This window comes from Equus przewalskii, chromosome 2 (assembly GCF_037783145.1).
Source record: "Equus przewalskii isolate Varuska chromosome 2, EquPr2, whole genome shotgun sequence".
Taxonomy (NCBI): Eukaryota; Metazoa; Chordata; class Mammalia; order Perissodactyla; family Equidae; genus Equus; species Equus przewalskii.
In genome coordinates this window covers 87,793,802-87,937,980 of record NC_091832.1, presented here as the reverse complement: position 1 = coordinate 87,937,980, position 144,179 = coordinate 87,793,802, and the positions used below count along the sequence as shown (strand labels likewise).

Below are 144,179 nucleotides of genomic sequence, written 5' to 3'. Positions count from 1 at the left end.
TCACAACCAAAGTAACAGATTCAGAGAAAATCTGAAAATAGAAGAGAAGAATTCTATACATAGTTCCAGGATTCACCAGCTTTTCTAAAATGCTATGTCAACTCTATATGTAAGATCTCATTGTGAGCATTATTGTGTCAGAAATATATTTTAATAAGTAGTTTATTTCTGTAGAAACTCTTATTGTCTGCAAAGAAAAAATGTGCCAAACTTCCTAGGAAGTTTCACTGAAAATCTAGTTTAAATAAAGATCTGATCATGATAGAGTAGCAAGGCCTGGAGTTATCTCCCTGGCATCAACAGCTAGAAAACTGGAAAGAAAATATGGAACAATTGTTCACAGATGTTGAGATAGCACAAAGTACAGTACAGTGACCCCTGAAAGAAGGGAACCAAACCAAGCCCCCTCTGCTTGCCCTGGCTCTCTGCTTGAAGGTACATTGGATCATGGTGTGAAGAGAGGGACCTCAAGCAGAGCATAAGCGTATTGCTGGCTTGAGGAGACAAAGCTGGGAGTTCAGAGTGCCTGAGACGACTGGGATACGAGGAGCAGAGTATTAGGAAGGAGGAAGAAGCCCAAGGAAGAGAACAAGAACTCTCCTTAAGGTTCCTCTTAGGCCTTTGGCTGAATACTAAGCAAGATATACCTAGTGTGAAACTCAGTGTGTCTGGGCAAAGAAGGACCACAGATTTTTAAGATGAAGAATTTCCATACAGGGAGACATTCATGTACAAATATCCAGAGTGGAGAGATTTCTTTAACACTTGAGAAATTCAGTAGAGATCCCAGAAATGTCATGCTTAAGTAGGAAGCCTAAACCAGCACTAGAGTAGCCCTGTTAAGCTTAAAAACAGGCCTTGAAATGATTGCGATGTCCCACCAGTAATTAAACTGCCCTCCAGAACAAAATCCAACATTCTTTAAAAGAAGACAGCATAACCCATATACTCACCAATATAGCATTGACAATGTCTAGAATCCAATGAAAAGATTTCTAGATGTGGGGCTGAGGAGAAAACAACAGGAAAATATGATCCACATTCAGGAGAAAAATCAGTTTGAAAAAAAGACTAGAAATCACAGAGATGATGGAATTAGCAGATAAGGACCTTAAAAATATAATCTCTAGAGGCCGGCCCAGTGGTGTAGTGGTTAGGTTCATGCCCTCTTCTTTGTCGGCCTGGGCTTCACTGGTTTGAATCCTGGGTGCATATCTACACACTACTAATCAAGCCATGCTGTGGAAGCAGCCCACATACAAAATAGAGGAATATTGGCACAAATGTTAGCTCAGCGACAATCTTCCTCAAGTGAAAAAAAAAAAAGAGGAAGATTGGCGACAGATGTTACGTCAGGGCCAATCATCCTCACCAAATATTTGTGTAGATTAAACATCAATGAACTTAAACACATTTCAATAGAAACTGTTCAAGCTAAAGCACAACCTGTGGAAGTAACCTGTGGAGAAGTATCAAGTAGTCTTACACACATGTAATGGTAATCTTGAAAAGTGGGGCAGAGGAGGAGGTGAAAAAATTTTTTGAGGAGTAGTTGAAAATTTTCTGAATGAAAACCGCAAATCCACAATTCTAAAAAGCTCAATAAATCCTGTGCAGGATAAACAAAAAAGAAAACTACATCTAGGCATATCATAATCAAATTGCTGAAAACAAGCGATAAAGGGAAAAGCAGTCAGAAAAAAAAAAATCACATCACATAAAAAGGAACAAAGATGAAGACCACAGAGATCTTGAATTAAACTGTGCAAGGCAGAAATCTTTCCAATGTTGAAATAATGAGGGTAAAAATTGTTATGCTAGAAATAGCCTTCTAAAATGCAAGTAAAATCAGGAAAACAAAAGTTATGAAACTTTGTTGCCAGCAGACCTGCTCTACAAGAAATGTTAAGGAGAGTTTTTCTGGTAAAAGGAAAATGATAACAGATGGAAACTTATGTCTACATCAAGGAATGAAAAGAGCCAGAAATGGTAAACGTGTGATTAAATATTCAAGACTTTTTCATCTTTCCTAAATTCCTTTAAAATATAATTGACAGAGTAAAGTAAAAACAATGACAATATTTATGGTGTTTTATAACATGTAGAAAATAAAATACATGATAAAAATAGAACAAAGCTCAGGAGGGGAAATGGAAGTGCTGTTTTAAGGTTATTACTTTATATTTAAGTGGTATTGTATCATTTGAAGGTGGGTGTGATAAGTTAAAGATGTATATTCTAAACTTTAGAACAACTACTAAAAAATTAAACAGATTTAGTTTAAAATACAAAAGTGGAGGGGCCGGCTCCATGACTGAGTGGTTAAGTTCGCATGCTCCACTGCGGCGGCTCAAGGTTTGGATCCTGGGCGAGGACATGGCACCGCTCGTCAGGCCACGTTGAGGTGGCGTCCCACATCCCACAACTAGAAGGACCTGCAACTAAGATATACACTATATACAGGGTGGGGTTGGGGAGATAAAGCAGAAAAAAAAAAAAAAAAAGGATTGGCAACAGTTGTTAGCCCAGGTGTCAATCTTTAAAAAAAAAAACAAACACAAAAGTGGAAATGATATGATTACTGAAAAACAGGTAACTATCCAAAAAAAGGCAGGAAATGAGGAAATAAAGAAAGAAAGAATAGCTAGACAAATAAAAAGCAAATATCAAGATGATAGATTTAAATGGAATCCTATAAATAATAACAGTAAATATAAATGATCTAAACTCTCCAAGTGAAAGGTGGAGATTAACAGACTGGATTTTTTTTTTAAGCAAGACTTAACTGAATTCTGTCCAGAAGAAACACACTTTTAACTACACAGACATATATAGGTCACAAGCAAAATGATTTAAAACATATATCATGCTAACAATAATTAAAGAAAGTTGGAGTAGCTATAGTAATAGCTGACAAAGTTAACTTCAGAACAAGAAATACTACGAGAGAAGGATATTTTGTAACGATAAAAAAGACATAACAATTTCAAATGTGCATACACCCAGGAACAGAGGCTCAAAATACACGAAGCAAAAGCAAAAATACTCTCTGAGTAATTGATAGAATAAGTAAAAATAAAATCAGCAAAAGTTTATTGACATAAATAACACTATAAACCAATTCGACCTAATTGTCTTTTAGAGGACATCCCCCTCAACATTAGCAGAATGCATATATCATTTCCAAGGATATATGGAACATTTGCAAACTACATGTTGGGCAATAAAATAAGTTTCAATAAATCTAAAAGAATTATAGTCATATAGAATATGTTTGTTAACATCAAAGCAATTAAATTAGAAATCAAGAATGAAACATTTTTAAATCCCCAAATATTTGAAAATTAAACACCACAATTTAAAACAATCCATGGGTCAACGAAGAAATCACACGGGATATTACAAAATATTTTCAACTGAATTCAGGTAAAATCACAGAGCATTAAAATTTGTGGATTGAAGCTAAAACAATGCTTAGAAGGAAATTTATAATTTTAAATGCTTATATTAGAAAATAATAAATGTCTAAAATCAGTGATCTTTATAGTTTTCACCTTAAAAAACTAGAGAAAGCAATGCAAATTGCACTCAAAGTTAGGAGAAGAAACGAAATAGTAGTGTGTTAATCAGTGAAACAGACAGTGAACAAACAATAGAAAAAACTTGATGAAACCAAAACCCAGATCTTGGAAAAGATTAATAAAATTCATAAACGTCTAGATAGATTAACAGAAAAAAAATGATAGAAAAGATACAAATTACCAATATTAGGAATGAAAAGGGACCATCACTACAGAACCTATAGATATTAAAATTATAATAAGACATTATTAAAACAAATATATGCCAAATAACTTGTAAACTTTGATAAAAAATGAACACATTCCTCAAAATAGACAAATTATGAAAACTGACCAAAGAAGAAATAAAAACCTGAATAGCCCTACGGCTATTAAAACTGTAATTAAAAACCTCCCCTCAACGAGTACTAAAGGCTCAGTTGGCTCCACTGGTGAATTATAGCAAATATTTAGTGAAGAAATAATGCCTATTTTACGTAAATTATTTTATAAAGTAGAGTTGAGAGGAACTTTTCTCAACTTATTTTTATCAAAATTGGTACCAAAACCAAACAAAGACATTACAAGTAAATTGCAGACTAATACTATCCCTCATGAAATTAGATGCAGAAACACTTAAGAAAATATCAGCAAATCAAATCCAATAGTATGTAAAAAGATAACACATCATGACAGAGAGCAGTTTATTCCAGAAAAGCAAGGTTGGAGGGGTTTATGAAAGTCAACCAATGCCATTCACCACATTAATAGATTAAAGGAAAAAGGCATGTGATTGTCTCAATTGATGTAGAAAAACATTGGCAATATTCAATATCCATTAATGATAAAAAAAATTCTTGACGAAGTAGCAATATAAGAAAACTTCTAACTTAGTAAAGTGCATCCATGAAATACCTACAGCCAGTATTATACTTAATGATGAAAGACCAAATGTTTTCACCTTAAGATCAAGAATAAAACTGGATTCTCTGCTCTGCACTTCTATTCTAATGTTGTACTGAAGGTCACGAAAGCTCACACAACAAAGGAGCAAAAAAGCAATTAAGGACATACGGATTGGAAATAAAGAAGTAAACCTCTCTCCCCAGGTTTCTTTCCCTAATAAATTATTTGTTTCAATTTCTTTCTTTTCTTTTTCAATTTTACCTTCTATGTTCCAGTTCAAAGCAGAGAATGTTGCAGATTTTGATCTGTGAAAGAACAAATCCCTTTTCTGCCTGGAATTGATGTCTTCTGCTTAGCTTCAGGTTGGAACTGTTCTTATCAAATCCATCAAAATGCAACTTCAGGCCTCTGATAAAATGTGAAAAGGACCACAGATTGTTTGCATTCCTGAGGGCATTCTCCTTTGCCATGTTACCTTACAACTCATTCCATCAAGAGTGGTCTATATCTCCTCCCTTCAGATTTGTCCTTGTCTCTTGCTTTGGCCAACAGAAAGCAGAAGAAGCGACTGGAGTCACTTCAAGCCTAGACCTCAAGAGACCTTGTTTTCACTCTTGCCTTTGGAAGCCTTCCATGACATGAGAACGAGCCTGAGCAGTCCGGCTGGATGACAAGAGACCGTTTGGAAGAGAACCGAGATGCCCTAACCTACAGGTGGCCCTTAGCCAATCCCAGACACCTGAACGAATCCTGGCTGAGATGAGTTGAGCCTGGCCTGGAGCAGCAGACCATTAGCTGAACCCAGCCCAAATCGCTGACCTGAAAATCAGTGCATTAAAACAATAGTTGTTTTAAGCCACTAAATTTTAAACTGGTTAGTGACACACAAAATGCTGTCTGATAAAAGTATTCGTTGTGATTTGCTCACAGAATTGCCTCTTTTTACTTTTGGCTTCTAGTATCATCTCCCCAAGGTTGAATCTGTTTTCATTTCTCCACCCTTCTTACAACCTATAACCTATACGCACTTTCAAAGTTTCAACTTCTCCCACAACTTTGCCCTAATAAATGATGTTTGCGTTTGTATTTGATAGAATTGAATTAAAAAGGGAATAATGAAGTGAGATTAAAGAATTATTATTTAATTGGAAATAGAAACAATTCCTTTTACTTTTATCTTCTTGATTTGTACATTTGACTTATTTTTTCTTTTTGAGGAAGACCAGCCCTGAGCTAACATCTGCTGCCAATCCTCCTCTTTTTGCTGAGGAAGACTGGCCCCAACTAACATCCGTGCCCATCTTCCTCTACTTTATACATAGGACACCTGCCACAGCATGGCTTACCAAGCGGTGCCATGTCCACACCTGGGATCCAAACCCGGGATCTGAACCGGTGAACCCGAGGCTGCCAAAGCGGAATGTGTGCACTTAACAGCTGCGCCACTGGGCCAGCCCCTTTACTCATTTTTGATGCAGTGTCTTGTGGCTGGTAATCTATAAAGAAGGGACATAAATAGTTAAATAATTGATGTATTTTGTCATTGTAATGCACATATCCAAGGAAAGTAAAATAAAAAAGTAATTTTCATTAGTATAGTTCAGTCATTATGGATTAATTTATATGAGCCTTATATGGAATCATGTCTCCTGCCAAAAGTTGAAAATTCCACATGTTCACGTTGAAACCTTCAATTTATAGCTCATTCATCTATTGACTCAGTCAACATTTATTCATTATTCATTATCACTTGTTTGTTCATTTATTCATTATTCATTATTATTCAAACATTTATTTATTCATTCATTGTGCTAGGTCCTATACTAGACTGACATTACAAAAATGGAGAAGGCAAAGACCCCATTGGAGCATTTCAAAACACTGGTTTTTAGAGATTATCAGTGGGGTGAATTGTACTTTTACTGCAAAGTACTGGAGCCTCTCAATTATTTTGTTTTAAGGATCTCCCTGTTAGAAACATACTCTTCAACATAGATTTTTATATACTGTTTTAAGTAGAACAGAAAGGAGCAAGGCAACAGCCCTTGGATCTAATTCTAGACATGCCCATGAAATGTCATACACGTGAAGTGCATCTGTCATGTATTTTGCCACAGAAATAAAATAAAAAACTGCTGTGGGAAAGGAGAATGCATATGTGACTAAAGTGTTGTGGATCGGATGGTAGAGCATGGTAGCATCTAGGTGAGAAGACCGCAGCAAAGGCTTCTAGAGAAGACTGTTGATGTGGGAGGTGAATGGATGTTTGCTATTTGGACAAGATGCCAAGGAAGGAAAGGGTATTACAGGCAGAGAGAGCAATATTAGCAAAGGCATAAAATGAGGGAAACAGTTTTAGGCATGGATATCAGTATGGTATGGGGCATGGAGCAGGGCGAAGAAAAGGTATTAGCCACAAAACAAATGAGCGATCAGAGAGATTAGCTGAGGCTGGATCATAGAGAATTCGCATGCTACGCCATGCTGAGTTTGGACTTATTTCTGTAAACAATAGGGAAGTTACTGAAGCACTCTGAGCAGGTAGACAGTGAGAATTAGACCTACATTTTAGAAAGGTTTCTCTGGAGGTATGTTGGACAGTAAATGGAGGCATGGAGACAAGTGAGGCCCAGTTTAAACAAAAAAAAATCTCTTACAATAGAACAGTAAGAGAAGGCAAGAACCTAAGGCCATCTCAGGGGTAGGGAAGGAGGGCGATATCTGTTGATCATGAAGACTTGGTCCTGTTGGAATGTGGCTGGTCACAGAAGAGCAACAGACCAGGATGACTCAGCTTTCAGACCTGGAGCATTAACTGAGTGAAGAGTGGTCTCATTAAACACAAAAGAATAGGCCAAGAAGTTTCCAGTGATTTCAGAAGTTTGCTGAGGCCACAGTCAGTGATATTTGCTGATCACTGAAGTAGAATGTAGAGGAGGTGGTTTTCTGGGCTTTCCAAAGAGAGTGTTTCATGAGTATCTTGCTTCTCTGGTTCTGCCGCCTGGCAGAGCAAGGGTCTCATAAACACATACATTAATGCTGGGGGACCCAGCTCAGATAAGGGGCTAATGATCTTCTTTCTCTTGCAGATGAAAAAAAATCGATATTGTGAACCATAATTCAGTGTATAGTCTACCCAAAATACTCAAAAAGTTCTTTTGCGTTTTTATCATTCTGGGACTAATTACCACGTGCTCTTAAGCAAGTCTCTGGACCTCTCTTTTCTATGAGAATGCTGAACTAGATGGTTCCCACATGCCCTGTCTGGCTCCCTTAACAACAAAATCTGCGGTGTTGGACAATGAAAAGAGCCTTCATTGTTGAATACGTCCTAGAAGGGTGACTGGGTATGCCTATGGGAACAGAGTGGGCATGCCATTTTTTCAGAAATATTACAGGGCACTTTGTCATTTGGAGGCTTCCCTTTATGGATATCACCTCCCCTCTCCAAGCATTTTGACACTAAAATATGTCTTACTGTTAGGAACTATTTCCTCCAGAGGCTAAATATAAAATTTACCAATAAGATAGTCTGAAAGCAGAAATCAAACAACCAAGGGCACCTATTTACTATTCATTATTTCCAGAAAATAAAAATAAAATATCTTTTCTTTTCCCGAATCTAATTTTGAGCCTGCCAAAGGGCTCAAAACCAGCCTACTTTTTCCTTGTGAAAAAGACCAGGCAAAACCCTGAGGATAGCTTTGAACATTTGGCAATGTTGTTCTCGACTTGTTTAAGGTTATCTTCACAGAGGCAGTGTAGGTTAAAAAGAAAGTAGTGTAACTGAATTTTTTTTAATGTTAATGCTCAGGGGAACGACTTTGGCATCGCTGCCTCTATGAGGATAGCCTTTCCCTTCCCCTGTTCATACAGTTGTGTATTCAAGAAAACCAGGACCTCATTTATGATTTTGCTTCTTCTCCCCGTGGGACGTGCTAATGTTCTCAATTTAAATCGAAGGCATTAGAGCAATGGGCTGACTTTGGTTTAATTATAAAGTGACATACTCACAAATATATAAGAAAAATGTTGTATTGATTCTGACAGTCCACAAACTATTCTGTTTCACTTGATAGCTCTACTTCATTCAAACATACTGCGTGTTTTAAATTCTTATTATGCATGTCTGTGAGTGGGAATTGAAGAATTTTTGTCAGCATTAAATATATGGGAAACCCGTATGGCTCTGAATTAGCCTTTTTTTTGGTATTATTAGTCTTGTTTGGTGTTATTTTCATGTAGATGAGTAAGGTCTGCTATAGGTGTAAAATCATGAACACTGCATTTAGTGATGGGTTTGTAAGTAACAAAATTCTGACTCACTTTCATTTTCAACTGATGGTCTCTCTAGAAAGTGGTTAGGGACCGTATTTCTGCAGGGGTTTGGCCTTCCAAATATGTTGGCAGTTCTTGGCCCCCACTCAGGTTCTGGCTGGTATGGAATTTGTTTTTCTTTGAAGGCTACTCCAAGACTTGAGTAGAATGATTTGTATCTGGGTCTGTTTTGCTTCTCAGGTGGTATCATACTCCCTTGTGGAAACTTTGCCAGGAATAACCTCTGTTGGAAGGAGAGGGGATGGGAGGGAGGAAAGGAGGGATAACAGAGAAACAGAGCATATCAGACTGACTTTATATTTCAGAGTTTTGAGAAAGAAAGCAGGACTTACTGTGGAATTTGCTTAAATAAATATTCCATTGCCTAGATAATCGTACTCAAGTGTTTTGGTACAAGATAGGAAAGATATAGCTTGATGCTTATTCATAGATGGCTACAAGGGCAATATTAACCAAAAATGTGATGTGATGTATAAAAAGACCATTAGGCTGCTCCGAAGGGAACATAGTGCCTGAATCACAGACCGCGCTGGTTCCTCTGGATGCAAATGCCTTCTTCATGCTGCCTTGAGGGATTACCTTTAATCCAGCTACCACAATCTAAAGAAAATGGTGACAAATCAGAGCATATCAAAAAATGGCCATCAAATAATCCTAACACAGAAGACAGAATATTTGAGGAACAGTGAAAGAAAGTCAACATATTTATCTCAGACCCGAGAAGGATTAGATCCCATTTCTGAAAGTGGGCTTGACTGATACCTGAGTCAGAATCACTTGAGATGCTTTCTAAAATACAGATTTCTCGTCTCCACCTGTGAATGAGAGGATCGGAATCTTGAGGGCCAGTTGGGGGAAGGATATGCTTTTTAAAGAAGTTTCCAGATGACGTGCATGCACATAAGCAATTGAAAACTCCTGGAGTGGAGAAGCTGAGAGGACTCTTCCAGGGATTGAGGACTATGATGCTGTAGACAGAGGGGGTGAGGCTGGTGATATCGGTCCAAGGATGGAATGGACACCACAGGGAGGCAGGTTTCAGTACGACTAACCCCTTGAAATCACAAGCACCTTTTCATCAGAGACAGTTTATTTTCTTCTGTATACTCTCATTTCTTAACAAAGTGCATTCACTTCATGGATGCTAAGTAAATATTTGTGGAATGGACGAGTGAGTAACACTCTGATTAGGATGACCGTATATTCTGGTTTAATGGGGCAATTCCTGCTTTATGCTTTTAAGCCAGTGTCCTTTCTAGTTTAGCATTTGTCCTGGATTTCTCTTATTTTTTTTTAAGCAAAGTACCATTATTATTACTAATTGTGTTAAAATAATACAGGATCAGTTTAGCCTACTTTTATTTTGTATTTCCAGCTTCTGCCATGGACTCGTCCACTACTTGTGAGGTGAATGGAACTGAACAGAGTTCTCACTTTTAACATATAGTTAAATCTGAAAGGTGACCAACAGTGACCCTCTCTCTTAACCCTCTCGTTTCCCAGCTTTAATATAGTTAACACTTCCCTTTATAGAACAGCATGCAGAAAGCTCAATAACAAAATCAGTATCTTGGGACCCAAACAACTGAGGGCAGCAAACTTCATCCAGCCTCAGAGGGTGAAGAGACCAGCAGGGGAGGCTCCTGTCCCCGTAGGCTGCTTGGTGTACCATCCTGCCATGCCTCTACCTGTGCTTGGCTTACAAGGTATACAAAGCTGCCAGGCCACCAGTTAGCAAGCCCAGAGGAGAGTGTGGAAAAGTGTCAGATAGGTGTGCTAAGTATGCTCAGGAAACAAAGGCCGAGCTGTTCTACCAAAGAACATGAAGCAAATAATTGGAACATTCTAGTTACAGTGGTTTTGTCAGCACTTTGTATGGTGTTAATCTTCCACTATTTAGCTAATTTAGTTTGTTAATTCTATTTTGTTTTGCAATAAACTTTTTCGACAGCAATTTGCTGAAAAGAAAAATAAACCATATGTTTAATGAATATTTAAGTTCTGATTACTATTTCACAAAATTTATTGACTGGTATCACCCACATAGAAGTCCTAGTGACATCCTTGATCACATGAAAACCAGCAGATACAAATCTGCTGAAAATGCATTAATGTCTAATCAGGTTGAATTACGTGAAACTGCTATTTTCTAGATCAAAAGTAAAGAGTTTAAGTAACATATAAGTCAATGCTAATGCTTTCTAAGTTACTAGTTATTTTCAGATAATAATTTGTCATGAACAGTGGCAGAAGGTGCATTTAATATATCATTCTTTCAAGCTTGACGTTTCATTTAGTCAAACGATTATTTTTATAAACAAATTTCACTTATTTTCCACTCTAAGGGGTTTTTTATGCATTACCAAAAGTTAGTGTTGACTTCATTAGCAGTAGAAGAACTTGAAAATATTTAAATGAGATCAGTTTTATATCAGTAAAAAGCACATGCTTCAACTGGAAAATCAGTTAAGTGAATTATAGCTTGAAGTACCCAATTCATAAATGGAAAAATGCAATGGTAATATAAGTACAAATTTAGAAGGGGCAGATTATTGTGGTAGGTAATATTCTTTCCAAATTAAGGAAGCTGTGAAGCAGAAATACATTTGCAACTGGTTATACCAAACAAATAATTCATAATTGCATCCTAAGTAAGCTGGGATAGCCTATAATAGAAAGGGAATCTCTAGTAGCTAAAATTTATAAATACTTTCATATGCAGATTGAGTAATAATACTACAAAAATGTTTTGATGAAGCTTATGTTGAATAAAAGAAATTCATTTAACATGGTAACATGTACTTTTTCTCTTTGCTGCTGGTCATCAATCCAGCACTAGAAATATCAAGCCTCTAAAGAAGTACTTTGTAAATTACCTAAATAGCCTTAATAGCAGGGGCCTTTTTGTAAGTAACTCCTCTAAACTTTTTCAATCGATTAAAATCTCTAATCAAAGTATTCAACAAATGAAAGTTTTGGAAAAGCTTGTGAAGCTTTAAGAAAATTGCGATAATTGAAAACAAAGCTTGCAAACCAGAAGACATTGAAATTGATCCCTATAAAAGCAAGGAAGCAACAGAACAAATTAAACCATTCTGTACAAGATTTCATTGTAAAATACCTCAAATTGTGGGCTAATCATTTGATCAAGCTCCTACTCTTGTTGGATAAATTTCTATCCTAAATGAGAAAAGAAAGAAACTGAAAGGCCTACAATATTACAGCATCTAAATTGGGTGAAATATTTTAAAGAATTGTAAATAGAACTTACATATATCAAAGAAAAATACCCTTAAGGAGGCAAAAACAGAGCACCTGTGAAAATATTCACACATTTCAATTCAGAAAAAAACTTCGAGTTGAGAATTTCCTTTAGTAGAATTTGCTCTGAGGTTACCAGTCACCTCAGTGTACGTATGCATGTATTTCTCAATTATAAAAATCATGATATATAGAGAATAGTCAATTGACAATGTCAGTAATTTCAAATGCATTCACTACAAAATGTAACTTTGAAGGAGAATGAAGACAACTTTACTTAAAATTTTTTAAATATTAAGATTATATTGAAAATAATACATTCCTATGAAAAATGTCAGTGACACATTTTTAGGATAGATACAGCTAAGAAATGGACTAATATGAGAATACATAAAAATAAAAATTGTTCAGACTATGCGATGTTTAAAAAAATAATAATCAATATGATGACATTTACAATAGTGCTTCAATTTATACAGATGTGATGTTTTTATTTTTTTTAAAAATATTTTTCACAATAGTTTTTGAAAACAACTGTTTTTGGGGTCCACCAATTTACTAAGACCAATGTGTTAATCGATAAAACATTTCAAAAATAATATAACTTAATTAATTTCAGTGCATCCCTTCTTTTACTTTCAAATGTATCTGTTTTCATGATAAATTGTGTGATCGTCCTACTTTTAATGGTTGAGGAGAGCTAGATTAGGCTGCCACAGAAAGTAGTGGGCATCCTGTCCCAAGAAATTTTGAAGAACAGGATGAATAAGGCATGAGCCTGAGAAGGCATGCTATGGATAACACATCTGAATCAGGACAGAAGCTGGACTAGATAACTGGGTTTCAACCTTTCGTAGCTTTGTACAATCACTTTTAATTTGAGATGAGATTTGTGCAGAGGAGAGAAGCAAAACCATTTTTTATTAATTTTTATCCATCAAGTAAGAAAAAGAGAAGAAAGAAGGAGGAGAAGGAAGAAGGAAGGGAGAAAGGGAGGACAGGAAGGGCCTCTCCCTGCCAGACATAATGCAGGAGGGTTGCTTTCTTCTTGAAACAATACCTAGTTTTCGTGAGTGAGCTCCATTACAGCCTGTGTGGTGTTATGCAATGAGCCGTATGCCGGGAAATGGGCAGAGGCCCAACCACAATAACACATAGAACGTAATTAAGACATATGCTGGTGGGGAAGGAGACACGCGGAATAGGAGAAGCACTCATGGTCCAGGTCACTGCCCCTGAGTAGGCATGGGTCATTGGTGGACAGGTAGGATCAGCTGGAGTTAGCGTGACACCCAGGCAGTGGCACCATGGAGTGAAGGAGAGGCTTTCTTGGCAGTTGTTAGGAAAACTGCAGACCAGACTGTCTCTGCATCTCACTGGTAACACGAATACTGCTGGGTGAGAATCACTGAGCTGCCAAGGCCTCCTTCCATTCCAGGATGCTGCCATAGCTATTACGGTGTGATAGTTAGGGGCGTAGCATGTGGAGCTAGACAGACTTTGAATTCCAGCCTGGCTCCACCCCCAACAGCCTAGGTGATCCTGAATAATTTCCTAAACATGTCTAAGCCTGTGTCTTCATTTGTAGAGATGATATTTCTTACTTCATTATGCTTTGGGAAGGATTAAATAAAAGAAGCTATGACCAGTGCTTACTATCTGATAATATTGAGCAGGCGCTCATTAAATTGCAGCTATTATTATTTATTATTAACATTATTATTATTAACATGATCATTATTACTATTATATTGTGACTAGATGGCTTTCTGGTTTTCCCCTCTTCCCTTCGGGGCTTCACTACTATGATTATGGCTTCTTTCATTCATTCAACAACATTTATTAAATTCCTACTGTGTGCAGGGTTCTGAGATTACTGGGATTGAAGGATGAATAAGACATATTGTAAGATCTCATGGCTGGGTGGGAAACTACGGTCTTAGCCTCTTTGGGGACAGTCTTTACTCAGAAGTGATATAACTGAATCTCTATTTCCTGCACTTTGTTATACGACTGAAGTCGAGAAAGGATTGTTTTATGATCCTTGAGACAGTTCCCCATCTGAACATGTAGGCCTCTTCCTTTCAGAGATGATGTGTGTGTGTTCTCCACATGTGTAAATTAGACTTTCCTATGGATTGGAGAGACAAGTCAGTATTGCCAAAATTGTCTTAGCAGGCAGTGTGGCGGCAATGGCAGCATACCATTTTAGGTGAATGGGACTGAGCTGCAGGCTTTGCTCTGCCTTGACTATCATCCCCACTCTGAGCTGCCCGCAGGGCCCTGAGAAGGCAGGGCTGTTTGCGCCTCCCTCTAGGACTTTGTATAAGTTGTTCCCTTTGCTGGGAACCACCATCCCTCCCCCACCGGCTGCAGAGCACCCCTCATCTCACAACCCAGCCTGTGGGTGACCTTCTCTACGGAGCCCTGCTGAGACACCGACCCTGAGGAGGGTGGACCGCACTCCCCTTTGGCCTCGCTGAACTCTTTATAAACTTCTGCAATTATACAAGAATTGTTTTTTTTGTCCTTCACTGGTACAGTCTTTATCTTTCTGTTAACCATAAGTCCCTTAAGGACAGAAACTATTTCTTAATGATCTTTTTCTCTAGCACACAGCACAAGGCCTAGAACATAAATGGGAATCTAATAAAAACTTGCTTCAGGGGTAGGTGAGTGAATAGAAATGGTGATTACGGTAGTACAGGTACGTAGGATTAATTATTCTACCTGGAAACTTTTCCTACACTATCAACAAAGTCTCCAGGAATGACTCCTCCTTCTCATGCTTTCTATTTCACATTCTTGACTCTCTTACTCTAGCTGGACTCTCAGAAGGACTATCTCCTACCTGCTCCTACTAAGCAAACTCTGAACATTCAACCAGACATTTCGGAAACTGCCATTCTCCCCGGCTACTTTTGGCAGCTGCTGCCAGACATTCTCACTCACCTACAAACCATATGGATTTGTCATCACTTTCAAATTCCTGAAAGCGTCAACTTTCTTTCTCCATCATTTCCAAACCTAATGACGATTCTCTTTTCCTTCCCCCAACCATCCAAGAGCACAACCTTTCCACCTGTCTCCACCCCATCTCTTCTCAGTTACTGATAACCCTGGCCCCAAACTCACTCCTCTCATCCTCTTCATTAATCTATTTCTTCTTTCAGGATTTTTCTCAGCTTTGTTCAAGCATGTTGGCTTTTACTTTTCACGAGAAGTCATCACTGAATTCCACTTGTCCTTTTGTCCGCCACCCTACAAAGTTCTTTTGTCACTAATCTCTTATCCTGGTCCTCCTCCCCAGGTTCTTATCAGGCCACATTTAGACATGCACAGAAAGTTATCACTGGATTCCACCTCCTTATCTAAGTGCCACTCAAGATTCTCCTACTGTTCACTTGTATCTAAACCCATGGGGCAGTTCCTTAATCCCTTTCAATCGGAGACTTAATTGGAGTAGTCCTGAGAAATGTAACAAGTCAGTTTGGGAGTCAAATCCAAGGTCAACTAAATCTCTCCAGATTTTGGTGATTGGTCCTGCCCATTCCTCTCTTCAACACGAGACGGCTGATCTTGACTTCTTTTTCCATACTGTGTGTTTGCTTACTTCCTGTCTCTAATCAGTCATTGATTCAACACCATCTTTCTGGTTCCATTATATCCAGACAACACTCTTAACCAGTACTATAAGCATTGGAAAATATTCAATTTAGTATCAAAGGTATAAAGAACTTACTGCAATGCCTGACACGAGTTCTTTAAATATATCAATTCTCTACATTTACCCTTTCTCTTTGCCTACAACACCACATGAGATTTTATTTCACAGGCAGAAACTGAGTCGAGAGAAACTGTTAACTTTTCCTAGCTTTCGTTGCTGATTGATGACTACATCGGCACGGGGAACCGAGTCTCTCATCTCCAGGCACAGGCGCAGTGAATGTCCCTTTGAATTCTCTGCCTCTAACCTCCACTATATAGAATGAAATTTCATTTCTCCAAACTTCAAGGAGACTTCCAGATTTAATAATTATCTGAAACAGAGATTATCAACCATAGAGTAAGACTGACAAACGTGTCCCAATTTAAAACAAACTAATGGGTACAAAGACAGAATGAATTTGAAAAACAGAAAAGAATGAATTATTTACACTGCAAAAGGATACTTACTTTACGAAGGGGGAACCACTGAAAGGACCTCTAAAGTGTGCAGTAGTGTCCTGTTACTTAAAATATATTCTAGAAATTATATAGTTTACATAATTATATATACACATATATTATATAAATATCCTGCTATTTAAAATAGAATTTAATCTTCAAAGTTTAATTTACATGAGAACTTTTCAAACCATCATATAAACTGGGAGGTATATGGTGACCCCTCTGTAAGTCGGTGCTCAGCTATGGGTGTGTGCACCAATAAGAAGACACGATGATGAGTTTTGGAATCTCATTACAATGCTGTGGCAACCTTGGGCAAGTTCCTTAACCTCTACTATACTGTGGTTGACACATTTATAAAATGATGATAATGCCTAGGATTAACAAGAACGCTTATACAGTACCTAAAGCTATGCTTGGCACCTTATGGTGTCATTTTCCTCTGCTTCCCCTCCTCTAGCCTCTTCATGAGATTCTCTGTTTATAATCGATGAAAATGATCTTCCCCTAATCTATAAACTTAGCACCCATATGCCACAAACTTTAAAGCTTTTCTTCAAAAACTCATATCTCTGCTCTTTCACTTGGTTGCAATAGGAAAAAAATAAATAAAAAGAAAGATCTTCAATGCCCAGCTATAAGGAATTGGTTAGACATACTTTGATACATCCATTTAATGTGAGACTTTCCATGCTAAATCAAATGTTAATGTGTATTTGTATTTGTTAATATGAGGAGCAATTCATAATATATTACTAATTGAAAATAAGTCCAAAACAATACATATAGTCTGATACCATTTAAATAAGTCTTATGCATATAGATACATATGTATTTACACATAACAACATGTATCATTACCAGATTCCTGGACATTGAGTATGTTTCTTTTCATTTTTTCTCATTACACACAAGCTAAAGAACATAGCCTTGGTTTCCTAAAAAAAGATTTAACATACTGTGGAGATTATACGTTAAATTTTAACCAACAATTGGTATCTCAGTGTAATGGGATTATGGTTGATTCAAAAAATTTTTAATCTACAGCAAGTACTTTTTCAAAAAATAAATTTATATTACTTGCTCAATGATAAATAATAAAAGTGGACAAAAACATTGTACTACATCATATACCCTGGCAGGTCAGCATACCACATGTACACCCCTCATGGACAAGTGACATGCTACACATCTAAATAGCAAAATACAGCAGTTCTCTTTTTAAATGCATGCAGCAAATATCTGCTATCAATGTTAATCAATGTATCAATTGTCTTTGTGTTTACACAAATTTTAAATGTGATCAATAGTTTAAATGCCATTTCATGCCATCATCACTTGAGTCAACATACAAGTATTGATGTAACTTGGATTCCTGGAAAAAAATGTATACAGATTCAAACAAACTTGGAAAATCCAAACAGAGTCTTTTATTAGTGACCCCTAATGACCCACAATCAAGGCTAAACATCTTAGCTAAACAATTATCTTGGGGAATTGAAATGTAAACAGAAAGAAAATTTGCTGTTTGCCCTCACCCTGTGTAGCTATTCCTCTCCAGCAATAACACATCCACATACAGGCTATTAATATTCAAAAGTTCTCATTACAATTTTAAAAGTTATCACTTTCTCATTTAGAAAACAAAATGAATGTAGTTATATATCTATGTACCCGAATAAATTGCTTTTCCCCTAAACAAAACCCCATAAGAAACAATGTAGGAAAGAGCAGACTTTGTTCCTACAACCAGGCATATAAAACACCTCCCGAGCGTTATTTTTCATTTTGCTCCTTCTGCTCATGTTCGCAAATCAGTTTGCCTCTGAAACATTATCATATGAATAGCTTGGCAAAACTTGGGTATACTCATCTGCACACCAGTGCTTAGAATTGTGTCTCAAGAGCTGTTTAATGTCAGAAGTTCTGGTGCTGATTAAAAGTTCTAGAAATAAACTCTAAAATATGTGGAGGTACCTGTGTGTGTTTAGAAGAAGGGAGTTTCACCAAGAATCAATTTCTGCCTTTGCTCTGGGCTCTAAGGAATTGAGATGAATACAAGCCTTGAAGAAACAGACCTGGTGCCTTTGTAAACCCCAAGCTGCTAGATCAAAGTCGATGAGGATATCATTTGTTAAAAGTCAGAACACTGTTGTCTCATATACTTTTACTTTGACTGGATGTTATTTTTGGACTGATTTCCTACAACATTTACTACCATCATCATGAATAAGGAACCATTTCAGGAACCTCCTTTTCAGAGTCAGATGGTTTAGTCACACAAATTCCTCGCAGAAAAAGAACTAAAATAAATTTCTTTCATTTTATTTTTCTACAATCATAAATCTGTGCAAATATAGTGGTAAACTGCATTGCCAAAGGCAAATATTGCTTCCAGCTGATGGTACTAGCAGAATATCAATTTGCCCTTGCCCTGCCTTGTGACTCCTGTTGCTTATTTTCTAAAGAAATGACACTACTTTCAAAAAGTGTAAGTTTTCTTATGTGGCACTTATAATAAATAGAGAGAAAAGCACAATAAAAAAGAAAATAGTAAATGATCACATTAAACTCTTTAGCCCTTTACTCTGCCATCTGTCTTCAATTTCAAACATGTTGTTTTTGAGTAGCGTCCCATTGTAACCAAACATAATAGGATAGGCAAGTTAATGAACTACGACACATCCCATCATAAATGTGATGTATCACCCAGGCAAAACCACCCAAGATGGAAGGCAGCTACTGTTTTTCTGTAAAGCTACTAGTTTTTAGTTCAGTGCTCTGGTGAAAGAGTAGACTCATTTATCTCTGTGTTTGCTCTAGAGTCTCAGACTGCTGCTCTATCCTTTTTCTCCCTTCCTGACATTGACCTCCAAAGAAAAACGAAAGAGGTAAAGAAGCCATAGAGAGATGTAGGTAAAGAACAAAGAGGTAAAATTTGAATTCATCTGAAAGAAAAATATATGTGTATCATTTTATCACCAGTTAGGATTCCTTAGTAAAGTACAAAATCAGTTTCGCCAACATGGAAACAGTTGTTGAACAATTCAGTTATTAACCAACTGTGTCTTTGTATATTCTTCTCCTGGAACTAAACCCTTTCCTCAGAAAACACTTATTTGGTTTACATTCTTTAAATTTATTTAGAATGTGTGGACAACACTATTCTCTGAAGCACTGAACTCAATTTCTTGCTTATGAGAAATACTTAAAATGTTATTAGAAATAAAATACACAGTGTTAGAAACTAGGAGACTTACAAGATTGCACTGGAGGGGTCTGAGTCTTCCTTAATCCATTTTTATTTTTATATATACTGGATTGAGTGATTTTGATTTAACAGGAGAGTTAATTGTAAAGCTCATTAGTATAAGAGATTATCTCTTCCTGAACTCATTTCCTTCTCTACTTGACTTTACCTTTTCCATCTATTCCACTACTCAAGTGAAAAATTTGTCGTCTCTATTTATTTGAGCTCACTTATGAGAGGAAGTTGTTTCCGCACTTACAAGTGCTGAATAGCAGCCTCATCCATTTCATGTTAGAATTCTCAGTTTTCTATGAGGTTCTTACTTGCCAGCATCAATTCCTATGCAGAGAATGGTAGACAGAATTCTGAGATTCCCACCTCCTTGTGTACACACACTATATACTCCCCTCCCCTTGACTGTGATAAAAACTGTGGATAGGATGGGTTTCACTCCCATAATTAAGCTACCTTATATAGCAAAGGTGAGAAGATTTTACAGATGTAATTAAGAAATCAGGTGACTTTCAGTAAACAAAAGGGAGATCCTGGGTAGGCCTAACCTAATCAGGTGAGCCCTGAGGAGGGACTGGGCCCTTCCTGAAGGAAGAGATTCAAAGCGCAAGAGTTTCTCCTGCTGGCCCTGAAGGAGCAAACTGCCACGTTACAGAGAGGGCCATATGCGTGGAATGACGGATGGCCTCTAAGAGCACGGAGTGACCCCTGTCTGACAGCCTGCAAGAAAATAGGGACCTGAGTTCTCCAGTTGCCAGGAACTGAAGTCTTCTGAAATCTGAATGAGCTTGGAAGAGGACGCTGAGCCTCAAATGAAATCACAGCCTAGACTGCCACCTTGATTTCAACCCAGTGAGACCCTGAGCAGAAGACCCAGCTACCTTGTGCCCAGACTCCTGACTTTGGGAAACTGTGAGATAATAAATTTGTTTTATTTTAAGTCACTAAGTTTGTGGTAATTTGTTATATAGCAATAGAAAATTAAGGCACACAGCATATGAATTCTCTCAGAGGCATTGTAAAGTGTTTGATGACTAATTTCCTACCAATTCTCAGCCTTACATCCGTTCCCCTGAACTGCTGCCATTTAGTACTACTCATGATTCATAACTACAAAGACAAACCCACTTGATCTTTGGAGTATTCAACCTTAATCTCGATGTATCCTCTCTCTTGTTTTATAGATGAGAAAACTGAGGTTCAGAATAATTGACTAGATTGAGGTTACAATGACAACAAATAGAAAAAATGTTAGGTGTATTCCAGAGTTCTTTCCACGATAGTAGAGAAACTAGATTAAGATTTACTTACGATTTAATTATAATGGACTTAAGCCCTTCCACTTCTGAGTTGTGTTAGCACTGTTATATGTTGCTGATCTTTGCATTTCCTGCAATACCCAATACAATCACTTATAGCTGTACCGGAACCTTCGTTTCCCATAGTATCACATCAGCTAGTACTTCGTGAACAGTAAGCATTTAATGGATATTTTGTGAATTAATGAATGACTTTAATGAGGCTGAATTGCCTGTGTAGATAGGAGAGATAATTAGAAATATTAAGATGTCTACAAATTATAATGGGGTGAAGGAGTGGGGGCAGGCAATTAAGAAAGTAGAAAGGCTTTAAAACCAAATGCTTAAGGAAAAAATTAAGTTTCTAAGGAATTCTTTGCAACATATATTGAGGAAATACTTAAAACACTGTGATATACTCAAAACAAATCACCAAATAAAATCATCATTAATGCAACAGAAAACAGCATTAATGAAATAGAATTACAGGGCTGTGATTTCACTTAAAACATTGGCATTGTTATCATCTCTCTCTTTTGCCTCACATACAACTCCTATTATAAAGATTACTATCTCAAAAATTAGATCAATGTGAAAAAATGTCTTCACCAATCTCAGGTCACTTTAACATCCCTTCCAAGGGAACTTTAACAGTACCATAGATTGGAAAGAATTAGAACCCCAGACTAACCTCTGAAGTACTCAGCTTTTTCTTTCAACAAAAGACGTTCGTTGACTGAACTCTATGGTTTTCTGAAGGCTGTCATTGTATAATTGTGACAATAATCAGAAAATTTGCGATTCCTTGAAGGAAATAACTACTCTTCCAACTCTGTAGCTTCACATTCTAGCATAAAATTTCTGCGTAAAATGGAGATAAATTTTATATTTTGCTCCTCATGATTCTCCAGTTGACAAAAGCTCAGAACTGAGTGAGTTCAGCTTTAACAGCTCATGTGAGATTCCGGCATGCCAGTGGGCAGCAATAGCAAAGACAGAAGAACCGGCAGAACGTGGATGCATGAATCGTACAAATTCAAGGCGTCACCGTTTCCCAGTGGGGATTTTGAAGGGTTTATGTATTTCTTAAGTCTGACCTTCAACTGAATAAGAGACATAGAAAATGTACACTTCTTGGAGCACATTTTTATTTTCCTCCTCAAAAATTTTCATGTAAGAGAAAAATGCTGACACTTGCCTTTGATTTATTCCTAATTTCAGAAAAACATGACCAACAAGAACAGTGCTGAAGTGCAAGTACAGTAATTGAAGGGACAAAACAAAGAGGAGGACAAATGTCATCCAAAAGAAACTATCCTAGAATGTCATTTACTCCATTCTGGGACTTCAGTGTAAGTGAGCCCACAAGCTGAAGTCACAAACTGGAGTAAATAGATTACCCTGGTCCCTAGTCCTAAGGCCCCGATACAAGTAGAAATCAGGAAGAGAGTGCTCAATAATGGTTTACACGTCAAAGGAGACACATGTCCTCCATTTGTTAGTTTTGTTAGTTCTGGTTTGTGGTCTAGAACTCCTGGAAGCGACAATTATTCTTTGATACCACATAGATACTCTTTATCAATTAAGCATCCATGAAGTGACAGTTATTCTTTGATATTACATAGATACTCTTCATCCACAAGGCAGCCATTTGTTGGGAGTGATAGAGGTGTTAGCTAACCCTATGGTGGTAATCATGTTGCAATATATAAATGTATCAACTCAACATGTTTTACATCTGAAACTTACACAACGTTATATGTCCATTATATTTCACTTTCAAAAAGAGCGTATTAGTGGCCTGAAAGAGTAAATACTAGTTCCGAAGATGTTTATATTATCACCATCACACAACTAACACAAGGCAAGGATCTGGGAAGTCTATCAAAAACGTCAAAATAGGGTTGTGAGATAAAATGCAGGATGCCCAGTCAAATTTAAATTTCAGATAAATAACAAATAATTATTTTTACTATAAGTATTTGAAACATTGCATCAACATACTTACCTTAAGAACCATTCCTTGTTTATCTGAAATTCAGTTTTAATTGGGCATCCTGAATTTTTATTTGCTAAATCTGACAACCCTACAAAAACAATAGAATGAAATCACTCTGAACTTCCCAGACTGAACATTTTAAGCTTTAAGTCATTAGCTTGCCTGTTACCTGAAAAGAAAAGAACAGCCGAGTAAGTAGTTATTTCCTAATCAATTTCTCCTTTGGTCTGTGGGCCCTGTCCTGGACAGAAGGTAAAGTTCCAGTAATAACTATCCTAACAGTGCAGCCAAAATCGTAGGGAAGCGTATAGTCACATTTAATCAAACCATTTTAAGTAGAAATTAAGTAACATTTATAAAGGACTTGGTTTAATCCAACGCTGTTATATGCCATGTAAATGAAAGACCAAAATGTAGTCTATTGGGTTGAGGAGCTTAAATTTGTGTTAAGGAAAGAGTAAAGATACATGGGACACAATTAGAAAATGAAGTCCTGCAACTTGCTCGGCATTCAAGTGTGTGCTCTATAGACTCATGTATTTATTCATGGATCACTGAGAGCCATGGTCAAGGCTGGTCCAGTGCCAAGGAAAGAACCATGAACAAATCAGACAAAGTCTCTTTTCTTATGAAGCTTCCATTCTAGTTGAGGGTAGATAGACAATAAACAGATGAATTCATAAGGAAATGTCTAGTAATAACAGCTTCTGTGATGACTATTAAAAAGAGAGGTAGGGAATGAATTTAGGTTTGGGGCAAGGAGAGTTGTCTCTAAGGAAGAAACATTTCAGCTGTGCAACAAGAAGGAGAGTGCCCACAGGAAGACCGAGGAGAAGCAGCTGTCTGGCGGAAGGTAGAGTTAGTGCAAAGACCTTAGGGCAGACGTGGCCAAGGCAGGAGCAAGTTTGCTATGACTGAGGACAGAGAGAAGGATCGAATTGCTGAGTCATAAAAGGGCAGAGGAAAGCAGGACCATTTAAGCCAGGATTTTGTTCCAAGTGCCATGGAGAAACATCAGGAGGTTTTAAGCATAGAGTAACAGGATCTGAAATACGTTTTAAAGGAAATCATCCTGGCTGCTGCCAAGACAAAGAATTGTATGTACACAATAACCAAGTAAAAGTGGACACAGAAGCAGTGATGGAGAGACTCTGACCCTAAGCTGGGGAGGCAAAGGTGGTTCGTCTCAAGTTGAAATGAAGACGGAGACAGAGATTAGGTTTGAACTATATTTTGGAGGCAAAGATGATAGGACTTGCTGAAGGAAAGGTAGGGTTCAGGGGTACTTCCTAGGGTTTGGGTTAATCACCTAGATGGATGACAGTACCATTTACTGAGAAGGAAAATCAGATAATCAAAAGTTTTAATATGGGACTTATTCAGTGTGAGATGCTTTTTCGTCAGCCAAGTGGATATGTTAAATAGGAGAGAAAGATTAAATCTCAGCTGGTATAAACCAGAAAGAACTCATGGGAGAAAGAGGACTTGCCCTTGAAAAGCAGGTTGGATTCAAATGGATATGGGAGGAATTTTCTGCATTTCTAGCAGAGCAAATAAAATTAGAAAAAATGTAAAAGAGAGAATGAGCGTGAAATGACTGGAGGTGAAGTAATGAGGAATTTATGTTAGGGAAAGGTGAGAGGTAAAAGTGGAACTGTAAGGAAGAGCTAATTTATATGGCCCTTCAATAAGAAGAGTTTAAATTCTTCCTCTAAAAAAACATGGAGCCATTGGCAATTTTAGAGTAGGAGCCAGCATAAATTTCAATTCCGTCTCGTTCTCTGTTATATCGCCAGTTTTTAACACACAGTCTGATACATAACAAGTGGTCAATTTATTCAATAAATGAATGAATGATTGTATGACTAAGTGTGTTTGCACAATAAGAAAACAATGAGTGAAGAAACCAATGAAAGGGCTCCCTATTTCAAACATCTAGGTTTTCAGATGTAGAGATAAAACCTTTGTGTAATACAGTGGTGAGGAGAAATAAATAAAAGAGCCTTAGTATATTGCCCAACACGGTAAGATGAGAAAAGTAAATAGAATATACAAGTTTAGTTCATCCAGAAGGTACTAAAGATTTAAAATACCACCATATATTTCTACTAAAACAATAAATTTGACAGAGAACTTAGTTGGTTAATGAAATTAAGGAAAACTTGGATAAGATTTTTTAAATGTTCTAAACTCAAGAGGTCAAGTTTTTCTCTCAGCTATTTATGTGTCATGCCATTCAATTCTTAAATAGTTTTATAATTGAAAGTTTATGTAATTTTTTTAATGTGTCTGTAACATTTCTGCTGGAATATGAAACTGATTTGATTATTTTAAGGGCACAATATTGATGTCCAGTGGAACAATAAATCAAGATCTCCCTTTTGTTTGTCACCTGCTATTGTTACAGATAATCTCCATTTTCTACAAAAGTTAGTAATTGTCATAGGTTTGTATTTATTTGTGCAGATACATACGTATGTTAGTTTTGCCATGGTAGAATGGTTATGTTGCATTGCTCACTGGAGAAGCAAAACTCACTGCTCAGCACACAAAGAGGAAAACAGAAGATGAAAAACCTCCAATAAAGTCAGTAAGCTATGTTGGCACTCACTTACTATTGGCCTCAAAGCTCTCAGATTATACACTCCTTTTATTGGATTATTACTTTAATGAGACTTTTTAAAGAGCATTTTAATAGCCTCCTTGTTTCAGCAGATATACATTGAAAGGCATTTGGAATACCTCCCAGTTGCAACATTTTTGATCTTCACATTTCTTAGAATTCTGACAACCTACCAGGTAACAGTTAGTATGATATTATGCTGACACATTCCACAGCTGGCAGTTGTTAGATTTGCCAGTGCAGTTTGTTGTCCAAATCCCACGGGCCTGAGATTTATTGCCTTTTCCTCTTACCCACCTCTCCATAGACCCCTCCCCCCACTCTTGTTTTAACTCTTTGACTAGATACACTATGGGTGTGTTTTTAGGTACATCATGACTATCGACAGTAAATGCACAACCTAGTACGAAACAAGAATTAGGCGCAGTTCTTATGTTATGAATTTGCACTATTCTGTATAATTTGAAGAACCAGAGATAGCTTACTTATGCAAAGATATTTGTTTTCTTCACCCAGAGTCATGTCATTCTCAGAACTCTCCCAAGTCACAGATGGACTATATACAATATCTGTAAACCTCTGAAAACCTGAATCAAGCAGAATGACTGTGCTGTGGCCACTGCTCAGATTCCTTCTTTCCAAAACAACAACCTCAAGTATGGAAAGGAACAGGGAGGGAAGAAAGCAGAAAATGATCATAAAAAATGCTTGAAATCTGCCCCTTTTGCCACTAATGATAACAAGGGCCAGACAAGTATAAAATTTTCTTGGTCTTGAGTTGGCTTCAATCCTCTGGGAATCCATCTTCCTCCTGATAAAGGAAGCAAAGAGAAGAAGGTTGGCCACAGTATGAAACAGCTTCCCATCTACCTGACCTTTGCTCCACGTCAGCTTTTCCAGATTCACATACGGAGCATGAGGAGTTGTGGGAATTAGCATGTCTGTTAGGCCAAGGCACTCTAATATAGTACTCAGTCCAATGCATTCCTTCCTTACATCATTTATTCAACAAAGATCTATCGGGCATAAACTATGAGCCAGGAATGGAGCTAGGAACTCACATAGGAACAGAAATAGGGCCTGACCTTAAGGAAATCAATATCTAGAGGGGAAGACAGAGACATTAACAGATAAATAGGGTCTAATACTAAAAATAAAATCGTAGATCTACACACTGCCAATTATGAGAGTGTGGAGGCCGGGCACCTAATCCAGCTGGGATGGCCCTGGGGGAATGTTTCCTGAGTTGAATTGTTAATAATGAGGACTTAGCCAGTTGATGGAGAGGTGAGCTTGGAGCACAGAGGTCTGTGAGGACCACATAAGCAAATACACCAAGTTGACAACTCACATAATGTGTTTGGAGAACTTTATGCAGGGCAGTTTTTCTGTTGTATAAGGTGTGAGGTGTGGGCAAAGAGAAATGGTGCTGAAGAAATCAGGCAGTGGTCAAGGTGGAGGGCTTGAAGTTTATGGCATAGGCCTGTGCTTCCAATGCTCTCGTCCGCTAGTCACACGTGACTGTTTGAATTTAAATGAAGTAATATTTCAGAAAACAAAAATTTAGTTCTTCAAATGCACCGGTCACATTTCATGTGCTGATTGGCCACATGAGGTAGTAGCTAGCATGGAGAGTGCAGATTATAGACCATTTCCATCAGCCCCGAAAGTTCTACTGGGCAGTGGTGGTACAGGCAGTCCTCAACTTTGAAGCGTTTTATATAGAGAAGTCAGGTTTAGGTCTCAGATTCACACCTCAGACCCTGGATGACAAAGTTGAAGAGACAAGCTGGTGACAGAAACTCATTTAGAGTGATTGTTTAATGGTCCATGGATCTTCCATTCTGGTGGGGAAACAGACCAAAACCAACAAATAGTAAGTAAAATACATAGTATGTTAGAGAGTAACGAGTGTTAGAGACAAAACAAAGAAAGGAAGGAGGTTAGAAGGGGCTGACGGTGGGTCACGATTTTAAGTAAAGATCTCCCTAAGGTCTCACTGAGAAGGTGATGTTTGACCACAGACCTGGAAGAGCTGAGAGTATGACGTAGGTATCTGGGAAAGAACAGCACAGGTGCATGAATAGCCTGGCCTGTTTAAGACACATGTGCACTATAATCTAAAATTTTTATATTCTTTATCTCATTGTATCAGTCAGAGTTTTCCAAAGAAATAGAACCAATAATGTGTGTGTGTGTGCATGCACACATGTATTAATATGTACATATGTATCAAAAGACGTTTCTAAGAAACAGGCTAATGCAATTATGCAATTTCGGGGCCTAGAAAGTCCAAAATCTGTAGGGCAGTTTGGAAACTCAAGCAGGAATTGAAGCTGCAGTCTTGAGGCAGAATTTCTTCTTCTCCAGGAAACCTCAATTTTTGCTCTTAAGGGCCTTCAACTGATTGGATGAGGCCCATCCACATTATCAAGGGTAATCTCTTTACTTAAAGTCAACTGATTGCATATGCTACCACATCTAACAAAATACCTTCACAGCAACATCTAGACTAACTATCACACTGATCTAATTCCCGAGTTTCAGATAAGGGAATTGAGGTTTATAAAGACCAGAAAACTTGCCAAAACTCATTCAAAGAAAAGACTAAAGACACAACAACTATCTAAGTCTCCTGACACTAAATCTAGCGCTCTTTTTGCTGCCCAGTCTAAGTAAACCAGATAGAGAAGCCTAAATTAGACCACATAGTGAGCTCCAGATTAAAGGAGAGTAGATTCAGACACGCGTTTATTTTATGATGTTCACAACCGAACTGTACTTTTGAATGGAACTGGAAGTGCAATGGAAGATTTTTTTTCATCTACACATTGTTTTTGCCTTGCATAGGGTCACACTAAAGATGAGAATTAATTTGCTCATAAACTAAAAGGATAAGAACAACAAATGAGTCCATTAGAATGCTTTTAAAGGAGTAAAAAAAAAAATAATTTTTACCTAAAGTAAACTTTTTAAATATTATAATTCCTGGTTTTTAGAAATTTTTACTTGCCTGGTATTTCTTTGTCCATCATTTTACTTTTAACTTTAAATTAACAGTTTTTAAACATTAGTACTGTATATAGCATAAAGCTGGGTTGATGTTGTCATCCAGTATTTTTTTAAAATAAATTAGCATTATTGAGATCACAGATATGTTTAATCTTTAGTTCTGCCATCATATGTGGAATAATATTTATATTCTCATTGTTTTTCTTGATAACTCAGAAGGTTTTCATTTTCCTTCTTGTTGTTACTTTTGTAACTAAAACTTTATTCTTCATTTCCATAGTATCTTTGACTCCCTACTATTAGCATTGATAAAAATAGTCATTTCCCCTTTGCTCTTCCTTCTCTTCTCTCACCTTTGTCTCCTGATTATACTATATTTGTATACTTTTATTTATTTATATATAGTCATATTTTTTCTTATTCTTTATCTAATACCTTTAAATATACTTCAACTGCTTCAATGATCAATTTTAAATCATCTTTTATCCCTAACTACAAAAGAAAAATAAATCAGTATAATTACACCATTCCACCTTCTTTCTCCCCTCCTGACCATTATTTCTACATTTTCAGGATGTATAAAGTTTACGTTATGTTCTGTAAGCATAATCTACATATTTTCCTTAATTATATTAAGTATATATATCTTGAGTTAGTTAAATTTATATGTAATAGTTTCTCCAAGAAGGGCTCGTAGAAACTATATTAACTGACTTTTAATATGTTCAAAATGCGTTTATATTGCCTTTTCTCTTGAACAACAGTGACTAGATAGAAATTATTGAGTCACGTTTTCTTTCCTTGCAGATATTACAGGCATTTTCTCTACTGAATTCTAGGAATGAAACGCGCTATGGATAACTCTGAGATGAATTTTCCTCTTAGAGATGACTCAAACTTTTTGCCTTTTCATCAAGTTCTTAATTTATCTTTGAAGTTCCATGATAATTCTTCCTTAAACATAGTGTGCCTTTTCAATATGCACTTCGAGTTTTCCCATTACTTTGGAAGGGCTTTCTTAACCTATATCATTAAACAGTTTTCTCTATTATTTTTGCAGTTTTTTTCTTTAAGGGAACCAATTATTTGAATGTTGGATCTCCTTTGTTTGTCTTTACCACCTGTATGATTTTTTTTTACTGTTGTTTTTTAACTTTTTATTCATTTCCATTTTATTTTGCTTAAAACTCTCAATCCCATCCTCCAAGCTTCATATTTTGCTTTGGATAATGCATATTCTTTCTAATGCTGCTTCTACTTTACCATTATTACTGGCAACATTTTTCTGGTAAGTGTTCTTCATATGCATTTTATTTTTATCCAGTTTATTTTTCTTTTTTCTTTCGGTATGTTTGTTTAGAAACTGGGCTGTTTCCCTTCTATTGTTGCTTATCTCCACTTGTAGATTTGTACTGTCAAGGGATCAGCGAGGTATCCAGGCCAGCAAGTGTTCTTCTGTGACATAGAGTTTCTGTGTGAGAGGAGTTTTTCCCAACTGACTGAGATCAGCACTGCAGGGTAGTGCACAATGTATAATCTCTCTCCTATCCCTAACTTGCTGCTATATTGACTTTCACAAATAGGGATTATTTGTGAAAGTCAATATCTCGTTCAGCCTTCTCATTCAGACCAAACAGGATCCAGGGAAGCTCCAGAACAAGTACTCTGTTCCCATAGATGCATATCAGAGATCGTTGACTTTGTAACTCAGATGACCCCCTAACCTAGGAAAAGTATGCTTTGCCAGCTTTCCCTAAGAACTGCATCCTATTTCTCTGTTCGCTTCACCATCTTTGCCTTTAGTGTTCTGCAGGTTTCCTACAATGTATCTAGGAAGAGAGTACATTTTTTTTTTATGTCATGGCTAGGACTTACTGTATCTCCTTAATCTTGGATTTCATATATTTAACCAAATCTGGAAAGTTTTTGTCTTTATCTCTTTGAATATTGTTCCCACCCTTCACCTTGCAATTTTTCCTATTCTGACTTTAGGGTACTTCTACTGGTTATATGCTGAAATTCAATTTCCAGGACCACAATCTTCTTTCTTATCTTTTATTTCTTTTTCTGTACTGCATTCTTAGGAAATTCCTTACAACTATCTTTCAGTTTATAAATTTTCTCCTCAGTTCTGTTTAATATGCCTTTAACCCAAACATTTAGTATTTTTATAACAATTCTTGTGTTTTTCGTCTCTAGACATTCTTTTTGGTTCTTTACCATAGGTTCTTTTTCCTTTTTTCGTACTGCCTTGTTCTTTTCTTTTGTTTTTGCTTCCTACTTGTATGACTTTATTTTAAACATACTTATTCTACAAAACACTATCAACATTGTATTTTCTGAAGCTTTCAAGAATTTAGTCCCACAGTTTGATGTGCCCTCCAATTCTTGCTTATAGTAATGAAGTTTTCTTCATATGTCTTATAACTTTGGATTGTGAGCTTATCTTGAGTGGAGCTCTACCCAGCAGAATCTTCTGTGGCTTGGGTTAAGGGCATGTGACTCCAGAATTATTTTGAATTAGCTTCCTTGAGGCAAGCCAGGGACATCTCCAGCTTGGGACTAATTTCAGTGTTAATTCTTTTGCTTTAGTGGCACAAATTATGCAAGTAATGCAATTTGAACACTGAACCCAGGTCTGATATAAGTAAGCCCATGGGAAGGGATTCTCAGGAGAGACTTGTCCCCGGCAATAATATAGTCAGAAACAAACACGTTTCTTCGTAATCTCCTTCTGTCAACGGAGGGATGTTTTAACCCAGTTTTTCCCTGAGGGTTCAGACTTTGAGCATCCAGGTTTTTATATAAGTGTAAATTCCAAATCCTTGCTTTACCAGGACTTGAGGTAAATGAACTCATTTTACCTAGGCTGACAGCCTCTCTTTAAGCCCTACGATAGTTATCTTACTTATCACTCTGGTTCTCAATTCCCTCTTTGTTTCTGACAGATAAATTATATTGATATGTATTATCCTAGAAAATTACAGTGAGTGTTCTTTTTTACTATAACTTCTTATTACTTGACTACACACACACAACCCAGCATACACAAAGACACTTTATATGCAAAGGATTTTTAATAATAGTCACCATTCACTGAGCCCCCAGAAAGTGATAGGAACTATGCCACTTTACGTGTGTCATTTCATTAATAACATTTCAAGTAGGTAGTGTTATTCATTCCCATTTTACAGAGAATGTGAGGGCTTGGGAAACTCTTCAAGTGACAGAGCTGGCATGGAAACCTCGTTATCTGAATCAGAGGCAGGTGGTCTTAATCATCATACCATATAGCTTCCATATATGTGAGCCTCCGCATATGAGAGGAAGAGCCTCAATATACGCATGTCTTTTCTCTGTTTTAAAAGCTTTTAGTCTAACAAGATATTCATAGATTTTATAAATTGCTATAGATTGTAAAAGTGTATTTATATTTTATCAACTAAATGCCACTTCTGTATTTAAAGTCAAGTGGAAAATTTATCGTAGTAAATATGTAAGTTAGTTTGCTTTTGCAAACTGGATTTTGAAGGAAATAGGAATACAATAATCTTCTATTTCTTCTTCATGCTGGGGAATTGTCTGTCCACCTCAATAAATTATGCAAATTACCAGATTAACCTTTCACACACTGAATTTTAATAATTTTATTAGAAATGATGCTTCCTTCTTTTTTTATTACAATTATAGTTTTTATGAGGTAAAGTCACCAATCTGGCTTCTCCTTTATAACTCCTGCAGTTCCCAGCACTTGTGGCTTTTTCGACATTTTTAAAATAAGGCAGCCTCAATGGTACTACTCTGGTTCTATAAATCCTGTTTTATATCTTTGAAGCAAAATAAGAGGTCATCAAGATCTCATTTCTTTTCTACTAGAAGGTTTCTCTGCTTGGCTAAAGTTATAGTTAAAAATAGATTATAAAGGAAGGGTACTGTCCAGTAGCATCAAGACTCAAAGAAAATGTATTTATCAGCTTAAAGATAATGCCAAACTCCTCAATTTTAACATATTTCTCTATTGTAAGTAGTAAAGCAATAAATACTAAACCACATGGGCTATAAGCATTCCTCAAATTAATTCATATTAGTTAATTACCTTCCTAGAAATTTGAATATTTTACCACACTCTCATATACATTGAATGTGGTTTTCTTGCTAATCTGATTAGCAAATGTGATTTTTAATCTCTAAAATTATAATATTTAATGAAGTTGAACATCTTTAAAAATGTTCAGTAGCATTGATATTTCTTCCATTATGAAATAATTATCTCTATTTGTTCTCCATATGATCATTTGAGTCTGAATATATTTCCCTCTAGATATTTTGTATAGTAATATTTAATCATTGGTTTCCAATACTTCCCAGTTTATTGATCACCTTTGATTTTTGGGCTTTTGGACACACAAGGCTTCTAATTTTTAGATATTCAAACATATCATTTTGTTTTTCATGATATTTTGAATGCTTTCAAGTCCTCTCCCATCTATTGAGAGATTAAACAGATATTTGTTTCTACTTTCTTTCAGTTTTCATGGTTCTCTTTGTTTATATTAATTACCATTTTTATTGATCTGGAACTTACTTTAACATGTAGAAGCAGTAAGAATCTAAATTGATTTCTTTTTTCTAAATAGGTCACCAATCTCCGGCAGCACTAATATTTTTGCATAATTAACTTATTCTCAATGGACTTGACATGCCTCTTTTTAAAAATTAGTAATAACTACTCATGTATTATAGAGTGTATCTATTTTTCCTCTGTTATTTATTTTAAACAATTCTTGAGCCAGCTCTACACAGATTTAATTATTAGTGCTTTATAGTATGTTTACATATCCAATAGGCATATTCGCCAACCGTATCTGCAAATGCCCTATTTTTCAAAAAAAATAATTTTGAGTTATTCTTAACAGTTTAGTTCACCATCATAAAGACTATTTTATGGACAAAACAGACTCTTCTCTATATATTCAGAGTTCTAATTGTGAACGTCAAATGTTTTGTTTCGTGGTGATACCATGGTAGCCTCTGGACATTTGCACTTAAACAAATATTGTGGGATGTTTCACCTAAAAGGTATTCCATGACCAAGAACATTTGGGAAAGATTGCCCATTATACTCCCCTCTTGGAGATTCATAACAAATATGAACATACAAATGACAGAGAAATAAAGAAATTGTGCAGTAAAGATATATATGCAATATTATTTATCTTAGTGTTTTCCATATTTTCATTTTATTTTATATTTTGCTTAACAATTACTGGCAAACCACCAAAATGGTCTCCATGCCCTATGTGTTCTAAGAATGATATTTCCTTTTGGCTACTCCCTGTCCTTTTTCCATCACTCTTGCCTGAAATGCCAATTGATCCTCCAGATAGGCAAGGCTCTACTACATAGGAGTGCCTCTCGCTGGCACAAGACAGAGTGGTTAGAGACGGCAGAGATGCTGGGTTTGTGTGATGGCAGACCCATCAAAGACATTTCCATTCCTTCATGTTGCAGAAGCTAATGGGAGTGACTTCAGTCAAGGAAATAAAGAAGCTGGACCGTGTTGCCTGAGTCTTCTGAAGAGAGGCAGAGTCTCCCAGCGAGCCTGCAGCCTGGCTGAAAGTGGGTCATTTCACCACCGAGGAATGGCTCTGGGTGGCACTTCAGAGATGTGGTGGTAAGGGAACAGACCCCTTATTCATCCTGGGGGAGATAGTGTTTTTCCTCTCCTGTGATAGATTCACGCTGGCTCGGCAGCCTTTATGGTTAGGCGTGACTTCCTGAGGGATTTTCTCTGGATTCACAGAAGGTTCCCTGAATCCCAGGGAAAGCCTGACTCACCCACAGTCCTGTCAGGGTGGGGCTGGCATGACTTGGATGCAACTTCTACTTGGCTGAACTTACATGATGGTAATTTTCAGCCTAAAATCAGCTGCCTCTAGGAAAAATGGTAGAACATGACGCGGAAAAGGCCCCACAGAGGTGCTGACAGGGGCAGTAAAATCTCTCACAGGCTTCTCACTGGTGCCCTAGGGTGACATGTTAGGGAGCTTGGAAATTTTTTTTTTTCTCTACAACATCCTTTTTCCTTACAGCAGCTTCTCCAACAAGTTCATGTCCCTAGACATCCTAATAACTGATACCTTCCTCATAACTGATACTCACAGTACTTTGGATAATTGGAACCAAGCCTGGAACTGACTTTTCAACTTTGCATCTTAGTCCTTAGCTCCCATACAAAAATGCTAAAGCTTCCTTTCAGTATCATATCTTGTGTTCTTTATCATTCAAGTTACAAGAGCAATCTTGTTCTATTTAATGCCACCCTAGGAAGAGGTACTTAAATTCTCACACACTGTCATTCATGTGCCAACACAAACACACATCTGATTTCTGTAAACAGGCAGGTTGACGGAGCTGTCTGGTCGATAACTACCTCCAAGGAAGTGAAGTGTTTGTTTGCCATTACTTAAAGTAAACAGTAGCCAGACCCAAGATAAAGAGACCATAACAAGTTGAGCCTGAGTTGGTTGGGGAAGTAAGTTGGCAAGTCACAGAAAGAAAGAAAAGGGAGACATAGAATGGACAATTGACCAAGATGTTTGAATCCCAAGTCTGAGTCTTACTAGTTGAGTGACTTCAGGCAATCTACTTTATCTATTCTTTAGTTTCCCATGAAACAGGGATGGCAATGGTGTCGGCTTCACAGGAATGTTGTGATGATTCAATGAGATAATATGTATATAGATATGTAACGCATCTTGGTCACAGTCATTCCCAGGAAATGTAGGAATTATGGTGTTAACAATGGCCTTTGACGGGTTGCTGAAACCTTGGAAACTCAACACTCATGAGCAGCTTCCGGGAAAAGGGTCCACAACTTTCATCAAGAGTTCTCCCAATGATTAAAAACTCCTAGAATAATGGAAAGCAATTTGAAAACATTAAGACTATCACTGAATTAAAAGACAGTTGTTCCAGACAAACTGATCTTTCCAAAGTTACAAAGATAACAATTATCAAACTGGTATCCTTGACTAAAACGTACTCATTGCTTTTCTTCACTTATTTAAATAGTTCCCTCTTTCCCTCAAAACTCAAGTCAGGTAACCTTTGCCGAATACCTGGCTGGGCCACTCAGGTGACACTTGCATAGTTCCCTCCTTACAAGTTGAGCCTGTTTCTCCAACTTCATCCCACCTGCTGGAAAGCAGGGCTCCAATCTTACATCTTCCTTCAATGCCCAGCACAATCCTTTGCACATAGTTACTAATTAGCAAATGTGTGTCACTGATGATATTTGTCAAGGTGTGATTCTCTGTAGAGTATAATGAACTTCTGGGTAAGTCCATGTAGTGGACCATCCCAACTTTACAGCATAGCATCCAACATATCATAGTGCTTCGTGGGTGAAGGGTGAATGAAGATAAAATATTTGCATCACTACAAAAAAATTATATACCAATAAATGGATAAATTATGCAGGTAAGAACACAAAGAAGTATTTTTTTAAAAGATCACCATATGGAGGATGTCACCAACTGTCTCAGCATTTATTTCAAACGAATATGATAGTTTACAAACATTTATAAGTCATTTACCAAAAATTCATTGGAGCAATATATTTTCATCAGGAGACCTAAGTTTAAGTTCAGAGGATCAGCCACCCTTACATTCTGCTTGAGAACGATGTCCAAACCATTGTTTCATTCATTTTCCTCTTATGGTCCTAACATGAAGCACGCCACCCATCGTTGAGTTGTACATTTCTAGAAGTTTCCCAGCAGTACCTATGATAAACAGAATAGGAAAGGGAAGAGTCTTAAAATCAAAAGGAAAACAGCCAACATGGCAAGTAAATTATCTTTTGTGGTGATAGGGTTGGGAGAGAAAGGGGATATGTTTGTGCAAAGGAACCACAATGTGCCATCGGAGCTATTGATGGATAAGCTGTTTTCGAAACCTCTGCTTTTTAAAGAAACCATATCAGCAGCACCAAGTGGGTCATTTGCTGCATATTTGTCTTCAAACTGTTTTTTGCAAAACGCTGATAAGCATAACTTAACTCGAGAGAGAAACTATATACATTTTTCATTTAAACACAGAGCAAATGGGAAACCACAGGACATATACAACTGTGGGAGCAGGAGACAAATAGGCTTGTGAGAAGCCAAACAAAGATGCTGGCTGGGTGGAACAAAATCATAGACAGGGCACAAAGTCAAAGAAAAAATGGACTAGTGGAGTGGAGGTGAATCCCTGCTAGAAATTCAGGCTGTTGCTATTTTTCTCCCACAAAGGAGCATTTCCACTTAAATTTCATAGGAAATTCTAGACTGAAATTTTACACAGTATTGATTAATAGCTTATTTTCTTGTCAATGTATTTTTATGAAACACAAAAATAGTATTGGAAAATAAACTAATGTGGATCATATTATATCTTTAGTGGGGCAAACAGGGATGCTATATTCTGAATACATTGTTAGGTATGGAAGACCAGCATCAATTGTGGCATGAATAAGGATCATGTAGCCCCAGCTCATTATTTGTAACAAATTAGGTTGCACAGAGCATTAGTTCCATCAGATGTAAGCAGGTGACATGCCAAATTAATGGTTCTGTAGTCAAATCTCTCACCAGCTAATAAAGAAGCTCATATATACAGATACACACAAGAAACAAGCTCAAAGCAGGAATTTTTGTAGCATGTTTTAATGAATTTTCCAAGTTATGTCCCAAGATTGGTCATAGTTCTGTGTCTTCTACTGTTCACAGAGTGTGTTCAGGAGAACACTTGTTCCACAAAAATTACATAAATACACACACGTGTACACACATACATAACACATAAACAACGTCCTTGGTAAAATAATGTAGAGAAATTCTATGCTACATCCCTTATTTTTAAGAATCACAATGGACATTAATTCATTAAAGGCTCTAAAAAGTCCTACAGCAGAAACCCTATTTAACAAGAATTGCTGAAATTTCTCATCATGAAACTCTTTACCTTTTTTAAATATGTAATATTTACTAACAACTCATGTAAAACAGAACTCACTTTGGAGTATACTGGTATAGAAAAATATTTAATAACATAAATTAAACAGAAAAGTACAAAAGTAAGAAACAAAAACAAAAATCACAAAACAGTATGTACACTATGATCCTATTTTTCCAAGATAATTACCCATTTGTTTTCCCTATTTTCTCATAGCAATTTTTTGTCAGAAAAAAATATGCTATTGATAACATCTTTTTAAACACTTAATATTGTTTTATTTGGCATGGGGGAAGGTACCTAAGGCATGACACATTTTCTAAAGTTTCCAAGCATTCAAATGTCTATTAGGGTTATAACTGGAGCCAAACACCTTCGGTGAGTGACGGCCCTGTCTTGCTATGCTGGGTGTTAAATGTTGAATATTGAATGTCATGGGAAGTGCCCCAGGCTCCTATTTCTACTCCTAATTGGCGCACCTGAAAAATATCCATTGAATTGAGCCTTGAATCACCTGCATAATTAATATAGTATATAATGAGGAGGCTAAATGTGAAGACGAAGTATTCTCATGCTTTTTCCCCCAAACACCAACTTTAGACACCTGACCAAATACTATTCAATTTCATCTGAATATCTCTTTCCTACTTAAGTGAATGAAAGCACTGCATTCTCTCTCATTTCGGCAGATGGGCAAAGGCAAGTTGGGCAGCAAGCACTCACACCCCAGCCAGGAACAGATGGACAAGAGGGAGACAGGAAAGGTGTGTGGTTCTCCATTCCTCATCAGCCTCTCACTTTAAGGAAACCAGAATTTACAGAAAGGTTGCTATAGCAGACAAGTGTACATATGGAAAATATACTATATGGAAATTTTGCTATAGCAGAGAAAGAGCTGTGGGGATTGACAAAGAAGGCCGAGGAGATAGCTTCCACCTTGAAGGAGCTTACGATCAAATGCACAGAGCAGGATAAATGGAAGAAATAGGATTTATACATTTCAGCTCTACTGGGATGCAGCTCTAAGCTCCGTGTAGTCAGGGTGGTGGGAAGGATTAGAGAACTGGAGAATTACATGGTATACAGGAGACTTCTCTGGAAAGACAGTGTAAATAAATCAACCAAGAAGTGTGCCCGCATGCCTTTTTGAAGCACTCACGGGGCTTGCCACGAGAGGTGTATGACCAGGCTCACACCCTCAGGGAGCAGGATTTCTTTCCGGTTGCCTAGATGGCATACCAAGAGGAAATGTAAAAAAATAAATAAATAAAAACAGTGTGTAATTTGGTTCAAAATGAGCAGATAGAGCCTGGCATAGAGCCTGGAAATAGGTACTTAATACGTGTTTATTGAATTTAATTAGATCTATAAGCTGTCAGAGGGCTAGACATGAGATCTGCCGCATTCTACAGGAAATGAGGATTCCTATTAAGTAATAACAGACAGAAACAATGGCATGGGTAGTGAAAGGAACCTTTGGAACAGGTTGGGGAGAAGCCAAGTAGAAGAGCTTTTAAACACAAAAAGCAACAGTTTAAATTTTATTTTAAAAAGGCACATTAGAACCACTTTTATGCTAGGAAGGTAAGCGACAATCAAAATAAGTCCTAAGGACCACAAGTTCTGGTAAGAATGAAGAGATGAGCCTTGAATCTGGCAAACCAACAACAAGTCTATTTCTAGGTTTTTCTACAGCTATCCTGGCAATATCACTTCAGAACAATTGTCAGGATTTGAACGTAAACTCAGAGGGAAAGACCGAAAGAAAAGAATATTTGGGGCTCAGTAAACACAATTCATTTATTCTCAAAATCTAGTTGGGTATTCAACCATTGTAAGAAACATATTACGGTGACTTTACCCATTTTTATAACAAAAAGGAATGTAAAGTGTTTCATTACTTGCCACACTTTATTAATTCTAGTGCAATAAAAATGTGTGTGCAAGCACACGTGTGTTTGACAACTTAAGAATCCTTCTGATATATGGAATCCAGTAAAACCAACAAAAATTAGTATCAGCTTAAAGAGCAATAATCTGACTAGGCAAAAATCTACCCATCTCACTGGCATCATCTTAGTAGGGAGGATAGGGGAGGAGAACATGGCTGAAACTTTTGTTCTAGGTACATTTTCCAAGCCATCTGCGTCCAAATGGGAGGTGAGCCTTCTCAAAACGAATTCTCATATTCTGCTGTTCACATAGCAGACTGTTATTGAGCCTGACCCCAGGATGGCTTTGGTCATACGGCCAGTTCTTGCACGCATTAGCCTATTGCTCTGGATATGAATGTTCTATTCAGCTTTCTCGGCTGTCAACGGCATGGACCATGTTACATGCACATCAGAGATGAGTAGAAGAGATCGTTGCTTAATATGTAATTCATATGTCTCCCTTCATTACTGTCAGAGCCACAAATATTTCCAAACCACAAAGCAAAATTCACTTATATCACTGCTTATATAAGCTGCAAATACTTTGTGTGCATTTGTACAATGTTAGGCAGAGCTGGATGTGTTTGTTCTTTCACACATCTGTTCTCCCTGCTTTTTGGGGAAGGTAGACCCTGAAGAGTATGACCCTATAAACTTCGGTTAGTGCCAGCACAATGTCCAAAGTCTGTGGCCATGGCTTTTTGCTGCAGATGATCATGTAGAGTGGAGCTCTGAAGTGCATTTTGAACCAGCTTTTGTGTGAGTCGAGTTACCAGCTAATTAGAACTAAAACCTCAAAGGAAAACGTGCAGGTCGGAGGGGTGGAAGAAGAAAACGTTGGTTTCATTTTATATTTCATTTTTCTTAATTAGATTAAGAAGCTGCCCATCTTCTCTTTCAACATGAAAATTTTGAAAAAGAAGAACACAGGCCCTCCTACCTCCAGGATGATTCCAATGCTTTAAGTTTCACATTCATTTAATTTCACAAAGGCATTTTTGTTCTTGAAATAATTATTCCAGATAAGAAAATTCCCATCACAATTATGTGAAATCAGACCCCGAGAACACATTTTGGCTGTGTCTCTTGACTAAAGAGTGGTACTCAGTATCAGAACTTGTTTTTCTCCCAAAGACAGATACCACCAATGTTAGACTGCATTCGCAATGGAAATCATCACTTGGGCACTGAATCCAGCCACAGAGGATTTGGCAAAAAGGCTGTAACCTCTTCTCCCTCCTCACCAGTGAGAATCCCACCACAGTTTTCCATCCGTTGGTGACCTCCATCCCAGATTACCTCAATGCCCTTTGCTCAGGGCTATGGTTAAAGACCTCCCAGAAGCTCCAGCTGTTGGTACAGAATGCATCAGTTGTCTAGTTGTTAACGGTCATAGACTGATGTGACTGGAGTGTCTCTGAATCCCCAGGGCCCATCTGGCTTAGGCTGGTGGTCCCGAGCTCTTTCATCAGCCTGAGTCACTGAGTTTTTCAAGAAGTATATTGGGCCCATTGATATTTTGCAACTTTTGAATCTCCATGTAAGTTCACCACTTCTAGGCAAGGAAGTAGACTGGATATAAGTAAAAGGTAGAAAACATTCTTGAGAATGGATAGATGTAAAAAGGAATTTTGGTGAGTTCCCTCAGCTTTGTGCAACAAATTAGGCAAGAAGTTAGTAGTAAAGAAAGTATGGTCTCTCTGAAAGGATGCCATGGGATGCAAATGCTTGCCAGCTGGAAGCTAGAGATTCTACAGCAAGATGGTCTCTCTATCTGGGTTCTACCATCACAACAATTAATTAAGATTCTGAAGAAAATGAGTATGAAATGGCAATTTTCAGCAGAGGGTTTATACAACTTGATTCTGCTTCCTCCAGTTCAATGAAATCCAAGGTTATCAGCTAGTCTCCTGGGGCTGTTCGCTATGGAAATATGATAAGAAATAGCAAGGCAAAATGTCATTGTCCTTAAATACTTCACTTCCAAAAGTTTGCTTGGAAATCAGAAACAGAAATTAGTATACCAATTATCTGGAAGGCTCTCACATACTCAGTGGTTATCTGAGTTCATCTTAGTCCAGTATTTGGGGTTTGGACTAGTCCAGGATTATTTACAACTTGGCATTAGAAAACAGTTTAGAAACATTAATTGAGAAGAACTAAAATAGCACTGTGGATACACTATAGGAAAGTTTACTAAATAGTTAAGTCAGGCATGTGTATAGAGATAACGTCTGTTCCACTCAGAGAAATCAGTTATGAATGCTGACAGCAAAACCTGAGTTGGGCTCAGAGAAGTTAATCCGTATGCAAACAGGGCAATCAGCCTCCAGTGCGGTGACAGAAGATTCTAATGAGTAGGCAGAATGACCTACCACGTTTTAGGGTGAAATCATCCACTATCCAAAGAGAAAGACAGTTCATAATCAAGCATTTTACGTTAATGGACACCCGTAAATTGAGAAAGTTAAATGACAGGAAAAATGGAATTAGCTAGATTCACATGACTAATTCCCAGAATTAATGTTGTTGTATGCTACTAAGTATATTACAATAACTCTGTAGAAAGAGTTACTGTCCATGTTGCAGACAGTCCCAGGAGTGTTAGAAAAGTGGAGCTTAAGACAAATGAGTATACTCAATGAAAATAATTATATGAGGAAATGCACGTCAAAATATATTAACACAGATATTATGCATGTGTTACAGGGGTGTGGACTATGTGCATCTCTCGAGAGAGAGCTGGGGTTTCAGTCCTGATTCCTCATTATGCCCCCTTCACAACACAACTTACCTTCATCCTGGTCCCCACGCTGGCTCAGCCAACCAGCTACAGGGCTCTCTGACTGCCTGCGAGTTTACTGCAAGAGCAATGATTCTGCCTGTGGCTTTACCAGCATAAGGACTCTGCCCCATGAGACGCTGCACGTTGCTTTACATTATATCAGGGTCAATTTCCCTTCATATTCCCTCTTACATTTAAAGACCCTTTGGACTCAGCACCCTAAGAACATTCCTTTGGTTCTTCTAGTCCCTAAGGGTCACCATCCTTCAGAGTCAAGGACTTTGCTCCTAACATTCCAGGTTGTCTGAGATTTCTAAAAGCCAGTCCACTAACAAGCATCAGTCTGTGTTGAAGTATTCCACCAGTCTGTAGCAAAAATCAGGACAAAACAAAGAGCAAGAGAATAATTATTTTTCCCCTGAAGTTAAATGTATGCTTTATAAAAGCTACCTATAGCCTAACTTTGTATACTTTTACCCTCCTACTTTTTTGGTGTTCTTTCATCTGAAAAATGATGGTGATGAATTGATGGGAAATTTTCCTTTATGTCATTATTTTGTTAAACATAAAGAAGAAAACCTTGTTATTCCTTTCTTTTCCTTCCTTCTTTCTTCCCTCTCTGCTTTCCTTTTTTTCCCCTTCTCTCTCACATTCATTATTTTTGTTTGTTCTTTCTTTGTTATTTGCTGTTTTGTGAAATTCAAAGGTGTGGAAAACATGGTGTCATGGATTCTCGCTGGTCGCTAGGCTATATTGATTGACTGTCAACGTCCACCTTGCATATACTGATCATATGGTTCCTTTTAAACCTCTTTAAACTATATTGAAACCTATTCCTGCACATTCTTAGCATGCAAGGAGAAACTAGGTATTTTCTATGGAGGGCTATCCAGAAAGAAGGAAAGAAAGAAAGAGAGAGAGAGGAAAAGAGAAAAGAAAAGAAAGAAAAGAAAAGAAAAGAGATTCAGTTACTGTGGTCTCCCATGTTTTCCGTTCAAATTGTTCCTTCAATCAGGCTTAACTCTGTTGCTGCTTAAAGCTGACTGAATCACTGTCTCCTTCCTACGCTATAAGTTTGGGTTGAACATGCACCACCTGAGTAAATTCAGTGGATCCAGAGAGGCTGTGGGTCACTTTCACCCCAGCAAAGCCCAGAGTGACTAGATCACTCCTGTGACAGCTCCTTGTTGACAGAATAAACCAGAATGTGGAAGCATGTGAGGACGTGTACAGACCTGGAGCAGCCCTGGGGATCACCTGCTCTCCCTAAAGATGCTAAAGCAGTAGACGACAAAGAAGGAGGCCAAGGCCCTATCCCAGCCCTGCACTAACTGGTGGTGTGGTTTTGAGGGGGTCAGTTTACAATTTGGGGTCTCATTCTCCTTACTTACAACAATAGGAGGTTGTGACCTACCAGATAAAGATGCCAGAATACGATGGACCAGGTCTTGTGTTGAATCCTAGCCCCCAAAGATGAGGGTATTAGGAGGTGGAGCCTTTGGGAGGTGCTTAGATCATGAGGGTGGTGCCCTCATGAATGGGATTAGTGCCATTATAAAAGAGGCCCCAGAGAGCTCCCTCCCCCTCCACCATGTGAGGTCGCAGTGGGAAGGGCTCAGCTATGAACCAGGAAGAGGGCCCTCACCAGAGAACATAACCAAGCTAGAGCCTCAATCTTGAACTTCCCAGCCTCCAGAATGTGAGAAATAAATTTCTGTCGTTTATAAGCTACCTAGTCTGTGATACTTTGTTATAGCAGCCTGAATGGACCAAGACAGTCACACAACCATAACTGCACACTCTGAGAGCAACACCAAATGTGTATCATTTTTTAAATTTAAAAACTAGACTCAACTAAAATAACCGAACATAATAACATTAAAACCTGTACATTTTAAAGGTGATCTGTGCTTAGTAAAGATTTTAAAAGCGACTCGATTCATTTTGGTACCGTTCTGTCCCAACTGTTCGGTACAACTTTCAATTCCTTTTTGGATCTCTTTTTAAAGTGCTACATTGTGTCACCCCATTCTTGTAATTTTAAGTTCAATTGGCTTCCTAAATTGCTTGACTCAGAAAACCAGTCTTATTCTTCCATCAAATCCTCTTTTCTTCTACTCCAATTAGAAATGCTGATTCTCTTATCAGAAAACATTTCCTCTATACACTTTCTCACCTACTTAGGTAAAAGATTACTTTTGTCCAACTCTTTTCCTGGAAATAGAAAGAAACCTACAAGGAGATCAGGTAGACCACCTCCACGTCAGCAGCGTGGACTGCTCAGCTTTCTTCCAGTCTCAACGTCTGTCTCAATTTGCCCATCTCTCTACGTTTGCCTGCTTCAACCCAATTATGCTATATTTCCTGAATTATAAGAAACATATTACTTTTCACATTTTAATACTTCTAAAATTGTAATTTTAATTGAATTTGGCAGTTTCCTTATTACCTTTAACTTATTATCTTAATTGGAATGCAGCAGTCCTTTTAACAAATAGATGATATTCAATATAAAACTTGTAAATATAAAGCATTATTTAATAAAAGACTATTTTCTCAAAGAACAAATCTCTTCCCTACAGAAAAAATGAAAACATTTAAAAAAATCTTAGTAAGATGTTGTTAAATTTCTTTCATTATGTCGATTTTAAATAATCCCTCTAAATTTTTGAAGCATGTATATGACAAAATTTCTTCCCTGGCATTCTAATAAAGCAATTCTGGAAGATGTGGAGACCCATTTAACTACTAAGAAATTGGGAGGAACGTTCTTTTGCAAGGAGACACCTGCTTTGTTGAAAACTGGGCTGCTATTCAGCTGGATGCATTTATGGGGCAAAGATGACTCTCTTCATTTTGATTTTTCAGCGCCTGTGCTGCACCTGTCATTAAAAGCTTTGCACGTCACCCAGTTGTGTGTTGATGGATGTTTAACAACTGGCTTTCTGGGAAAAAATGGGGAGGGGGAGAGGAAGCCTCGATATGTAGCATTTGCCAATTTCCCTGGTTTCCCACCACAGCTAATTTCAAGCTATCAACATCACATTGCTGAACGCAGAGTTGGGAAGAGATGCTCACAGGCCATCCCAGAGACTCCAGCACACACCTGAATGGAATTTCTGGAAAAGAGATGTGATAAGCTACTGCATGGCTGAAGGGAGCCTCAGGCTGGTACCGCCTTCTTGAGGGAGAAGAATAATGGTAGGGGAGCAAGGACAGAAATTTGGGTGGAAAGAGATAACTGCCTGAGTCAGGGGTGAAATAGATTTTACTGGGGAAAAAAAATGTCTAATTGTGGCTTGTTAGGTTATTTATTGTGTGTCTGTGGGGAGGAGAGGCTGTGTAAACGTCCTCATCTATTTCAGCAGTGAAATATTTGGTAAATTCTACGTGGCTCACTAATGCTTTGGGATGAATGTGGGGGGTGTGAATTGCAAAAACGTGTTGAGTTCTTCTTCAGGATTGGTGTAGGACTAAAACTGAGGCTGACTGACACAATAAAAGTAAGTGGGCAAATAATCAAAGTCGGAGTGGATGGAAGGTTCCAAGAAAGAAGGAAAAACGAGGGTTTTTTTGTTTGTTTTGTTTTTTCTTGCTAAGGAATTTCAGTGTATATAGCTGGCCATAAAGGATGGTAAAGAAAAGACAGAGGAAGGGATGCTGCAAAATGCATGAGTTTTCATTGGGTTTGGGAACTATATGACTAAGCCACCAATGTTATGACATCATTAGCCAAATTTTCTGTGTTCTCTTGACAGATCCAGTTTTGATACAATCTGATATAGCCTTCTAACCACAATTGGCCCCTCAATTTTAAGTGTTTAAGAATTTCTTCTGGATAGAACTTTATAAATTATTTACATTTGCTGAATTCTTTGCCCAGATTTTTATCTGAGGAAATTTCATAGTAGAGTCAAATAGATTCTGTGAGACAAGATGCCCACAAATATGACTGACTTCTCACCATTTTATATGAACAGGGAAAATGGGGAGCAGAGAAATTGAAAGGATTTATCCACAAGCATCTCTTTGTCCAAGGATAGACCTGGAAATATAACCATGTCTTCAGATTTCTGATTCTGTGCTCTTTCTTCCAGATAATATTTCTCTGGCCGTGCACCAAGCTCTCGGATGCACAGAGGCCACCAGAAACAGAGACAAGAGGGTATGGTTATACTTTGGTTATATTTTGCCCATTGCTTGAGAGACAATTGCTACATTGGTTCTCTCCAGAACAGAGGAGAGAAATGAGGAGGACTGGATGGGGCTGTTCTCTGTGTGGTCCAGAGGCCTTTACTGCAGGAAGTGGGCCCTTCCGGCCACAGTTCTACCAGGAATCTTTTTTTCCCCTTATAGTAAAACCCTGTTTATAAATATACATGCACCCATATGCAAACATATACATCCCTCAAATGTCCAGAGCAGTTCTGTATCCACAGAGATAAATACAGAAAGAAGAAGCATGACAGAGACAGATGGATATAGAAGTATTTTTAATTTTTTAAGAAAACATTTGCCCGCTTTGGGGAGAAACAGTCAGTTCTAAGGGAAAGGAAACCTGTACTTAGGCTAAACTTCCTCAGGATTAATTATTACTGTATTTGAAATCCAAATGACTTGACCCATCATTAGTGGATAAGTGTAGGCCAGGGAATAAATATCCACTCTGTCCACAATAAGACAGGTATCCGCATCGAGTTCAAAGGCCCCTGGACTTTACCACACACACACATTTAGGCCATCTTTAGAGTTGTGATGATGACGAAAGGTTGGATGTATTCTGAAGCCCAAGGAGGCAGCCAGCACAACCTCAGACTAATTAGCAGAAACCACAGGTATAACCAGCTGCTGGGCCATTCACGTAACCAATCCTTGAGCCAGATGCCACTTTTGGAAAAACATACCTCAGTGTTCCTCATTGAAATTCCGTCTCTGGGCTTATAAAGAGTGTACTGTGTGAGCAACACAGGCATGGCTTGGGGCAATTGGGGCCATTCTGTGAGATATAGTGAGAGCCTCTGCTCTGCTTTCCAAATGGCTGCTCATTGTAAACAGCCTGTTCAGTGTGCCTGGGAACACCACATAGGCCCAGCCGGCGGGGTTTTTATGCACGTTTGTGTTTCCAGCCTCACTGTATTCTGACTTGTGGAGGAAAAGGATCAGATGGGTATAAAATCTCATATGAAGTAAATGAACGAAGAAGTGTTTTATCAATAAAATTTCATTTACACCTCACATGCGTATCACTTAAATGACAAAAGCACGGGAACACCTCACATCTTCTTTAGAACACACGTCTTTTTTTCTATTAATAAACAGAGTGCAGACCTCAAACACTTGTGTACTTAATAAGTGTTATTTGAAGATGGTGGCATTTGTTGAATTGAATTCATGCACTTGGCTTACAAAGGGTTCTCTTTACTCCATCCTAGTTAATGTGACTTCAAATCAACGACCAATCCTTCCCATGAAGGAAACATTTCATGATTTAAATGGATTTTAAAGCAATTTGGTACCATACCCTATACATGTTGGCTGTCATTATTTTGAATATATGTAAGGTCATAATTCAATATTAGTACACTGTCTCTTATTCTGTGCATTTTCTATAGAAATATCTACTCAGGAGAGCAACATCTGGCAACAAAACCAAACAGATTACTTAGTTAATAATACCCTTTTGCAACTCAGGACAAAAGCAATTGTGTAGAGCATATATAACTTGATATAATGTCTTTCCAGGGCCAGGGAGAGGAGCTTATATTAAACCAAAAAGCAAACAAAGGCAAAAGAGCAGAAGGGCTAATGATAGAATTTCCTAGTTTGTAAAAGATTGGTAGAGGATAGCAGCAGTCCCACAAACTTTTAATTTGCCAGGATGCACCACCTATTCTTCTAATCCCTTTATATCTGCATTGAGTTTTCAGTCTCTCTATAATCCTCATTCTCTATACAATTTCCCAAAGTCTTTCTTCTCCATGTCATGGTTTATATTTTTCCAGTCAAATTGTCTAAAGTCCATGATAAAGCAATATTGAGTGATATCTTTGCAATGAGCTGAGATTCTTGATGCTCTGGTGGGCAAAATATTGTTGGGGTCCCTAGAATAAATCTGAGTTCATCAAGCAGCCCTCATTCCTCCCATCTCTATTGCCCACTTTGACGCCCTCCCTGCAGTAGTCAAATGCCCTGATGCTACAAGGATAAGGGAGCTGAGCGTGGCCTAGTGTCCAACCAGAAACCATATCATAAAAACAAAGACTGCACAAATTATAAAGCATGAATAGTAGAGTAGAAACAGGAAGATGGATAAAAATGAAATGTGTTGATATTAAATATAGTAAAGAATAATAAAGAAATGTAACCAGGAAGGCAAGTAAAAGAATGGGGGAATTTCTATGCAGGTTTCAGGTAAGGTTCAAGGTCAGTTACTTAACCCTTAGAATGCTTTACATAATTCTGACCCAATATGTGTGGAAGCCCACATCCTGAAGACATCAAACTGTTTACTTCTGAATGGCTCAAAAAAAAGTACATTTGCATCTTTGTAATTAACAGGTTCTAGAAGGAGTCAAATGTTAATATTTTAAAAATTATTGTTTCAACAAGTGCAGTTGACTTCCGGTCTGGACAAGATAGTGTAGAGTTGTTTTTCCCTATTCCTTCTTGCTAAGCACAACTATACACCCAGGAAATGGAATAAGAGACAACCAAGGAAGGATTCTGAAAGCTGGTAGCAAGAAAGTGGGTTTGTTTAGGACCACAGGACTGGAGGAACTACACAGCAAAAGAGTGTCATATGTGCCACCACCCCACAAAAGAACACCACCCGGACCATCTTCTAAACACTCACCTAGCAACAGAAGGTGACTCATGTAGGCTAATTACTTCCCTAGACTGAATGAGACATCCTCTGATATCATCAGGTGAGATCAACACAACCAGCAAGGGGGTTGGTTGGGATCCTTGCCAACAATAAGCAGCCAGGAGAAGGCTTTTCCTCTCTCACTAGGCCCAAAATTCCCCTCCCCACTTAGAGACACCAAGGCAGGAGGGAAACATTAGCAAGAGGGACACAGCTACAGAAAGTAGTGCAGTCCAGGAAGCTTCTTTGTGCCTGTGGATCCAAGTTCCTCCTCTCCCATCCAAAGACATCAGGGTATCCCAGCGGTACAGATGGGGGACCCCACCACACCCTTATCCACTGTGAGACATCTAGGGGCCAGGCCTGGAGAAATCCTTTACCCCTTCAGGCAGTGCCAGCAGGGAACAGTGGGAGCTCCAGTGTCACCAGATAAACCAATCAGACCAAAGTAACATTGTAAAGACTCTGAAAATTAACCTTTCAGTGGAGTTCAAGTCCACAAGTGTAGGTCAAGACCCACAAGCTAACCCTAAACAGGGTGACTGCCAGCTAAAATAAAAGATTTCAATGAGACCAGAGTCTCCTAACATAATAGAAAAAAATGTCAAAGATGGAGTGGAAAATTATCTCATACAAAGAACCAAGAAAATCACAAGTTGAATGAGAAATGACAATCAACTGACACCAACATGAGATGAATCTCATGTTGGAATTATTTGACAAGGATTTTTAAAGGAGCTATCATAATAATACTTCAACAATTGATTTCAAATTCTCTTGAAACAAATGAAAAAATATAAAAATCTCAGCAAAGAAAGAGAAGTTATAAAAAAGAACAAAATGGAAAAATAGAACTGAAAAAATACAACAGAAATGAAAAACTCACTGGATAGACTAAATAATAAGGTAGAGATAACAGAAGAGAGAATCAGTAAACTCAAGCACAAAACAATAGAATTGACCCAGTCTGAACAACAGAAAGAAAAGAGACCGGAAGAAATGCACAGAGCCTTAGAGACCTGTGGACAGAAACAAGGGTAAAGGCGAAAGAGTACTTGAAGAAATAATTACTGAGAACTTCCGCAATTTACCAAAAGACAGAAACTTATAGATCCAAGAAGCTGGGCAATCATCAAAGAGGATAAACCCAAAGAAATCCATGCCAAGACACATCATAATTAAACTTTTATAGACTAAAAACAAACAAAAAATCTCAGAAACATTCAGACAGAAATACATTACCTGTAAAGGAACACAAATTTAAATTACAGAGGATTTCTCATCTGAAACTAAGGAGGCCCAGAAAGAAGTGGTATATGATTTTTAAATGCTGAAAGCAAACTGTCACCCTCAAAAATCATACCCAGTGAAACTGTCCTTCAGTACAGAGAAATAGGGACATTCTCAAAGAAATGAAAACTGAAGGAATTTATTGCCAGCAGACCTACCATGAAAAATTGGGTAAAGACTTTCTTTAGACAGAAAGGAAAAGATAAAAGAAGGAATCTTAGAGCATCAGGAAAGAAGGAGCAATGCAAAGAGCAGAAATCTCTATGGTACATACAATAGACTATGCTTTTCCTCGTGAATTTTATAAATCACAGTTGGTATTTCAATTAAAAATTATAACACCGTCTCGTACTTAAGACAAAGATATTTTAAAGTGGGGAAGGTAAAAGGACCTAAATGGAAGTGAAGTTTTCACTCTTCACTTGAAGTGGTAAAGTGTTCATACCAGTAGACTACGATAAGTCACGTATGTGTATTTTAATACCAAGGGCAACCATTGTGAAAACTATACAAAGAGATAGACCCCAAAACACTGTAAATAAATCAAGGTGGAATTTTTAAAAATTTTCAAGTAGCCCACAAGAAGACGAAAAGAGAGAAACAGAGGAACAAACCAAAAGAAACAAATAGAAAACAAATAATGAAATGTCTGACTTAAGTGCTAACATATTAAGAATTACCTTAAAGGTAAGTGGTCTAAATACATCAGTTAAAGATTGTCAGTATGGATTAAATAAATTGATCCATGTACATGCTGTTAACAAGAAACTCACTTCAAATTCAGCAACATGGATACATTGGAAGTAAAAAAATGGAAGAAAATGTGCCGTGCAAACATAATTTTGAAAAAGCAGGGGCTGGCCCCATGGCGGAGTGGTTAAGTTCAGCATGTTCTGCTTTGGTGGCCTAGGTTTGCAGGTTCAAATCCCAGGCATGGTCATACACCATTTGTCAGCCATGCTGTGGTGGTGACCCAAAAAATAGAGGAAGATTGGCTTGGATGTTAGCACAGGGCTAGTCTTTCTCAAGCAAAAAAGCAGGAAGATTGGCAACAGATGTTAGCTCAGGGCGAATCTTCCTCAGCAAAAATAAATAAATAAAAGGTAAAAAAAAAAAAAGCAGCAGTTGCTATATATTTTTTTAATCTTTTTTTTTTAAAGATTGGCCCTGAGCTAACATCTGTTGCCAATCTTCTTTTTGTTTTCTTCTCCACAAACCCTCTCAGTACAGAGTTATATATTCTAATTGTAGGTCCTTCTGGCTCTGCTATGTGGGACGCCACCTCAGCAGGGCTTGATGAGCAGTGCTAGGTCTGCACCCCGGATCCAAACTGGTGAAACCCTGGGCTGCTGAAGCAGAGCATGTGAACTTCACCATTCAGCCACAAGGCAGGCCCTGAGGAGTGGCTATATTTTTATCAATAAAGTAGACTTCAGAGCAAAGAAAATTATTAGAGACAAAAAGAGAGATTGCATAATGATAAAAGGCTCAATCCAAGGAAGATAGGATCCTAAATTTGTACATAGTGAACAACAGAACCTCAAAATGCATGAAGCAAAAACTGATAGAGCTCAACTCTACGATGCTCATTTTTGGCTGCCAAAGGTGGGGGAGGCAGCAGGGTGGGCGAAATGCGGCAGGAAGATAAATAAATAAACAAAATGCAGGTTTTTCTCACACAATGTTTCTCAGATGGAGATACTTCTTACCATACATGGACAATTTTATGTGAAAAAGTGGTTACTTTTGAAAAGCTGTTATTAAGTCAAAGTTTCACTTTACATTTCAATAGTGTCTTAGAAATGAGGAAATGTGATGATTACTTCCTAATTGTTTCAAAAGTGTGAGTCTTGCTGCTTGTTAGGCAAAGAGAAAGAATTCAATTGACAGACTGTTAGAATTCCATTCATCCCATAAGCTAAATTTCTGATGAAAACAGGCACAAACATATCACATAATTAGTAAAAATTTGTTTTATTATTAAGGCAAAAAGTGTAAAATCTGAAAATACCATCGTAAGTTAGCTTATAAAACAAAAACCATAGCCTTGGTTTTTCACATTGATCAAAATTTTCATCTAACCGCTTTGTATTACTGTTTAACTATACAGTTCACGTTAACCAAACACTGTGAAATTGCTCAGATTGGAGGCTGGATTTTGCTTTTGTTTTAATGAGTGAGTAACAGAAAAGCCAAAGTTTGGCTGATTTCTGCTGATGCTGTATCAGTTGATGGACATGTACTTCCAGAAATCAGTTCTAGAATTTTCCTCGTATCTTGAACAGATGGTCATGTCTGCAACTGTGGCTTTAGCCATTCCACTCTGGTAACCTTTCACCTTGAACTTCTGGAGTCCTGAGATAACTAGTGTGTTCTCTTGTCTATAGTTGGAGACCATTGTTAAGTTCAGCCAAGCATTTTAGCAAGAATTTGCACATGAGGTGATAAGGTAGAAATAGATGGGGTTTTTCTATTTTAAAACGCATATACAGGATCTTTGTGTATTCTTCTGTGACCTGTTTATTTCCTCCTCAATTATGTTTTTAAAATTCATATATGTTGCTCATTCATTTTTGTTACCGTGGAATTTTATATTGTATGTTCACAGTCTATTTGACCATTCTACTCGTAATGGGTAGTTGAATTGTTCTTTTTTTTTTTTTTTTGAGGATGATTAGCCCTGAGCTAACTACTGCCAATCCTCCTCTTTTTGCTGAGGAAGACTGGCCCTGAGCTAACATCCATGCCCATCTTCCTCTACTTTATACGTGGGACTCCTACCACAGCATGGCTTGCCAAGCGTTGCCATGTCCACACCAGGGATCCAAACCGGCGAACCCCGGGCCGCGGAGAATCGGAACGTGCAAACTCACCCGCTGCGCCACCGGGCTGGCCCCTGAATTGTTCTTATGAAGAGCATTCTTATATTTACCTTCTAGTAAACAAACACAGGAGTTCATTTAGAGTATCTCCCTAGACACTGACTCCTGAGTTGTGGGTATGTATCTGTAAAGTTGATTAGGCAATACTGAATTGTTTCCAAAGTAGCTGTACAGTTTTAACCTCCCATCAGCAGAGTCTGAGTTTCTAATGTTTAATATTTTCACAGATACTTGATACTTTCCAACTATTTAATTTTTGCCAAGTTCTTATCTTTTTCCATTCCTTACTTTATCTCTTTGTTTTATATGCAATAATTTTGGAGTCTATTCTCCCATTAACTCTTTTTCACAAAGGTTTGTTTCCTCAAGTATTTTGTGACTTTTTATTGCAGGCCTATATTCAGGAGACTTTTTTTCTTTTCAGGTGGGAGTTCTGTGCACCACGTGTTGTGAAAGTGTTTCTGTGGAGTAGCTTTGTCTCTCTATCTGCTGGGATCACCTTGGTCCCAGACCAGTTTTTATATAAATATTTGAGCAGGATGCCTTGGTTCTTCACAGTGTCTGCTCCCATGTTTTCTCTTCTGGCACTGAATTCCTTATTTATTTCTGGCATCTGGAGATTTCTCTTTCTTTTGGGCTAGGTCGTGTATTACTTTGGTTGCTGTTCTATTTCATCAAATAAATGAAATGAGAGGGAGTGTTCATGCCAGCTCAACCTGTCATATTACCAGAAATTTTGATCTGATTTATAGTATTTCTGGTCCATGCAAGAGTAATTTCTCAATGTAAAGTGGCTTGAGGTTATAATTTGGTTTTTAATAAAATTTGGAAGAAAGGAAGAAAATGGACTAAGAGTACTGTGATTCCTGTGACTTTCACTGACATTGCAAATTAATTTAACAGCCTCCTAGTTTGAAATGAGTCTCATGAATCTCCTCTAAAGAGGAGGGTCAGCTCTCCGAGAGTCCACAAAATCAGTTTGCAAAGCCTGACAATCTAAGGGCTAGATGCTGGACTTTGCTACAATTTCCTAATATCATACTTGCTACCCTGTGTAGCTTCTTGGGACACAGCTTGACTATAGATAATTTTCTCTGGTAAGAACACCTCAACCTGGCTGTTGGCTACACACAAATGTGTAGTTAACATCTACGTGCGCCAGCACACGCCCAGGCTCATAGTACTTTTCTTAACATTGCACGTCAGCAACTTAAGTTTTCAAAAATCAATTTGAAATCATGTGAAAATCTAGCAAATTATGTTTGTGTTTAATTGCCTTAATTATAGGATATGCTATTAATTATGTTAATTGCTTTAAATTTAGAATTATTGGATGACTTCTGAAATTATTTCTGCCTTTTAAGAAACTCAGATAATTTATAATTCTTAGTGATTTACTAAAAAGAGATAAGGAGATTATATAGAACACATTTCTTAGAGCCATCATAACTCTAAAAGGCATTTAACTAATTTTATTTAATCAAGAAAAAAAGGGTGGGTAAAAATAATTCCAAATATTATATTTCTGTGCATTTCATATGTTTTCTCTTGTATTTTTTAAGGTATTAAAGCATAATTTCTTCCCATTTCCCACTATAAAATAATAAAGGAGATTTTCTTGCAAGGTCCAGAAATAAATTAAATTTCTTATTTCTAACAATCTTTGGCAGCTGAAATTGAGAAAAAAAATTTTTAAACTGTTTTAAACAATTGAGAAAAAAATAAGTAATGAAAACCATTTTAACTGGATAGGAAGCAAGTTATCAATGTTCAAAGCCAAATGAACTCTCTCCATTAGTTATTCCTAAATATGCACTGGCCATAACTGAATGCCTAACGTGTAAATTTTCATGGAAAGGGAAAATTAGACCAACTCATACATATGCTCTATAATGCTGTATGGCTCAACATGTCTGTCCACTGTGATTCTCCACTTGCTGCCACTCCATTCCTTCAAGTCACATTCACACATTGAGAAATATTATGCTACATGCTGAGGGCCACAAAAAGATCACCTAAATAAAGCCTATGTCTTTAAGAGACAGTCTAGCTGAAAGGCAGATGTCTAACTATATGCTGTCTAACAAAACCCACTTTAAATATACAAACAAAGGTTAAAAGGAAAAAGATAGGGGAAAATACTACGCAAAGAATAATCAAAAGAAAGCTTATTTGCTCTATTAATATCAAATAAATAGGCTTCCTATTTATTATTAATATTAATATTCCAAGGGAATATTACTATGGAAAAAGGGCATTTGGGTCAATTTATCAAGAAGGCATAATCTTAAACATATATGCACCTAATAACAAGATTTCAAAATACATGAAGAAAAAATTTGATAGAACTAAAAGGCTAAATAAACCCACAATTATACCCTTGTCTCAGTAATTGATAAAACAAGTAAACAAAAATATCAATAAGCATATAAAAGACTTGAACAACACTATTAAGCTAATAATTATGGAACACTCCAACCAAAATCTATATAGAATACACATTCTTTTTAAATGCAAATGGAATATTCACCAAGATAGACCATACTCTGGGCCACAGAACAAATCACAACATATTTTAAAATAAAATTCTACAAAGTGTGGTATCTGATATCAATAGAATTAAATCAGAAATCAGTAATTTTTTAAAAATATGAAAAATCTCCAAATATTCAGAAGTTAAGCTTCAAAATAACTTTCGATTGAAGAAGAAACAAATTAGACTATATTTTGAACTGAATGAAAATGAAAGCATAATATATCAAAATAGATGAAATGCAACTAAAACAGCCAATAGACTAGAGGAAAATGTCTACTTTTAATGCCTATATCAGAAAAGAAGAAAAGCCTAAAACCCTAAGTTTCCATCTTAAGAAACTAGAAAAATAAGAGCCAACTGAAAACAAAGTAAACAGAAGGAAGGAAATAATAGAGATAAGAGCATAAGTCAATGAAATAGAAAATAGACAAACGTTAGGAAAAATCAATAAAACCAACAAAAGATCCTTTGAAAAGTTCAGTAACATTGGTAAACCTCTAGCCAGACTGATCAGGAAACATACAGAGAAGATATCATTTATCGAAATGAGGAATGAGAGATGGAACAACTCTACAGGTTCTGCAGAAGTTAGAAAAGAATATTATAAATAATTTATTGACTAATTTTAACAATGTAAGTAAAATGAACAAATTTTTGAAAGACATAAACTATCAAAGTTCACTCAATAAAAAAGAGTTAAACCTGAGTATCTATTAAAGAAATCGAATTTGTTTTAAAAACCTACCCACAAAAAACGTTAAAGAGCCATATGGCTTCTCTGGACAATTCTGCCAAACACTTAATGAAGAAATAATACAAATTCTATACAAATTCTTTCAGAAAATAGAAGTTGGGAACACTTCCCAGCTCATTCTTTGCAGGCAGCATACCCAGACACCAAAACCAGAGAAAGATATCATGGGAAAAGAAAACTAGAGTCCGATATTCCTCAGAAACATAGATGCAAAAATCCTTAACAAAATATTAGCAAATCAAGTCCACCAATATATAAGAACAGTATATCATGGTCAAGTGATATTTAACCTAGGAATTCAAAGATGGTCCAACATTTAAAAATCAATCTATATTATTCACTATATAAATAAACTAACAAAAGCAATATGATCATCTTAATAGATGCAGGGAAAGCATTTGACAAAATTTAGCATCCTAGTCGTCATAAAAATGCTCAGTACATCACGTTAATAGATCAGAAGACTCAATATTATTAAGACATCATTTCCCCCATATTAATCTACAGATTTTACACAATTCCAATCAAAATCCCGCCTACTTTTTTTGTAGAAATTCATAAGTTGAATCTGAAATTTATATAAAAATGCAAATGCCTAGAAGACCCAAAACAATTTTGAAAAAGTTGAAGCACTCACACTACCTGATTTCAAGATTTACTATAAAGCTATATTAATCAAGATAGTGTGGTATTGGTGTAAGAATAGACATAAAGGTCAAAGGAACAGACATACATGCATATGCAAATGATATTGGAGAACAGTGTCAAAGTAATTCAGTGAGGAAATGAAAGTCTTTTCATCAAATGATGCTGGAACATCTGAGTATTCATAAGCAAAAAAGTGACCCTCAACCATTACTTCATGTTCTATACAACAATTAACTTGAAATGATCATAGACCAGACATAATGACTAAAACTAGAAAAATTCTAGGAAAAACTGAGGAGAAAATCTATGTGAATTTGGATTTGGTAAAATTTTCCTAGATTGGACACGGAAAATCCCACAAATCATAAAAGAAAACATTTATAAATTGGACTTTATAAAAATGTAAAATTTCTGCTTTATGTAAGCTACTGTTAAGAAAATTAAAAGATAAGCTACAATCTCGGAGAAAATATTTGCAAAACTCATATCTGATATAAGACTTGTATATATAAAGAGCTCATATGATTCAATAATAACAAAACAAATAACCCAATAGAAGAAATGGGCAAAATATTTGAACAGACAATTCGCAAAAAGAAATATGCAAATTGTCATGAAAAGATGCTCAACATTATTAGTCATCAGAAAAAATTTTTTTTAATGAGATTTCAATATTCACCCTCTACCATGGCTAAAATTGAAAAGAATGACAGTACAGGAGTGGTGAGCATGAGGAGCAACAGGATTTGTCATGGTGATGAGAATGCAAAGTGGTCCAGTCACTTTGGAAAATAGTTTAGTAGGTAAATATATTCTTAGCATATGACCCACCATTTCCACTCCTTGGTATTTACTCAAAATAAATTAAAATATATGTTAATTGAAAGGCTTGCATGTCAATGTTCACAGCAGCTTCATTTACACTAGCTAAAAATGGGAATAACTGTAATATCTATCAGCTGACAAATAGATAAAGTGTGGTATTCTATACAATGGAATAGTACTATTTAGTAATAAAAAAGAATGGACTACTGATATATGCATTATGCTAAGTGGAAAAAGGCAGAACAAAACAAATTGTATGTTAGGTAGTAGTTACCTGATTGCATACATTTGTCAAAACTCTTCTAACTCTATATACTTTAAAAGGATGAATTTTATTGTATGTAAATTATACCTAAAAATATGCAAGTATAACTTGAAGTAAGTAGGTGGAATAGAGAAAAGAAGAGGTAACAAATTCAAGAGATGGGTCCAGAGGTCCAATAAGTGAAAATATGAGTTTCAGAAAGAAAGAACAGAGAAAATCAAGAAGGGGAAATCATCAAAGAAATAATTCAAGAAAATTTCCTAGAATTGAAAGACATCAGATTCCCAACTCAAACAGACCATTGTCTACTCAGTAAATGGATAAAAATAGACTTGCATCAAAGTACTTTGAGAACATTAGAGACAAAGGGGAGATCTTAATATCTTCCATGCTGGAGATTGGGGCACGGGGGTATGGAATAGGTCACATACAAAGTATCAGAAATCAGAAAGACTCAACATTTTTCAAAGCAACATGGGAAGCAAGAAGTCAAAGGAGCAATGTTTCAAAAGTATGGGAGAAATTATTCTGTATACTGCTAAACTGTCTATTTTAATTGTGAGGCATGGGAAAGAAAGTTTCAGATACGTAGTACTTTCTACTTCTTTCCATGCACGTTGTCTTAGGAAGTTACTGTGGCTGCATCACAATGATAGTGCAAATAAGAAAGAAGATAAAAAATCCAGGAATCTGGAGGTCAAACTTCAGAGAGGGTGGAAGAGAACCCCCAGAATGATGTGAAGGAAATCCCTGCATGAGAGCTGTTCATGGATAGGCCCGCCTATTCTGATGAGAGCCGGTCAAAAGAGGAAGCTGAAAGAATTGTAATGTTTGAATAGATTGAGAGGAGGTTCAGAAAATTGGGAAGAATTTGAGGATGAATTAGTGATAAGCATATAGAAAAGTAAGCAAATAAAACACTATGATATTTATTAACTCTGGGACAAAAAAATTTTTCAAGGAAGAGGAAGAGAGGGAGAGATGGAGAAGAATGTAGTCACAGTATATACAATTGCTCAGCTCTGAAAATATTTACATGGTCATAATAATGAACACACATAATATTGATCTAAGTCAAAAGCATAACTACATTTGGAGAATGAGAAGATGTGGGAGTTGTGAGGAGAAGGGCTGGTAAAAAAAAAAAAAAGAGCTAAATTCTCATTTTCCATGGTGGCTATACCTCAAATTGAAACTTCAAGAAATAATAATCTAAGCACACTTTTTAACAAAAGACTTGAAAGAGGTTGCCATTGGGGAGTGGGAAATAAGGAGGCAAAGTGGGCAGAACACTGTGCTTTTTCATACTATTATGAAATGTAGAACAGGAATATTTAAACCACGTGCATATATAAATTTAATAAAAATTAAAATTAATTTTTAAAGTCTGAAATCCAACCAACGAAACAAACATTCGAACCAGGTGTCCTACCTGGGCCTCTGTGAGGATGAAATTAAGTCACCACCTGCCCCCTCAGTTCAACCTGACTCTGGCGTACCATCTAGACTTCTCATCATATTGAGCTATGTTTATTTTCCAGTGTAGCACTTACCATGTGTCAGGTACTTTATTATTAACTCAGCTGAGACTCCCACCAGCTCTATGAAGGAAGAGTTACTATTACCTCCAGTTTATGCATGAGGAAGCTGAGGCACAAGCCTTAAGTAGCGTCCTGTGCTCACATGGCTTGTAAGTGGAGTTGCAGACATTCATACTCACGCACAATGGCTTCGGAATTTCTCAGCAGAGGGGGTTAAGGATTCGACCTCCCACCAGGATTCACAAAACGGAGCATCCTCGTAAACCAGGAAGAATGTTGGATACTGAGCAGCCAAAACCCATAATGTGCCCACTACAATTAATAAGAAGCTGGGAGGCACATGGAAATTGCTGCATTAGGTCTTCAGCAAATCTCTGTCAAAAGCTAATAACATATCAATGTGCACTGGAGAAAATCTGATGTTTTTCTTAATTATTTTTTAAGTGAGATAAAGCAAAGAGAAGCAGTAATCCCACGAGAAACCGGCTTGCTCCTCAGGTCAGAGAGGAGCTTTAGAGACACTGACTTGCAAAAAACAGCTGCTAACTAATGCTTCGGGAAGACATCTTCTAATATATCTTGAACGTCCTCTGAAGGAATGCCTGAGTAATTAGGTAATTGGACAAAAACTAGGACCTACATCTCAGGATAAGTTCTAAATAATTCTAATGACAAGGAACTTTAAAAAACAATTCCTTTCCTTTTTTTCACCTTGGGTGATTGAAAACAAGGAGAACTTAGGGATGGAAATATTGAGCAAGATCATTAGACAACCTTAAACTTGAGTAAAATTTCGCCAATTTTGTGTCATTATTTGTAAATTATGCATGACCCGTATTTGCAATGAGATAACCACGATAATTCAGTGTGCATTTCCCCTGTTTTAAAAAATGTGTTCAATGATACAAGTACATATTTTTTTAACAAAATAAAATTCTGCTCTACATATTGGGCTGAAACTCACTTTTTTCTTCTGTAATTCACAATTAATACCTTTCCAGATTGGGTAATCTTCTTGCTTTGTTATTGTTAATAAGTACAGAGTATTCCATGATGTGGATATGTTATAATTCATTAACCACTTCATTATTGATAAAGATTTAGATTGTTTCTAATTTTTTTTTGGCTATTACCAACGTCACAATGATCATCTTTGTGCAAACATATTTATAGATTCATATTTTTAATTGTGTTAAGATGTGGTCTAGAAGTGGTCTTTTAAAACACAAATTAGATCATATTTCGTTGCTTCACAAATTAGATATATTTCTTTGCTTTAAACTTTCTAGTGTCTTCGCAGTCACTCAGAATAAAATCCAAACTCCTTTCCACAGCCTTACCAACCATCCATGCCCACCGTGTGCCACTCCCCCTCTTCTTCATAAGTATCACTCTCGCTCTTCTTCACTTCTTCACATACATATATAATAACTTCCCTCGCCCCTCAGCCCCCACCGCTTCCCTCTTGCACTGCCTCTCGTGAAGAGACATCACATCCCTAGGCTTTGCTGAGCCTCGCAAGGCTCATCCCTAAAAGCTTGGCTTATGAATCTCAGGGCCTGAGCTTGACCTTGAAGCAAGAACTACATGACTTTGCTGGACCATGCCAGCCATGTACAAGGAAAACTGATACAGTTGGCTCCGGTCCATCAAAAACAAGAGCCTTTCCCATGTCTCCAGATGGTGTAATATCTAGTTTCCCTACCAAGATACTTAAGAGGAACCCACTAAAATGTGTGAGAGTAGATTTTCTTCTGACCCTAGTAGAAGGATACCATTCCAGATTCAATTTGATTTAGACAAGTATAGAAATGTGTTCTTTCTTCTACAAATGTAATAAAGCTAATGGTATACCTAAAAGAGAACTTAAGGAGAGCACTACAAATATTTTGTATCTCATAAGATTAAAGATAGCAGTTGAGAAGAAGCCAGCACCACACCTTTTTGTCCCTCTAATTTTGATATACTGATTGTGTATATGTTAAAATTCATGGACAACAATATCAAAGGTCTAAAATTATTATATCAAAGTTGAAGATAGAAAGCCTTCTTAGACAGGAATAATGCTGGATTCGTGGTCAGTATTAACAACGCAATGGCCCATAAAGTCAACTTATACACTGACACTAAAAATTATAGATCGTGGTAATAAATATTAGATGTAGACATTTTCCTTTCCATTTGAGAAATAACCCAGAGAAAAGCTTCTTTGTCTGCCTAGAATTCTATGATTGAGGCTTTGGCAGACGTTAACGGTGTTTGACATCAAGGCTCCTAACACTAAGTCCATCCAAGTGAATAATATTTGAGAGGTTACCAGAGAGTTCTAGACACCCGAGACCTGTGACATGGCAACTGAATCAGGATGCTAGATCAGGAGAAATACATTCTCATTGTAGACGCCATACGGTTTCTGATATTAACTAAATTAAAAAGGCCCTAAAATGTTGAATGTGAAGAAATTTGCTTCCTAAAACGAAGGTAGGTTTGTTTTTGTAAACTGGTGGTAATAATGCCAGAAAAAAAAAGTTAGTAAACCATAATTTGTTTAGTATTTTCTCCTCTGAGATTCATTTAAAGAAAGTATTTTTGTGAATGGGTGGTATATTGCAAAACATGTTAAGGATAGGAAAACAAGTGCAACATTTCACTTTGAGATTTTGAGTTGTACAATTCTGTAATTGCTGCCTTACAGGCGACAGTAGGATTAGATCCATCTAACCTATCGAAGGTGAGGGGAGCCACATCGGCCATTTTCCATGAAGCAAGAGACACGGGACAAGCTATTGTCCAATCCATTCAGAGTGAACAAGCATCAGATAGTCGAATAGCAAACAAAACAAAGCTACATACAATGGAAAACGTATTTGAAATATTTCATGCTGTAAAAGTTTAAAATTCTTAATGAAGTAAGAGTTCTTATGAATCAAAAGGACAAACGACGCAATAGAAACAGAGACTAAGTATAAGGATAGAAAATTCACACACAAAAAAAGAAGAGTAAATTGCCAATAAATATGTAAAAAAAAAATGCAACCCTGGTATATGGAAATAATGAGATATTATTTGTCTCCTACCCTCTTTATATGAGCGAGTTTTGGGGGTTCTTTTGATGATAATACCAAGTTTTGTTGCCATTTTTGATTACCTTGCCAGAAAGCAGTTTAGCAATTCACAGCAAAAGGTTGGAAAATTCTGCACTCATTTCAAGTTATTCTGTGTCAGATACTGGGCTAGGTGCTGGGCAAAAAAACATCACAAAGCGCAGCCCAAGCCCCGTGGAGCCATAGACTCCACTGGATGCAGGAGCACAAATGCTGTTACAGGGGAAAGAAGCTGATAGAATAACTTAGACTGATTTTCTTTTAATGGGTAAGAGTCAGCAAGCTGATTAGAGGCAGTGAGGGCCAGAGAAGATTTTTACGAAGTTAATCACCCAAAGCAGCCAAGGCCCTTTATCGGAAGGAACTAACCAACTCCCAGTGCAACTGACGTAATAGAAACAAATTTCTTTTAAGGTGCTGGGAGACTAGATCAAAAGTGATCCCCAAAGGATCTTATAAACATGGGATCAGGGCCCAAGATGCAAACTAGATGGGCACGTTCTTCAGACACTCCTGTTAAGGGTGATGCCTCTGTTCTCCCCACCCCTACATTCCAGTTCCTGTTCTCATCACCTCCTTTAGTGCGTGATTTACAGTGAGCGCTTTTAGAATGCAGATTTTTTCAAGGTTTTATTGTTAGCGTTGGAGTCATTAGAAATGTGGTCTCAGTACAATTACAGAAATTGACTATATATTCCAAGTGTCAGTCTACACAAGACTCAGTTGCAGATTCTAACCTGTAAGCTTTTGTTCATTTAACACTAATTTACAGAAATTATGTTTTAAGACTAATGTGCAACCAGTTCCTCTTTAGATTTATTATCCCTTGTTAAGAAGTTTTTTTCCCCTGCCTTCTTTCTTTTTGTATTTGGAGCTGATTTGAATACTATTGACTACAATTGTGAGATGTGGGTGTGTGTTTAATGCACATCGAGATGTTTTAAATCAAAGAATTATAGAGGGAGTGCGAGCGTATACAATTCTCTTTTCTTAGAACACAGCTTTGCTGGATGCTAAGAAAGATTTGTGCTAAATGAAAGAAAAATACAAATATAACAAATTAGATTGGCTCTTGTAATTGGCAGGTGTCGGGTTTTCAATAGAGACAAAAGACTGTACATTTTAGACCCACTGTTTTCCTGGGGTCTAACTGAAAATGTGGCTCATTGTAAGAATGCACATGGTGGGGGAGCATCTATCTAAGGTATTCTTTTAACTGTCAAAACAGAGTTTCCATCAGTCCTTGCCTAAGGGAGCTGTGACCTGCTTGGAAAATGCTGCAAAGTATTAAAGCAAACTTTAGTTTTTTGACCGCCCCAATATCTTCTCCCTTTCCTCCCACCAAGGAATTGGTTCACTGTGGTCTCGTTTGGAATATTCCATGAAGAACACTGACAATGTATCAGATTGGTCATGGTATGAACAATTTTCATGGCTGGAAATACAAAGGCCAGTGTTAAATGAGAGCCTTTACAGAGGCTTCGAACAGTAATAAATTCTGATGAAAAGTCTCCCACCCCTGCAGACCATCTTAATCTTTTTCAGGCACGCATGCTTACAGGAGAAGCAGCAACCCTCCGCGGAACAGGAGGGAAGAACGAAACTGGTGGCCTTTCGTTCAAGCTGAGACACAAAATTCACCCAAATTTCACAAAACAGACTTCAGACATAAACCAAATGAAAAATTCTTTTCATAGTTAGCCCGATGGCATGCCACCTAAAATGACCAAGTTCATATCCATGTTGTCTGTGTATGCATAAGGGTGAGCTAGAACAATAAACTGCTGGATATTTGGCTTTATTTTCTATTGTAACCCAAAGCAAAATGACCTCTGGGGTATGATATAAGATAATATGACTTCTTTGAAGCAGAGAGAACAAAAGGGAAACGGAGTAAGTACTGGTGGCATTAAAATAGAGAGCAAATAACTTGTCGCTATAAAGGGTTTCCAAGTCTGGCAGCCCACGAAAGCCTGAACTCTGCTTGGAATGTGATAAGGTGGCCAGGCCTGTTGTGAAATCCTTCTTTGGTAGGAGCTCTGAGCTGACAAGCCATATAAAGAAGTGTTGCAGATTAGAAGCTTATTTCTTGTCAACATATCAGGGGTGGTCCTTTCGCAGCCTAGCAATCTGAGGGACACTGAGCCTTGACAGAAGAAGCAGAACAGGCAGGCTTCTAAATAGGAGGAGAAAATGGGCTTAAATAACCTAATTGGATTTTAACTCACATTTACCACAGCCTCCTAAAGTTGATGGGCAAGGGACTTAGAGTGAGGTGAGGAAGTTACTAGAAGGAGCTAGAGCTTTGAAGTCAGACAAACTCAAGTTTGAATGCTTTCTTCATTACCAATCAACTGTATGATCGTGGGTAAATCTCTTAGTCTCCCTGAGTCTCAGCCTTCTCTCTGTTGAACGCATATTATGATATAAACCTCTTAGAGTTGTTTTAAGCATTAAATGAGGTAATCTATGCCTCATGGCATTGTGGTAAGGATTAAATGGGATACCAAGGATATCAGTACTTAGCTCATCCTGGTTCCTTTTTCACCCATTCCCCTAAAATAAGAACATTGCAAAATCTGTGGACTCTACAACTTTTTATTATACCTATGATATATCACAATTTTACCTTACTAGGTACCACTCTTCTACAATTTCTGGCTTAAGTCTTGACAAGTGGATAGTGTGTTTAAAAGTTTTCCACTTTATTCTATATCATTGTCTCATATAGCAGTGAGCATTGCAGGTTTTTTTTTTTAAATTCCCATTGACAAGTACTTCTCTGGGAAAGTCACAATGACTCTATCCTAATTTCTACTTATACTGTACACCCTGAGTCAGTGCACACTGGTCAAAGCACGACATAAAAGTAATATAAAGAAAAACAAACATTAAGCACACTAGTTACAACTAGGATACACACCTACAGTTTAAGGAATCATTTCCTAATAATAAGAATAGTTATGTAGACATGAGTTCTTCTAATCAGGAAGTAGCAGTGAATCTCTCTAAATTAACATTATAACATTGAAACAAGAAGTTTTATGATTGCGAGCGGGCTAAGGGGAGCTATGGCTTGTCCAGAAGTGATCAGCAGTAATCTAATAAGACAAAGCAAAGAATTTTTAACACTGAAATCAGACACTTCCTAGTCTAATCCCTACATTTTACAGAAGAGGAAACTGAGGTTCCGTGGGAGGTATACGACCTACACTGTTACTGAGGGTCGGAGCCAGAACACGACCCTGAGTCTCTTCTCAAAGCCCTGGGCTCTTTTTGAGTCACTGTTTCAGATCTCCCCAAACAGACTCTCTTGCTATAATTACAAACTGGAAATAATCTAAACATTTCCTGAAGTTTTGAAAGTGTCACACACTGCAGTGCTTTCTGATACAGCTTTCACAGAGATGTTTAGCGACACTGGAAAAAAAATGCTGTTTGCAAAAGTGAAGCCAGCAGATGGTTATTGTGGAATAGCCATCCCAATTTTCAATCCCAGGAGGTATAAATAAGTACAGAGAAATATCCACTCTTTTGAAGGATCATCCAGCTCTCTTGAGGTTTCCATCATCACCAGTCATAAATATCACTTAGCTCTTACACTCATGTGTGGCCTGGTAGTATACCCCACCAGGAATTAGGAATTTCTCATTTCTAAAGCTGACTTGGCCACCCACTTACTGTGTGGCCTTGGACAAGTCATTTAGCGACTTTCCTAGTCTTAATCATAGAGCAAGAATCTTGACTTGCATTATGAAGATGACCTTATTTGCACTTACTAAGGATTCCCATTTTCAAAGCTGATTTTTTTAAAACGACATTATCATATCACGTATATCTAAAGACTAGCTATGTGGTTGTATCCTCCAACCACAGCAAGATTAGAATGCAGGAAAAATGTGGGACAAACTCTTCTGCACAGTGCAGCTGAGAAAGAAGCTTAGCAATGAGCATTCTTACAAATCAAGTTATTAAAAGCAAGGCTCTAATGAGGACTGAATGTCCATAGAAATTTACCACTTCTCCAGTAAAACACAAGCCTGGCATCAAGCTTCTTCGGGAAGTTCCAGAAACATAGCCTTCAACTTTAGACTAGCTGAGGATGGTTATTTATAAGCTCACAATCCCGTGATTATGTTGATGTCATTTCACTTATCGCTTTGTATTAAAGTTATTTATTCATGTAATTCTGGCCCCCAGTAGACTTTAGCTTTCATAGGCAGGAACTACTCATTCATTTTTCTATACCCACTGCATGGCACACAGTAGGTATTAAATATGTGGCTTCTTGAGCTACCATCATGGGACAGTTGGTTGCATATGGGACAAGCCATTCAATTTTATTTTCATAGCCAGTAGAGAAATGAAATGATGTTTTTCCAGTAGAATTTCATTTCCTCAACTTATAAAAAGATACTGATAAAGAATTGAATTTTCCTGAAACGTACTTCAATGTCTTCCAGCTATCTCTGCCTTAGGTCCTTGAGATGTTGGTCTAAGTATGGCTACATTCTCTTGATTCTGGCTGATACACACACTCACTCACATACCTACTCACACATACAGTTATACACATGCATGCTCACACATCCACACTTCTACACACATTCACATACTTGTCACATATTCACACACTCATATATACTTTCTCTCTCTCTCACACATGCACACACACGCTCAAGCCAGAAGACATGCAAAGGAATAAAATATTGAGAATTCTTAGAGGGCTATAGGTGTGTAGTCTTCACGGAAAGACTAATAATTTACCCTCTTCAATAAGAACTATAACTTTTAGTCTAGGAAACGTGTTTTCTACAAAATAATGACAGACAAGTTAATCTATCTAAACAAAGAGGTCAGCTGGCAGCCAGAAAATTCTGACTGCTGGGAGACTCTATCCCTTCACTGTAGGTTGTGGCGAGGCCTAAAGACCTGCGTTCCTGCTTGGAAATATACCACTTCTCCTGTGCATTATCCTCTGGGTGTGTTGGAACTGCTTGCTATAGAAATTTGGGTATAGATAACCTAAGGACCCTGCAGAATGCCAACATTCATTCACAACTGTTTCTTCTAAATATTTATCTTTGCTTGATAGATAAGTCCAAGATAATGCAGCAAATTGACTTTTTCTGGAAAAAAAATCTAAACATTGTGAAAACAAAAAATTTAGGAAATAAATACAGGGGGTATACTGCTTCTTTTTATGTGACTAATACTACATTATTCTGACAATTTTAGTATATGCTCTGTTGTAGTCTCATGCGATAATGCAAGATAACACTAGTTTGTCGCTAATATTTCGCCGTGGATTTTTTCCTCTTATCAAAACAGAGAAGAAAATTCTACCCTAAGTCAATTATTCCTAAGGTAAATTTACAAGAATCAATGTCATTATGATGCAGTGAAAAGCAGCCAGTATGAAGTAGAAGAGGATACGGTGGGTTCTGGAGCGAGCCTCCTGCGTCAGCACATTTATTAGCCATCTGACCTTGGATAAGTTATTAAACCTCTCTGGGCCTTATTTCTACATCTCTCAAAAGAAATATCCCTTAGACAAAGAACCAATAGGCCTACAGCTCACTCTGGCAGAACTATAAAAGAAGAAACAAATTGGAGGACCCTCGTCCATCATCACCCAGGGGCAGAAACTAATCCTCATCACTGTTGCCAGCAAGATTGAATTATAATAAGTACCATTGTTCCCCATCCACCACTGAAGCCTAGCGTGCTACGTGAGACTGACTGTATCCAACCCAAGAGCTCTCCTGGTGGAGGGGTGGCATTTCACAAAGGAGAGACGAGAGATTTTAGGATGAGAAAACAAAGAAGGTGATGGAGGTGGGATGAAGGGTGCCAATATTCCAAGGGGTATGAATATTATTCACAGGATGCCCTCCTTGTGTGGGTCTCAATCTTTATGAACAGTTCTTATGAAATTAAACAGAAAGTCCAAGTGAACTACAACTTTAATCTCTTTACCCCTTTATTGTAACTCCTTTAGGAAATTGCCCTGATAATTTAGGATAAAATATAATTGCAGATAACTAAACAGTCTGTTGTGCTAGTGTTTGGGAGACAGAACAGACAGAATGGCAGGAAGCTTGGTTCCTCTCTACTCTTTCTGGGTACCAGCAAAATGGGGCTCTCAGCCTGCTGAGTACATGGCAGCACGAAGTTCCAGGATGCACAGGAACCTCTTCCCAGCCAGGAGGAGTTGGGGAGAAACCCCAAGGACAAAGTATTCTCAAGTGGACAAGCAGGAGAAACAGTAAGACCAAAACTTTTTATTAGCCTTGCATGTTAAGTAATGTGGCCCAAAGAAACAAGGCAAAGGGCCCATCAATCAGATGGTATGGGGGAGGGGAGGGGCACGGAGAATAAACAAAAGCCAAGACATAACAACACAAACAGTGATGCAGAGAGTCAACAGCCTGAAACCACAGAGGAGTCTTCATGTGTAAACAGCACCTACGCCCAGCGCATTATCTACCAACTGTATAAATCCAGCCCGTACCTATGGAGGGGCAGAGGTGGTGACCTGGAACATTGGGGATCTGTCGCCACGTGATCTGTTTAATGTAGATTCAATACATCACATAGATTCACCTTTGATCCCCAAATTTCATTTATTTTTATCTTTTCAGGAAGGATATTACTCTTATTCCTTTATATAATTAACTTTATAACATTTCCGTTCTATGTACTGACCTCAGTAATTCTTCAGATACAACTTGTTTTGCAAATATAATGACCCCAAAGTGAAGAATAATAGGAAATTTGTAAATAGTGGAATTTATAATTATTTTTCTTCCTTAAACGAAATTCTCCATAAACCTCAAACAAATAAGAAAAATCTTCAGCCCCCCATACCCTTTCCAGGTTGACATCAAGTTACGAGTAGTTGGCAATCAGGCCATACAAAAAATGATCCTGATAATCACAACTGAGCTTCCTGTAAAAACTTCAGCTGTTAGTAGAAGACTTGAAGCAAGTTTTCCCCACTTAAGAGGCTAATTTTAAAGTTCATTTCTCAATATCTGGAATTTATTACAACTCATTAGATACCATTTTTGTCATGCAAATAAGGATGGTTCACAGGATCTTTTAATTTCTTCCCCTAATCACCACTGGAACGAATTTAGAGGGTTCCAAATTCCCCATGCAGTTTTCCCATTGACTTAGGGGCAACCCACAATTACCCCTGTTTTTCTCCATCCCATTCCTCCTACTTGCCAAATCGTGAGCCAGCTTCTTCCCAGTTCCCACATCCCTCCCTGAAACTCCATTGCATGGCACATTCCAGATCTTTCATTTCAACTGAGTAAATAGGACTCAGGTCCTTTTTAAGATTGGTGTTACCCCCTACTTGCCTGGCATAATGTTAGATAAGAGAAGGAATTAGGTCAAATTAAAAGTGACAGTGGATTGGCAGTGTTATTAGATTTAGTGTCTTAAACCTCTAGTCCTCTTTTTCTTTTTTTGAGGAAGATTAGCCCTGAGTTAACATCTGCCACCAATCCTCCTCTTTTTGCTGAGGAAGATTGGCCTTGAGCTAACATCTGTGCCCATCTTGTTCTACTTTGTATGTGGGACTCCTGCCACAGCATGGCTTGACAAGAGGTACATAGGTCCAAGCCTGGATCTGAACCCACGAACCCTGGGTGGCTAAAGTAGAGCACTGAACTTAACTGCTACATCCCCAGGTCAGCCCCTTTAGTCCTCTTTTAATTAAAACAGGAAGGCTACACCTAAAAGATAGCATTCAAGACTTAAAGATATTTCTCTCCTATATAAAATGTATTCATTAATTTTCTTTTTATTTTATTTTTTCCTTTTTCTCCCCAAAGGCCCCCCAGTCATAGTTGTATATTCCTCGTTGTGGGTCCTTCTAGTTGTGGCATGTGGGATGCTGCCTCAGCGTGGTTTGATGAGTGGTACCATGTCTGCGCCCAGGATTCGAACCAACGAAACAGTGGGCCGCCTGCAGTGGAGCATGTGAACTTAATCACTTGGCCACGGGGCCAGCCCCTTCATTAATTTTTTTGTGTGTTATAAAGTGTGTTATTGAAACATGCTAATTGCCTTTAACTGCTAGATTTAGATCATACATATTTGTGGCCTCATATATACTAATGAGACAGTTTTTTTCATGTTTCCTTTCCAGTGAAAAAACCAAAACAAAATTGAAAAAATATTAGCTAAGTGATTAATCTTTATTAAGAAGTAGCTGAAAACTTAATGTGAAATTGGAAGTGGAGGTGTGAATAAGACATACTTCAATTAATAATGAAGAACTTGAGTTCTTCTCTGTTACACTTACTCTTAGCAATAAAATGGAAATTTGGGGGGGAAATCTGAGATTTCCAAAGCTAAGGTACACCTCAGATTTCCCAGGCTTCCCAAACCTAGGAAAACCAGTGGGTCGCACAGTCACGAGAGCCAAACATCCCTTGGCTTCAACACAGCATCTGCCTTTTTCTTCCACTGCTGCTCTGCCTGTGCCACAAAGGCCTCTCTCACTCTAAAGCAAACCAAACTGTCTGTGTGGGGCCTCCTTCCACTCTTTCCTCTTTCCAAGTTCATTTAATTGGGTCTAGATGATCTCACTGACTGCACTCACGTCCATAAAAATGCTAGCTTTTAATACATTGGTTGTCTAACCCCTTGTTCTGCATCTTCTGTCTAGAGCAGAGGTCTGCAAAGTAAAGCTCTCGGGCCAGATGGTCCCAGCCTTTTTTCGTGCAGGCCACAAGCTAAGGATTTTGAATACTTTTAGATGGTTGAAGGAAGAAGAAGGAAAAAAGAAACAGAAAGGGGAGGGTAAGAGGGAGAGAGGGGAAGGAAGAAGGAGGAGTAAAGAGAGGAGGAGAAGGAGGAAGGAGAAGAGGAGAAGGGAGCAACACCTGCAGTGGCAGAGACTGGACGCGGCTTGCAAAGCCTAAAATTCTTCACAGGAAAATTCTGCAGACCGCTGGTCTAGAGAGATGGTTGGCTTCACTCACAGAATGTGATTTCTTTTTAGCTCATTTAGGACAAGGACATAAGGAAAGTGCAAGAAGAAAAACATGGCCAAATCTGATGCTCATACAAAGGAACTCTTGATTAAAGCCTTGTCTAAGTATTTTCCCCTGTGTGGCAAACACCATTGGTTGCCTCCCCAGCAGATATTTTCTCTCAATTTGATCATCTATCAGGCAACCCTGTGCTTCAGGGGAGGCTGGGGCCCACTCATCCTCAGGGAGGTAAATTTGGATGAATCCAGTCAAGGTAATTCCACCCCCCCCTTGCCAGTGATTGGTTTGGGACTTGGCACAGGTTTTAAATCTGACCAATAAAGTATAAGGATAAGTCACCTGGGGGCCACATGAAAATAGTTTACTTTCTTTTTAAAAGGAAGCGAAGGAAAGAGCACGTCTTCTTCCCCAGGTACATTTGACACTGCTGGGTGAAGACACAATGCTCAGAATTGCTGTAGCCATCCTGGGACCCAGAGGCTGAGGAGGGCAGGCAGAGGGGAAAGGTGATTAAAAAAATCAACTCTCAAGCTACCTACCAGGGAATTTGGTATGTAAGTTAATGAAATGTCTCTGCTGTCAAGCCCACTTTTGATTGTTTCTTTCCCTGCCCCACCCCCTTCAATCCAGAAGCATCTTGTTAGACCCTATATAGGCAGCAGCTTATGGGAAAAACTTCTTGGCTACTTCTACCACTGCGCAATAGAGGAATTAAAAAAAAAAATGAAATGCTGATCTTGTTCTAATGGAATGGAACAATCTGTTTATGAATCTACCGTTGCAGACACACCACTGTTTTTTTTTTTATTTTTTATTTTTTTGGATGTACATCATATTTCAAATTCTGGATACATTACATCATGTTCACCACCCGAACACTAATTATAGTGCCTCCCCTCACATGTGACCCTAATCATCCCTTTTGCCCTCCCCCCTCCCCCCTTCCCCAATGGTAACCACCAGTCCAATCTCCAATGCTATGTGTTGGGTTTTTTTTTTTTTGTCGTTTTTATCTTCTACTTATGAGTGAGATCATATGGTATTTGACTTTCTCCCTCTGACTTATTTCACTCAGCATAATACCCTCAAGGTCCATCCATGTTGTCACAAATGGCTGGATTTCGTCATATCTTATGGCTGAGTAGTAGTCCATCGTGTATAAATACCACATCTTCTTTATCCATTCGTCCCTTGATGGGCACCTAGGTTGCTTCCAAGTCTTGGCTATTGTGTATAATGCCGCAATGAACATATGGGTGCAAGTATCTTTATGCCTTGACACACCACTTTTGAATCTGGGGTAAATACGTCTCTGGGTGCAGCTTTTACGACTAATTCTTAATTTAGAAGAACTATGAGAGAAAGAAGACTGTGTCTTCCTAACCGTTAGTAAGTAAACGGTGTAGTTGTGTTCAGAGGGAAATCAGATTTTGATGTGGTTTATCAAAGTTTCTAAGTATTCTACTCCACAGCAAATACATCCTTTCACTCACAGATATTTTTGAATAATACAATGAGGAGATCACAATAAATGTCAAATTATTGAGTGAGGTTAATTTTGAGAGTCAGAGGTAAAATTCCCAAAAGGATAGAATAATCTTAAAATCCATGAAGCTCACTTCCCCACCCAACCCCCACTGCTTCTCACCCTTCCCCACCCATGTTGACATATTCCACACTCCCCCTCATCCAGCATGCTGTTGGCATGTGTGTTACCACACTTGTGAGAAGTTACAATAGTTTGTTCTAAATGTCTTGGCTTTACAGCCTAAATTGAGGCCTTTAGTGGCACTTGGAAATTATTTTTGTGGTTTACTTTTATAGATAACACATTTCCCAACCCTACCCCTTTCTGCTGGCTCCTTCAGAAATTTGGTTGAGGGAAACCACACAGAATTCTGAAATCTGTAGGCCAGGTGCCCACATCACAGTAACTGGGATCACCATACTGGTGGCTTTTGGCAAGACATCAAAGTCTGCTCTTTCTCCTATTATCATTCCTAACAGGAAATTTGACTCCAGTGAATATATATAATATTTTCAGTAGCTTTAACTCATAACCCATTAATTACTTTTGGTTTTATTTATTGTGCTTCTGGTATTTCTCTTAAATTTAAAACTCTCTAAGAGTCTTTTTAATTTTAATATTATACTATTATTTATGGGAAATTGTAGCAAGGAAACTGGTGGTAGTAAGAAGGAAGAAATTGATGAAAAATTTTTATCACTATCCTCTCCCCAGATCCTCACATTCTCTAACTTCCTTTACATCATACATTGAATTGATTTCAGCCCAAGATATTCTCTTGCCCCTGTCTCAGCTTACCAATAGGCAGCCCATTTCATTCACCAGCTCACTTGTTCATTAGTCCACAAATACTTATTCATAAAGTACTATGAGTCAGACATTTACAAAGGCCCTGGGGGATTCAGTGATGAACAAGACAGACCCAAAGCCTGTCATCAGTGGAACTTACAGTCTCAGAGAGGGGACAGATCCAAAACAAGAAAAGGAACTATTACAAGTTGTGATGTGTCATAAAGGAAACAAATGAGGAGTTGAGAGGAAAAATAGGCTATTTTTTTCCTTCAGAAAGGTTTTTTGGAGAAGGCATCTTTGAGGAGATGAGTTGTGAAAGGATAAGAAGAGCCAGCCATATGAACACTAGAGTTAAGACTGTTCTAAAAATACCGACTCTATTCTCTGGTTTTGCTAGAGTTCCTATTATTGTGTGTTACCTACGAGAGAAGACTCTGTCTTACTTCCCAGCAGCTTTCAGCTGGAAGTCTTTATTATCTTTATGGTTCCCCTGTGACAACTGTCCAGATCCACAGGGGAAAAAGATTTTTCTCCTGGAACTCTGGGATAAGTACGATTGTCCACTGACCTAAAATTCTGTCAAATGACTTCTTTATTGGAACAGAATATTCAAGAAACCCCAAGGAGTGAAGGATCCTTCTTGCCAGTGAGGAATGTGGAAACAGAACCCTTCCAGGGCAAAACACACTTGAGCGTGTTGCTCTGTCCTAGCCTCCCTCTTTTCCCTACTTCCTTCATATCCTCATCTCTATCCACTCATGCCATAGAAGGTCAGATCATTTTCCTTAAGAAAAATTCTCTCACTTGAAACATCAATGCAATCTGAACTGCATAATCTTACCATATGCTATTATCTGCATCTAATTACACTGACTCAAAATTTTTCACCCCACACCATACAAATATAAAGCATTTTTTCTTAATCATCTGTAGTAGTTTGAGTGGTGAACTCCAAAATGATAAGTCTATGTCCTAACCCAAAAAACTTGTAAAGGTGACACTAGCTGGGACAGGGATCTTTGCAGTTGTAATTAAGTTAAGGATCTCGAGATGAGATCATACTGGATTGGGGGGGCTCTAAGTCCAATGACAAGTCCTTATAAGAGAAAAGAAGGGAAAACACTTAGGAAGACACAAACACTTAAGGAAGAAGTCCGCTTGATGATGGAGGCAGAGATTGGGGTTATGCTACCATCAGCCAAGGAATGCCCTCAGTCTCTAGACGCTGGAAGAGGCAAGGAGGGATTCTCCCCTAGAGCCTTCAGAGGGAGCACAGCCCTGCTGACACCTTGATTTTGGACTTCTAGCCTCCATAACTGTGAGAGAATAAATTTCTGTTGTTTTAAGCTACCAAGTTTGTGGTAATTCGTTGTGGCAGCCCTAGGAAACGAATATATCATCTGAAGACTCAAACTGATGTTTTTAAAGGTTAAAAAATTATAATTTGCCTTTATTTTAGTTTATTTTACTTTAATACTGAAAAAGGCAACTGACAAGAGATGAAATAGCCTTACAAGAACACTTTGCATATTGCACAAAAGTATCCTTGGCAAGCTCTACCACACCTCTATCAAAGATCATGTGCTCAGGGCATAAATCCATCTCAGACACAGCCATTCCCCATGCTCCATTCCATGAACAGCAAGATAAAATGATAGAAGGAAAGCTGGACTAGGAATCAGAGCTGAGGTGATTGTTGTCCCTGATTGTAGATTCTGAGTCTTGATTTTTCTATCTTTTCTCTATGTACTTCATGGTCTTAAAATGGTAAAAATGGAATAATAAAATAATAGCTGTGAAAATGAGCTGCCACTAATAGTGCTCCATGAAAAAGAAGCCCATACTATTAAAGAATAAAGGAAAAGAAAGAAGATTCTTGTGAATTCCTGTGCCATGGACATCACGGCACCCGAATAATGAACAGGAACCCTCGCTCCACAAGATGCTGGGTGACCTCTGCATAGCCCATAGTTTCCAATGCTGCCAAGTCACTCTGATGAGTTTCCAAGAGTCACAAGTCCACCTTCTTCCTCACAGAAAATTGATGTGAAAAGTACAAGTCACGCTTGGCTACCTTTTGGAAGGTTTAATATTCAGAGAGGCGATAGCCTCATCTTAAGTGCCAAACTCAGAATTAAACATCTTTCCTGGCCATCAGTTCCATAAGCTGGTATTTTCTGGGAGTCTTTGGAAGACTCTGAACACCCTGGTACCACTCAGTGCTCCACTCTGGGCCAAGTCTGTGGATGTTTCAAAAGAAACCCAGAGCAGCCGAGGTGGTGGTTTTGACGAAAGTCTCAGAGGCCCCCTGCCAAAGCGAAACCAGCTGAGTAAACTTCATGAGCAGACCCACAGCCCAGTAAGTTAGCCCCACTGAGCCATTAGCCTCGACAAGACAGAGTCCTGGTTCCATAGCAGTGGGGTAAACACAGAGTTGTCTGACAGACTTGGTGGGAGATGCTACAATTCTCGTGCTGCCTCCAAGGAGTTAGAAAGGGAACACTAGAGCAAAGAGAACACAGGCTGAGACGGACCCAGATTTAGAAATAAATCCTTTAACGTTAGCCTGAAAATATGTTAGGGAGAAGCAGATTCTCCTTCTTCTTCTTGCCTCCTATCAAAATTAAATTATATTTAAAATGAAGGTATCTTCTTTGCATTCCTGATTTACCTGACTTGTCAGGCCAGCTGCAGGATTTAATTATGGCCAAGTATGGTGAAGTGGAAAGCGGACTGAGCTTCATAGGGCTGGGTTCTAGCCCTAGACATGGTCATTTAAAGAGCTGGTTAAGAAGCACGTTGACCTACTTAAATCTCAGTTTCCTCATTTGTAAAATATAGGAGCATAGTTAGAGAGGATATGGGGCCCTTCTTAAAAGTGGGGTTTTTTTTTTTCTTTTTTTGGTCAGAAAGATTGTCTCTGAGCTAACATCTGTGTCAATCTTTCTCTATTTTTGTATGTGGGACACCACCACAGCATGACTTGATTAGTGGTATAGGTCCGTGCCCTGGATCCAAACCTGAGAGCCCTGGGCCACCAAAGTGGATCACGTGAACTGAACCACTATGCCACCGAACCAGCCCCTAAGAAAGCATTTTTGAAGAAAATTCAAAATATCAAAAGAACAATGATTATTTAAATACATTAACAAGTTATCAGGTTTAATAACTTTCAAATCCATCTCAAGTCAATAATACAAACTCCTGTAGAAATCAATTCTTCAGAAACTTGTATATATCACCGGACTCTCGTCCACACCAGAAATGTGTCCATTACTGCGGGGAAGTTTTGCATGGTAATAACTTAAGGTGGGACTCCCTTCATTTTAAAAGTATAAAGATACCATGGAAATAAGTGAAAATGAGTCAGTAAAGCAAACAAACAAATAAATATAAAGCACAAAGGATGAGAATCTGAAACACTCCAAAAAAAAATGATTCTTGTTAGGCCAATATAAAAATTTGAGGTTGTGAAAAAAAATAAGAAAAAATAAAATCAAAGTAGCATTATATGTTGGCAATTCTGAGTAAAAACTAAAGTATGAAAATCAAGGGATAAATCCATCTATATGAACACTGGGTTTTGTGGCTTTTTGTTATACAGAAGAACTGGGAGCTTTGGCTCTTGATCTTAGGATAGATCGTTTTAACTATATTTTAATTTTCATGTTTTGCACATTTGTAATCACCCACACAGATGCGTTGTCAAAGTGAAAGGAACCCACATTGTCAAAGGGTCCTGAGATCAGGAAAGAAGTGGTCAGTGTCCTTAGCAGCAGAAAAAGCCAAGGAGGGCCCCTTCTCTCTCCAGGGGGCTGTGAGTTACTTGTGCTCTCTAAAGACCCTGCATCCAAAAAAAAAAAAAAAAATTAAGATGGAGAGTCAGGGCCGGGATGCACTACACGACCATCAGCTAGGCAAACCTGCCGCTCTGAGGCTTCTTCTCAAGACTTTCCTGCTTCAGGAGAAATTGTCAGGGGCCCAGGGTGGGGGTGGGGCGGGAGCCCAGCCGCTCCCTCCCATCACCTGCTTCCCTCTTCTGTGGTCATTTTCACAAGTCAGCAGGGGGTAGAGGCAGGAGGCAAATCCTGCACATCGTCAAAATAACCAAGTGTTCTGTGCCAAAAGGAAATGTGGGCTAAGCACTATAATGAGAGGGTAAGCAAGGAGCCACCGGTTCCAAGCAGTGAGATGTGTCAGCGAGAGAGAGCAGCAGCCCCGCTGGCCCTGGTACAGGCCAGAGCCTTAATCTGTAAATCACTGTGAAGCCCAATACGTCAAAAAAATGCGGCCACCCCTGGAGTAAAAGCATAAGGCAAACAAAATAACCTCCTGCTCTAACCTCCTGCGGATAACCCATGTGAAAATGCAAGAAAGCGCGGCGTCCAGAGAGGGGCACGGTGGCTTGCCAGAACCTAATTACATTTAATCAAGATGGCAAAAAATGATGAGCACGTGTCCCATAATCCCAAATGAAAAACACACGCCTATGCACACACACGGACACACACACACACCACTCTTAAGAATGCTTGACTGTGCATTCTCTCATCTCCCTTTATAAGCCTCCTCTAAAATTTCTGGCACAGGCCTGAAAGTCATTAGTAATTTAGCTGAAACGTAAAATTTTACTGCGGCGCATTGGTAGCTATTATGAGGTATAAATCTGTGTGGCTCTGGCAGGTTGAATTCCCTCCTACTCCCTTCATCATGCTACAAAAAGCATTTAACTGCGCTGGGGGTACTGGACTTGCATTTTGGAATTAAATTAGAGACATGAGAATACGAAAATACCCTTTCTTTTCTTGATCCACACTAACCATTTTAAACTGCTTTCTTGGGCCGTGTCCCACTAGAGAAAATGTGATCTTCTTCAGAAATCTGGATTCAGCAAACTGCCTTGCAAAAACCATAGTGTACGAAATCATCAGGTCCAACAAAATTCTGTGTTTGCTGTGCCACATTTCTCATATCTACACAGGCCCATCATTTTCAGAGGTCACTGGAGAACACAAGCATCTTACTCATAAATTCCAACAGTTTCCCTATAAAACTAAACAAAGAAAAGAGCATGTATACTGTTATTTGAGGGTTTTTTTCCCAAGAGAATTTTCTTATTTTATTGCAGTTTGTTTCACAATTTTCTTCAAAATCGTTCCTGGAATCTTTAGGTCTTGGGTGCAAACATATTTTTATAGCCAAAGCGTAATGTTTTTGAGAATAGGACCATTAGAACATGAGATATGAAGCTTTATTCTTGGAGTGATTTAGTTGAAAGCATATGGAACTTGGAATTGACACCTGAATTCACACACTTAGCCAGAGATAGCAAATAGATGCACTTGTTCCCCCATTCGCCATTCTTGTGCCCATAGCAGACATTATTAGTAGGTTACAGAAGTAGCACATTCTCAGGTGCACCTGGATCCAGAACATCTTCTGATTGAATCCAAACACAAGCTGAGCCTTTTTCTCAACATGAGTCTGCAGGTAACCATGACCAATTTATCAAAGTTAACATGTGAGACAACAAAACTCATTTGCCTTCTCAGGCATAAACTGTAAGCACCATGAGAACCGGAACCACAACGATTCATTTTGGGTCTTAGGCACCTATCTCCATATCTGGCATAGAGTTGGCCTTAGAAAATATTTATTGAATGCTACTGAACTGTCTGACCCTGTCATTAACTCCAAGAGCTTTCTACGCCAAAGAATCTCTTTTCCTTATTTTATTTTCCAAGAAAATTGGTAGTGTGTCAATTACCAGTTACCTTATTACTGTTAGGAAAAGAAATTAAATGTTAAATGATACCAATACCATTAAATGTTTATTTTACAAATAATTCTATATTCAATATGACTTAAGGCAAAGTAAGTAGGTATGTTCTCTACTCCCCAGTTGCTTAGCGTGTGAAATGGAGTAGCCTGACATACAAATGAATTTGGTTTATGGGGTTCAGTGTAGTTATGGTGCCTTCAAGGGAAGGCCTAGTCACCTTTATCAATTTTGTCCAGTTCTGTGGCAACACCGGAATTTTCCTTGTCTGTTTAAGGAAATAGAATAGTTTTACACCGTGTTAAGAATATTATTGGAGATGCTGGTCAGTACTTTACACCTTTACTAGTGAGAATACTTTCAGTAATAAGTAGCAGAGGAGATATTTGCAAACCATATATCAGATAAGGAGTTAATATCCAAAGTATACGAAGTCATACATCTCAACAACAAAAAAACTAACAACCCAATTAAAAGATGGGCAAAAGATCTGAACAGACATTTCTCCAAAGAAGATATACAGATGGCCAACAGGCACATGAAAAGATGTTCAACATCATTAACTATCAGGGAAATGCAAATCAAAACTACAATGAGATATCACCTCACTTTCATCAGAATGGCTATAATTAACAAGACAGGAAACAAGTGTTGGAGAGGACGTGGAGAGAAAGGAATCCTTGTACACTCCTTGTGGGAGTGAAAACTGGTGCAGCCACTATGGAAAGCAGTATGGAGTTTCCTCAGTAAATTAAGGATAGATCTACCATATGAGCCAGCTATCCTACTGCCAGGTATTTATCCAAAGAACTTGAAAACACAAATGCATAAAGATACATGCACCCCTATGTTCTTTGCAGCCTTATTCACAAGAGTTAAGACTTGGAAGCAACGTAGGTGCCCATCAAGGGACGAATGGATAAAGAAGATGTGATATATATACCTAATGGAACACTACTCAGCCATAAGAAATGATGAAATCCAGCCATTTGTGACAACGTGGATGGACCTTGAGGGTATTATGCTATGCGAAATAAGTCAGAGGGAGAAAGTCAAATACTGTATGATCTCACTCGTAAGTAGAAGATAAAACCAAGGACGAACACATAGCAACAGAGATTGGATTAGTGGTTACCAGACGGGAAAGGGGGAGGGAGGAGGGCAAAAGGGGTGATTAGGCACATGTGTGTGGTGATGGATTATAATTAGTCTTTGGATGGTGAACATGATGTAATCTACAGAGAATTCAAAATATATTACAATGTATACCTGAAAGTTATGTAATGTTATAATCCAATGTTACTGCAATGGAAAAAAAAAATTTTAAGTGGCAGAAAACTTCACTAAATGTGTTTAAACTATAAGGGAGGATTCACTGAACCACGTAACTAAAAATACCAGAGAGAGGGTAGGCTTCAGGTACACCTTGATTGAGCTACTCAATTATGTATCCAAGATCTTTTTCTTTCTGTCTTTCTGCATAGGAATTCATCCTAAAACGGCTTATCTCATCGTCCAAAAATGGCTGCAACTGCACCCACAGTGACAAACTTCCTTTTAATTTCTTCAACCATAGCATCAACGTGCCAACACTTCCAGGAAAAGAAACGAGATTTAATCTGTATGGCTGGCTTAAATTAGATAGCTTAAAATACATGCCCAAACTGTAACTAATTATTATAATCTATGATTAAATTAGCCTAGGTCATCTGCTTCACCTTAGACCCAGAGGTGGAATCATTTTTCTTAGAAGCAAGCAGATCTGTAATCAGAAATTAGTATTATTGGAAAAGAGTAAAGGGAATGATGCAAAAATTGAACCAACAAATATCTATCATGATGGTATGTCTTTCTGATGACCTGAGGCAGAAACTCCTGTGTGATCTATGACCCAAGAAGAGTTGTCAATCTCCTGAGCATCTGCTGTGTTTTATCTCACAGACATTGCAAACCGTGTGTAACCCAAATATCTTCTGATCCTACAGCCTCTGGGTACTAACAGGATTTTGGAGGCAACACACAATTCTTACCGCCTCTATAGCCTCTACATTTACTCCTTCAACGATTCATTCTCCTACAATGTTCTCCCACCCTCAAATTTTTCTGAGAAGCCCCATAGATGTCTCAGGTATATGGAACAAAGAGCACAAGCTCTCTGGATGCTTGCCTCCAACCCGGGCTTATCTGAAATCCACTTGTCCACAAAACGTTAACCACGGCCACACGATATCTGCCATATTTGCTGTGATCCCACATGCCCTTCATCACTCTACCACTCCTGCTGGAGAATTCTAGTCTGTCTTGGATCACGTCCTATTACACATCCCAACTAGAAAATAATGATGCGCTCCTTTCAGTCCTCATAAATTAGCTCATATAAGGTGTTCCTTCATTTGACTGTGCTGATTCCCGTAGTTACCAAAACAAGGACCAGCTAAAACTAGAGGCAGTCATATCCTGTTTACGACCCTATTCTCACCCAGGTACCCATCAAATCCTCCTCCTTCTACCTACCTCTATTTCTTAAAAAAATCAACTCATGCAAATAGACTCCTGAGAACAAACTAAGGGTGTATATCTCACTTTTAATTCAGTTGAAGCATCTGGATAACCAGCGAGGTTCCTTTTTGCCTTGGTTCTAGAAAGCTTACAATGAAATGTACAGTAGCTCACCTTGTATATGGGTGTGCATTTCAGGCTTTATTTCCAGGAGTACATTCTCTCTATCCTTGCTTCCCTCCTTCTTTATCCAGTGATTCCCATTTCCATTTTCCTCATCATTTCTTACCCTGTTGCTGCACCCAACCCATGGCTCCCTTGTGGTATGTTTTCTACCTCTTGCTCCACGTTTACGAGGTCCCCTGGGGTATATAACTGAAGGTGTATGTGGCAGTCATATCCTTTTGCCAGTAGAGTGGGTAAGCTCAGCCTCCTTCCTTCCACTCCGTGACCCACCATTATATCTCCTCCTTGACAGCTGGATCAGAAAGGCCTGGAAAACTGAACAACTCTCCTATTACCAAAGGGAGAGATCATAGATTTACACCAGGGAGAATTATTCAATGAGGTCTGTTGTCACCATGATGGACCCCTCACTCTTCAAGATGGTTCCTGCCCTCACTTAACTGGGATGGGAAGTGTCACTCTCAACCTCAAATACAGTGACCAGTATCTAACCCCAGGAATGGCATCTTCCACACTCACCATCCACCCCTAATTGGCATCTCACAACTAGTTTTAACCAGATCATCTGATTCTACCTCACTTTTCTTCCGTGTGGTGCTGAGGAGTATGGCAAAAAATTAAGTAAAATAGTATGTTACACTTCAAACAAAGAGTTGTTTTAAATAAACAAGTTATCTATTTATAAGTAATGAAACAAAGTATTCAAAGTCATTGATGTTTCCTGTCAGGAGTAATTGCTACCACCCTTCTTAGGGAAAGAAGACCTCAGATGTTCCCCTACCAGGGAAGAAAGTCACAAGTGGTTGAAATCAAAGTGAATCTTGGAGAAGACTTAGGGTAAGAGTGCAATGAAAGCAAGAACAGAACATTGTGCAGTTTGTCTGAAAGGTGTGGTGCACTGAAAGAAAAGGCGCATGAGAAGATATGTGGGATATGAAAAGTGTGGGGCTCTGTTCAAAGGAGACAGAAGGTACAGTCTTGCTTGCAATGAGTAGTGTGACGGAAGCAGGTGGACCAGTGGGCAAAGAACATTTGGGAACATTGGGAACGTTTGGAGGGGGATGGATATCAAGTTAAATGCCCTAACAGCTCTGGGCAAAAACCTTGTAAAGAGTAATTCGGAGGTAGTTACAAGGTAACTCTTTATAGGGAACCATTATTAGTGTCAACAGTATGAGGTTTCTATACAAAATGGGCTCTGCTTGTTCCACAGTGACTTTAAATGACAAATATGCTGTCATTATACGATTTAACGCCTTCCTTAGAGTTTCCACTATCAACCCTTAAAGCATTTGTCTTAAGGCCATTGATTATGTTATTATTTTTTTATCGAGATCACATTAGTTTATAATGTTATAGAAATTTCAGGGGGATATGATTATATTTTGACTTCTGTAGAGGCTGCACCATATTCAACACCAAAAATCTAGTCGCCATCCGTCCCCATACAGACGCGTCCCTTTACCCCTTTGACCCACCTGCTTCCCCTCCGCTAAACACCAACGTGTCCTCCACATGGGAGGAAAGATACAGAAGACAAGCATTGATTACATTTTTCAAGAAAGAGAATTGTCTGTTTGAAGTTAAGGAATTGACCTAAAAAATAAAACTAAAGTTCTTTTAAGCATAAAAGAAAAAGATATTGAATAACAATGAAAAACAAGATAAAACAACGTCTTGGAACATAAATCCTTATGATCCTACGTTAATTGTGTATTGCAGAGAAATAAATCGAATTGTAAACCATCAGAGAGAACGAGGAGAGAAGGGCATTACAGAAGTAAAAAGAATTTTTAAAAAATTAGTTCTCTAATAAAGCCATTTAGATTGTCTTTGATGCATAAAATTTCCCTCTCTGTCAACTGAAATGAACCTGACTTATTTCACTGTCTGACTGGCCTCTTCCTGTTATCTTATATTTGTTGTCTTTCCAGCCTTGACAGCTGAATGTTCAAGCTTATTCCTGGAGAACTGGCATGTCTGCTTTGTAGAACGCACAGCGACAACTGAACTGGGGGACAGCAAGAGACTGGAGGGCCTACTGCAAGCTAAAACCTAAAATAAACAGAACCCAGAGGCACTAGTGGATACTTAAAAAAGGAATTTATGGCCCATTTCCTCATTTCCCCTAGGATTTTGCTTGTGAAAATAAATTTGATATTTGCAGCATTAAAAAAATATATTTTTCAAAAAGAAAACAGGCCAAAGTTTCACATGTCTAACCTACTATTCCAGCAAGACACCAAAAGTGTAATAGCGTCAGTGGGACCCTCCATAGGGGCGCTGGCTCTGAAGTTACCAGTCTGCAGAGCCACCCACATCTGAATACACTGTGACGCTGTCCTGAACATGCCAGGCCTGCCCACAGGTATCACATTACTTATTTCGGGACACCTTATCCGTTGAGAAGTCAAGAAATGTAACGGCAGTTTACATTAGGCTAATAGTCTTTGCCGTATTGTCAGGAGTTTATTTCCCCACATTTTTTTCCTCCTAAGGAATAGAAATGGTGACGTTAAGCAAGACAAATCCTGGTGTCATAAAATATATCCCATTTATTTAATAGTTTTCTACCCTAGAAAATGTTGCAGACTTTGAAATTCTGCATAAGTTATATACTTAGTATTTCTAATACGCCTTAAAGGCCCACTCAACTCCCCCAAGCTGCTGAGGACAGGAAGTAAAGAAAACGAGTCTTGTTCCTGCTAATCCTCCTAAGAGGAGTTGAGGGGGCTAGCAGAGCCATTTGGGAATTATGCTGGGAAACAAGGATTAGCATCTCTAAGGGATCCTACCAGATTATTTGATTAGAATAGTGTTGCCTGGTTATTTTAGATGAGATCCAAAGAACACTAGCTTGAGGTTACACTGTGCACCTCAAATCTTGTCTCAAAGAAGCTATCCAAGGCTAGTTGACCATCCATTTCTCTTATGTCTATTGCTAACACCATTGGAGAATGAATTGGAGAATTAGAGTGTCATTACCCTGTTAAAAGTGTTTATCTCAGTCTTTCAACCTTTAAAAGCAAATTCTTTAATTTTCTGGGATTCACTTAATATGATAGCAAGAAGATTAAACTAGAAAATGTGAAATCTCTCAGCTGCTAGAGAAATTCTGTGTTGGGGAAAATACTTATCAAAGTTACAAAATTTCTTGAAAACAGTAAGCAAACTTCTTGAGGACAGAGACAACTGTCTATTCAACTTCGTATTTCCTACATCTAGTGTTAGTCTGTGGTACATAGTAGATGTTCAAGAAATGTTGACTGAAGCATGGAATGCATTAATGGCAGCTTTTCCAAAGGGTCCAATCTTTAAAACAGTTCTTTTGTCTATTGAAAACTAAGTGTGCAATGTGAGTATTTCATTGTTAATCCACATTTGCTCAAACTAGGGGTTCTTTCCTACCTGCCACTCATTCATATATTAATTAATTCACTGAAAACTTATTGAACAATACTCTACATTATCATCTAAATTAAGTGCTAGAAAATATTTCCCCATATTAAAAATATCACATAGTATACATGGATTTAAAAAAATACAGTTGGGAAATTATAGTCAACTCCACTTGCTTTGACTATTAATTCAACCTAGAAGTTTTAGTAGGTATAAAGTCAATAGAATCATTAAATGAATAATACTGGCTGTTAGAGTTAAAAAGATTTCTTTCTACGTGTATTGGCTCTCACCTATTTGCTGCATTTTGTTTTCAAGTGCTTTTTTGAACCCATCAGTTGTCAATGAACTGCTATGATTCATCAATTCTTATTGAGTACCTGAGACTTTTCCACTGAAGAATGGAAAGCTGTTAGAAAAATATTTTCTTAACTTTTGGTATAACCTAACACTTGAAGTGGATTTTTTTTTTTTTAAACTTACTTTAGGTTCAGTTCATAGTGCTGAGGGATCACAGTTCTTATTGACAACATTGAGATTGCAAATTGGATTTGCACGATGTAACAGTGCTATAAAACACACCAGCACATTTGAAACACAAAAGAGCCACATGCAGCACCTCAGATCTCTAAACAGCCCTTCTATTTGATTCCATCACAATTGACCCCTTAGATTCTCAAAAGGTTGTTTCCTTGCAGTGTGCTCCCATCCTCCTTTCATTCTGTGACACTTCCAGTTTGCATCTTTCTGTAGAAGCGGGAGGGGTGCAGGACAAAGTTTGGGTATTAATTGGCGGAGTTTATGAACAGGGAGAGAGCTCATTGAAGATTCCAATCTCCTGCTAAAAAAGGTCTTTTCTCCAGTTTTTTTCTTTCTTTTTTCTTTTTCTTTTTTGAAGTACTTAGATAATTGCATCAGCTGTTCATTTTGCCTGTCTTGACAACCTGAAAGTGCAATGTGTTCATCGTAGCTGGAAGTCTCTGGTACTTTCTTGAACCATCTTCTGAGTAAAAGTGGGTGGTCTTCCCTCCGGATCAGGAACTCTGGTGGTTAATTCACCACCCTGAGCCATCAGGTGCAGCCATCTTCACAAGCTTTCCAAGAAATCTAACAAACCAAACAGAACTCATTCCCGATAAGTTCCTACTCTCTCTTCATCAACAATATTCCAGAAGACAGAATATTTTCCACTCTGAAATAGGTATTTTGGAAAGTTCTACACGAGCTTGTTTGACAGGATTGACATCTACACAATCATGAACAACACTTTATGTGGTACTTAGGATTTCCTTAGAGGACATTTATCCAAGTGCTGACCTGGCTTAACCCTACTTAACTTGTAAAAAATGAAGGGATTACGGGAGAAGGTATATGGCCATGGGCCACTGATGGATTAGACTTTCCCTTGGTTGTGTTTTTCTTAGAGCCTTTGAAGTGTGGATTGAGTACAATCTTCCTCAATGTCCTCTCCTATGGATCTTGTTTTGTTACAGTAGCTGATCTTCTGGGGCTTGGAAAATGGAGAAAGAATATGTTATACTTATTTTGCTTATAAATGGTGTACCTTTGCAAGGAAGACTGGCGTTTCCTTCATAATGTTCTGGAGGCCTACTCCTCTGCAACGATATAAAATACCTGGAGCCCTATTTTTGATTTTAAAACCCAGTGCTGCTCAAGAGGGGAGAAATAGGCCCTTTCATACATTGCTTCCTGATGGGAACTGTAAAAATATACATACTCTTTGACCTGGCAATTCTAATTCTAGAAATTAATCCTAAGGAAATAGTGAAGATGTATGCAACAATTTAATCACTAGCATAGTCACAGCTGTGTTGTTAAAGGTACAGCAAACTTGAAAACATATAGCAGTAAAACTAAATACATTCTTATGCCCATAGAATGGAAAAGTAGGCAGTCATGGAACTGTATATATTCTAAAAGTGTCTTTAATATTGACTTTGACAGATTTTCTCATTATGTAGGTGAATAAAAAAAAGTCCATTCTATACCAAATGATCTCATTTTTATTAAAAAAAAGCAAATAAAGTAAAAACCTGCCTAAATGTATGCATTTGCACAATCAAAGCAGCAGGATACGAGTGGGGCTATGTGGCGATATGTGCCCGGATTATGGGTGATATTTATTTTCTTCCTTAGTTGTATTTTCTAACTTTTTTTTTTTCCTATAGCTACATATTACTTGTCTAGTAATAAAAAATACTTAAAGTTTGGGGTTGTTTGCAGGGGTGGGGGTTGTTTTGTTTTGTTTTGTTTTGTTTCTCAAGTAAACGAAGTCAACTGAAGCTTGAAACTCAGGGGACTGATAGAGCTAGACTGCATATCCAGGGGAGACAGGTTATGGAAGGAATTTTGGACTTGGCTTCAAGCCTAAAGTCCAGGCTTGGCTCTGCCACATGGTCTCACTCAGTGGGAATCAGTGAATCCTTTTACTTCTCCGGGTCTCAGTCCCCCCCCCACCACCCCTTTAAATGAGGACACTATGATTAGCCCATATGTCTCACAGGATTATTACGGGCATCAGGTAAGATACCGTATTTGAAAAGGTTTGGAAAAGTTAAGCATGTTAAGAGAATAGAAGAACCAGGAATCAGCAGTTTAAAGAACTAACACAGGTTAAGCCAACCAGCTGAGGTCCTGTCCTAATCGTATCCATGCTTTACTTGCTTCATCCTTTCTTCTGGACTAACAAGGAATTCTTCTTGCCTGTTTCAGAATGCAGCTTCCTTCTCTCTTTCTGTCCATGAATTCAGCACTAGCAGATGTGCAAGGAGCCGAAAAGCCAGCTCTGTTTTCCTACATTCGTTTCCAGTAACCCCGTTACCCTGCTGTTCACTACACACCTGCAGGGTGTATTGCCCCAGACAATTCCACTGCACTTTGAAGCCCTCACTTGTGGATGTTAAGTATGCCGTGGTAGACACAGTGTGCTCTGTTTTCATTTTTCCACAAGAATGTCACAATAGCCACATGAAGGAGAGGTCTTACTTCACAAATCCACAATACTCTGAGTCGTCACTCTCGAAAATTCCCTCCTGCAGCGTCTACGTGGGAGAGTTCCTTTATCTTTGGATTTCCCCCTGCTTATCTACCTCCTGTCCCCAGACTGATAAAAAATGAAAGTCTAGAGCAGAGTTTGTTATGTCTGAAGATTTAGTTGCCCAAGCTGTGGGGGCCCACACTATTAGTTTTTGAGTCACGTTTCTTGGCTTTTGAGCCTGCAGAAAAGAACTTGGACTTACATGAGGGAAACATGTTTTCTCAGGTAGCTAGAGAGGATGCCATTGTCTGACTGTCCCAAAAGAATCTTTGTTCCTATGAGAAAATGACAAACCAAGTTACCAAGTGGGGCATCTGTCCTGTTGGAACCTTCCAGACTCCCTGTCCTCTGAATTAAGAATGATAAGGACAATGTCTAATAACTTTACTTTATATTGGATATTTTCAAAAATATGAAAAGCACTTTTATGAAGTGCTTGGGATCCAGTCTTTACCCATATGAGGACAGTCACTTCCAAAAAACAAGCTTGCTTCCTCTGCCAAACACCAAGCATTTACCAGGTTAGGTAAGAATATGGAATCTTGCTGGCAAGAGGAATAAAAGTGATTTTAGAATAATAAATATGTGTCCTTACCCTTCTGCTGAGCGTTAGGCAGAGAGTTTTGCTTACATCAATTCTGATAACCAGAGAGCTCTTTGTTCCCTGCTGCCCATTGGTGCCCCATTGCATAACATTTTAAATCATTTCAGCCATGGCAAATGACGTCCAAAAGAACAGCTTCAGCCCAGAAGAGACAAAGGGACAGTGTTGGAGAAAGAAAAGCAGTGGTATTCTCGCTTCATTTTAAAATTAATAGAGTTGGTTATAGTTTCTAAGTACACTTGGAATTCCAGCTGCCAGAGAATGGGTTTGAACACTGAAAGCCCTCTTTAATCCGTGGACCCCGGACAGGTAATGGTGCTCTCCAGCAAGCAGGGCACAGGTAGTGGCACTGTAAAGCCAGCAAAGAGAGCTTGCCAGGAAGCTTCAACACTGTCCTCAGGGAACTGCCTCCACGCAACGGACAGGCTTTGATCTCTGCTGAAACTGCTCCCGGGATGCCAACGGTGTGGTGGGTGTCCACGAGTTCATTTTACAGAGACCATCAAAGCCGCTTTCAGATGGTAAAGACTAACAACCTGGCCTCTATTTGAACAGCCAGCAGCTCTTCAAACTGTCTAATTCCCAGAGCCTATTAAACAGAAAGAGAGCTAAGAAATACAGCGTATGCTGAGTACTGGATAGAAGGGAAGGGAGGAGAAGTGAGCCGGACTTGGGGTGCTTCTGCCACGGGCCAGTGTCACCCAAACATCAGTTTCTCCACCTTTAAAATAAACCATTTCTAAGTGTTAACATCAGTGGAGTACACAATTTCAGTGAATCATGATTTGGCCAATGATGCATATTAAACTTTAAAAGAATCACCAAAACATCAAGCAGAGATTTGTCAGCAGATGGGGAGAAGGAACACCCTGGAGAAGAATTTAAATAAAATAACATAAGTAAATGGGTTTTTAAGTCAAATTTAAATCCACTGGGAAGAAACTTAAAGAAAGGTAACTTAGTAAGCAGCCAGTCACAATCCTTATGATCTTGCACTTCTGACTTAAGAAATCAATGGTGTATTTTTGAAATATTATTTTTCATTAGAAACACACAAAAAATTGAAAATAACTGAAAATATCTCTCGATGTCCCTTCTACCCCCCCCATTTAAACTTCTTTCTATATGAAAATCAGAATGTCTTTCTTTAAGACATTAAAACAATTAAGACTAATGAGATAGGAAGTACTAAAGAGGACTGATTCTATAATAGAGTAGTAATTATCTTTGGAGAAAATGATATATTCTCCTTTGGCTTGAGGGGCAATGTCTAAAGACTAAACATCACTTAAGTATCGTTAGCCAGTAGTTAGTCTTTAAGTAGAAGATAAAATGCATCATCAAACAATACAAAAGAATAAAATGAACTACGTTAGCACTTCACATAAGAAGAAATCTAAATAATCAATAAGCATGAAAAGATGCTCACCAATGGCCAGGGAAACAAAACAACAAGGATAGCATTTTTCTCCTCTTAAATTAACAAAAAAAAATTCAAAAGAGTGCTAGCATCTAGTGTTGGTGCAGATATAAGAAATGGGCACTGTCATATATTGTCGATGGGAGTGTAAATTGAAATAAACTTTTTTGGAGAGAAGGAAAAATTGCAGCAATTATAAAACATTTTAAATACCCAAATCCTGAGATAAATGTCCAAATACTGAGATAAGAATCTCAGCAACCAAATCCAGATACTTTGCTGAGTCACAGAAACTCAGTCCTAATCAATTCAGGGTACTGCTCTTTCCCCCCATAATTTCCAAGTCTTGACATCATGTCAAGATTTTGGAGACAAGGGAGAGAAGTATGTGATCCTCGAAGTCGTCAGTCCACATGCGCATCCTCCAGGAAGTCACTGGCTCATCTGGTCCTCAGCTGTTATCCCAGACAGGTCACTTATGAGATGTCCCTTGTTCCTAGTGGCATGGTCCCTTTCTGTCCAGCAACCTTCTCTGCTCCTTTCATACCATGCTCAGGGCCTGAGAATAATTTTTCTGCTCCCTTGCTTAGCTGGAGTCTCGGCATAGAGGCAAGGTTGTTTGCAGGCAGGTTTGCCTCTGCCACACACAGCATTTCTTCTCTGGGACCCCGCTGCCTTCATTCCCTGGGGCTGGCTTCCTCACTGAGATTGTAACCTGGGAAACATAGGTTTCCTAGGCCTGGCCTGCGCTAGGACCTACAAATGCCTCCACTGTCCTCACTTCCCTTCCATCCCCCCTCCCTCTCCACCAAGCTAGAGAAACTTTCTCTAACCTAAAACAGAAGTTCTGCGGTCTTTTACGATGTGTCTCCCACACATTTTGTCTTTGCCAGTTTTCTCCATTCCCCTAAGCATTTGGGCTTTTGTAAACCAAAGCCCTGAAGACTTTTTCTCCCCCTCTGATTTTGGAATTAGAACATCCTTCCTCAGTGACAACGAACACAGAAGATCTTAGCCGCTTGACTATGGTAGAGACAGAAGGGAGAGAGAAAAAGCATTGGTAATATTTCCAAAATATGCAATTTATGACCTAGAAATCCACTGCTATCCTACAGAAATATAAACATAGAAATGTGTAAAGAGATAGAGACAGAGATGATTATTGTAGCATTGTTCGTAATAGTGAAAAATTAGAGATAACTTAAATGTCGTCCAAGAGGAGAGATGGTTAAATAGATGACAGTAAATTGATATAATGGAATTCTATGTAAACATTAAAAAGAATGTGTACATCTCAATGTGCTGACTTGGAAAGATCCTTTGAGTACTACAAAGTGGAAAGGGCAAACTGCAGGATGACATGCAAGATAGGATCTCATTTGTTTTAAAAAAAAAAACCCACCCTATTTCTGTGTGTATGTACGTGTGTTAGTATGAGCACAGAAAGGGATGGCAAATGTTAGTAGTAATAATTTCTGAAGAGTGAAATTAGAATGAGGAAAGACTCTTTTTTATTTTACAATCTTTTTTTAAGATTTCATTTGATTTAGCAAGCACCTACTACATTTAAAGATTTTTTAAAAGGAAAGAAAAAGAAAATACATTGTAGCCCATGTTAATTTAGCTCTAGATGGGACTTTATCCATTCTCAAAGCACATATAATTTCTTGAAGCATCAGGAGCTAAGATGTAAAATGAAGACATTGCATTTGTTGAAGTTTATGGTTTGGTCGCAAAGATTAATCACTTTAAGATCCAATGATGATTATAAGAATTATTTTGTAAAATCTTGACTGGAAAGTGGATTCCTGCTGTGAAATATAAGGAAACCAAAATTTAGACATAATTGAAGAAATTTAAACATCTTATCACTCTCTGCCAGACTCTATGAGTCAAATAAATGCAGGAGATCTTATTTCAAATAAAGGATAACAGTTGACAACAAAGCATAAACATGACCCAAGCCAACAAATGTGCTAACTGTTCTTTATTTTAATTCCCACTACACATCCTCCATTATCTTCAAGATTAACCTCTTTGTATTGAGTCAAATCTAGGAGTAGCTTCTTCTGCCCCTGACACCACTGAGATATGAAAGGAATCTGATTAGTCTGAAATCCAGGCCCAAACTGAACATACTTGGCCTGACTAGAGGTGTTACGATGACGTAGCAGAGGATAAAGTTATGAGCTCAGTGGATATGCTTGGCACAGCGGCGCAGTGTGGTCGCTTCATCAACAATGCTAACACCGTAACTCCCGAACAGGATCTGATATCTTTATAGATGATGCCAAAAGAAGAACCAATCTGCCCGCACAAGGCAGGATTTTTGTTTTATATATAAAGGCCGTGACTCACACTGTCAAATAAGAAAATAGCCACAGTTTCAAAACACCTTCAAGTGAACCTTGTCATCCTCATGAGTGTCAACCAGAGCAAAGTTTGCACCACCTCGCAGTAAGAGATGCTTTTTCAAATATCACTGACAATTAATCATTCAATCAACATTTGTTGAATGAGTGCTATGTTCCACGAACAGTTAATATTTATTTAGCACTTACTATGTCCTAGACATTGTTGTAATTTCATAAATTAATCCATTTAACCCTCATAACAACCCTGTGAGTCGAGTATATTGTCTTTCAAATGTCACAGAATTGGGCACTGAGTCACAGAAATGAAGTAACTCACTCAGCTCACACTGACTGGCAGGGAAGAAGCTGAAATTTGAATCCAGGTGGTCTGGCTTCAGAGCCCTGCTCTTTACTCTACAAACTAGGCTAAAAAAAATAAAGGATTTCTCTTTATTGTCTCTATATGAGATGATAGATATTAACTAAATCTATTGTGGTAATCATTTCAGCATATATGTAAATCAAACCATCATGCTATATACCTTAAACTTATATAGTGATATGTATCATTTCTCAATAAAACTGGGAAAAAAATTAAAAATAAAGCTTTTTCCCAGAAAATAAATAAATAAATAAAGGACGCTATCTAGTGGGGGAAACAGAAATGTGAAAAATAATTAAGATGCAACGTAGGGGCCAGCCCCGTGGCCGAGTGCTTAAGTTCGCCTGCTCCACTTTGGCGACCCAGTGTTCACCAGTTAAGATCCTGGGTGCGGACCTACACACTGCTCATCAAGCCTCACTGTGGTGGTGTCCAACATAGAAGAACTAGAATGATCTACAACTAGGATATACAACTATGTATTGGGGCTTTGGAGAGAAAAACAAAAAAAGGGGGGGGAAGATTGGCAACAGATATTAGCTCTGGGCCAAACTTCCTCACCAAACAAACAAACAAACAAAATGCAATGTAATGCTTTGGGAGCATAAATGTAAGGATGAATAGAGAAAAACCACAAGTCTCAGGGTTGAGTTCATAAGGATTATGGAAATGTGTACTGGAGGGGAGCTGGGCAGCAATTATTCTACTTTTTGGCACTCTGTATTAGCAAATATATGACTAAATGAAAGGCTTTCTTACTCTATTCAGATTAGAAGTGTACAAACCAATGAGTTCTAACCTCCCATGTGTACTAAACTGGGTGTTTTGGAACTTACCTAATTTTAGGAGACTAAGATACCACTTAATGCCTTACTTCTGTTAGAAACACTTTGTGATCCTGAGAGAAAAATCTTAGCGTTTTATTTGATGGAATGAAGCTCCACATTGAGCAAGAGCTTTACCTTTAACTCCTAACATATATAGTCTTGGAAGATCAACTAATTGACCTTGAAAACTGCGCCCATCCCTTTTTACAAATCCCACCAATAAATGGAATCTCCATTTTCACTTTCCTCTAACTACTCTAGACACAAATACTTATTTTGCAAAGATATTGATGTGTCAGTGGCAAAATTCACTTGTTGTGCTATTTCTGTTTATTATTCTTATACCAGACCTCATCCCAAAATAGTCCCGCACAAGATGCCACATGTGTCCTCTAGCACTTCAGGAATTAAGAGCATATGGTCAGTAAAAATGGAATCCCCATGACTTCTGACTAAGTTACCCCGGAAAGACGTCCATCCAACGTGGTTAGGAGCTCTTTCTTCGTGTCAGCTTTTGTTCTAAGCTTGACAAGACGTAGCAAGATAAAACTCAGCTGCACAACTGAAAACTTCTAAAAGTTCAGTATGTTAGCCCTGTCTCAGTCCATTTGGGTTGCTATAACAAAATACTAAAGATTGGGTGGCTTATAAATAACAGAAATTTATTTCTCAGGGTTTGGATTCTGGGAAGTCCAAGATCAAGGTGCTGGCAGATTCAGTCTGTGCTGAGTGCCTGCTTTCTGTTTCTTAGATGCCCGTCTTCTGCCGAGTACTCACAGGGCAGACGGGACCTGGGAGCTCTCTGGGGTCTCTCTTAACAGGGCACTGATCTCATTTATGAGGGCTCCACCCTCATGACCTAATCACCTCCTAAATGCCCTACCTCCTAATACCATCACCTAGGGGGTTAGAATTTCAACGTATCAATTTGAGGGGGACACAAACATTCAGTGCGTAGCAAACCCATTCCACAATATCTGAATGACTCCCCAAAAATGTCAACAGTCACAGAGACAAGTGAAAATGTAAGCATTTCTATTTAAAATTCATTCTGGGCCAGATAATGGGAACACAGAGATGATCGACCTAGGCTGTGCCCACATTGTCCCAAAACCAAAGTTTGGAGCAGGTCAATAGGCCTAGTCCATGTTTGTGACTTTATAAAGTATATTTTTGAAGTAGCTCCTTAATTCAAAAGTAAAATCTTTGTCAAATAAAGACATTAATAGCATCCTCTCCAAGACCGAGGGCCAGATTCCTTCCCTCAGAGTCCTCACAAGACTTTTCACACTACTAGATTAAAGATAGTTAATCAATATGTGCGTTTCAGCCGAGGTAGGTTAAAAAGAAGAATCTATTAAATATAACATCAAATTAGTCACTTTTAAGATAATAGTATAATCGTCTGCAAACAATGACACTTTTAGGGAACAACCATCTGCTGAAAAAAAAGAAGAAAATCTAAAGGTCATCTCATTTCGACTGAAAAGCTGAATTGTAAAAATTATGGTTGGCAAAGTGATATCTCTTCAATCATAATAAAAATAAAACATAAAATGATCCTTACTAGGCCAACAGCAGCTGTCCAATTATAATAAACAAAATTCCTCAGTTGATGTCTTTTTCTGGATCCATGTTTTCTTCACCTTTTATTTTTTCCTCAGAAAACTAAATGGAAATACCCATGGATAGGGGTGAAGAAAGAAAGACATTTGGGGCTGGTTCCTATGTGTGTGTTGGATTATCTGAAATACACAGATAAAACTGGGTGTAAGCCTTAAAATAGAGCAGAGTGTCAATTTCAAAATAAATAATGATAATGGTATTTTCAAGATCAGCTCTTTATTCATGTTCTGTGCCAAAGCATTTAAATACCTTGTGCTACTCATAACATAATGTGGGTGGTAAAAGAAAAAAGCCATCGGTACTTCAACATGTTATTCCTAAAGAGTCTATTCGTGTCAGAGCGGCAAAGATACAATTAATTTATATAACCCCAATATCCTGACGTTGAAACACACAGCCCACGAAGCAAAACATTCCCTTGTTTTGAAAAGAGAAGAAAGAACATAAACTCTGCTTTATGCGATTGCACAAAGCTGCTTTGATAAATAATAAAATAATTTTAATTAACAAATTATTCTAATAAACCATTTTTATCAGAGACTTCATTTTTTTTAAGTCCAAAGTTTGAGCCCACACATACTTTTTCCCCATGGGACTTAACAGTTGCTGTGCTGGCCGTTCTGTAGAATTTGAGATGATCTGGGCTTGGCACTCCTTAATTGAGCCTAGATGATGACATTTACCATCATATAGTTAAATGGATGGCTTTAGATGCATTTTTTTGGCCACATATCTCACCTATGTGGCTGAACTCTGTTTTGGGAATACTTTTTCATTTAAAATTAACCTTTGGGCCATTTAAATCTAGTTTGCTAAAACCATAAACGACTTAAACCTTTTATCCAATCTGTTAACGTAGAAGTTTCATATATTTCTCTTAAAGAGTTCTAAATAATAATGAATCAAATTATTTGTCTTTAGTGGTTCTTTTCTAAGTGAAAAAGAAACAAACCAAACTTATGAAAAACAGAAAACTTACCAAAATCTAACTCTTCAGACAAATAACACACTCAAAGTTGGATCAGGCACATTTTTCAAGTTGAGTTATATTTTAACTACACCTGTAAATAACAAGAAACTAACAAGAAATGGCTCTAGTTTTGGCTTACAACTGGGTTGCATTTTTAATTTGAAAGTTGTCTTACAAATTTAAGTATACCGATTAAAAGCTGAACCTTATCAATAATTTGTGAAAGACTCCTTAAGAAAAATGTAAGGTTTTGTCCAGAAAACAGATATTCTTTATTATTTCTTTTTTGAAAGAAGCCTTGTGAGTTTAAGAAGGAGGGATGTGTGTGTGTGTGTGTGTGTCTATATACTTGACAGAGAGGGAGAGAGAACACCCACGAGTGTCCAAAACATATATTTAAATATCACCAATTACAGAGGCATTCCCTACACTTAACATTCATGCATAACCTTTGTACATATTCAGGTGGAGTCAGCAGAGTATTTATGGAATACAGGGCAGTACTGCTGGGAACCACCTCCCCCTGCGACAGAAGGGTAATGCTATGGGTGGACCATATCCAAGAGAAATAAGATAGGGACTATATGTGAGACAGCATCATAAAGAGGTCAGTACCATAATATCCTTAAGTCTCCAACCCATGCGTGGTGGAGAGGAGAAAGCTTTAATTCTACCAGCTACTACCATGAGTAAAAAGGTTTCATTTCTTGTAAATGTTTATTTCATTCTGAAATCCATTCTTTTTTCTTGTTTCTGATACAGTGTATCTTGCCACTGATGCCAACTCAAGTCAGAAACACTTAAGTAACATAGTATATACATCGGAGAAGTCCGTGTGCATGACCGTGTGAGGGGTTGGTTCAGTTGCTACCTGTCTTGCAGCAGGATTATTTTACTTTCATGGATCGTGCTCATTAACCCAGTATGTGATGGAGAGGGCTGGAGCGGGAAGGGGAGGTAGTGCACACAGAGACCTGCCTGGCTAGAGAATGCCAAATGCTCCATATTGATGAGATGCTAGACGATTAAAATCCCAAAGACCAAGAGTTGGCAAATGAGACAGGATGGCATAGTGGAAAAGGCAGGTATACTCAGGTTTGACTTTTACCACTTAATACACGTACAGTCTTGGGCAAGTCAACTTGTTACACTTAGTAACAAATTTCCTCTTCCTTAATACAGAGATAACAGGGTCTTTGCAGGGAGTTACTGGGATAGTGGCACTTAGGCACTCAATTAATGTTTGTCTACCCCTCTATTTACTAAACAAAGCTTATTAAGAAAGTTAAAAATGATCACCTCCCAGCATAAGACCACTTTGCCCTGGAATCTTCCCAGGTACCTCCCCAAAGCATATTTATCATGTCCATGACCTAATGTTGTAACTCCATAAGAATTCGTTTATTCTAACAGCACCAATTTAGTGGCTTCACATGGGTATGGTTGGTCATCCCCAAGTTTGTTCCATGATGGCAGGAACTATTTCCCTCCTGTACAACTTGCATCCTGGCTCCCAGGTCCAAGCTTGGCACACAATAGGGTTTTAAGAAATCTCAGAATGCATAGCCTACACCCACTGCCCAACATGGTGAAAGATCAACAGTGAGGCCTTCGAAAATTCTGTTCGTCCTCATTCTTTACTCTTCTTATTTCAAAAATAAAAGACTGACACAAACTTAAGTCACGATAAAGAAAGGCAGACTCATCTCTGCCATATTTCTGGAATGCATCATTTCTAGCACCCAGCTACTCTCTTGCAGGCGGCTGCCTGCGCAGCCATGAGTGCTCCACTTTTCAGCTTTATCAGAAAAATAAAGGTGTGATGGAAAGAGCACTAGAGACAGAATTTTGAAAACCCAGATATTGGCTATATCCACCACATGAACACTTGGGTAAGTTACATTATCTCTGTCAGTCTCGTTTTTTCTCATTTGTGAACTGGAGATAAATCTTCCATGCACTAAATACATACCTTACCAGTCCACTATGAGAGAGGATGAGATAAAATGTTCAAAAGAGCTGGAATGCTGTAAACCTCTATATGGAAGTAACAAACTGTTAGGATTAACATGTTCTTAGAAGGAGGGCGAGGGGAGCTGCTACCAGAGCAGGCATAAGTATCCTTACTGTGGGTTGTAATCCCAAGAAAGATGTTGGAAGAAGACACAAGTCAAGTGGGGAGAAGAAGCGTCCGTGTGTGTGTATACTGGGGGAATGGGAAGGAGAGGCGCCATCATTTATTGAACACCCACTATACGCTACAATCAGCCAAGGTGAACATACTCTACAATAATTAATTCAGGTGATTTGTTGCATCCCATCTCTGTTACCTGTGCATAATTCCTCTTCAGTAAAACCTCAGACCCACATCGAACAAATAGGCCAGGTAGAACTGAGAAAATAACCTAAATCTTCCAGGTTAGTGTATTTTAGTTGAACTTAAAATAACAACACTTCTAAATCGATTGAGGATTCTTGATGTTACTTTAAAAAACATTTTTTGTAAGTATTTTGTATATTTGTCCCCAAGAATCTTATTTAAATTGTTAGTGTACTTTTTATGAAGAAAGGATGTGCTAAGGGAAATTTTAAGCCTAACACCCATCTCAAGAGATGATAAATACTAAACCTACAGTATGAAATTAGCAGTCTTATTCTATTGACTCATTCTTCAATGGAGTAATTCAGTGGTGTGCCTGAGCCAGCTGGCATTGACTCACAAGGGCCAGTTTTGTGCATTTCTTCCCAATTACATTTTCATCAACATTGGTCATTTGAAATTAGCCATGGTGGGAGCAGTCACACCATAGAAATGGTCAAGGTAACAAATCAGGGCTTTTCCCCCTGAGAGCCAGTTATTAAACATTTACCAGCACTGTTTTATGACTCTCCTCGTATCAAGTTGATTAATTCTTCCATGTCTGCAATTCCATCTTCCACAGTCAGTTCCAAGACTTTTCCTCACTAAGATAACTTGAAGATTTCTATTTCATAAATTGATTCAGTCCAGAAGGTTGGTCTAGAAACAAACTGACTCATTTTTGCTTTCCATAAATCTTCTGTCTTTCTTCTTACTTCTCCTCTTTTATTTTCCATTTTTTCTCAGCTGTCATAATTACCTATCTTTCCCTATTCTACGCATTATTCTCCATCCAGCTCTCCTATTCCTGAGGCTTTCCCCTAAAACTAGGACAGCAAAATTAAATGCCTAAATAGAAACATATTTCAAGTCTTTTGGTTTTCATGCACATAGCCAGTGCCTATAATATTTCAGGAATTACAAGTGAATGAAAGGATGCCCTTCTGTCTGCTTTATATTTTATATGCGTGCACATTTTGGCATCTTCTTCATCTAGGGAATTTTTTCAGAGACTATAAGACAATATAATACAGTGGATTGGTGATAGTACAGCAATAAACCTTATTAGCCATTCACATCCAAGCGCTCCTCATTAATGATGATAACCTATTTACAAAATGAATGTCAGTTGTAGTCTTCTCATCACAAGCATGATGAGGCATTTCCACCAATTGGCATATTAGATTCAGCTTCACAACTCCTTAGTCATAACTTGGACAAGTTACATAGACCATATGAGCCTTAGTTTTCTGTAAAATGGGGAGAATAATAAGAATAATATCCGTTCTGCAGAAGTGTTGTGAAAGTTAGTGATAATATTAATAGAGTCCCTGGTACAAGTGCTATATGTTATTATTATCTTTGTTATCTGGAAAATGTTGTTACATTGACACTACATTTTCTTCTAGGCTACTGAAGAACACATACACTTTCTTGATAAATGTCTCTCTTTCTTTATCACTACAACATACTTTGAAATAATAAAAAATTGATTTTATTTTATTACACTGTTATATATGTATATTAAAAACATTAAAAAAATAATGATAAGGGGCTGGCTGAGTGGCATATTTGTTAACTGTGTGCTCTGTTTCAACAAGCGAGGGTTCGCAGGTTCAGATCCTGGGCACAGACCTACATATCTCTCATCAAGCCATGCTGTGGTCGCATCCCACATACACAATAGAGGAAGACTGGCACAGATGTTAGCTCAGCAATAATCTTCCTCAATCGAAAAGGGGAAAATTGGCAACAGATGTTACCTCAGGGTCAATCTTCCTCATAAAAAATTAAAATTAAAAAATGGTAATAGAAAAGGGAAGGCAAAATCTATTTCTTGAAAGTTTCCCACTGATGCAGTGTTGTACATGCTTCCAGGTTTTTTTAAATGCATATACAGTTGTAAAATGAAATCAAACTATATATATACTGTTTTGTAATCTACCTTTTCCATTTAACACATCATGAACCACTACTATGTCAATAGATATGATTATACAGCAAAACTTTAACATCTACAATGAATTCTGATCTATGGATATCTCACCATCCATCAGAAAGAAAGTCCAGGTATGGCTGTGATAACCTACTGCAGCTTTTAGGCAAAAGTCAGGGACCCCTTTCCCAGGTGTCTGATGGAGGAAGGGGTTAGCCAGACAGTCTTACCACTTAGAAAAGTCAAGTGGAAAATAATGAGTGTTGGATCCTTAGATCTTCATAAGGCAGAGAAGAAGACCATGAGATGAACCAATAGGCTATAGCTAATTGGCTCTAGAGGATAGAAATTTCCCACAAGATGCCTGGAGAAGATGACCAAATGGGAGGCTTAGCTCCACTCCCCTGCCCTATCCCCCCATAGAGGAGAAGAAGGTGTTTAACAACTCTCTCCTAAGACTAAGAGCATTGGCCAGCTCCAGTAGACTAACAGCATAAAGGCTATTGCTCTTTGGCCAAATTGTCTTCTTCTTCTTCTTTTTGGGCGGGTGGGGGGGGGGGGAGGTTTCTGAAAGGAATGAGGAAACCTACAGGTGATTAAATGTTCAGTGTAAACCTCTGGGCTGGTGTTAGTTCAGGGCAGGGACTGAATAGGAGAAGGTAGCAAGAAATACAGGTTAGCCCAATCCACCAATTCTCTAAACCATATTTCCTTACAGGTTGTTTCAAGACGTAAAAGAAACAATTTGAGTGTTCAGTGCAGCTAAGAAGAAGTAGGTAAAATTCTTCATAACATTAGAATGACCGAATGTTTCAAAACTTCTGTATTTGAGCCTGTGTGTGTATGTTTGAATAGATTTGGTCTTTCATGCAATCAATTGCTGCCAGCAGAAAAACATGAGTTATAAAAAAGGAATTTTTTATTAAATCAGTACATCAAAAGATAGAAAGCTATTATTACTCGGAAAAAGAAAGGAAAGGGGGTAACTGGCTTATTTTGTAATTGTTTTTCACGTTCTTTTGGATGCAAGTACAAAATCACCAATGATGACTCTTAGCAAAATTGAGTTGAGGAAGTTAGTCAGAAAACCCAGCCATAATATTACCCTTTCTGAAGTTCCTCCAAGTCACTCATTGGCACCATCTTGGACAACTGCCTTGACTCCCAGCCCCATGTTTTTGCTCACTCATTCTCCTCTGCTATTTGGTTCAAGGGCACCCACACAATAAAGCAGAAAAAAATACTTGTTACTCTGAGCATGATTCACTTCCACAGAAAGTCCTGCTTTGAATTGCTCATCCTCCTCCCGTGTGGTCATCCCTCCCAGCCTTGGGATCTACGGCAGAAAAACTGCTTTAGGCCCAAAGAGGTTTCTATTCTTTCTTAAGAGTTACCATTTCCTCCCATCAAGAGTGGTTAATGAAAAACCCTCTGATCAGTTGTATTTGTTGTGCTTCAATGTTGAGCTGCCATTTAAAGGGTTTAAAATTAGGTTGGTTGCTGTTGCTGCTTTTCCTGTAGCCAGTTAATCACAGGATTGTTTGCCACATTGAGGCCAGAATGGGCATGGCATATGCAACAAGTAAGGAAACCACTGATTATAGGCCAAGTAGCTAATGTGCTTACACAACATGAATTGTTTCAAACACTCTGAACATTATTTTCTTTGTTTTTAACTGTCCTTGACTTAAGAATTGTTTCTCTAGGACCCAGCACTGGGCCTGGCACATTTGTTAATGAGTAAATGGGTTTCTGGCTTTTCCCTTGAATGGGTGACCAGTCATAACAGACTTTTTCTTGGGAAAATCAAAACTGGAGTTTGAGTTGGAGACATTCTATACTAATCACTGAACCTGAAATTGTGAAGGCCCTCCATTCTCCTTCCTGGTTGGGCTACTGTGACCTACAGATGATAATGTTAAAATTCAGAAGAGGTGCAATGCACATTTTAAAAATCAATGCGATCTTTCAAAATCATATTTTAATGAAAAACTTGCAGCTTGCATTTGCCTTGAAGTGCAGTCAGATTTAAAATCAAAGTACAGACATGATGCCACCTCCTCTCAACTTTCTGGCATTGCTCTGCCATTGCATTCGTAAGAAAGTTCTTTTGTTTCAGGATCTTAAAATGTACATAAAATACTTAGTGTCTTGCAGGGACCGAGCATCAAGAACTCATGGGTTCTGAATTGTTTTTCTATTCTGCCTTGCTGTATGTCTTTAGGCATGCCTCTAAATCTCTTAGTGTCTCAATTGGCATGTCTATAAAGTGGAGATAATTCATCTCACCTATTTCATAGGAGTGTTGTGTGGAATGGACAATTAGTGATTATAAAGTGTGTTGAAAGCACAGTGTATGAGACAAATGCTCATAAATGATGGTGACATATTACAGAGTAGGAATGCCATATTAAACCACTTTTACATAGAAAGAAATTAAAGTGCAGTGAGATTTTCATATCACATCCAATGTTGAAGATGATAGAAAGCAAACCCTCGCTCACTTCCTTAATGTTGTCATTGTTCTACCCTACTGACAACCAAAGGGGTAAGCGTTATCATGCCAGGTTCATTTTCACCCGGAAATCCAAACACTGAGATGACGAGATTACAGCAGAGAGAGGGTTTTAATCACAAGGCAGCCATGGGAGGAAGCAAGAGCATGAGTTTCAAACCCACTTCCCCAAAAATATGGACTCAGGAATATTTATGGGGTGGGGGCAAGGTGGTCTGAAATGAGATAGATGATTGGAGGTGAGGAGAGGTGAGGTAATTGATGATCCGTGCAAGCATAGTCAGACTTCATGTGTCTTCATAGGACACGTGTTCACAAAATGTCAGCAAAAACACAATCAGAGGGTGAGTTTTTAGCCTCTTGACATCAAAAAGTCACCTATCAGACATCTGCAAGGGCCCAGCTGATGAGTTGGTGGTCTCAACAGGCGTGAAGTGGACAAGGGGGATCTAATTCCTGAAAAACAGCTCATGTATCCACTATCATGGTGACCCAGGCTCTAGGGAAACATTATCTATAGTAACCTAGTGGGAGTCAAAATATTGCCTAAAGAGCACAGTTAACAGTGGGTGGGTAAACAGCTAAAAGCTGTAATCAGTAATTGCAAAAAGGAAAAAAACCTTTACTTCCTAGCTGCTTAATCATCAATGGCTAACTGTTTGCTGGTTTCATAAGAAGCCTAACATAACACTAAATAATTTGAAATAATTATCACAGATAGCTAATTCCTGACTATAAGCAGCCTGCAACTTCTGTATGCTATTGAAAATGTAGCAACAAGGCCAACCGAGAGCAGGAGTAATGCAGTCATTGATCTCCTGGCTTTTACTTGTTTGTTTTTCTTGTTTGTTTTTGACGCTTGGGAGGAAAAGAGTCTTTAAAGATATCAGGCTAATCAAAAACCTTCTATGACTACGGCAAGCTAGTCACAGAACCAAAAGATAATCAGCATAGGTAGTACACCAAGAATATTTTAATGCTGCATGAATACTGACGTTGAGTTCTGTTCCCTTGAATTCTTGGCTTCACCATGTCCCACAAGTCAAGAGCTTGACCTCACTTCTGTTCTCTCAGACTGCATCCAGTGCTGCAATAGATTCAATGTTTCTAAAGTATGTTTACTCCTAAAAAATAAACAGAGCCACATACCAGGTCCTTTCATTTACCAGCTTTGCCAAAGATTTCCATGCAGAAAATGTTGCCATAACCATTGTGATACGTGACCCACCATCCTGTGTGGGGACCACATCATGGCAGATACGATCTTAACTCTATGGCAAGGTGCAAAGAGAAAAAGATAAACGAAGATTTAAGAAAGTAAGACATTTCCAAATTATGCAAAGTTTAGGCAATGTTACAAAATTACTCTGACCCATAAAACACAAGATATAAGCAGAGTTAAATGATCTTATAGGCCTAAGGAGAAAAATGTGTCTACACTCAAAATGAAAATTAGGACCAACATATTGGAAAGTTGAAGACCATAAGTCAATCATAACAATAACTAACATAAATTTAATATATCAATAAATGTTATTATGCTATATAATTTGCATGTATTATAGCATTGCATTTCTCACAGCAACCTTTTGAGAAATTCATTCACTCATTCAAACATATTTATTTAGTCTTCTGGTTCCAAGTAGGAAATAGTAGGTGATGAGGACCACTATTTCTACAACAATAACTTTCATAAGCCAGCTACAGTTCAAAAAAAGACAGGCTTATTTTAAAAGTCCTTGGAAAGTTGAGAAATCAAGGAGAATTAAATAATCCATAGAAAGGAAAGCCCTTCTAAGATGAGCAGTCTGTCACTGACTATTTTCTGTGGAAGATTTGCCAGTTCTAGACATGGGCTGATGACTGGGTTTGGCCCACACAGAGGGACTTCACTGGGAGAATGAGAAATCAACAAAGCTTTTAGTGGTCGTGTGGGGTTGGCGGGACAATTGGAAATTTCAGACATCCTAACACATGGTTAGTTTTTCCCACAGTATATTTGCTGAATTCTGGAACTAGGAAGCTTTTATAAAGCAAACTGAAATCTCCTGTAGTACGATGGTGTTTAAGAGACAAAGTCCTGCTTGAATTTGCGACCTGCCTCAAACACACAGCTGGACTCCTCCTCAATATGTTTGCCCAATTTGGAAGCAGTGGAAAGCAGGAGGCCAAAGACCAAAGTCTCAGACCTCTGAAGTGCAGACTGAATGTCTCATAGTGTTTCAAGGTCAAAGTGGTGGAGACCTGCTAGGCTTTCAATAAAAAGACTTAGAAGCACATGCCTGAGAAAGAGAGGTAAACTGATTCAAACTGAGTCATATGTACCTGCTATCCAGTTCCAACTCAGTGTAATGTAGGTGGGAATGAGACAATAAGTCCCTAACACTCTCTTCCTAACATGGAAAACTTATTGGTAGAAGATATCATCTAGAGGTTCTAAAAATACCTACACATGATGTTTGTCATACAATTAAAAATTACTAGATTTGTAGAGAGCCTAATAAGTATAACTGATAATCAATGAAATAAAACATAATGGTAGAAGATCTTTAAATGATTCAGATATGGGAGTTAGCTCACGAGGGCTTTAAAATAATCAGTTCTAATATATCAAAGAAATTAAAGAGAAAGAGGGGCAAAACCGATAAAAAGATGGAGAATAATGACAGAAATTGGGATTTATTACAAAGGATCAGATTGGCACCCTAGAACTACAAAATATGATATCTGAAAATAAGAAGTCCTTGATTAACAGCAGACTGACCTATGGAAGATGGTATAATTGCATCAAAAGATAGATCAATAGAAAATACCCAAACTGAAACATAGAAAGAAAAAAGATTGGGAAAAATAGAGCTGAGTATAAAAAGAGACTTGGTATCTAGTGAAAATGGTGAATTTACATGTAATTAGAATCCCAGAAGGAGACAAAAATGGAGAAGGATAAAATGGAGCAGAAGCATTATTTGAAAAGATAATATCCAAGAATTTTCCAAACTTGGTGAAAAACATCAACCCAGAGATTCAAGAGTTTTATCAAAACCCAAAACAGGATAAATACAAAGAAAACCACACCTAGGCACCTCATGGTCAAATTGTTGAAAGCCAAGAACAAAGAGAAAATTTTAAAAACAGCCATAGAAAAAAACACACAACCTTTAAAGGAACAATAATAAGACTGAAAGCTGACTTTTCACCAGAAACCAGGGAATCCAGAAGAAAAGAGAATGACATCTTGAAGCTGTGGAAAGAAAAAAAAAAAACAAAAGCTGCCAACCTAGAATTCCATACCCAGTGAAAATATCCTTCAGAAGTTTTTCAGGCTGGAGGAAAATTATTCTAGTTGGATGCATGAGACTGCAGGAAGGAACAAAGAACACTAAAAAAGGTATGAGTATTTCTAAAAAAAAAAAAACATGTATATATATCACACACACATACACATAAGGACAGTTTCAAATAAAAGTAATAATAATCTTGTGTACAGGCCATACCACATGATAGAAATAAAACATGTGATGACACAATGGGCAAGAGGGGAGTGAATGGAGTCGAAGTAAGGAAATGATCTTACATTCTTTAGGAACTGATGAAGTACTAATTTAATATAGGCTATAGTAAGTCAAGAATGCATATTTTTATACTTAGGATAACCAACAAAAGATTTTTAAAAAATCTATAACTAAACAGCCAATAGAGAAATAAAAATGGGATAATGGAAAATTTTATTAATCCAAAAGTAGAGAAGAAAGAAGGAATGAAGGAAAACAGAAGAGATGGGACGAACAAAGCAAATAGCAAAGTGGAGACATGTGCTCCACTCTATTAATAATCACATTAGCTGGACAATGGACTAAACAATCTAGACAGAAGACTGTATAAAAATAAGGCCCAATCATATGCTATTAATAGAAGGCACACTTTTACTCTAATTCAGAAAGTTTGCAGGTAAAATCATGGATAAAGATATGCCATGCAAAATCCAGCACAAAGAAACCTGGTGTGCTGTGCTATTATAGTCAGTTGTCTTAACAATGTTAACTTAACAATGGGGACGTGTTCTGAGAAATGTGTCATTAGGCAATTTTGTCATTGTGTGAATGTCATAGAGTGTTCTCACACAAACCTAGATGGTATAGCCTACTATACACCTAGGCTATATGATACTAATCTTATGGGACCACCATTGTATATATGGTCCTTCGTTGACCAAAATGTCGTGGCTGTGTATGACACAGTTGATGTAAAGCAAGATGTATTACTAGAGGAAAAGGAGAGAATTTCAAAATGATTAAGTGATCAACTGAATAAGAAATTATAACAAGCATAAATTTGTATATGTCTAATAACATATCTTCAAGATGTATAAAGCAAAAATTGACAGAATTAAAAGAGGGAACAAATCACATATGTATTTAGCAACTTAGGAAGTGCTGATAATATAATGCTGAACAGAGAGACACGGCTGCTGCCTTTAAAGGAGCTTATGGTCTAACACAAGAATGTTTCCAGAGGCAAACAACACTGTTTCCTCCTTCTCTTGAACCAAAGTGCTATTCTAAATACTATTATCATTCTCACTTTAAAAGAGAAGTTGAAGGAGTTTAACTGAGACACGATGTCATTTAACTAGTAAGTGGCAGAATCAGGACAAGAAGCAAAGGCTTTGTGACTCAAGACTCTGAGCTTTTAATCTCTCTTTCAGCAGTTACATTTCAAGTACAATTCTCTTTTCAACTGGGATTTATATATAACGGTCAACATTTAACCAATGTTTAAGTCAGAGTTTAAAAAATAATTGCTATCTATTATCACCATGATTTTGATAACAAAAAATATAAAGGATATAATTTCAAGTAAAATATATCAATCCTTCCCCAAAAAAGATATTTGGCAACATTTTACCAACATGAAAAAATAAGTGAAGAATAGTCTCTCCCCTTTTTTGATCATAGACAAGTGAAAAGTCTATCACAAATAACACTGGTCTGTCATCCAGCTTTAGGGAACTGACCAAATAGACTGAAAAGAGTAAAATACAATGGAAGGCAAGTAATCAGACCTCTGCTAATGAAAATGTAGTCAATTTGAAAACGCAAAGAAACAAAGAAACACAAAGTAAGGCCTACTACTTAGTGGAGAAAAGACAGACCATTTCCAGGCATTTATTCAGTACTCACCAGTATTGAGTTCCTACTAAGTTAGGCGCACAATGACTAACAAGACCAACATTTTCCCTGCCTCTACGGTGCTTATGTTTCAGAGTCTACAATCTACACAATTTAGATTCTAGTGGAAATCAGGTAAACTATGGGAACAGAACTTTGCTATTTATCTTCCCTTGGCCAACCTAGTATTTGTTTGCACTCTCAGAACTGAGCCAGGAACGAGGTCAAAATAATCACACGGGTTGGGCTATGAGTTTGGATACCATGTAAAATAAAAGCCTCTATAGTAGATATCTGTCCCCTTATTTTAACTATCTCCTTTCTCTAATTTGCCATTTCAGCCTTCCTGACTGATTTGAATGTCAACTTCATCAAACAGTGAATTCCAATATATATGTAGATTTCCTCTTGGACTCCTGATTTTGATGTCTACTTTTGTGTCAACATTAAATTGCATTAGCTCCTGTAACTGTATATTTTAAAATCTCTTAGGGTAAGTTTTCTCTTATTAATCTTCTTTTCTAAATTTCCTCTGAAAATCTTAATTTTTTTCCTGTTAGATTTTTTCCTTGTTGAAATTACCATTAAGTTTTAAAAAGTAATTTATAAAGACTTAGTAATGTCCTACGGGATAATTTTTGTTACAGGAATAGAAGTTTATTTTTTGTTAATTTTCCTATAGATTCTTATGACTTTTTTTAAAAAAAATAGATAATATCACGCTAAAATTCCTTGATGGTGATCCAGTTGTGAACGAGGCTAAAGTCAGTCAAACATAGAGGTTTGCTGCCCGGTCCCCAGTGGCTTAAGGCGTTTTTTCCCTTTGAGAGAAGGGTCCAAACAAGGTCAAGGGCTTCATGTCTTTTCCCACAGTAATGCCCGATGCCCTCCACCAAATCTGCACCACCAAGAAAGTCTCTCTCTGGTACCCTGCCGTGCCCCCAATCCTTCTCAGGAGCATCCAGAAAAAGTTCAAGAAAAAGAGTCTGCCAATGAATGTGAACTGCCCTTGTGTCTAGGCTAACCCACACTCAACCTTTAGAAATTCATCAAAATTTGAGCTGATTTCTTCTTACCCACTTGCATCTCCTTTCCATGCCTTGCCAACCACAGGTAAGCCAGTTCTGGCATCCTCTCTTTCCTGGGGGGTTGGGAAGGTGTGCCTCTTTAGATTTCAGATTGCCTGATTAGTCTGTAACCTCAGTTACAGAGTTTTCTGGCTTCCAGAAAAGTTCTAAGTTTGCAGTTTATCTGGCTTTTTCTCATTGTGATGTGAGGTTGGAAGTGGTATTCTTTACAGCTTTCTACATCCTCGACTAAAGCAAACCTCTGCCTCATTAATGGATGCATTCTGTGATTGTCTTATATTAATATGCTTATATTTAGGCTAAACTTGCTGATAATTTAGCATACTTCTCTGTTCAATGTGCTAAATAAACATTTTTTAATCAGTGTCACTCATCTATTAAAATAAATCTTATGTAAAAGCACAATATACAAAAGAACGAAGCGAGAAGCTGTTTAATTGAACAAGTATGAGTAACGAGACCCACCCTCTCTGCTCTTGTGGTGATCCCATGCTAGGACTCAAAGAAACAAAGTAGAAAACCTCTGCTTCATTGAAATATATCTTAGAAACTGGTGAAGAGGAACTGAAAACCAAGCTGGAGTACAGTCATTTCCAAACTTTTCTTGATTCCTTGCTTCTATAATAATGAACCCCTAGTATATCTATATGCACCAAAAAATCAGAAATATTTTTTAAGATATGATATTTTAAAAAATAAATACAATTAGAAGTTCTTATGCTTTCTTCCCATATTCCGTGGGATTATCATGCACAATCCTTGGATAAGCACCCCCAACTTGCAGATGACTGTTGTAGTAAATGTTGTCCATTCTCCCTCCACATGGGAGTAGGTGACGTCCTCGATCCCCATGCCTCCTCTCCCCCTCGCTCTTGCATCCCTGGGTCCACTGACTCCTCCCAAATGCAGCACAGTCCAATCTAAGGAGCTGGCCCACCGGGGCCTTGGGTGCAAAGAAAGAAAAGCAGCCTTGATTCCCTCATTGTTGCAATGTAGAGCTGAACTAACATCTTGGGTGGGGGGGGGGAGGCTCCCGTATTGTGCCCTGGAATGTTCCTGCTCTCTGGCTGATTGGTGCTAATCACTACTGTTTCTGAAATGTCATACAATTTCTCATTGATGGCCTATTCTGGTAACAGGGAACTTGAAGAGGAATTCCTGAACACAACTCAAAGAGGAAGAAAGGAGTGGGTAGGAGGGACAATGAATGGGAACGGTATTTCTCCGTGGTACTCAGTTGCTACCTAGCTAATTCAGCAGGTTTTAAAGAAGAGCTGTCCATCTGTAAGTGTGTTACGAGTCTGAAACTGCTTGCATTAGGATTTCACATCTACTCAGTTAATTACTGGATATTTTACCATGGAAAAAACAACGTTTAAAGCCAGAGACACCCCTACTACAGTTAGAGCTGCTTTACAGGTCAATTAGGAAAGTCCCACAGAAAGAACACACCCAAATTATGACTGAACCATTGACTAGAGTACTGTGCTGTATTACCAGCAAGTATAACCTAAATAATAGCTGTTATGATTTGGTAAAACAGTAAAATGTAAAGCCACACAAAAGAATGTTTGTCAGTGATGGAGTTTAATGTCTTTTAGGAAATGAGGACTTTTCATGTTAGTTTCAGCCTGGAGTTCCTCTTTTCCTCCAGAAAATAAAGAGGGATATCATCACTTCCACCACCACAACACTGGGAAAATCAGAGACAGTATATATCAGTAGTCAGAACTACCATGTACAGTTATGTATACTGTGCACTGAACAACTCTAAGAGCAATTATTGCCATTATAATCATATGAATACCACATGACTAGGTAGAGGTTCATATGTATGCTATTAACTCAGATAGACTATTTTGGAATCCTGGCCTACCATCTACTAATTTTATAATCTTGAACAAGTTATTTAACTCTCTGGTCCTTTATTTTATCATCTATCAAATAAAAAAATAATGATTTCCATTATAGAATAGTTACAAATATTAAGTGGGATAATAGTAAAAAGTTCTTAATCCAGTGTAGTGGAATGAATAATGATGCCCAAAGATCCACATCCTAACCCCCAGAACCTGTGACTATGTTATGTTACATGAGAAAAGGCACTTACAGGGCCAGCCCTGGTGGCCTAGTGGTTAAGTTTGGTGTGCTCTGCTTCGGCAGCCCAGGTTTGGTTCCTGGGCACGGACCTACACCATTCATCAGTGACCACACTGTGGTGGCAGTTCACATACAAAATAAAGGAATGTGGGTCACAGATGTTAACTCAGGGCAAATCTTCCTCAGGAAAAAAAAAAAAAGGTAATTGAAGTTGCAGAGAGAATCAAGGTGACTAAATAGCCAACCTCAAAATAAGAATGTTGTCCTGAGTTATCTGGATAGGCCCCGTATAATCACATGGGCACTTAATAGCAGAAGAGGACGACAGAAAAGGAGGTCGGAGAGATGCACCGACAGAAAAACAAGGAAAGATTTTAAGCATGAGACAGACTCAAATTGCCATTGCTGGCTAAAGATGGAGGAAGGGGCCATGAGCCAAAAATTGCAGGCAGCCTCTAGAAGCTGAGACTTCCCTTGGCTAAAAGCCAGCAAGGAAATGGGGCCCTCAATCCTATAAATGCAAGGAACGGAAATCTGCACAACTTGATTGAGCAAGGAAATGGATTCCTCCCCAGAGGTTCCAGAAAGGAACACAGTCTGCCAGCACCTTGACTTTAGCCCACGGAGCCCCTTTGTGGACTTCTGGTCTACAGAACCGTAAGATTATGGATTTATACTCTTTTAAGCCATCAAGTGTGTGGTAATTTGTTACAGCAGCAATAGAAAGCTAAATCTAATATACTCATTGATGCGATTGCTATTATTACAACTATAATCATTCATTCAATCTTTAACAATGTTTACTAAGGACCTACTAGGTGCCAGGCACTGTTCTAAGTACTGAGATCCCACAAGAAACCAACTAGTGAGGGCCCTGCCTTCATCAAGCTTACCTCTGAGTAGAACTAGCCAGAGCTAGAGCAGGGAGCAGGAAAGTCCTGAAAGCAGCCGTAGGCGGTTTGCTAGGCGTATTATCTAAGAAGGGAAACCTCTTCAGAAAGTCATGTGAGGAATGTTAAATAATTGTGACAAAGAAGTTGAGAGGGCACTCATCCAAGCAAGTGACAATGTTACACCACCACCAAAAATAGGTTCCAAGAAGAGGATCATTCACCCCTTTGATAAATCAAGAATGTGACCTGGTCAATACAGAGATTTCATTCAGTTTATACCTAAATAAGAGGGACAGTAGAGTGGAACCACACTTATACTGGAGTATTTGTAGTTTGCAGCATTTAAAATTAATCTTGCTAATTATTTAATAAAATATAGTTTTTATTCCACTTTATGAATTTGTCCATTCTAGATCATTTTGCCTTAATAAAGGACAAATTTTAAAAACCCTTCGGAACCATTATAGCTTTCCGTTCCCTAAGTTAACTCACAAAATTTTAACGTTTCACCGGTTCTAAGCATTTACACATGCGTTGTGTCGTTTGGTTTCCACAAACATTCTGTGAAGCATTTTATCTCCGTTTTACAAATCAGAAACTAGACACAGTTAGAAAGGGACGAATGATTCAAATACTAAAAGGACGTTTAGCAGTCTACATGAAAATTAAAAATATGATGAAGAGAGGAAAGGGCTTCACGGGGACCAAGGACGGCAGTTGCCTTCCTCTGGAGCTAAACTTGTAAGGTAAAAAGCAAGGAAATGCAGCACAGATGATGAGCTTCGTCTATCCCAACGCTGTGCAGCCGCCTGCCAAAATAAAGCAGCCCACCCCATCCACTGCTGCAAATCTTTCAGTCGAAACCTCTGGCTGTAAAGGAAACAGCACCAATTTGCAACATTCCAGGGCTCTGAGTTGGTTTCTGGAGTCTTCTGCGTCTGCTCTGCGAGGAGAATGAATTGATGCCATGGTCCTCTGTTACTTTCAATAAACTGCCTCTGGAGTTAATAAGGGATCTTGAGAAACGGGCTAATGGTGAGAGTTTAGAAGGAGGAAGTCATCAACCTAGGAGTTAGAATAAGCAATCACAGACTCCCCGTTGTCTTATATTGAGGGAATACCTACCACGCACCAGCCCTGCGAGGAAACACAAGAAGAATGTTTTCACCAGATATGTATACTTTTCTCCCTTTGAAGTAAGAAGTCGTTTTCTTTGGTTGATTTGGCAAAGACTGATCATCTGTCAGTGACACTGTAATGAGTGGTTTCAAGTCATATTTTTTAAGGTTAGGCTTCTCGCAGAAAGTGACACTTGAAGAAAACTGTAAGCAAACGAGGATTACTTGATGGATAGAAAATGATAGATTTATCTCAGGCCTGTGAAAAAGCACAAGGCTCATAAGAGCAGACAGAAACAAGAAGAAGGCCGTTTTGGACAAGTGAATTATATAATATTGTAGACAGAGGTTGAGGAAATGGACACCAATATTTGAAAGCTTGTGAGGCCACCTAAATACTCAACAGTAAAATCTATTTCAATAAAAGATGGCACATTATTCTGTGCAATATTATACACCCTTAAAGTCGTGTTTTTAAGGATTATTTAGTGGCACCAGAAATTATTCATGATATAATGTTGATTGAAAGAGAAAGCAGGATATAAACTTCATATTCAGGAAAGGAGCAGTTTTGTTAGACACACCCACACAAAAACACACACCACACACATATGCTCACTGTGTCAGAAGGACTCCTTATGTTACAGATACAAAAATGAAAAATTAAAGCAATCAGTCTTGAGCAGGATAGGGAATGATTGACAATATAACCGAACAATTCAGGGATAGAACTGGCTTCAGACAAGGCTTGATCAAGGTTCAAACCTGTGCCAGGACCTAGTTTCTTACCCTACATTTCTCCAATCTGCTTCTGTGGTATTGCTCCCATTCTCAAGTAGGTCCTACCCGAGAGAGCTTCCTGAGGCTATATCCACCCTCATTCAAGTCATAGGGGAAGAGAACTCTGAACAAACACCAGTTTGGGATCCTGGTTTGTTTGACTTGTTTCTTGTTTCCCAGCCCTGGACCAATTGCTGTAGCCAAGAGAGTGTGACGCTTCTTATCCTCCCTCAACCCTCCCACAACTAGAGATGAGGTAAATCTCGTCCACATGGTTGAAAATGGCAGGATTTCTTTTTTCTTTAAGACTGAATAATATTCCATTATATAGATTTACCACAATTTCTTTATCCATTCATCCATGGATGGACATTTAGGTTGTTTCCGTATCTTGGCTAATGTGAATAATGCTGCAATGACGTGAGAGTACAAATATCTCTTCCAGATACCCATTTCGCTTCCTTTGTTTATGCAGTTCTGAGACCAGCTCTAATGCAGTTCTGAGACCAGCTCCCCCCACACTAAGCAATTCTCCAACTTAGAGAATTGCTGGGTATCCTGCAATTCAACTTAGTTCTGACACTACCCAGAGATAGCATTAGATTCCACAGTGTGAGGGCTCAGTCCCATAGGACTGCCCCCTGCTTCACCAGTCACAAGTCCAGATTGTTAATTGCACTTCTGATCGACTGGCTATAGGTTGGACATTCCCAGAACCTCCTCCTTGGGTTCAATTAGTTTGCTAGAGCAGCTCACAGAACTCAGGAAACCAGTTTACTCACTAGATTAGCAGTTTATTACCAAGAATACAAATCACAGCCAGATGAAGAGATACATAGAGTGGGGACCCAAACAAAGGAGCTTTTGTCCCCATGGAGTTTGGGGCCCAGCATGGCCACATGTGGATGTGTTCTGGTTCACCAACCTGGAAGTTCTCCAAACCCTGAGCTTCTGGGTTTTTATGGAGGCTTCATTACTTAGGTATGATTGATTAAATCATTGGCCATTGGTGCTTGATTCAACCTTCAGCCCCTCTCCCCTCCCTGGTGGTCAGAGGGTAGGACTGAAAGTTCCAACCCTCTAATCACAGGGTTGACTCTACTAGCAACTAGCCTCCATCCTTAGGTGCTCTCCAACAGCCACCTCATTAATATAACAAAAGACACCTCTATAGTTCTCACCACAGGAAATTCCAAGGGTCTCTATCAGGAATGGAGAGCAAAACCAAGTATATATTTCTTATTATAAATCACAATATCACAGGATATATACCCAGAAGTGGGAGTGTTGGATCATACAGTAGTTCCAGTTTTAATTTGGGGGAGAACCTCCATACTGTTTTCCATAATGACTGCACCAATTTACATTCCCACCAAGAGTGCACAAGGGTTCCCTTTTCTCCACATCCCTGCCAACACTTGTGATCTTTTGTCTTTTTGATAAAGCCATTCCTGACAGGTGTGAGGTGATATCTCATTGTGGTTTTGATTTGTATTTCCCTGATGGTTAGTGATGTTGAGCACCTTTTGGTATATATTGGCCATCTGTGTGTTTTCTTTCAGAAAATGTCTTTTTGGGCCCATTTTCAAATTAAGTTGTTTGGGTTTTTGCTATCTAGTTGTATGGGTTCCTTATATATTTTGGATAGTAACCTCTTATCAGATATATGGTTTGCAAGCATTTCCTCCCATTCTGTAGCTTTCCTTTTCATTTGTTGATTGTTTCCTTTGCTTTGCAGAAGAATTTTAGTTTGATGTAGTTCCACTTGTCCATTTTTGCTTTTGTTGCTTGTGCTCTTGGTGTCATATTCAAGAACTGTTGCAAGACCAATATCAAGAAGATTTTCCCCTGTTTTTTTCTAGGAATTTACAGTTTCAGGACTTAACATTTAAGTCTTTAACCCATTTTTAGTTGATTTTTATGTTTGGTGTATGATAAAAGTGCAATTTCATTCTTTTGCATATGGCTGTCCAGTTTTCCCAACGCCATTTATTGAAGAGGCTTCTCTTTCCCTATTCTTGGTGCCCTTGTTGAAGATTACTTGACCATATGTGTGTGGTTTTATTTATAGGCTCTTAGTCTGCTCCATTGGTTTATGAGTCCTTTTTTCCCCCCCAAGTACCATGTTGTTTTGGTTACTAGCTTTGTAATATAATTTGAAATCAAGAGGTGTGATGTCTTCAAGTTTGTTCTTCTCTCTCAAGATCGCTTTGGCTGTTCAGGGTCTTTTGTGGTTTCATATAAATTTGAGCATTGTTTTTTCTATTTCTATGAAGATGCCAGTGAAATTTTGCTTTGAATCTGTAGACCACTTTAGGCAGTATGGACATTTTAGCAATAGTAAATGTTCCAATCGATGAACATGAGATATCTTTTCATTTATTTATGTTTTCCTCGATTTCTTTCATCAACGTTTTATAGTTTTCAGCGTATTCATGTTTTATTCTTTTTGGTGCTATTATAAATGAACTGCTTTTTTTATTTCCTTTTTGGACAATCCATTGTCAGTGTATGGAAACGCAGCTGACTTTTGTATGCTGACTTTGTTCTCTGCAACATTACTGAATCCATTCATTAGTTCTAACCGTTTTTGTGTGCGTGTGGAGCCTTTAGCGTTTTCTACGTATAGGATATGTCATCTGCAAAGAGAGAGAATTTTACCTCTTCCTTTCTGATTTGGATGTCTTTTATTTATTTTCCTTGTCTAATTGCTCTGGCTAGGACTTCTAGTACCATGTTGAATAGAAGCGACAAGAGTGGGTGTCCTTACCTTGTTCCAGATCTGAGAGGAAAAGCTTTCAGTTTTTCCCCATTGATTATGATGTTAGTTGAAAATAACCAAATTTTAACACTAATTACTTCTGAAATTGGTAAGTTTATTCTAGATGATCTTAAATGACGTTACAGTATTACTTATTTTTTTTAAGAATAGTTCAATAAGTATGTATAATCTGAGAAAGAAATTACAAAGCTTCATGATGTCACTAAAGCCAGGTTATGTTTTATATAGTTAAATATAATCATATATAGTTTTATAACTCTGTATAGTTTTATAGTTATATGTAGATAGATTATAGATTTTATCTATTTATTTATTCATAAATAAATATACGTTTAATAGCTTGAGACCAAGTGGGTGAATGGTTCTATGTAGTGTTTAAAACCACGGGAGAGTTAATGAAAAGAGAGTGGCCTCATCAAGCAATAGTTGAGAAATGTTACTTGGCAATAATATTTCTGACTGATGGAACTTAATGGATCTCATCAATTATCATTAATTTTCTATTACCAAATGTTTAGATAGTCATAGTGTTGGACTTTAAAAACCCTATTTCTTAAAAAGAAATCACTAAGAAGATGTGGTGTAACTGGCCTGTGCCTAGGCTTTCTGAGCCATTTCTCCTCTAGTCCCACCTGTCTGTGTGTCAGTCTTAGCCCATTGTCAACGATCTCTCCACAAAACTAAGCAATACACACACAAACACGCTCCCCTAGTGAGGTAGTTTCATTGACATTCTTGTGGACAGATGGAGAATGGGGGTGTATCATATGGCACAACTTTATAAACAGCACATTTACCTTCTTCACACATTGCCCAAACACCCTTTCCCTTGGCAGCTGTCTCATACTTCCTGGTTCACTCATCCAAGAAGTCTGTGTCCCTTTTAGGGGTCAATCCCTTGGTGTAGTGGCTACGTGTGGTGCCCTCCTCTTCAGCAGCCCGGGTTCACTGGTTCAGATCGTGGGCATGGACCTACACCACTCATCAACCATGCTGCAGTGGCTACCCACATATAAAATAGAGGAAGACTGGCACAGACGTTAGCTTAGGGTGAATCTTCCTCAGCAAAAAAATAGTCTGTGTCCATTTTATCTTTGTCTTCTCCTCCTCCGTCCCTTCTGAAGCCACATTGCCTCTAGCTCCTACCACCCTCGGTTGCTTCCTCTAGGTCAAGAGTCAAAACACAAATGCCCACAGGAGCCAGGCAGGCAACACAAAGGAAAGAATCAAAGTCTAGGTATAAAGACCTGGTGGGGACTATGGCAAACTAGACAGCAAATGCCCCACAAAGTACTTGGCCCCATGTGAGAATGAGGACCCATATTCCCTGAGTTTCCAATTGTTAAGAGATCCTGGAAATATGATCTTTTCCACATTTTGGCAACTAATTCACATTTTAAAAAAAATAGTGTGTAAGTCAAACAAAGTATATTTGCCAGCCAGATGAAACCCATGGGCCACCAGTTTGTGACCTCTTCTCTAGATCTGCCTGGTCCTCTTCCTAAGGGGAACACAGTAGCCCTCTCTTGGTGTCCTCACTTTGTATAACCAAACATTAACCACTGCTCAGGGTGAACGTAAATGACAAATCACTTAATTTGCGTGTGCACGGGGGTGAGGGGTCAGAAGGTTACAGACACCAAAATTTCCAACACAGCACTGCATCTTGCAGCCAGGATAACCTAAGTATCAGGAAAGCTGGTGCCAGTTCCTGTCTAGCCCCTTCCTAGATATAATCTTATATCCATGCCTACAACACCAAGATAAGCACTGAGATGCCTTAAACCCTAAAATTAAATGTGCTATATTGTGCATATTTTCTTTTGTTCCTTTTTTTTCCCTTTTGGGAAAAACAAAATGAGCCAAGCAGCTTTCTATCGTCGATGATTGGTGTTGTTTATTGGTTATCAGTGTGCCCAGGCTGCTGCAATAGAGCCTGTGTGAGTGAGGTAAGACTGACAGTCAATGCCCAAAGCAATGGCTTTTAAAGTTTTGGTTTTTGTTTTTTGCCTATGCATCATTCAGAGTCTAGACAAGAAAATGAAAATCACGTTAGGTATTTCAAACAGAAGGATTTGAAACAAAGAATTGGTTACCCAAGTGTTGAAAGGCAAATAGAGCAGAAAGGGAGCACTAAAACAATATCTACAGATAATAACTGCAGGAATTAGCTACCACGCCTTGGGGAGGAGAACAGATAATAAGAGATGGGGTTGCTAGAACCAGGAGCTTGAAGGAGGGGCTCCGAGGAGCTGACATTCACATCTTTGAAGAGTACACCACCTGATTTTGGTTGGCACCTCGCTGCTGGAGACCTAAAAGAAGCTGAAAGAAGCTGGAGGCTGAAGCCACTGCTGTTGCTGGAGCCATCCCAAGGGAAGCAGAAAAACGGAAAGGAAGCTCCTTCTCCCCTCATCCCACCTTCTCATCTCCCTCTCGTGCCTCCTACTTGCAGAAGCTAACAGAGAACCAGCAGAATCTGGCAGAGCAGAATCCCAAGGCCAACATCACAGAGCAGTGTATAGCGGGTGGATTTGGAGTTGAGAGACAGAAGGCAAATAACTGGCACAGACACAACCACAGTAAGCAACACGTTTCACATCGGGACTCAATACACAACACTTGCATGCACGTCCAACTGAAGCAAGTTTCATGTACCAGTGGAATGCACTATACCTTCTTTTCTATTGCTATATTGTGCATATTTTCTTTTGTTCCTTTTTTTTCCCTTTTGGGAAAAACAAAATGAGCCAAGCAGCTTTCTATCATCGATGATTGGTGTTGTTTATTGGTTATCAATGTGCCCAGGCTGCTGCAAAAGTAAAATATTCCATTTTACTTTTTAAATGCTGATTACACCCCCCTAAATTATTTCACAACCCGCTAATATCCTGGAAGAGTCTCAAATCTGAAAAAGGAGTGGGTGATTCCTGGAGTCCGCGGGAGCAAAGTGTGTGCTATCAAGTTCGAACAAAAGTCTACGAGCAATTTGGAAAATGTGGGGAAAGTATGGGAAGATTTGCTTCTCTGATTTCAGAGAAGTCCTTGCAAGGAAACAGAAGATCACTGTGGTGAAGTCAGCAAGATTCACATTTTAATTTTGACTCTGGTTCTCCATCAACATTACAGACATATGTGTGGAAGCGACATATGACATAGGTGTTTATATGGTGGGTGGCACTGAAATACTTAAATGCTCTTTTTAGAGTCAACATTTATCAACATGGTGGCACATGGAAATTAGGGTTGTTTTCTTTAGTGAATAAGTCTTATGAAAATTACAGTGTTGTCCACTGGATGGCATAAAAGTCACTAATAACAGATTCTTCTTTTGATTTCTGGGGTAATTAATCTAAAAGAGTAGACTTTTATGATTCAAATAACACAATAGGACTGTACTATTTATTTTTGATTATTGGTTCCTTCAGTATTGTCAAACTTTCTTCTATATTTAAGTTCATTAGTAATTCAAGCACTAAATTTGGTCTTTATGAACCCATTTAAATATCAGTACTACTAAAAACCCAACACCTACCCTCCAAGATATAGACCAGAAATTTCGGGAGGAAATCAATTAAAATATGCTATGGCAAATGCAAATTTAAATCAACATAGATGATTTTGACTCATGGAGTTAATCGATTCATTCCTGTGTTGCACCTGCAGGAAGTTTTGGCCTGAATTACATGCAATTTTTTTTTTTTTTTTTTTTTTGAGGAAGATTAGCCCTGAGCTAACTACTGCCAGTCCTCCTCGTTTTGCTGAGGAAGCCTGGCCCTGAGCTAACATCCGTGCCCATCTTCCTCTACTTTATACGTGGGATTGCCGACAAGAGTATGGCGTGCCAAGCAGTCCATGTCCGCACCTGGGATCCGAACCGGTGAACCCGGGGCAACCGAGAAGCAGAACGTGTGAACTTAACCGCTCTGCCACGGGGCAGGCCCCTGAAATACATAAAATTTTACCCTTTGCATTTTTTTCACTTTGTGCTCAAATTCTTCTCTGTACATTAGATTCTAAAATTCATCAGAAAAGCCCAGGGCTGAAATCTAGGCTCAGATTCTGCCTCTGCCATGAATGTACCATTTGACCTTTGGCAACTCACTTAACTTCTCAGTCCTAAATTCTCTCCTCAGTTAACTTTCACGAGGATCAAATGAGACGATCAATGAAAAAGAATTCGGAAGTTTACAGGTTCTATTCAAGGGAAAAATCTTATCGAACACCCCACTTTATATGCATCATAACATCTAACAATAACTCAGGACACATATTCAATAAATAGCCTGTAACTGATAAAGCACTTTTTTTTGGATGAGGGTATCTACCAAGAAACTATGATTCTCTAATCTACTTTTACCGAAAAATATAAATACACACTAGAGAGAAAAGGGGCAGGCTGCAAGCTCCACCAGCATAGGGTAGTATAAGGATCGAGAGCTTGCATTCAGGGTCTGTCCACCTCATTCCAAATCCAGGCTCCATGACTTCCTGTGTAACCTGGAGGAGTTACTCACCCTCTCTGTGCCTCATTCTTCCCACCTATAAAATGAAGCAAGTAAAGCATGTAACTCACAGAACTGTTGTGAGGTTAAAAAGAATATGTACCTGTGCAGAGCTTTGGAATAGTGCCTGGCAGATAGCAGCCCACAACAATTATCAGCTATTACTATCCCTTTTGTTGCTGTTCCCAGAGTTCGAGGAAGCCAGCAGAGAGGTGAAAGCAGGATGGAATGAAAGAAACCATAGAAGAGGCACGAATTTGAGAGATGCTTCAAAATTCTAGGATGTTGCAGCAACACAATGGGACTCAAAGCCCCACAAAACAGCAGATTAAATCACTGGATAGCTTTCTGTCCCAGTTTCCAGCCCTATGTTAAGAGCAGTTGTCCATGGGAACACATCTGTGATTTTATGATTAAAAAACTCCCAGGTTTCATAAATAAAACCGCAGAAAGACCAGTATGTATCTAGGAGAATCGCTAAAGTGGAAAAAACAGACAATGCCAAGCACTGGGGAGGGTATGGAGCAAATGGAACTCGCGTACACAGATGGTGGTCACGTCAACTGCTAAAACCACTTTGGAATACTGGTTGGCAGTATCTTTGAGAGCTGAGCACATGCATTCATTATGACCCAGAAAGTCCACTCCTAGGTATATACCCAATAGAAATGAATACATATGTTCACCAAAAGATGTGTATAGGAATGTCCATAGGGACAATATTTATAACAGCCCAAACAGGAAGCAACCCAAATTCCATCACAGAAGCATGGGTAAATAAATTGTGGTATATTCGTAAAATGGAATGCTATACATCATAGAGAATAAACAAACCATTTTTTCACAACGTGCATGAATCTCACAAACATAATATTGAGAAAAGTAGCCATATATTAAAGAGTACATACTTTATGATTCCATTTATATAAAGTTTAAGAGCAGGCAAAACTAAACTACGGTGTTTGAAGTCAGAAGAGGCATTATCTTTGGAGTAAGGAGGTGATGGCAGAGGGAACAGGGGGCTTCCAGAGCGCCCTCATGCTCTATTTGTTGATCTGGGGGCAGATGACATGAGTGTGTTCATTTAGTGAAGTTGTATGTGCATACATACGTGTACGTGTGTATACATGCACATACAAGGTGTGTATGTGTATGTGTGCATGTTAAATTTCAAAAATACATGCACACATATCTGTATGTGTGTGTACATATGTTAAACTTCACAGAAATTTAAATGCAAATAGGACTTAAGCATTTTAACTACTGTAATAGAAACAGGACCTTTGAAGGAGTAACACCGCAGGCACTGCTAAGAACTCCCTCCTTTGTGCCCCCAGTTAACCCTGGACCACAGCACCCAGTACAGTACCCTGAAATGACTTGTTTACGTGTCTGTCTCCCCTACTCAGCCATAATCCGCTTAAGGCTGGAGACTGTCTTATTTATCATTACATCTCCAGGGTTCAGCAGAGAGCTTGCCACACAGTAGGCTTCTGATAAATGTTTCTTGAATGAACGCAAACTAAAACTAATGGGAAATAAGATATGTTTTATTTTATATTTTATAGAAATACACTTTGATGCCAAATTTGCTGAAACATCATTTTGTCAAGTGGGCTACCCAGTAGATGTCTTCTGAGTTCTCCCCCGAAGTTTCACCTGAACCATCCATCACCTTCCCCTGGCTTTGCAATATTATTCACTAAGCTCCTCTGATCAGAGAAAGCAGAAGACATTATGAGCTGTACTTTCCTTGCTAAAGTTTCTTAACGGATTCTGTGATTGAAAGATGAAAAAAAGCTTCTGTACATAGCCTAGCCAACTCTATAATTTATCAGAGAAATATTATACTAACAAATGCTTTGGTTGTGTGCTTATGAGACCTGCTAAAGTTTGCAAAGACAAAGTAAGGATGGAGGAAGCTTTCTAGCTTTGCTGTGTCTTAAACAATCTTCTGAGATTCATGGTTTATTGCTTTCATAGGATATCAAGAAAAATGAAGTAATCATCTGAGACACAGGATGTTATGGATCTGAGCCTGGGCACTCGTGCTTCCCGCCCCAAGGGGCAAGTTCTTATTTTTCTCATGAGTTCAAATCTGCTTAATTCCCTAGATGTCTCTCTATTCGTAGAAGTGTACTTACAGATGACAGCAAAGAATTATAGCACCTCAGTTTCTGTCACATCCTAGGCATGGCTCTCTACATGTGAGACTGACAATGCAAAGCAAAACTAGAAATGTCAATTTCTTGAGGTTCGAAAATTAGTTTCATATTTGCTGTCTCGACAGCAGCCAAAAAGGAAAGTTAATAAAACATTATGTACAGTACTAAAAAAGAGGGGGTGTGGGGGGAGATTTACGTCATCCGTTAATCAGTGACCTAACCAGAAAAACTTGAGTGAATGATTAAAGAAAGACGACCCAAAGGGGAAAGCAGGGGGATTCAGAGAGGCTTTGGTCAAAGCCCCCAAATCTAATGTAATTTCAAGCTGGCCTCAAAATTCAATTTGTGTGGAACCTCTAAGTCATCTATTCCGCAACGACATACAGCATAATTGCATTTGAACAGCTTCCAGCACAGCACTGAGAAAATGTCGTGTTCCCAGCCCTCAGTGCCCACGAGGAAGGCGGCCCAGATGACCACACAGGAGGACGGGCTCACTAACGCAGGCTGCCGATCCCACCTGCTGACCATTGCCCTCCACAGGAAGCACATGTTTCTGCGTAATTCCTGCCAGCTTTTGGCTGTCAGGTAGGGCATCTGCAGCGGGCAGCTCCCAAGGGCTGCCACCTGGTGCTGTCAGTCGGCCTCAGACCAACAAGGAAAAGGGGAGGCATTCATCTATGTGCTTATTTTTCTGTGTTTAGGGTATTTCTTGGGACTTAGAGTTTTCACTTGGCAAGTTAACTGGTCTCCTTAGTTAGGAGGGAAAAAAAGGAATTTTGCTTGCTTTCCTCTAACTCAGAGTTCCCTTCTTTGGAAAAGCTGTTTAGTAATACCTGGTTCACCCCCATTAAATCTGTGTAGCTTCTTCACAGGACTGCAAGCTTACTTGAAAATATACTTTAAAAGTATATCCTAACCATCAGAATTTGAGACATAGTCGTGAAGTCCCATTATTTTTTCATGTGCAGTTATAAACAATTACAAATAAGCAAAAACAAAGTTGGCATTTTAATCCCATTAAAAAGAAAAGACAAAAATAAAACAGAAATAAACGTCCCAGGAGAAAGATGGAACGTTCCTTAGAAAAGACCATTTTTGGCTCCTGTCTCAATAGTTTATAGCATGCGAAGGAATAAAAGATTCTCAGTGAATGTCAACAGTTAGATAAAATTTCAACCTCAAAAAGGCTGTTTGTTTTCCTCCAAAATCAACTTATATTAAAGTTTAACTCATAACTTGCATTTTGCATCTACAAATGCAGTACAACTTTCCATAAAACCGATTAGATATCATGAAATTGACTAATGAGGAATCATGATTTGCTTTTACCAGAATGTTTTAAATAACAAGACTATTGTGAACAGGAATTAGCACCTGGGTGAGAAGAAAGCCATTGCCCTAAGGACACAGATATTTTGGCTAGTGGCTTTTTGCTTGGTTTATCCTACTGATGAGTGACAAAAGTAATAATTATGATAAAATGGGAAAAGATGCTGGGTTAAGGATAGTGTCGATAGTAATAGGAAAAGTTACATGTGATCAAATGCTGAATTTGCTCAATAAACTTCAGATTGTATAGCTCAGCACCTATACGTAATTTTTAAAATCACGCCCCCAAACGCTTACTTGCATTACCACTAGAAAAGTTCACTTTGTTATCTCTCTAGCTCTGAACCATATTTTTTCCATTGAGGTGATTCTTTTCATCGCGTGACTTTTTTTTTTTTTTTTGATAGAATTCTTGAGGAACGCAACCATCACATTATGGCAGAACAGACTGTTCTGAACTTGAAAAACATATTACTATGGAAATTGGTGTTCAGAAAGTCGAGTGGAAATTGCCATGAGTTTATTTCTGTCTTAATGGCATTTTTAACACTGGAAAGAATCATACTGGAGACAGAATCTGAGAATCCTACACCAGCATATTTATGCGCGTTTTCTAGTAAACATAAGCACTCCACTACCTTTTTTTACCTGGCCATATTTTCATTCTACCTGTGTATTTTTAGGAAGTTCAATAAAATATTTGCTCAGAAAGTATTCCGGACATGTGAAGGTATGAGGTGCCAAGTCATACAAAGAGCTGGATGCAAGAGAGGAACAGGAAGTTGAATGGGTGAAAAGTGGTTGGGCAGAAAAGCACAAAAGGAATTAAAAAAACGCAGAATGACCCTTAACTTAAGAATCAGAGGAATCCGACCATAACATTAAAAGCAGAAATTGTTTTCCTAACTTCTTGTTCCTGCAAGTGGTGTCTTGATTATCTTAAACCTCTAGTAAGCTGCCTGTGCTCACTCACACTTAGGGGCAGCCTGGACAAGGAATGAAGGGGATTTTAGCCCATTGGAAGGTTTTGGACACATCCACTCTGTGCACTTTCTGATTTCCCATTTGTGCACCTACCATCAGCCCCCATGCAATGATTACATCATACTGAGAGTTCTTTCAGGTGTGCTTGAAACGATCCACTTAGTCTCCCTCAAGGATGCTGATGGAGAGAGAATGGCCTTCACAAGAGCATGCAGCCTCCTGGTACCTAAGGAAGGGGCTCTACCCCAACCAAAGAATGCTCAGGAAACTCCTTCAAGGGAATTGTGCAGCGGAACAGGGGTGTCAAACTGAAATGGTTTTTCCGAGCAGTGAGAGCATCTGCCAGGCTTGCAGATAAGGAAAAATTTCAGGCTGCCCCGTGGTACCCTCTCATCGATTTTCAAGTTGAGCTTCTGAGAACTGTCCTTGGACATGCGGAGAGCTTGCTGTGTTTCCAGGGAAAGCCATGACTATGAAGAGTTCCTAAGTGTCCAGGCATATTCTGTATTCATGTTCACAGAAACAATATTCCACATTACTTGTCTCTCATTCAGCTGGCTCTGAAGTGGAAACACCCATCCCTCTGCGTGCACTGTGAGAAATTCCTAGGTTTTGTTTCATGAGTTTTTCATGGAAAGCAAAACAGTGTTGTTGTGTTTTTAACAGAAGACCTTTTGAAATGTCTTGAACTTGCTTTGGGTATTTGATGGGATCAGTTTTCTGTAGTGTTGCTTTCCACCCTCCTGTTCTTCTCTCATCCAAACCCCAAATCCTACAGCCACTAGCCTGATCAGTGCCCTGGTTTGATAACCCTGCAATTGGAGGGTGGAGTGGGAGGAGAGGCCTCATACCTTTGTTTTTCTGGTTCTCCCCAACACTCTGGTGGCCTACTTGGGTGTCCCACAAGCTCTCTGTGGAAAATTGTGCATCCCATTTAGCAACAACTCCACCTAGCATGAGTTCCTGAGCTATACTTAAACAAGGGTGAGAGAGAGTTGGAATGATTGAGGCCTGCATTATGCCATGCGAGAAGAACCATTTTCTCTCCATGGTGGTGGGCCACAAAGTAATTTCTGCTTCTACTTTGGCAACCCATGGGGTAGAGGGAGTAAAATCATGTTATTTTCCAGTTTGACAAAAATGCAATTGGTATTCAAGGGTATATTTTCAGGGGAAATTTTCAACAATTTGAAAGGGTTTTTTCTTAACCTAATAAAAAAATATCCAAAAGAAAAGTTTTGTTTCCCAGGGCTTCTCAAAATGTTGGATTATCTTTTTATGTATGGAAAGGAAACTATATTCTATGTAGCTCAGAGTATCCATATCCTCAGAGCTGCACAAAATGATCATACTCTTTCCTATTTCTTCTTCAGAATAGCCACTATCTTTTGTATTTTGTGATATTTATAGAAAAACATGGATTAACTCCATACCCCAGCTTTTTAAGAATCTCAGCTATTTAGAGTGTTCCCCCTTAGCACTAAAAACAGGCTGAGGGAGGAGGCGTGAATCTGTCAACGTTTGTATCTCGAGTACTGTGAGCTGAGTATACGCTCTCCTTCAATAATCAGTATGAAAAGCCTTCAGGCAATTTTTTCTAAGTATGGAGTCACTAAAATTTAACACTCACACCCATCTATAAAAGCACTGTGATGTCAAAAACTACTTCTGGGGTCTGGATTGTCTTACATTTCAAAACTGCCTTCTGCCTCCATTCTAATTATATTGACCATCATTCCTTTGTGTCCCATGGTACCCAATATCTATGTCTATCATTCAATTATATTTCTTTTAATATTTTATTACCTAGATCATTATACTGATTTGTTAAATGTTTGTCTTCAATTAAAAAATATAAAGCCCATAATTCCACAATGATGTCTCAATTATTGCAAAACTTCCAGGGTCAAGGACACACCTAGAACTTACAGATGTCTAATAAACGTTTGTTGAAGGAAGAATTGAATGAATATGAGGAGGTCAGAACTGACATAAAGAGACCCAAATATTTATGTTTTAAAATAAATTAAAAATATGTAAATGTTTTAAAAGACACCAAAAGAATAAATAAGCACTTTTTGTATAGAATTCTGAAAAGAGAAATATAATTTCTTGGCCTTATATGTATACTTTCTAAATAAATTCCCTTTTTGGAGAGCAAACAGTGCTCATACTTTTAATGAGATAAGGACATGAGGTGTCTCGGCAATAGGGGGAAGACAGCTGAGTCTAGGCAAAGCTGGGGTCTGTGCTCAGAATAAGAAAGAAACTCCTGGCTGGAGTCTTCCTTCTTTACTTTAGACCTTCTGGCCTGGGCTGCAGTTTTCCCTTTTTATATTACCCTGCTGCTATTGAAAAACCTTGATTTCTTTTTTGTAAAAGACTAAAAGTTTGAGTGAACCAAATTTGCCTAGTTTGAATTCTACCAGTTGAAAAGAAAAAATTTACCTTCCCTCCTTTTCACACACTCAGAGGAATGGGCAGATAGGTGAAATAAACAATTGGCAGGACTCACAGACATCACAGTGAAAGCCCAAAAGCATAAAAGATTTCTCTGGCATCAAATTTATAGACACATGAGAGCGAATTTCTTTTAAAAAGAACCAAAGTAAAAAGAAAAATTAGTGCAGTCCGACCCCGTGGCCGCGTGCTTAAAGTTCCACATTCTCTGCTTCAGAGGCCCGGGTTCCCAGGTTCAGATCCTGGGTGCGGACCTCAGATGTGGACTTATGCCACTCATCAGCCACACTGTGGAGGCATCCCACATACAAAGTAGAGGAAGACTGGCATAGATGTTAGCTCAGGGCTAATCTTCCTGAAGCAAAAAAAGAGGAGGATTGGCCATGGATGTTAGCTCAGGGCCAACCTTCTTCAGCAAAAAAAAAATAAAAATTAGTGTGGGACATATATATCATCTATATATGCTATAAAATATATGTGGAATATAAATATATTGTACATCACATAAATTAGATATTCCTTTAGGGGAACATTCACGTTTGTAATTAAGAATATTCAAAGTTAAGCATCCAAAGCTAGAAGTCTATGAATTGCAAAAAGCACTCTGTGATCCCAAAGAGAGACTTTATAAATAGAAGATTTTGTATATAAGCCTATTTATCTGCAGCCTTGTAAAGAGTTGAGCAGTGTCTAGAGAATGTGGTCTAAGTAGGCAAACAATTCAGATAATGTAAATTGCAGTTTGAAGCCTAAAAAATACAGAAAACATGTTTAGTCTAAAAAAATATAGAGGCCTAAAATGGCATGCAGATTCTGAGAAAAGTTTTTCTGGGACTGGACAATATGGAAACACAAAAATTAAAATCAAAGAGACTTTGCAGTTTAAAATGGTGTGTCCAGAAGCCGCTCCTAACAATTTGTCACAAGCTCCCATTCAATTCCCATAGAGACAGGCAAAATGAAAACAACTGCCAATTATCTATTGCTGGAGTTAGGGACGATTTTTCATAAATGGAACTAATCTGAAAAAAACAAAATTTCAAAGCCTGTCTATGCTTTACCTCTTGAAACAGATCAGCCTTATTTACCTAGAAGAAAGGAAGAAGACTTTTCTACTGACATGTAGGTCAGTGGCCCTGAGACCTTTACCAACAAGAAAATGGGGCCATTTCCTTAGGGGCAGGTGGTGTTTTCTGAGAGTGGCAGAGTACTGTGTCCCCAACTGCATGTTTCATACCCATTCTGAGGCTGTATTTTCGAGGAGATAAAGAAGCAATAATTTAAAGAGATCCTGGTGATTGTACATTGCTTCCTGGGTAGACAGAGATGGGGAGAAGCCGATGGCAATATTTGCTGGAGGTTTGGTTTATGGATGCCATTGGTTTAGTGTGTGAGAGAACAGTCTGTCGGTGCAGAAACCTGGCGGTGTTCACTTGCTAGGCTGTCCTTGAAGGCCTTATGTTGATTGAGACAAAGTTAATGAAAAGATCCACACAGAGACATGTGCTAATAAAGCGTTAAAATATAAGGACAAAGGGAAAATATCCCATTAAATATCTAGACAGAATAGAAAAAAAAATTGTAAACTAAAGGTTTGAAAACCCAGTAAAGATGTTTTCGGTGTGAGAACACCACAGAATGATTTTCCTTGGTATGTCAGGTCTAACAACAAACAAACAAAAAAGTCACATGTCCTTCTAGGAAAAATTATAAGACATAGTGGTCAAGAGTTATTTCAAAAATAAAAAGCTAACAGTTGAAAAGTATACTGTAAAATCATGGTGGTAGAACACCCTGAAATCTATTAAACATAGTTGTCTCAGTAATAATACAATTAAGTTGAAAAATGGAATGAAGATTTCCCAAACTTCAAAGACCAAACATATAAGCTAACTATAATAATAGCTTATATTGATGTTTAGTATGTGCTAGACACTGTCATTGTGCAAACTCTTAATTTCAACAATAAAACTTAGAAGATGAGGGCCGTCATTATCCCTATTTTCCAGATGAGAAAATTGAGGCACAGAGAGGTTCAGTAACTTGCCCTAGGTTACATAACTAGAACAGGATGTAGTAGCCTGAATTTACAAATCTGAGATTTTTTTAAACTTAGAAATTGGGAGAAGTGGGTAGTCAAATCACTTGGATATTTTAAAGCTCAAATGAATGTTACTAAAGTCTCACTCTTTCATCCCTCAAACAACATTATTTTCCCAGTTCTCATCATTTCTCTAAAAGGTCTCACCTTTCATTCAGTACTCAAGACAAAAAACTAGGAATTATTTTGAATGATTGCCCATCATTTCTCTAAAAGGTCTCACCTTTCATTCAGTACTCAAGACAAAAAACTAGGAATTATTTTTAATGATTGCCTTTCTTGCATAATCCATATTTAACCTAAAAGAAGTCTCATCAATTCTACTTTCAAAGTGTCTCCCCTTCTTCCAATTTGTTCATTCCTACTACCACACTCTGAGCCCAGGTAGCCATCATTCTTCCTGCCTCGGACAGCTTCTATAACGTCAAATTGATCTCCCTAAAGGGGGTTTGTCTTAACCCCCTTTAATCGACTCTTCATCCAGCAACCATAAAACATGGCGCCATCCTTAAAATTCTCCAAGAGTTTCCCATGTCTCTTAGAACAGAACGCCGACTCCTTTGTGTGTCCTAAGCAGCCCTGGATGTTCTGTCCTCTGCCTACTATTTCTACCTTATCCTGAATGTAGCATCCCCCTTTCAGCCTTTGACAATTTAAATTTTCAAAAAATATATTTCATAGAATATTGGAATAACATAACAAATACATTTGAATCAATACATGTACATACCTCTCTGTTTTTTACTCACTACACTCCAGCCATGCAGCTGGGCAATCCCAAGTAAATGTTGGGTCTAATTGGACAGAAAGTTATAGCATAATTAAAATATTATTGAAACAAGGGCAAAATATATCATCTGTCACCAAAACTCTATGTAGAGATAAGGCCATAGTTGTAGATGCTTTTATTAAAAAAGAAAGACTAAAAATAAAGTATTGCATACAAAATATTAGAAAATTATGATGCTACTTTTAAGAGTAGACTTTTAGATCTATAAATTATATTGTTTTCCATTTTTGATTATTTAAAAATAGAAAAATTTATAAAAATTTAATCAAGGAAAAATTAAATTTAAAATTTAATGACAAATTTAATATGAGAAAGATATAGGAATATATAAGAATAAATTCTTTTTTAAACTTTAGAATTGTAGCAAACACTATGTTAATAAAAATTGAAATCTTAATATTCAGTGCTGATTCCACATCATCTAGAACAGTGCCTGAGACAGGGAGTTCAGTAATATTTGGTAAATGCACAAATTTTATAGGAAAATATTACTTGTCTCAAGAAGTAGAAAGCCTGAAAAGAGCAACAACTCTGGGGTGGGGGGTGGGGGGTAATACTATTTTATCAAAGAATTCTCTCAAATTCCCAAAACCTTCTCATTCAGTAAAAGTGAATAATAGGATAGGAACTACTCTAGACACTGGGAAAATCCATCCACTCCCCTCCCTCTAAAAAAATACTGTCTTCATAAAATTTCATTCTTTTCCTATTATCAACGGAAAAAATAACCGAACAGGTGAGAATACATGCTATGAAGAAAACGACAACAGAGTGAGGAGAGTGGGGAAGTGGGTCCATGGATGGTCATTCCTCAGGGGAGTCAGGGAAGGTCCCTTTGGTGTTATTTGAGCGGCAGGCCCGAAGGAAATGAGGAGTAAACCATGCAGAAAATGAGCAGAGCTGGTTCCAGAGAAGACAGAGCCCTGAGGTGAAAGCATGCGCCTGTGCCTGGAGCTGGTGAGCGAGGCAAGAGTGGTGAGACCCAGGTCGCGTGGGGCTCAGAGGCGTTGTGCTTTGAGTAAGAAGGGAAGCCACTGTTTGGTCCTGATCTAACACTTGAAATCCACACTGTGACTGTAGTACGGAAAATAGATGCTAGGGTGCAAGGTGAAAGCTGGAAGAGCAGCTAGGTCTTTCGCTACAAGCTCAGCAAGAGATGACAGCGGCTGAAACCAGGGCTGTCACAGTGGAAGTAGCAAAGTGGTAGGACTTGAGCTATATAAATGGCCAGATTCTGGATTCAAACTGAAGATGGAACTGACAGGGTTTGCTGATGGATGGGGAGAACTTATACCTTAAGACAGTAAAGCATCTTATAAGCTGCAAATAAACACACGAAGAAACAAAAGAAGAGTAGAACACTGGTTGAGTGCAGAAATCAGTAACTAGTCCTAGAGAAAGAGATCGCCTGTTAACAGATACTAGGGTATATTTTTAAAACTGATTATATGATAAGCTTGGCTTTACAAATCAAATCTGTGAAGAACTATTCAATAAATGGTGCTAAGCTAATTCATTACCTATTTTCAAGTCATATTCTTAGATGTTATATATGCCAAAGAAATGATAGATGGAGTGATAAATTTGACGTGATAAATTGTTTTAAAAGGCAACCATTAATATCTAGAAGAAAATTTTGATGAATTTTTATCTGCACTCAGTAATCATAGAACTTCTAAGTTTAACAGCAACGAAAGAAAGCACAGAGGGAAAAAAGTTTTAAAAATACTGGAGTTAACTAGATAAAAAACATAGAACTTCTACAGGTCAAAAACGTCCAAACAAACTAAAAACTTTTGCCAAAAATATGACAACAGACAGTCAATGTTTTTATCATATACAAATTTATTTAAGAAATAAAGAAACAAACCTTAAACACCATGAGAGAGAACTGGTTTAAAGGCCAAAACCAGAACGAGGAGCTCACTGGAGTCATGCTAACAATGTTTCTTCCTGGAACCAATACTGGTGCTAGTCATGATTAATATTTTCTTAAAATCTTCAGAATTAAAAGTGCCACTTAGTATTTCCAGATAGAAGGAAGAAGTAGAAGATAGAAACGAGAAACTGAAATGGTTAACTAAATGATGATATCACAGACAATTCATGTAGTCGGGTGGGTTATAGCTCAGACACATGGGAAGAAATGCATTTGGGAAGAAATATCCAAATAATACACAAAAGTGAAGGACTCTGAGCCATCGATTAAAACTAAGAGTTCTAAGAATCTCTGCATGCTGCTCCCTTAATATAAGATCCCAATATACTGCTTTAGGCAAAAGGAGCAATAAAATACCAGACATCAAATGTGAAAATGTCATTCAAAACAATAGTGGTCAGTCCCTGGAATATTATATGCAGTACCGAAGGTCATTGAGCCTCTGGAGAGAAAGGAAAACAGAACAATCTTGGGGATTGAAGGGCTTATGAAAATAAACTTTAGAAAGCAGGATTCTTTCTCACAGGTGCAAAATTAAAATAATAATAATAAATGTACTATGTGTTTATGGTAAGCCGGGCAGTATGTTAAATTCTTTCAATATGTGATCCCATTCGGGCCTCCCAACCAGCCTAGGAGGGAGGTATTCTCACTCCCATGTTACAAGCGAGGATATGGGTCTCCAAGCTCGAGATCACACAGCTGGTAAGAGCAGAGCAGGGTCCCCATGGTGGGCCTGTCTGACTCCAAAACACATTCTCCTAGTCCTTAGCATCTTTAGGCTGTGGAAACAAGCAACACAGACTTGGTTACCACATATTAGACCAAGAAGACACTCCTTGAAATTTCAAAGAGGAAAACCCAAAGTCAAGCAATTCAATCCATGGCAGCACCAGTGGAATTCTCTTCCTTTGGAGGCAGAGCAAGATGAAGCACAACATATTCAAAAAGGGAGTCATTCATCTTTGCAACAAATATTTATTGAGGCCTTAATGCTCTAGGCACTGTGCTATGCACTAAAGGGTAAATTCAGAATCGATTTCTAAGGGCAGAAAGGAATGCTTGGGATGGACATTCTGAGTTTTTTGAGATTGAATCCATTAAGGACAAGCATGCTTTAAAAAGAGAAGCCTTCTCTTGCACTGGCATAGTGAGCACAACAAACCACAAATCTGACCCATGTCCTTCTGTCTAAATTTAATCTATACACATTTTGAGAGGTGGAACATTTGGACTTGTGTATGGTTTCCTGAACACTTGAAGAAAATAGCGCTAGGTCGTAATTTTGGAATGGTAAGATGCAGCCTACTTTTTAAATGTGAAATCTGTTGAGATTTCTTATGCATTTATTCCTATATTGCCAGTGACTAACAACATAATTTTAGAGTTGGTTTATTTTCTACTATGATTTATCTTATATTGGCAGTGCTTCCTAATCTTTGTCTTCAAGTTTCTTCATCCTCTTTCTCACGATTGTTGACTTTGGGAGCATTGTAATATGTCTTACATGTTGCTGGGGAAGAAAGTTAGGGTTTCCCTTCAGAACACGTGAAAGAGAAGGATTATATGGGATGGAGGTGTTCTATGAACAAGTAGAAACATCAGGATATTTTCCATAATTAAATATTCTCTTGTAAATTATAGAGAAGCTAATTCCATTGATTGTATTTGATCCTAGCTGACAAAATTTTTCAACTTGGAAATTTCATGTTTGTAGAACCAGCTTACTTGGAAGATAATGGCTTTATGTTTACCAGCTGCCAAAAGCCTAAATGCAGAACAATAGACTCCCAGAGGGATGGCTGTGGCTCAAGTGGTTATGAAGGTGAGGCTGGAACCCAGGAGGGAGGAAACGGATTGCATTGCACATGAGCATGACCTAGTGGTTGGTTCACTGAGTGGCATTTATGGCAGTAATAGAAAGGGCTACTTGTCTGTTTTCCAAGGGTCAGGGTAAGTGATGTGTATGCAGCTGTTGCTCACGGAGAGGTAAAGAGAAGGAAAGAATAGCATCCTAAAAAGGCAGTGTAGGTAAGAGAGGGACATTCACAATCTCTGAATACTAAGCAGTGGGGTCTCCCCAGTGCCTTCAGGAACCTGGACCCATCAAAAGCACTTCTTTGCATGAGTAAACAGGATGTTCTCACTGATTCTTCACAAGGAACCAAAAATGATAAACTTTTCCTCATACTGGCTCCCAAATCATTGTGGGGAGTTTATTTAGACTGTGAAACACTTAACAGAGCTTACCATGGTAAGCATGACTTGCCATACACACTTCATCAGGGGATCACTGGCCAGTGCACAGTTACGTTGCTAAATACGTAACGTAAGTGGCATGTGTCAACCCTAGAGAGAACGTAAGAATGCTATGTTTTGCTATGTTATGGAATACAGACACGTATTCCATATATATACATATATATGCCTAAGCACTTCTATCGTCCTTTGATAACATGGCTTTTCATGCCTCTGATCATTTTAATTAAAGTTGATTGCATGGAAAATTATCTGAGGCACTTTTTATAAACTCTTGATGATAAGTGTTTCATCTTAAAAACATGACTATTGCTATAACAGTTAATCTTTTGCTCCCATCAGGTTTTACAAAACTTGAGATTTTCTACCCAGAATTGTGAACTTACTACAATATTCCTATAATTGGTCTCAGTAACTTTGAGGAAAAAAATAAGGCTAGAGATGCTAAAATTGCAGTCCCGCGTTAAAAAAAAAAAGCTGAGTCTTAAATGTCTCATTTGAAAATTATGTCACATATATTTGCATCTTATCTTCAGGGGGCTCATCTATATAAATTTTATTAATTGTTGGACCATATTGCCAATATACTCAAATTCATTATTGAGTAGTAAACCCATGAACTGTTAAGAGATTTTTTAAATTATCACGTCTCTAATTAGAAGTAAAAGTCGCAGCATTGAAAGTATGGGATAAAGTATGATTTAATGAGCCTAGTGGTTCGTTAATGGCCTGATGATGGCCTAGTGGTTATAGTTCGGTGCTCTCACTGCTTCCGTGGCCCAGATTTGTTCCAGGTCACAGAACCACACCACCTGTCTGTCAGTTGTCATGCTATGGCGTCAGCTCATATAGAGAACTCTACAGAAGGCCTTACAACTAGATATACAACCATGCGCTAGGGCTTTGGGTAGGAAAAAAAAGAAGATTGGCAACAGATGTTAGCTCGGGTGAATCTTTCCTTGCAAAAAATTATAAAATAAATAAAAAGTACAATTTAACAAAAAGAGGTTTGGACCAGGAGTACAGAGACCTGGGTTCATTTAGTCACAAACATGCTGCATGATTCAGGCCCTCAACTTCCTATTCTCAGACCATTGTGGGAGGCAGAGATTCATACTGTTCTGTATTAGAATGATTCAGGCTGCATGGACAGAAACACTCAGCTCAAAGTAGATTAAAAGAGAAGAGATTTTCTGATTTAAGTAGTGTAGGAGTCCAGGGGAAATGGGTGGACAGGCTTTAGGGTTGGACTCAGGCTCTGTCCTACAGATATCCCTAGGGTCCTGATTCTCTCTCTCTCTCATCTCTTGGTGTCAGCTTCATCCTCAGCCTGTTCTTCCTCATGGTCATCAGATGGCTGCCAACATCTGAAGATACATGTTCAGAGACAATGTGTCTGCCTCACATTTTAAGATAAATACTTGCATTTTTACTCTGATTAGACTAATGGGGACTGCTACCCCAGAAGCACCTGAGCTGTGTGGGAAAAGTATGCCTGCCCCCTAATAATGTGACATTTGTTAGAGGGGAGTAGGAAAGATGCTATGTAGACAACCAACAAATATCCAGTACAAGTTTTTTTTTTTTACCAGTTTTGACCTTCTACCATTCTAAATTCCTTGACCTCACTAAGTTTCTGCATTTATTCAACAAGCATTTATTTAGAATCTAAATCAAGGCTCCTGGCCCAACCCCAAGGAGATTACAGCCTGGTCAGAGGGAGAGATAAGAGAAACTATTATTTTAATAACCAAAGGAGAGATTGAATGAAAATAAATAAATCAGAAACAAATGGGAATGGGGGAGATATGGTACAGGAAATGAGGGAGAGGTAAAAGACAAGGATCTGAGGAGCATAGAGAAAGAAATTGGCCAGAGAGCAGAAGATGACACACAGAAGATTGTCGGGGTCAGAAGGTGAAGAGCCTTGTGTACTAGTCTGAGGAGCTCAGACTTGGTCTGTGGAAATCAGGTATAAATGTATTCAGATTTGTTTAAGGAAGTAGAACACATAATTGTAGCTTTCAAAAGCCTAAAGGATAATTTAGGTACATTAGGCCAACTCACTTTGTTGATGGTTTCCTTTGCTATTCAGAAGCTTTTTAGTTTGATGTAGTCTCACTTGTCTATTTTTGCTTTTGTTGCTTGTGTTTTTGATGCCGTATCCAAGAAATCATTGATCAATGTCCAAGAGCTTTGCCCCTATGTTTTCTTCTAGGATCTTTAAGATTTCAGGTCTAACGTTTTGGTCTTTTAATCCATTTCGAGTTGATTTTTGTGTATATTGTAAGATAAGGATCTGATTTCATTCTTTGTTATGTGGCTATCTAGTTTTCCCAACATCATTTTTAAAGAGACTAGCCTTTCCCCCTTGTGTATTCTTGTCACTTTTGTCAAAGATCAGTTGAAAGCATATGTGTGTGTTTATTTCTGGGCTCTCCATTTTGATCCATTGGTCTATGTGTCTGTTTTCATGCCAGTGCCATACTGTTTTGATTACTGTAGTTTTGTAATGTATTTAGAAATCAGGAAGTATGATGCTTCCAGCTTTGTTCTTGTTCAAAATTGCTTTGGCTATCTTGGGTCTTTTGTGGTTCCATATGAATTTTAGGATTGATTTTTCTATTTCTGTAAAAAACGCTATTGGGATTTTGATAAGGATTACATTGAATCTATAGATCACTTTGGAGAAAATATTTACAAACAATATATCTGATAAAGTGTTAATATCCAAAATATCTAAGGAACTTCTATAACTCAATAGCAAAATAAATAAAAATAACCTGATTAAAAGGGCAAAGGAACTGAATAGACATTTCTCTGAAGAAGACATACAAATGGCCAACAGATATATGAAAAGGTACTCAATATCACTAATCATAAGGAAAATACAAATCAAAACCACAATGAGACATCACCTCACATCTGTTAAGATGGTTATTATCAAAAAACAAAAGGTAAATCTTGGTGAGCATGTGGAGAAAACAGTGTTGTACACTGTTGATGGGACTATGAAATTACATATGATGGGACATATCTTATGTCACGAAATGGTGCAGCCTCTATGGGAAACGATATGGCAGTTCCTCAGAACACTAAAAACAGAACTACCATATGTCCCAGTAATCCCACTTGTGGGTACCTATCCAAAGGAACTGAAATCAGTATCTCAAAGAGACATCTGCATTCCCTTGTATATTGCAGCATTATTCACAATAGCCAAGATATGGAAACAACCCAAGTGTCTGTCAGTAGATGAATGGATAAATAAAATTCAATATATACACAAACACAGTGGAATAATATTGACCCTTAAAAAATAAGGAAATGCTATGATTTGCAACAACATAAATGAATGTAGAGGACATTATACTAAGTGAAATAAGCCAGACACAGAAGGACATATACTACAAGATACCACTTATGTGATGAATCTAAAATAGTCAAATATAGTCAAATTCATAGAGGCAGAGAGTAGAATGGGGATTGCCAGTAGCTGGAGTAAGGGAGAAATGGAAAGGTACTAGTCAAAGGGTACGAAATTTGGTATGCAAGATGAATAACTCCTAGAGATCTATTGTACAACAGCACAGTGCCTATAGGTAATAATACTATACTGTATAATCAAAAATTTGCTAAGAGGGTAGATCTTATGTTAAATGTTCTTATCACAAAAATAATAATAAATAAACAGGACAGAAGGAAACTTTTGGAAGTGATGGATATGTTTATAGCATAGATTGTGATGAAGGTTTCACGGGTATATACTTATCTCCAAACTCATCAAATTGTATACATTAAATATGTACAGTTTTTGTATGTCACTCATACCCCAATAGGGGGATATATCCAAATTACAGTAGCCCTGAGCCCCTACTTCACTTTCCCTTCTGGGGACAGTCCCTTCTGTCCTCCACATATATAACTCCTGCAAAGCCTCCCTGGTTTTTTCTGTGACCCCACATTGAAAAGCAGACTGTCAGCTGCATTTATCAAGTGACATCAGCCATCTTCTCCTTGGCTCTGGCTTCTCCTTGGCCAAGTCTACTACCCAAAAAAGCTACTTAGGGAAACCTCATTGACAATAATGTTGACCCACCTATAGAGAAAGGGAGCCACTGGCCTGCAGAGCTCTAGAGCGGTGCCACCTTCCATGCAGAGGGAGTTAGAAGGGCTCTCACAGCTAACGCTTATTTCTTGGGCTCTAACACAATTGTTTGTTCCCAACGATGCACAAAGTGAGACTTTCATAAAAATAATTCCTTCAGTCCCTTCCCACTTAATCATAGGTGTTCAAATTTATTTCAAGGGACACGGTGGGATCCACACACCATGACATTCCATCTCCCCCACTCTCCTCAAAGTCCATGTACCACCCGAAATCCCCACTTTGCCTCCAGCGACAAAGCCTTCATCCATATCAAGATGCAGATGGAGACGTGGGGAAGAGGAGGTTGACCCTTTGCTCTACCAGCATAGGGGACCCAGCCCCTGGTGCTTCCCCAGACTAATTTATCACTTATCTTCAGTGCCTGACACATCAAAGTCCTTAGGTGTCACTCATTGGATAAATGCACAAGTAAACAATGTACGGGGTGGATTGGAGATGGAAGAGGAAAGTGATTCAGAGACTAATAGGCTGTTGGAACCATCTGGGAATACTAAACCGACACTAAGCAGGTAAGGTCAATTTTGAAAAATATTTCTGAGATGGAATTACCAGATATCTGCAAATGGATTCTCCTTTCATGTCTTTCAGGAAGAAAGAGGGTAGGAAAAAATGAATGCCAAGTAGACAACCAACAAATGTTCAGTACAGGTTTTTAACAATTCTGACCTTCTACGATGCTAAATTCCTGTGTCCTTACTAAATATATGCAAAACTGAGAGCCATCACCATAGAAAGCCTTGCCTAGGACAGCTGGAATCTCAGGAGACTTAGAGACTCTAGAAGCCTTCAGGAAAGCAGAGGTCCAAATACCCGAAGAAGAGCCAATTATAAGATTCCAGGTGATTTCCTATGTGGAATCATTGCAGATGAGAAACTTAGGAGACTAGGTTATAGAACCAAGAGTTCAGAACCCAGGAGATGAGGGTATATGAGGAGAAATAACTAGATAAATGGCTAGGATGGAATGCTTGTGTAGGTCATCTAGATTTAGATAACAATGACCCCAAAAATAGTAAAAACAATTACTGTCTTTTGTTGCATCCTAATATGTGCCAGGCAGTATACCACCTGCCTTATATATGATACTATATTTATTTCTCACAACTAGTATGGGAGGCAGGTATTGTTATCTGTAGGAGAGATAAGAACTGAGACTCAGAAAGATGAAGAACGTTGTTCAAAGATGGTTTCAAATATAGAACCTTTTGACTTCCAAATATGATTGTATTTGTGGGACTTTTACCTTCTTTCTTTAGATGCCAAGAAAACTTAAATTGCCATCAGTTTAGAAAAACAAATAATTACTAAATACCACAATTGCTATATTACTTCTTGTCAACCAATCAACTCAAAGTAATTTACCAAGTATAATCCATATCTGATCCTAATAAAAATGAAAACATCACTTTGATATATATTTTTCTTCTTTCTTATGTATTCCTCCTTCATAAATGATTTTTTCAAAAATAAAGACCACATGGGACATCCTAAGTAGTTCCATCACACTTGTCTCTACTTCAGAAAGATATTACTTGCCTCCCTGTTGACCCTGAGTTTTGAAACTCACTAGAAAACCAATAGGTATGTGAATTTGATTACGAATTATTTCTGTTCCCACAATCAAATCTTTCGCAGTTTTCCAAATCCTGTATACTATTTAAATATTCTTTGGAAATAGAAATTCAAAGCTAAATGCTAGAGAAATATAATAATAGCAGTAATAGTCTTGACAATCAATGTGAATCAAAGAAGCACAGTTTCTCACTTCAGACACCAGATCTCACTTCAGATGTCAGATCTATATCATGACTCTTAATTGAGTAAACTTACATGTTATTGTCAAGGAAATATAAGCAATGTAGACCCATAAACACAGGATTTGATATCACTGCAAAATTGAGATCTCTAATTCCTAATAACAGCGGGAAGCTAACAATCCACTGAGCTATGTTACCTTCTGGGAGAATTAAAAGGAAGTGGTTTATTATTTTCAGAAAAAGGTACTTTGGTGATATACCCTTTTCTTCTCAAATAAAAATCACTTTTAGATTACTAAATTGCTACTGCCTCCAAATTAATGTTTTAGAGCGGGTGGAGAGATTGGAAGGTACCAAAGACCCTTGAATATGAGCCAAAAGCCAGACACAGATGGGTGTGAACCAAATACTCACTTTCTTTATACCTGGGTGAGCTGAGGCTCTGGGAATTTGGGGAATCTCTGGAGGATATGACTTTGGATCAGAGAAGTTTCCAGAAATTCATTCTGATTTGCAACCACCAAGAAGGAGGAATTCCTAAAGTCATAGGAACCCACTTGAGGAGGGTGAGTACTTTCAGACTTGCGTAAAACTAAATTTTCATCAGTGTCCTGTGGGACCCTCTGAATAACTGCAATTGTCTGGACCCCTCTATTTTCTCCTGAGCATTTCAAAACACCTGGAGTAGATGTTCTTTTGGAAGAAGAGAAGGCCAAGGTCAAAGCAAAGCCCCCAAAGCAGCTGTACATCCTTGGAATCCCCAAAGACCCAGCATGATCCTGGTGTGTTCCGGAGATTCCACGAATGTCACGGAGCTGGGCAATTTGGACACACAACAAAGAGAACCCAGTGGTCCAGACTCTGACCCTCAGACCCTGGGGCAGGTCCACTGATTAGCTCAGGAGCAAAATGTCCTTTCTGTGTTGTTGGATGTCATTTTCATGCCTCAGCTTGATATACAACAATAGGCATTGAATTATGGCTTCATTCCAAGGAAGAGGCCATATTAACTCACTGTCTAATTCCAAGTTAGAAATGCACAGCTCTTTCCAAATGGGAGGTAGTGTGGAACACTGGAATAAAGAGCAACTTCAATGGTCCTGAAGCCGAGGGCTAACTGAGATTTTTAGCTTTGTCTTCTAGAAAACTATTCAGCCATGTACATCAGTTAAGCAAAACAAGGAGTAAAGAAAAAGAGAAGAACTTTAAAGAAGAATGAAACAACCATAACAGGACAAATAATCCTGAATCACAAATTAGAACGCTCCCATTGGCAGAAACACAAACGTAATATTTTCACTAGAATGAATAGTCCTAGAAAAATCTGTTCTCCAATATCAGACACAACCAGGCCTTTCCTTCCATATGAGACATGAATGTCTCCTTTTTCCACTTCATCTTTTTCAGTTACCCAAACAAAATTTTAGCAGCAGAAAAAATAATGAATTTAGTCCATTTAGGTCCAGTATTTCCTCGTTAATGTATTAACTCCCTGGCAGTAGTCAAACGGGGCACTCTGACTCCAGAATATTTCCTTTTCTTTTATCACCTTTAGAATTCCACTGTCACCGAATAACTAATTATATTCTACTGAATGTTGTACCAGTGCAAGAAGCAGACACCTTAAGAGCCCATTAATTTCACCCTACTGAACCTCTGGGCGGCTTTGTATAGCACAGAG

The 144,179-nt window shown here is 38.2% G+C and overlaps 1 long non-coding RNA gene across 3 annotated transcripts; it reads right to left on the bottom strand.

Annotated features, from left to right (window-relative positions):
- Nucleotides 1-35,956: 35,956 nt before the first annotated feature.
- On the bottom strand, nt 35,957-113,414 carry LOC139081801 (uncharacterized). Of its 3 annotated transcripts, none has more exons than XR_011537128.1 (3): nt 113,356-113,414; nt 89,316-89,388; nt 35,957-36,216 (listed from the first exon to the last, which is right to left on the bottom strand). It is a non-coding gene; the product is annotated as an uncharacterized lncRNA (long non-coding RNA). The 3 variants fall into 3 exon arrangements; XR_011537127.1 differs by lacking the exon at nt 113,356-113,414 and adding an exon at nt 109,287-109,411; XR_011537129.1 differs by lacking the exons at nt 89,316-89,388; nt 113,356-113,414 and adding an exon at nt 109,287-109,416.
- Nucleotides 113,415-144,179: the final 30,765 nt, after the last annotated feature.